Here is a 131,628-nt window from a genome sequence, read left to right on the forward strand (position 1 = left end):
ACAGACCTTTCCCTCCTAGCTCCCCTCCTCCCCCACTCACTGCTTTATCGCAGCCCCTAACGCCGGCAGGACTTCCTGGGGACCCGCAGGCCACTCCAGCCAGCTAAGCAGGAAGGTTAACAGCAGATCTTCTCCACTTCTCTCTCCACCCCTCCGAGTCCAATCCCCCCCATCTCATCCCCAGCTCTGCACCAGACCTTCTGCTGTGGTCTCTCCTCGCTCTTTGCCCCATTCCCAGCGGACTAAGCAAAACCTGGTGAGACAGCTGCTTCCTTTCCTCCTGTGGACCAGCTCAGCCCTCCCGCTAAACCCATTCCCAAGTGTTGGTTCCCAATACCCAAAATACACTTTCAGGAACCCCCAGTGTCTGCACCTGACGGGACCCCAGAAGAATTTCCTACCAGGCAACACACAGCCACCACACCCTCTTAGGAACCAGAGAGGGCAACAGAAACCAAGGATCAAAACACCTACCAACAGAGACAAGACCAGATATCAGCACCTAGAATTACAATCTTCCCAAACTCAGATGCCTAGATGCTGGCATAAAAACACAATCAGTAATAGCCAGGATAATACGTCTCCACTAGAGCCCAGCAACCCTGCCACAGCAGACCCTGAGTATTGCAACATAGCTGAAGCACAAGGACCTTAAAGTAGCCTTATGAGTATGACAGAGGTCCTCAAAGAAAATCCCTTAAAGAAATCTATGAAAACACAAACAGTGGAAGGAAATGGACCTGAAAGTGGAAATAGAATCAAGAAAGAAAGCCCAAAGTGAGGGCAATCTGGAAATGAAAAATTCAGGAACTCAAGTGGGAACCTCAGAGGCAAGCTTCAATAACATAATACAAGAGAATAGAAGAGAGAATCTCTGGCATTGAAGACATGATAGAAGAAATGGATACTTTCGTCAAAAAAAAAGTTAAAATCCAAAAACTGGCACAAAACATCCAAGAAATCTGGGATACCATGAAAAGACCAAATCTGAGAATAATAGAAATAAAGGAAGGAGACCAAACCCAGATCAAAGGCAAAGAAAATATTTTTAATAAAATCATAGAAGAAAATTTCCCTAAAGAAAGAGGGAAATTTTCAAAGTGCAAAAAGCTTGCAAACACCAAATAGACTGGACCAGAAAAGAAAGTCCCCATGATACATGATAATCAAAACACTAAATGTACAGAACAAAGAAGGAATATTATAAACTATAAGAGAAAAAGATAACATATAAGTAACATATAAAGGCAGACCCATTAGAATTACATCTAAATTCTCAATGGAGAATCTAGAAGTCAGAGGGACTGAAGAGCTGTTCTACAGACGCTAAGAGCCCACAGATGCCAGCCCAGATAATTATAGCCAGCAAAACTTTCTATCACAATAGATGGCCAAAATAAGATATTCCATGATAAGCATGATAAGCACAAATTTAAGCAATATCTGTCTACATATCTAGACCGACAAAAGGTGCTAAAGGGAAAACTCCAATCTAAGGTTAACTACCACACAAGAACAATCTCAGATCAGAAAAATCAAAAGAGGGGAAACACACACACCACAACAAAACAGAAATCAACAAACTGATGTGGGAGGGTCTTCTGTTTGTGTTGATTTCATTGGTTAATAAACTGCCTGGCTCATTTGATAGGCCAGCCCTTAGGTGGGTGGAGTAGACAGAACAGAATGCTGGGAAGTTAGTCAGACCGCTGTGCCTCTCCTCAGGGAGACAGATGCGATGAAGCTCAGGCCCAAGATGGACGTCCGCTAGAATCTTCCCGGTAAGGCACCACTTCGTGGTGCTACACAGATTATTAGATATGGGTTAATCAAGATGTGAGTAAGAGGCTGAAACTAATGGGCCAGGCAGTGTTTAAATGAATACAGTTTGTGTGCTGTTATTTCAGGGCATAAGCTAGCAGGTGGCCGGGAGCGGGGCGGCAGGAAATGCAGCCCGCAGCTCCCCACTACTTGAAGTCTTACTAATGCAATAAGACAACTAAAGGAGATCAAAGGTATATAAACCGGAGATAAAGAAATTAAAGTATTTGCTGATGATATGACAGTATACATAAGTAACCCTAAAAATTCACTGGGAAACTCCTAGAGATAATAAACACTTTCAGTAAAGCAGCAGGACACAAAATTAACACAGAAAAATCAGTATTCCTCCTACATACAAACGACAAACATACTGAGGAAGAAATCAGGGAACTAACACACTTCACAATAGCCTCAAATAATATAAAATATTTTGTGATAACTCTAACTAAGCAAGTGAAAGACTTAAATAAAAAATTTAAGACACTTAAGAAAAGTTTGAAAAAATATCAGAAGATAGAAAGATTTCCTATGCTCATGAATCAGTAGAATTAATATAGTAAAATGACCTCCTACCAAAAGAAATCTACTGATTCAGTGCAATTCCCATCAAAATTGCGACACAATTCTTCGCAGATCTTGAAAGGACAATTTTCAGTTTCATATGGAAACACACACACATAGCTAAAAAGAATCCTCAAAAGAACTGCTGGAGTTATCACCATCCTCAATTTCAAGTTGTACTGCAGAGCTTTGTATTACAGAGTAATTAAAAACAGCATGGTATTGGCATAAAACAGACATATTGATCAATGGAATTGAATTGAAGAGCCAGACATAAATCCACATACTTATTGTCACCTGATTTTTTGATAAAGCCAAAAATACACACTGGAAAAAAAAAATCAGCATCCTCAACAACAGTGCTGGTCAAGCTGGATGGCTGCATGTAGAAGAATTCAAATAGATCCATGCTTATCCCCCTGCACAAAACTCAACTCCAGTGCCGGGCGGTGGTGGCGCACGCCTTTAATCCCAGCACTCAGGAGGCAGAGGCAGGCAGATCTCTGAGTTCAAGGCCAGCCTGGTCTACAAGAGCTAGTTCCAGGACAGGCTCTAGAAACTACAGGGAAACCCTGTCTCAAAAAAAAAAAAAAAAAAAAAAAAAAAAAAAAAAAAAAAAAAAAAAAAAAAAAAAAAAACTCAACTCCAAGTGGATCAAAGACCTCAGCACAAAACCAGATACACTGAACCTGATAGAAGAGTAAGTGGGGAATAGCCTTGAGCTCATTAATACAGGAAAAGACTTTATGAACAGAATATCATCAGCACAGGCACTAAGATCAACAATTAACAAATGGGACCTCAGGAAACTGAAAAGCTTCTGCATGGCAAATGACACCATCATTCAGACAAAAGAGCAGCCTTCAGAATGGGAAAAGGTTTTAGCAACTCCACATACTATTGAGGGCTAATATTCAAAATATATAAAGAACTTTTAAAAAAAGATGTCAAGAAAACAACCTAATCTAAAATGGGGTACATACTTAAAAAAGAGAATTTCTAAAGAAGAAACTTAAATGGCTGAGGAACATTTAAAAAAAATGTTTGACATCCTTAGCTATCAGGGAAATGCAACTCAAAACTACTTTGATATTCATCTTATACCTGTCATATTGACTAAGATCAATAAAACAAGTTAACACCTCATGTTGAAGATGATGTGAAGTACAGGGAGCATGCCTCCATTGCTGGTGGGAGTGCAAACTTGTGCAGCCACTGTGGAAATCAGTGTGGATTCCCTTAGGAAGATGGGAATCAGCCTACCTCAAGATCCAGCCATACCACTCGAGCAAATATTCAAAGAACATTTCATCCTACCACAGAGATACTTGTTCAGCCATGTTTATTGCTGCTCTAGTCACAATAGCTAAAAATTGGAAACCACCTAGATATCCCTCAACAAAAGAATAAGTAAAGAAAATATGGTACATTTACATAATGAAGTATTACTTAGCTGTTAAAAAAAGAAATTATGAAATTTGCAGGTAAATGAATAAAACTAGAAAAAATCATCCTGAGGTATCCCAGACCCAGAAAGACAACTATGGCATATATTCACTTATATGTGGATATTAGCTGTGAAGTCAATAATGAACAAGCTACAGGCCATAGAACCACAGAGGTTAGGTATAGAGCAAGGAACTGGGGCAGGGCACAAAGCTCTCCCCAGGAAAGGGAACTAGAATAGATAGTTATGAATAGATTGGGGGGATGGAATGGGAGGATCAAGTAAGGAGAGGGAGGGAAGAGGGTGATGAAGGAGAAAATACAAGAAAAAAATGCAGCCAGGCGGTGGTGGTGCACGCCTTTAATCCCAGCACTCGGGAGACAGAGGCAGGCAGATTTCTGTGAGTTTGAGGCCAGCCTGGACTACAAGAGCTAGTTCCAGAACAGGCTCCAAAGCTACAGCGAAATCCTGTCTCGAAAAACCAAAAAAATAAGAAAAGAAAAAACATGCTTTATCTTGTCTACTTTTTCCATACCTATTCAACACAGTACTTGTTTGTTTAATAGTTAATATCCATGTATAAGTGAATACAAACCATAGTAGTCTTTCTGTGTCTGGGATACCTCACTCAGGGTGACTTTTTTCCTAGTTCTTCTATTCATTTTACCTGCAATTTTCACTATTTCATCAGTTAACTAATTAATTAGAAAATTAACAAAATACTGACTCAGAAAATTTAAAATCTAAAGTAGATAATCTGATATCTGATAATTTGAATGAGAGTTGTCTGGAAGCCGTTGTTGGAACCTAAATTCCTGCTCTCCTTGTCACCAACCTCTGCCATCTCTTTACCTCACATCCCTGACGCCCTGCAGTTCACCAGAATGTGTTTCCATCAGCCTTTTCTGACACCCTGACCGTATCTGGCTGCAGCTCTTTGTTGTGTTTCATTGAAAGCTTGGCCACGTGATGGTCTCAGACATTTCATTCAACAGGACAGAGAAGGTTCTGGGCCACATCATCAGACTCCAGGGAAAGAGGAAACAGGGTGATAGAGATTTTTAAATAATTGTCTCTGATCTCAGAAGGTTTGATTTTCTATAGAAATGTCTGAGTAAAATTACCTCGATTTTGAGGGCTTCTAGAAGGTACCACAAAGCTGGGATTTCTGTTAGAACATAAAACCACTTCTCTCTCCTTCTGCGTCACCTTATGATAACATGACTCAGAGGAATCCATTATGGTCAAAGCAAAAGATTTTTCTTCCTTCCACGTGGGGGTGTGGGGAATAGTCCAAAGATTCTGTGGCAGACACACACAGGCACCAGCATCAGGGAAGGAAACTGCTAAATCTCTGGTTCGCCGACTTGTGTCAGAACCATATTCTTAACCCACAGAGCCAGCTTGAGTTGATCCAGAGGGCTCAGGAGATAGCAGCAAAAACATTTCAAATTATAGAAAACTTCAGGTTTAGGATAAAGGGCAGTGTCGCAAAAGTTCAGCTAGGAAATCCTGTAAGCTGATAAGACAAATTCCTGTAATAGCAAGAGCTACAGTATTTGACCTGAACCTGCTGCTGCAGCACCACCACCCCAGCGCAATGGCCTGGCTTCACTGAACCCCATAGTGTGAGTGCCAAGTGGGGAGAGAAGAAACACCTGAGCAGAAAGGGGAGACCTCAGTGCTGCCTACCTGGAGTCCCAGTCTATCTTCTGGGGGGGAGGGGTCTTTGTGGAATGGACTGGGGACCTGCGCAAACTCCCCAAGAACTACCAGATAGAAGCTGATCGTCCCAGTCTCCTGCTCCACACCCACCAATCCAGATCAGTGTCGCTCTTTAGTAAAAATGGAACATACGTTGAGAAATGTGGTTTTACACTTATTTTTTTTTTTTTAATGTGAGGATCAGAAAGGGGGCTGGGGGAGCACACGCCAGTAAACTATGAGTATGTGGCAGTCAGAGGCTAACTTGTAGGCATTGGTTCTGTCCTACCATGTGGGCTCAAGGGAACTAAGCCGTGTCATCGGGCTTTGTGGCAGGCACTTTTATTCACTGACCCATCAGGAATGTGATTTTAAAGGATACCAACTAATGAAACTGCTTAGCTACCAACTCTGCTCACAACCAGCCCTGCTCACCGCACTTCTGCAAAAGTGGTGCTGCCTCCACACTGCAGGCTGCTGCTGAGCCGGAAGGATGGAAGGACAGCTCTGGGTGCCTGTACCTAAACCCCTTGTCCTTAATAGCTGCATGCTCAGCCTCTCAAAATCCCAAATAGCTAAATGTTAACCCATATACACTCCATCAGTAAGACACGGGCAGAAAGTGGCCAAGACCAGCCCTGTGAGACTGTCTCCAAAGACCCCTGGGGGTCTGTCTGAATCTGAAAAAGACAAGACAGAACACCAAGCCTAGGGCACTCCAAGGAGCTCCCTTCCTGCCACAGAATTTGGCAGTTAGGAATTTCCCCCCAGGCATCTTGCCTAATCTTGAGAGGTTGGGCCTGGCCCTACCCAGGGTTCTTGTAGGCTGCGGAGCCCCACTGGGGCAGAGCCCTGGAGTTGAAAAAGGCTAAGGTCACCCAGAGCAGCTAACAGTCCTTCCCAGCTGGACCATGCACCTTTTGTCATAGCTGTGAATTGCATGCTGCTGGTTATGGGCTCGTCTAACCCTCATTACTAAACAGTCTTCTTCTAACCTCCCCTTTACTTTCTGCTTTCTTGGGGGTGTGAGGGTGTATGTGTAAGACAAAAATCACACTTTATAGCCCAAGCTAGCCTCAACCTCTCAATCCTCCTGCCTCAGATCCCCAAGTGCAGGGACTAATGGTGTCCAATCACCACATCACCGGCTTTCACTCCACTCTTAGTAAGTCTGGTGATTTTACTGATACACCTCAGTTGTTTCCTAAGAAGTCATCCCAGATTGAGATGGCTTAAGAGTCAGCTTTTGCTTTACTCTGTCTCACAGGGCTAAAGAAAGGAAGAACCCAAGACCTTGTATATGATGTGGTATGCCAGCACTCTGCCACAGAGCTCCACCAGCCCTTCCAATTAAACTTCTATCAATAGATCTGTATGGGGAAATGTACCACAGAGCTGGGATTTCATGCACTTAAACCGGAAAACAGATGCTGTGATAGGTGTGTGTATATATGAAGCAAACCTTAGCAGAGATTGAAATGGTCAAAGCTGGTGGTAGCTGATGGTCCTCAACTGGTCCCCCGCAGCATGCCTCAGTCTACCCATGACTGACCCTGCAGTGCCACGGGCCATCTCCTGGATCCATAGACTTTTGCCAGAGGATAGCACTGAAGAGCAGCCATATTGTTCTCGCCACCGTTGAGCTCAACACTAGTAAACTTTTATTGTGATGTTTTGTACTCAGGGCCAAGCTGAATTTTTTTTTCCTTAAGTGGTGTGTGTGTGTGTGTGTGTGTGTGTGCGCGCGCATGCGCGCGCACATCCATGCATGCGTGTTTCAATCTCCACACCAAACACTAAAGTTTTGGAAACTAGTTTTTGTTATAGTTAGTAATGTTTCCTAATAAGCAAGCCAAAAATCACAAGACAATGAGTGCTGCATAAGACACCCTGCAGGAGAATGGTTTCTAAAAATTAACATTAACCCGTGTAGTGATATTTCATTTGTATTTTAATAAATAAAGCTTGCCTGACATTCAGAGAGTAAAACAGCTGCATTGAGCAGCCTTACAGACCAGGCAGTGATGACACACAACTTTAATCCTAATAGTCACACTAGTTTGCCAAACAAAAACAACAACAACAACAACAACAAAAAACAGGCAGCAGTGGTATACACCTTTAATCCCAGCACTAGAGACAGGAGGAACTCTCAGACGGTCTTACTCAGATTCCTGGAGGCAGGATCGCTATTTCAGACTGAGGTAGAGATAAGAGCCAGGGGCTGTTTTGCTTTTCTGACTTTCAGGTTGAACCCTGGTATCTGTCTCTGGGTTTTTATTAATCGTGCTATATACAACCTGACAACTAATGGTGCAAGCAGTCCATGGAACTCTGGATGGAATGGGATTAATGTGCAGCATGATACTTAAATGAAAGAATTGTGCTATTGCCTTCCAAGGAGTGTACTTGACTCATGACTTGCCAATATTCAGCAATCCCTACCCATTCAAGAAAACATTCTTGAGACACAGAGCAAGCAAGATGTGACTTCCTCGCCAAAAAAGGTACCAAGTCACATGGCTAACACAGACAAGAATTATGGGCTAATATAAATTATAAAGTTAGTAAGAAGCTTGAGATACTAGGCCAATCAGTTTATAACTACTGTGGACCTCTGTGTTTCTTTGGGACTGAATGACTGCAGGAACCAGGCGGGACAGAAACTTAAGTCAACAGAATTGAGTGCCAACATGGGGCTGACCAAATCCATTTGAAAGCCTGAGAGAGAGGCCGGGTGGTGGTGGCACACGCCTTTAATCCCAGCACTCGGGAGGCAGAGGCAGGCGGATCTCTGTGAGTTCGAGGCCAGCCTGGTCTACAAGAGCTAGTTCCAGGACAGGCTCTAAAAAAGCTTCAGAGAAACCCTGTCTCGAAAAACAAAAAAAAAAAAAAAAAAAAAAAAAAAAAAAAAAAAAAAAAAAAAAGAGCTAGTTCCAGGATAGGCTCTAGAAACTACAGGGAAACCCTGTCTCGAAAACCAAAAAAAAAAAAAGCCTGAGAGAGTTTAGTAAGTTATTCTAGATAGAAAATTAAGAGTTAAGCATGGCTTCTTGATAGCAGCACTTTCTCAGGTGGGCTCTGCTTGCTAGAAGCAAGAGCTCTCATTTAAAGACAGGCTTCCTGACTCAGCTTTAGCTGTAAAACCTTGCAGCTCTTTTAAGAGGTCCTGCCATGAAATACTTAAATGGCGTTGAGGAAAAGTTGACTGCATACTTTTTGGTGGTGGCAGGGACCTTAAAACGCCATAGAGTCATGGCAGTAAACATGGCAGTACCTCTGCTATGAGGCTAGACTCTCAGAAAAAAAGCTAAGGAATGGGCTGGATCCAGCCATCAAAGCACCTTTAATCCTAGTCATATTGCTTAGAAAATTAAAAACTCATGTGGTCAGGAAAAGAGAGATATACAGTAAAGATAAATTCAAAGACAAAGAAAACCTCTGAACGGTTTACTGTGTTTAAAAATATATGTAGGCCGGGAAAAAAAAAGAATAAAGTCCTTAAAAGAAAAAGAGTAGTTGGGTGTGGTGGCACACACCTTTAATCCCAACACTTGGGAGGCAGAGGCAGGTGGATCTCAGTGACTTCAAGGACAACCTGGTCTACAAAGTGAATTCCAGGACAGCCAAAGATACACAGACAAACCCTGTCTCAAAAAGCCAAAAACTAAAAATAAAAAGGCTAAAATAAAGCTATGTAAAGATGAAAAATACAGAGTCTGGATACTGTATGTTATTGTGTTGTGTTTAGATTGTCTGATGACTGAGGAAGGAGCAAAAGCTTCTAAAAGATATCTGATTATAAATGCTGCTGGATTAATCCAATATATATATATTTTGAAAATGCACTGACTTTAAAATTTAAGTCAAAAGATATGTTACTTTGGAGAAGAGGTTTTGCTTTTGTTTCCACAGGAAATGAGGGACTGGATTCATTCTGCATTAAGAAAAACCAGGTTTGACCAAGAAAGACCCCCTGAGAAATCTCTAATAGGAGGAATGGCCCAGATGTCTGAGTTCAACATCCAGAACAGTTCAAAGACTGCTGCCTGAGATGATCAAGCCTCACAGGATATTCCAGTCAGGACTTGATCATAGTTCTTTTTTTTTTTTTTTTTTTTTTGGTTTTTCGAGACAGGGTTTCTCTGCAGCTTTAGAGCCTGTCCTGGAGCTAGCTCTTGTAGACCAGGCAGGTCTCGAACTCACAGAGATCTGCCTGCCTCTGCCTCCCGAGTGCTGGGATTAAAGGCGTGCGCCACCACCGCCTGGCTTTGATCATAGTTCTAAATCTTCTTTAGTTCCCCATAAAATTATCAGCGTCCCCAATCAGCAGGAAGTAGCTTGAAAAACTATGTCCACATTCTCAAAAAAATTGATTATGGATGTTTGCCTTTGTTTAGAATGTTGGTTACAAGTTGTTATGGATAATGGTCAGTAGAAAAGCTAAACAAAGGAGATTCAATTCAGAGTTCTTGTTTAAAAGGGGGGGGGGTTGGAAAGAGTGCTGTGGGACAATGGTCTATATCCTGTCACTTGTATTTTAAATAAACGCTGATTGGCCCATTAGCTAGGCAGGAAGTAGAGGTGGGACAATGAGAATTATGGGAAGAGGGAAGTTTCTGTCTGGAGTCATCACCCACATAAAGAAGCCAGACACTGAGTGAGCAAGATGTGACTGCCTCACTGAAAAAGGTACCAAGCCACGTGGCTAACACAAGAATTATGGGCTAATATAAGCTATAAAAGTTAGTAAGACACTTGAGCTACTAGGCCAATCAGTTTATAACTAAAAAAAAAGACATTCTTAAAAATGAGAACCAACAGATCAACATCTACAACCACTTCTGATGATAATTATTGGATTTGAACCCCAGTTAAGCAAAATGAGTTTGATAAAGGGCATTCCATCCTTATTGGAATTTATTAGAAAATACTGATTTTTCTGTAAATTGACATCTTGTCAGTAAAAACCCTGTGGAAATCCTTTAAATTAAATTAAATCTCATAATATCAATGTTTTCCATTGCTCTTAGGACTTGGAATATTCTCTTGTCTTTTACAGCTTACAGATGAGAGCACTGTACCCTTGGTGCTGGAAGCTGTGGCAGTGACTGAGGGCTCCCTGTGTGGCTATTACTGGCTCTGCTGTGACCACTTACCATCTGCCTTGTTTCATCTGGATGTCCTGCTTCAATCTGCCACCTGCTTGTGTGACACAAGTCTTTAAATTGTGGGTAATACCATCACTTTGCAAGTTCACACACAGAAGACACTAGAATGAAGGGAGTTCTTAATCCAACAGGAATTTTTGATGTGACTAGAGTGCTCACACTTTGGGTAAACAGAATCAGTCTGATTCAAACACTCCACTCCAGTGTTGGTGAAAAGTACAATTGTTACAGTATAAATATGGCCCAGGTGGAGCCCAGTACAGAGAACTAAGTGGAATCTAAAAAAGAAATGTAGGCACAGAGCACCCCTTTAGAAACCCAAGGGTAGGGCTTTCAGACTTTGAGATCATAAAAATAAGCATGTCACCAAGCACAGTATGGGTTAAAACAGGTTTTGTCAAGAATGCCTCTATCAGTCTACCTGCATGCCTGTTCTTCCTCTAAGGATTTGTGGCTGAATTGGACTAGCTTTTTGTTTTGGTGTTTTTGTTTTGTTTTGCTTTTTTGGTTTTTGATTTGATTTGTCTCGAGACAGGGTTTCTCTGTAGCTTTGGAGCCTGTCCTGGAAATAGCTCTTGTAGACCAACCAGGCTGGCCATGAATGCACAGAGATCTTCCTGCCTCTGCCTCCAGAGTGCTGGGATTAAAGGCGTGCGCCACCACTGCCTAACTGGACTGTGTGTTTTAAAGATTTATTTATTTACTGTGTATACAAAACTCCTTCCATGTATGCTTGCATGCCAGAAGAGGGCACCAGATGTCATTATAGATGGCTGTGAGCCACCATGTGGTTGCTGGGAATTGAACTCAGAACCTCTGGAAGAGCAGTCAGTGCTCTTAACCTCTGAGCCATCTCTCCAGCCCCCTGGACTAGGTTTTTAACCAATGTTACAAATACAGTTCTAGAGTCCATGAAGACTACTAAGCAAATATCTACATCTAGCCCTGTATTCCAAGTGATGGAGGAGAGTTATCTGTCTATGTTTCTTTCATTGGTTAATTAATAAAGAAAACTGCCTTGGCCCTTTAAGAACAGAAAATTAGGTAGGTGGAGTAGACAGAACAGAATTGTGGGAACAAGGAAGTAGAGTTAGGGAGAGACGCTTCAGGCAGTCGCGTGGTGAGTCTCCATGCTGCTCCTCTCCGAGATGGACGCAGGTTAAGATCTCTCCTGGTAAGCCACACGTCGTGGTACTACCCAGATTACTAAATATGGGTTAAAGAAAGATGTGAGAATTAGCCAATAAGAGGCTGAAACTATGGGCCAGGCAGTGTTTTAAAAGAATACAGTTTCCGTGTAATTATTTCGGGTGTAAAGCTAGCCGGCGACTGGGCGGCGGGAACGCAGCCCACCGCTTCCCACTACAGATTGGCGCTCCAACGTGGTCACTAAATCCACTTAAAAACCTTGCCCGCTTGGGAAAAAAAGTACTCTGAGACCATGCCAATGGCTCACTGCTCCCTTCCTGCACCTGGGCAGATGGCGGAATCAGGCTTAGGCGAGCGGGACAGCATTTGCGGATTCCTGCCGCCATAGAGAGAGAGGTGTTTTCAAACTGCGCGGTGCTCTGCGCCTCAGATTCGGCTGTGACTTGGATTAAAAGAGTTTCTGTGCTGCACGCTCAGTCTCAGAATTAAACTGCTGAGTGCGGCTCCAATGTCGACTGCTGTGTGCCTGGAACTGTGTGCGGCTCAGGGGCACCAAATGACTGAGACAAGAGCGGATCTGGCTCTGCTCCGCCATGCTGAACTGTGCTGACCTCAGGCAGGAACTATCGGAATTACCATAATAACAGCGCAGTTAAGGTTTAGACTTGGCTGTAAACAGGCAGTACCATATTACCCCTGGCGCAACTTAAGATTTTAAAAAGTGGTTAACCTTTTAAGAGTGCTCCTGGATATTAAAAAATTACAGATTCACAATAGGACAGATTCAGACATATAAATGTACGTAGGCTTGAGAGAAGAAAAAAATATAAAAAATAAAGTTAATGCCTTAAAAAAAAAAAGGTTAAAGTCTTTAAAGAGACAGAGTACAGATAGTTATAGATTAAAAGAAGTAAAGTGATAGAGTAAAAATAAGCCACGTAAAAATGGAAAATTCACAGAGAGTCTGGATTATGTATTTTGTTGTGTTTTCTTTGATTTTTTTGACTGTAAAGGAGCTAAATACAGAGAGACATTTCATTATATGGGCTGCCAGTCTAGACCAGAATGGACATTTTAATGGTATGACTTCAGGATTTGTATCTAAGAACATGATGCTTTGGAAAAGAGTTTCTTCTTTTGTTTTCACAGAGGACGAGACTCTGTGGATTGCTTCTATCCCAATATGGTATGATAGACCACGCCCTCCTGAAAGGTTGCTGTGAACATCTTCAAAAAATTACTTCACTCAACTGCCAACTGAGAGGAACCTAGCACACAGGTTATACCATGAAAGACCTAAATAACAACGCCCCCACTCAGCAGGAAGCAGTTTGGAGAGAAATAACTGCGCCCACATTCCCAAATATTGTTTATAAATGTTCTTTTACATTTAAAGGGGGATATGATATAGATATGAATAATTTGCATTGGTATGGATTTTAAGGTCAATTTGTTATATGTATATGTATTTCTGATTTTGATTAAGCTATTTTGATTGTGTAGTTCATTTTAAAAATTGTAATGTATAATTAGGAAATATAGGTTGTTAATGGATAATCATTGATAATAGTTAAGCTTGTAGTCATGTTATTAGATTTTCTAGATATGTAGAGATATATTTCAGTTAGATAGATATTCTTCATATCTTTCAAAGACTGCAGAATATGGCATTTAATGTTTTAATAACTTAGGGTTTTTCATGACAATGAGACACGTCTGCTCCCGGCAGCACCAATCTACTTCGAGAGGAAGATGGGCATCGAAGAGGCTACTTATGGAGTTTGTTAGCCATTTGGGCAAGAAAATGCTCTTGCCTGGACTGTTGCATAAACTGGACACAAGGAACCCACAGAAAGAGGACTGATGAACTTGCCTAAAGGTGAGATGGTCTTTCGGGGTTCCTGATTCATGAAAGAGTCTGCGAGACGTTCTGCAGGACACAGCAGAAAGTGACTGAACTGTCTTTGGAATTTCCTGCTTCATGAAAAAGTCTGCTGGACACTATGGGCCTGAAGGCTGAAGATGGATGCCCCAACGGTACAGAGGAACTTTGGGTGACTGTCCAGGCAGCGAGTTGTCTCTGTCATTTCTAGAGTTTTATAAGTTACTTATTTCTTATTTACTTAGGTAGCATTATATCCTTCTGGAGTCTTTGATGGAGTTGAAGAATAAATAGATAGTTATAGCTTTCCTTAGTTATGATAAAAGATAAAATAGATTTAAATATTGTAACTGTAATACTTGCTTGATAACTGTTTTGTTATATGTAATTTTGCTATGTTAAAGTTGAAGCCTTTTTTGTTTAAACAGAAAAAGGGGAAATGATGGAGGAGAGTTATCTGTCTATGTTTCTTTCATTGGTTAATTAATAAAGAAAACTGCCTTGGCCCTTTAAGAACAGAAAATTAGGTAGGTGGAGTAGACAGAACAGAATTGTGGGAACAAGGAAGTAGAGTTAGGGAGAGACGCTTCAGGCAGTAGGCAGTCGCGTGGTGAGTCTCCATGCTGCTCCTCTCCGAGATGGACGCAGGTTAAGATCTCTCCTGGTAAGCCACACGTCGTGGTACTACCCAGATTACTAAATATGGGTTAAAGAAAGATGTGAGAATTAGCCAATAAGAGGCTGAAACTATGGGCCAGGCAGTGTTTTAAAAGAATACAGTTTCCGTGTAATTATTTCGGGTGTAAAGCTAGCCGGCGACTGGGCGGCGGGAACGCAGCCCGCCGCTTCCCACTACATCCAAGTCCCCTGGTTATTGAAATAGAAGGCCGAGGAACTCACAAGGCATCAGTATGCAAGATGAATAAGGAGACCCACGTAACAGAGGCTGAGGCACACCCTAAAACAGGCACATTATCATGCATCGTGTCAGTAATCCCCAAGGTTCCTTTCCTTTCAGTTTTCTCAATTAAAGATACTTATAACCATTGATTCATTCAACAAACATTAACACCTAGTTTGTGCCAGAATTTTCCTAGGTACTTGTGATAGAGGAGAGAAATCTTACCAAGTGCATGCTCTGCTCTTGTACAGGGGAACATTAAAAACAGAATGGACAGGAACGTATGAACAAACCTCTGAAGACTGAAATCTCAAGTCTGGGAAATGCCCTTTGCTATTTACACTTTGCATTGCCCTCTTAAGAGAACAGGAAGCATGCCAATAAAGAAGCCTTCAACTACAGTCAGACAGAGCTGGCCTGAGAGTAGGTCCTAGGTATAGTTACAACACTTTCAGGAAAGCCCAAGTGACTATCTTAACTGAGTCTCCTTGACTATAGACCATATCCTGGAGAGAGGCTGAGCTCTATGTCCCATTGGGTTCTTAGCACATGGACAGGTGCCTGAACAAAGGTCAATTTGTTGAAAGAATAAACAGTTCACTCCACAGAAAGAAAGTTTAGCCCTCCACAAAGGTACAGTTTATGTACGTATGCTACACATGCCCAAAAGGGTTGAAAGTGAATGCTACTCTTCAGTGATTTAGAATCCAGTAGTTAAGTCTAAAATTATCACTTGTGCATTTTATTCCTATTCTAGCCATTATGCATTCTTAGGATCCAAATGGGGCCAGGTATGGGAGCACACCTTTAGTTCCAGATTTGGGAGGCTGAGGCAGGCAGACTTTTGTGAGCTGGAAATCTACATAGCGATTTCCTAGGCAGTCATAGATCACTAACTACATAGACAAAACAAATATAAATAAAATGCAAGACTTTTATCTCTAACAAAAATGCTAAATCTTACTAAAAATACCAACCTATTACTTTGCTCATCACCAATTCTTACCAATAATTTAAAAATGTGAAAAAATTTCCTTGTGACAGAAACTGACACTGTAGGACATAGCTTATGCCTGTCAGACTTGGCTCTTAAACACATTGAAATCTAATAACAAGGTGCTGCCCCAACTTCAGTAGCACAAATCTACAGCATATAATTCATCTTTGAAATTTCTACATTCCAAGATTCCCCAGGGATTTTAAATAAAGTAATATGCAAACTATAAGAGACTGTTACTGTTCTGCACTGCCACCTGCTGACAGGAACTTATAATTACGAATTTATGCCCCAGAGGGAGGCTAGAGAATCAGTTTGAGGTCCTTCTGATAGGTGGATGAGATGCTATCTCAAATAAGCAACAAAATAAAAAACAACTATGTGATCAAAGTGGGAATGTCTTATACTGCATATAGCGTTAGGAACATACTATACTACAATATAGTGAGCTGAGACTGTTCCAAAAGAAATTACTATGGAAAACCTATCAAAGTAAATTTCTTAACCTGTAACATGTTGGACATTGTATGTTCCACTTACTGTACAGAACACAGAAACTGGATTGCTCTTGATCCACTGTGGCTGAGGTTCTTGTAGCCTTGTTTAATCCATGAAGAACATTCCAGGTCTGCAGTTGAGAACTATTTTCAACTACTCATATACGTGATTGGGCTTAAAACCAGGGACCAGGGCTGATACCATCCCACTTTGACCATTTCCACTGGAGATATTAACCATGTGTAGTCAAAGGAAGGAATCTATAACATATTCGCAGGCAGTGACCACCTCGCTAAACCTAGAGTATACCAGTGGCCTTTGGGAGTACTTTTAAACTGCACACAGCCTTCTAAAGGTAGAGTGCACTCCTAGCAGTTAAATGTGGTGTATTTATTTAGAAGCATACGCCAACACACTATCTTTTTCTCTTTACCTACCACGGACAGCGACAGTTCTTGAGGCACAGAAGACAATGTGCAGCAGCCACAGCACTCTGGCAGGCAGATCTCAGAGGCCAGCCTGGTCTACAATGTGAGTTCCAGGACAGACAGGGGTTATACAGAAAAGCCCTGTCTCGAAAAATCAAAGGTGGGGGGTAAGGGTGATGTGTAGTAAACAATTTTTGTTAATAATGATGTTGTGAGTTGGCCTTTAAAATCTGATAGTTTGGCCGGGCGGTGGTGGCGCACGCCTTTAATCCCAGCACTCGGGAGGCAGAGGCAGAGGCAGGCAGATCTCTGTGAGTTCGAGGCCAGCCTGGTCTACAAGAGCTAGTTCCAGGACAGGCTCCAAAGCTACAGAGAAACCCTGTCTCGAAAAACAAAACAAAACAAAACAAAAAAAAATTAAATAAAATAAAATCTGATAGTTTTTAAGCTAATAAAGCTGCTTTAGAATTTTCCCCTCTAAGAAAACATGTTCTACCAAGCTCCAGAATCAGAATCCAGGCACTACTAGGCTTTATAGACCTGAAGCCCTGCCATTGTTCTGGCCACTGTGCTGCATCAGGGAACATGGTCAGTTTGGATGTAAGCTCAGATCCCACTGACTGTAGCCTTCTTCAGTTCTACACAGGCTGAAATGATTGGTGCCACAATGATTCTGTTGGGTGTCTGTAACGTTCTGCCTGACTACTCCTTACCCAAACACCCAAAATATGTGTTGCCACGAAGGCTCGCCAACATTTTTAGATTTTATACCATTACAGATTATAGGTTTTTAAACTAGAAAACTCAAGTTGCCACTACTGTTTACATGTTAAACCTTACTTTATACTTTGGTCCCTTTTCAGGTCTCTATTCATGAGCTTATAATTCAGTCATCACGATATTCCCTGCCTTTTGTTGTAGGGACATTTTCCTATTCAGTTCATGTCATGTGGGAAACACAGCCTTCCAAGTGAAGACACAGAGTAGCTGTTTCTACACCCAGGCCCTGAGTGAAGCTACTGGCTGTGGACAGGAGCTTCCAAGCTGGCAATGCTCTGAAACTGGTGTAGTCTTAACGGTACAAGCAGAACAGATTAGCAAACTTCAGAATCTACTCTAAATATAAATAAAGGCTTGTCGGGATAAAACTGAAAATTCTGTAATCTGGCTAAGAAATCTATTTTCATCCTTTCAGACATGAAAGTCGTGACTAAAGTAACATAATAAATGGTAGCTTAGACAAAAGCAGAGCCATGTAATGTTATCCTCTGAAAATGGCTAGCCTAAAAACTAATGTTCAGTGTTTTAAGTCTACATTTAAGTACTTCAGAGCGAAGACCGAGTGGACCTACTATAATAGTGCAAACCCAAACGTGCCCTTTTCTGCCCTCCCCATCACAACAGTCTGTTTATGCTACATATAAATGAGTCACCAGATTTGCACATCACAATTGGCAAGGACAAAGGGAAGCCAGAAGAAAGTGGTATAAATAGAAAGCACAGCACAATATGCACCCTCCTATTTCAGTATTTAACACACTGGTAACCACTCCATTTCACGAAAGAAAAACATGAGTTACAACTTCAATAAAAAGAACTTTTATGGGAAAAAAAAAGGCTGAGCGTCTTGCCTAGAAAAATTCTTTAATATCTCACGTTACCTAATACAGTAAAAGCCTTTTGAAATGCGTTGAGAATTCAGTTTGCATGGGAAATCCACCTGCCTCAGAATGGCTAGTCATCTTTTCAATTGAACGATTTTAAGTGGCAAAATCGTTCAGAACAGAAAAATATAGTATCTTCAATAGACATCTCAAGACAATAAAGTTATATTTACAGGATGCTGTCTATAATCAGAAATCACCAAGAAGCAAAAATAAACTAACATTTCATTGTCCTTTCTCTCAGCAGTAGGGCCAAGAACCAAAGAAATGTGTTCCAGGTGAAATAAATTTCCCAGAACAATTCTCATAAAATAGTTTTTTTCCTTTCCCCCTGAGAATCAAGTAAATTAATCATTGGATTGCATGAGACAAAGACAAGCTCTAAATCCTTTATCATGTAAGACCAAAATTCCGTAGGCATTTGTTTAGAAAAGCTAAAATGTACAAATAATAAAAACTAAATAGCAAGACACGTGCTTAGTAGTACCACGGCAGGAATTTATGGTATTTGACTTTTGTGGTTAAGTTTATTGCTTTTTGATGGGCTATAGCACCACTCTGAGGAATAAGATGGTTAGGATTAACCAGTCTTTAGTCACAATATGCGTTTCTAGTAGAAGTATTTCAGAATGAGCAATGAAAAGCCAAGAAACATTTGCATTCTGTTTTAAGTGCTTCCAGCTTCATTTGACAGGCGAATGGGGAATCAATCTTAGTAAAGTAACTTGTACTGGATTTGCTACTGTTAGTCTGAGGATTCAAATAGAAAACCAAGGGACTCAGATCATTCAAACTTACAAAAAGTACACTGCAAATTTTCATGCCAAAAAAAGCAATAACAAAAAACATCTCAGATAGTTATTGCTTAAGTGAGCAGTGGCTATACATGTGAAATTTTGAAAATCATGATAAAATTTCTTTAGTGTGCTAAAATTTATCCTAAGGGAGAGAGAACTGGGCGAGGGAGTGTAGATACTGTCTACTCACTGTGGAAAACTGGCCGATTTCCCTCAGAACTACTTTAAAAATTAGTATCACCATAGTGATTTCAGGATTCATAAGTAAGAAAGTAACATCACACATGCTATACAAAGTCAGCCAAATAATTATTTTCAGCCACCACTTTACTCAGTCTTTAGAAAGTATAATTTGAAGTTTCCTTAACCTAAAATTTGTGAACAGATAAACTGCTATGCAGAAGCACAAAGGTATTTTAAATGCAATCTTCTATAAGAAGTAATTAAAATTTCCAAGCCAAACAATCTAACATCAAGTATGATTTCCTCTGAAACTGACTTTATCCACCAGTTCTTCTCCAATCATCTGGATTAGCCAGCACTCTCCACTGGTAATCTTTGTAGGAAAGTGTGACACTATCTCCCTTCAAGTAGCTTGACTTTCTAAACTGACTATTTCAGGAGTGGAATTTCTAAAAATAATTCTGTCCCGCATAAGCATCAGTCACTTTTGGAAGCAGGCACAAGAATTCTCAAGAGTGGTGAAACTTGAGAGTGCTGTGCAAGTTGTAATGCAGCATGGTCTGTACCCCTGGGGGGGGGGGGGGGGGGGCCGGCCATATACACTGTCACCAGACACTCTACAAAGGAAAGTATCTTAATCTTGTTTTCAAGTTACAGTCATTCTCTCCTTACATATATGTATGTATATATGTATGTATATACATACTTTTTTATTGATGGGGTGATGCAGAAAGTCACAAGTGAGAAAAGGACACTAAGTTTTAATAAGGGGAACATAAAGTTGTTTTCACCAGCATAGGTTCACATTACAGAACACCAGTATCGACAGCATTCTCTTGTCTATTTTTGGTACAGAAGATGGCATCTCTCTACATAACCTGGTAAGGCTTCAGTAACTAAAACATAAAACAAACAAACAAAAAAACCAAACAAAACAAAAAACCCGGCCTATTAGTTTACAGTTTATTTTAAAAATTCTGAAAGACACTGCAAGTTCTAAACTTGAGTAGTGCTACCCATACACAACCACTGGTCAAGAACGCAGTAAAAGCACGCCCTTTTGGAGGGAGCTTTGCAACAGTAGAGCAGTGCAACAAGAAAAATTTATACATGGCACATTCTCTTCATATATTGTAATGTAAAAAGTTACAAACATACCTAATCAAATAAATAATAATAAAAAAGAATTTGATGTATTTGTTAAGTATCCTAAAACCACTACATAGAATAATGGCAACTTTCACTCACAGATTATTTACATGGTAATACCCAGTGTGGGTACATTGCTACAAAACTCAAAACAGAAGGAGTAAACTTGAAATGTTTTCCTGTAAAGATCTAGCAGCATGACTATCTAATGCTGTGTTATCCCATTGCTTCTGAAACGGTCCTTTTTAGTCTGTGTCTTCATCCAGTTCATAATTGTCTTTATCATAAATATCTTTTACTAGAAGAACCCGTACAAGCATATTTTCCAGCGTGTTCCGGTCCAGGGAAGTAGATGTGTACCACACGGGGCTATCTGCAGAACTAGAACATTCTGGTTGCAAATAAAAAACATCCATTCTCTGATTAAGATTCTGTGGACTTTGGAGGAAAAGAGAAAAGGTCAATTTCACAGAACACAACAAAAGTCCCCATAGCTTTACTTCTTTCAAGAACAACTCAGCCCCCAGCAACAGATATGTTCAGCGCCTTCTGCCTCATTAATTGCAGTAATGTTTTATCAGTAAACTGTTCTCTAAGTAATTGTGATAAAAAAGCAGGATTAGTCCCTTACTGTAATTTAAATCCTGTATTTCATAGCATCCAAGACTCCACTAATATATACACTATTATTTCAGTCATTATTAAAATGGTGCCAATTATAATCTCAAATGCATTAATGATGCATGTCCATTTCAGGAAAAATGAAATGCAAAAAATATGACTTAAAATATGCAATACATGAAAGGCCTTATAGCACTGAACAAAAGAATAAATATTAAATACTAACAAGACAATACTGAGAAAGGAATTCCCATCTTGCAAATAGTTGCCAACACTGGAAACCCATGAAATTAAACTGATGTTCCAGAACAGAGCTGAAGAAAACTAACCATAGTTAGAGACATTGGCATGCTAGAGGTGAAGTTCATACTTGTACAAATTCCTTTTTTTTTTTTTGGCATAAACATTTATTAAAGGAGAGAGGGAGAGGGAGGGAAAAAGGGAGGGGGAGAGAGAGAGAGAGAGAGAGAGAGAGAGAGAGAGAGAGAGAGAGAGAGAGAGAGAGAGAGAGAGAGAGAGAAGGGGAGACGGGTAGACATGTGTGCACACGCGAGAGAGAATCAGTAAGAAGAGTTGTACAAATTCTTGAAAGCCACACTATGATTTGAGAAGCTGTTTACAAAGTACAACCTAACTCTGCACTTTCTGAAAGTGAGAGTGCTTATTTAAAACTCAAAATGAAACAGTCTCACAGAGGTCTCAACACTTAAAACAGTTCCTAGAGCCTGCGAGTTTCAGACAGGGAAGACGGCAGTCATGCAACCGGGAGGCCTCCCAAAGAATGTCTTTAGAAAATTGTTCTCATTCACATCTAGGTATTTCATTTTCATCTCTTTTTCATTACACATTGCACCCACTTTTAAACACATCTACCTTTGCACCAGAAGTTGGCAATGCTCAGCAACCTGTTCATATAAAGCCATGGACTGTGCACTTATTACTGTGCAGTATATGGTCTCTTTCTAGTTGTAGTGGGACAATCAAGTAGATAAAATAGAGACTAAATATCCAAAAACCTAAAATAGTCATCTCTAAACAGAAGCCTCGGCCCCTGCTTGGCAATCAACAGAACTGCTCTAATTCTCTAAAATAGAGATGATAGCAGGAATGATAGTTTTAATTAAGAGTGATTTCTTAACATGGACTGGAATCCTAAAGTGTATGTGCTAGGGATTTATTTCACAAGAGAATCTGAAGTTATAGTTGAATATAACTCTGGAATATAAAATTCCATTTAAGCAAGAGAGAAATTTCAAAAATTGATAAAATACTGTCACTTTTTTGTGGGGGGGAAGAGAGGGAGAGGGAAAGAGATGGAGGAAAGGAGGGAGAGAGAGGGGGAAGGAGGGAGAGAGAAATGTATATATTGGTTTTTCAAGACAGGGTTTCACTGTGTAGCCCTGGCTGTCCTGGAACTCACTCTGTGTGTTGGGATTAAAGGTATGCACCACACTGCCCAACAATACCATCACTTCTGAACACTATTAAATCCAACCAACTTATACAAACATTATTAAAACTTTAAGTTATCAGGCTAAGAATGTAGCTCAGCAGTAGAGCAATTATCTAGTATACATGAGGTCACAAGTTCAATTCCCCAGTACTACAAAATAAAAGTCAAATATTATTAATGTTCACCTTTTAGACAAGTAGCATTCAAACATTTTCACAGGACATCTAGAAGGGTTGGCTGTGTTTTCAATTTGCTCAAATACTGGCTCATCATCTTCGTGTTTTCGTTTTCCAGTAGCAATTTTATCTTTAAAAAGCAACAACAACAAAAGACAGACTCGTAAAACCAATCTCTTTTCTTTTTGTGTATATGTGTATGTATGGTATGTGTATGAATGTGGACACAGTATGCCACAGCATATACGTTAAGATCAGAGGACTTTTGAAAGTCAGTTCTTGTCTGGGCAAGGCCTCTCTGCTTTTGCACTGCATACTCCAGGCTAGCTGGCCTATGAGTTTCCTGTTTCTGCCTCTCCTCTCCACGAAGAGGGCAGAGATCACAGATGCAACCTACTGACTGCATCTGGCTATTTCTGTGGGCTCCAGGAATTCCAATTCAGGTGGGCAGACTTTGTGCAGCAACTGGTTTTACTCACTGAGTTATCCTCTAGCCCCCTAAAACCAATTCTAAGAAAAAACTGTTCACCCATAGCAATACAGGATTAGATTCCCTTCAGGGTTTTCTATGTGGTAGCTTCTGGTAATGTTTAGTTTTGCAAAAAAATGGAACTGAGAGGCTGAGAATATAGCTCAGTTGGTAGAATGCTTGCCTAGTATGCCTGATGCCTGAGTTTGAAGCCCAACTCAGCATAAGAACAGGTGTACTAGTTCATGCCTATACTCAGCAAAGAAAGGAGGATCATAGTTCCAAGGGTCATTTTTTGCTATATGGTTTAAGGCCAATCTAAATTAGAAATCCAATCTCAAAACAAAATAAATTACAACAAATAAATAAGACATTTAAGAAGATAAAGTCTGAAGGTGGAGGCACATGATATTTAGGAGTTTGAGGCCATCCTAGTCTACACAGGAAATTCCAGACTAGCAAGGATACATAGGTGAGGCCATGCCTCAAAATGAATGAATGAATGAATGAATGAATGAATGAATGAATGAATGAGGACAGCACATTTTGTTGTGTTTTATGAATGTAATTGTCTTTAGGCTTTTAATGAATGGCTGAAGTGGACTTAAGAAAGTTTGAAATATTTCCCACCACAGGCAATCTCAAAATAAAAATGCTATACTATCAGTGCCAGTGATAGCTCAGAGATGAAGATCACTTATTGCTCTTGCAGAAGATCTGGGTTCAGTTCCCAGAACCTTCAATGGTGACTCAAAACCCATCTGATACCATCTCATGGAACCCTCGGACGCTGTACATATGTAGTACATACATATATTTGTGCAGGCAAAACACATTCATACACAGAAAAAAAAAAAAATCAATCTTGATTTTAAAGTTACACTACCTTCATTGTCTGTTCCACACAAGGAAGACACCTGATATCGAAGACATGCTTTATTTTCCATTGTTAAAGGATTTTTTTTCCAATGCCTAAACACAGTGCCAAAGGAAAGTCTTAAGTGTTGCTCCACTGTTTTCAGGCCAAAATACTTAGTGTTAAAGTAGAACAGGGTGTTCAAAAGAGCTACTGGAGAGTGTGATCCTAGCTGTTTTATCCTCCAGAGATAGTCTTCTTCAACTCGAGAGAATATTGACCCTTAAATAAAGAGAACTATTTTAAAAGAATTATAAATACAGCAAACAGTTTTAATTTAACTGACTAGAAATAAAATGAATTTAAAACAGTCCTATACCAATCTGCTATACACATTACATCAATGTGAATAAACCTCAGAATTCCGTATTAGCTCTTTTAGCAATACAGAGGTTGGGAAACAGTCTATGGAACCACCATCCACAGAATAAAGTACAGTCCTTCAGTAGGGCAAACACATTATGATCAGAAAGTAATCTAAAATCTGTATAATTCTTGGAAACAACACGTGATTCTCATAAATTTCTTCACATTAGGATCTATCTATTGTAGGTCTTAAGACATAAATATCTAAGCTTTGCACTCCAAAGAAAGTGGGTCACAGGTTTTACAAAGCTCTTCACAAACATTAGTTACTGACCACATGTATTTCCAAATGAATGCATAGTCACAAAGACCTTACGCTCTAATTTAAATTATTTCCTAATTATACTTAACATACTTTCTGTAAAAATAACAATTCCATTATTAACTATCAACACATATTTAAAACAGCATTACCATCTGGAAGGATGCTTGGTTGCCAACTTCGGAGTATTTTATTCAATTCTTGCTCAAACATCTGGTATCCTGGATCAATAAATATGTTGTCCTTTCGATTACTACCACATAAGTACTACAAAAAAATTATTGAAGAAAAACCAGCTAATTATAAACACTGAATGTATTATACGTTTCATTTCTTAAGAAAAAGTTTTATGTTTAATAAAAGCAAGAATTCTAGTAAAACACAAGAGACTACTGTCCTTGGTTATGTGTGCACAAACTGAAAAAGTATAAACTACCAATCAACCATTGCTTAAGGCATACAAAGCTGGAAAGTATCACACAAAATCCTGAATGTAAAAACTGGATAGGAATCATCAGTCTGGGGTCACAGAGACAGCTTAGCAGGTAAAGTATTTACCATGCAAAAGCCTGACAACCCAAGGAAGGATCTCAGAGCCCACTTTTCAGCACTGTCCTCTGACTGCCATCTGTGAAGCGTGGCACGCACTGCTTTCATCACGTATGCACGCTGCGCACGCACACACCGCACCAAACACCTACACACACTCATTAAGTCTGTCAAAATACAGAATGACTCCAGTTTATATCACACATGGAAAAAAATAAGCATTTTAAGGAATAATCAATGATTAAAGGAAAACACTGAGGAGCTGACTCCCTGTGTTCTCTTGTTCCTCTGCCAAAAGTGTGTGTACATGGTTGTGCTTTTGGAAAAGCTGAGAACCTAACCACGGTTGCAGCACAAGGGAGGAACACCTGATCAATGTGCTCAAAGGCCTGGGCATTATTTCCAGTATAGCAGAAATCAAAACAGACACAAGCTTTCCACCTGAACACTAAACAACCTAGAACAGAATCCAGGCCTTTGCGGTGTGACTCCACCATCACTCTTCATACTTCACACCGGGCCCGCCATGTGAAACACGGTTCCTGGGAAACTGACTGACCCTGTCTTCTGGGAGACCATTCTGCTCTCATCCTTCTGTCTAGGAATTCCTACCTGTATTTCAAAAAATTCAATTTAAAAGTCTTTCATGCTGTGTACACATTTGTGTAACGTGTTTACATGCTGTAATATGTGCGCGCACGCATGCATGTAGAGGCCAGAGATGAATGATTGAGTATCTTCCTTAACTACTTCTCCATGTTTTTGTGAGACAGGGTCTCTCACTGAACATGGTTTTACTAGCCCCTTCTCTCCACCTTCCTAGCACTGGGGATTATAAGCAAACACCATCACACACGCCTTTTTACATAGGTGCTGGGTATTCAAATTCGGGTTCACATGCTTGTACTAGAAGCACTTAACCAACTGAGAAATCTCCTCACCTCATTGTTAGACATTTTCCTGAGATACTTGGATAGAATTCATGCCCAAAAACTGTGCTACAAATACTGTTTGTACCATATAAATATTTCAAATTCTTGAGCAAACTATATTTATAGTGGCCTCCCTTGATAGACTCCCTCATAGCAAATTCTGTCTGGCCTCAAACTCAAAACCATCCTGCCTCACATATGCTAGCATATACCATGTACCATGCCTGGTTTACAATGATTTTTTAAGTCAAACTGATCAGATTCTACTTAATTTTTCTTTTGTTGTGGAAGTGGTATTTTGTTTTGTTTCTTTTTTTTTTTTTGCGGGGGGGGGGGGGGTGAGGAAAGGGTCTTGCTATGAAGCCCAGGCTGACCTCACACTGATGAGCCTACCTGCCTCAGCCTCCCAAGTACTAATATACTCAGTCCAGACTCAAAACTTATGAGCTACTAACCTGGACAAGCTACTAAACACATATCTCCTCATCAGAACAATAGAAAATAACAATAGGAACATCCAACACTTAGTATGGGTACATAGAAAAATGAAACAGTAGCAGTTAGTAAATGTAATTTATAATTTAGCAATAGGAGTATGTCAATTTCCAAAACATGCCAATGTCCAATAAACAGGAAAAACTAAAATGAAAGATTAGCAAAACTAGGGCTGGAGAGATGGCTCAGAGGTTAAGAGCATTGTCTGCTCTTCCAAAGATCCTGAGTTCAATGCCCAGCAACCACATGGTGGCTCACAACCATCTGTAATGCAGTCTGGTGCCCTCTTATGGCCTGCAGGCATACACACAGACAGAATATTGTATACATAATAAATAAATAAATAAATATTAAAATATTGGCAAAACTCAAGTTCACTTCAAAAATATTTTTATAGTATATAAATAATAGTCTTAAAGACTCATGAATAAAAGTTGGCTGTATTTTAGTAATTACTGAAATCTACTCATCTGTATAGAACTTTAGCTACACAAGCCATTGCTCTACTATTTCTTAATTTACTAATACAGTACAAAGTTTTAAAAAAAAAAAAAACTCTGACTACATCCTACCTATAAAATACTCAAAGGTAAAATGGTAAAATGCTTGAAGAAATTCTGGGATGAAGTGAAGTTAATGTCTAGGGAGGCTAGGGAGTTTGAGGATAGAGAAATCTATCCGAATCTACTATGAAATTCTCAAAGAATAAAACTACTAAAACAACAACGAACAAACCCTCAAAACTAAACCAATCAAGCAACAAAAAACATTAGAAGCTCATTCCTAGGATATGTTTAGGAAGATACTTTTTAAAAAAATTTCATATAGACTCTAAAACACAACAAAAATAAATGGATTTTTAAAAAAAAGCCTAAAACTTTCTCTTCTTTCCCACCAAACCCTATTGCTGTTTTACACAGAAAAATGGTTGATTATTACATCTGCCTGGTCAAACATATTGTCTTTTGAAAACGAAGGGCATGTACATTGTTACTGTGGTCTAAGTACATATACTTATACCCTGTATTTAGACAGAAACATCAGCAACTCTAAAAGGAATTCTGTAGCTAACAGTCTAGCCACCACTAAGAAGTGATGTCATCTCCAAACATACAACACTGTTAAGACTCCTCACCAAAAATGCATGAAGCTGTGGATGATGGTGCATGTGCTAATTCCAGCACGCAGGAGGCAGAGGGAGGTACGTTTCTGTGAGTTCCATGCTGGTCAGGGATACATAATGAGATTCTGTTTTGTTTTGTTTTCATATGAGGGAGTGCAGTTAAGTCTATTGTTTTTTGTTTTGAAACACAGTTCTAGAGAACTTGAAGATGTAAGGAACATATATACTATGTTATAGAAACCCACAAAGTACCTAGGAGAATCTTTTATATACTCTAGGTATTTCCAAAGAGATTAAATTCTACCTCTCTTGGTAAGCCAAAAGAAATTCCAGAAACTTGACTGGAGAAATGGCACACCCAAGAGTACTGCTCAATCCTGAGGACCAGAGTTCAGATACTAGCACCCACATCCGGCAGCTCGCAAACACCAGTTCAAAGGTATCTGACACTCTGTGAGCACCCACACACACACACAAATTAAATAAAAAAAAAAAAATTCTACCCTTAAATTTTCAAAGGCACATTGGTATCTACAAACTCTACCACAAATTTTCTTAGTAATATTGTATTCAAAAACTTACCTCCTGTATACCAAGACAGAGATAATAGATGCTGTCAGGTGCATAATTCTCTCCATTTGGTCGTCGGATCTCATTAACAAAATGGGCTAACCCATAGTTGAGCTCAGCTGTGGTATGAGAGAGTAGATCTTCTTTTAACTTTACTGATTTAGCTAAAAAGAAATAAAATAATCAGCAACTGTCATGTCTCTGCACCTATGTTGGACAGCTCATAACTCCTTTAACTCCAGCTTTAACTCTGAGGCCCTCTTCTGGCTTTCACAGGCACCCATATACACATGAAATATATTCACAAACATACACACATAGACAAAAAATAACATTAAATCCTGGACTAGAGACGACAAAGTGATTTAGGAACAATGACCATTCGTCCACAGGATCTAGGTTGATCCCCAGCACTCACATGGCAGCTCACTACTGTCAGTAACTACAGTTCAGAAAGTCCAACAGTCTGTCTGGTCTTGGTGGGCACCAGGCATGCAGGTAAAACACTCATGCACATTAAATAATAAATCTTAGGAGGGAACAAGACATTAAATATTTAAAAATATTAAAATTAATTAATTACAGAAAACAGATTTTTATACAAAAACAAAGTGATGTCATCTCCAAACAAAAACAAAAACACTTACAGGATTTTAGCTCATCTAATACCAGAAGATCTTCATCAAGCTGCCTAGTTTTGACCCAATGTTTCCATGCGTTTACACCATATGAATACTTGAAAGGAAAGCTGCATTCTGAGTTGTCAGAACTATCATCATGAGACTGGTATCCTGAAACAGCTTTTCTTTTGGTACCCTGGCAATAAAACAGCACTGTAAATCCTTCCTTTGAGTCTACATTATTCCATGACTTCTATACAAGGTATCTTTGAAGAAAGACAACTAAAAAAGAACTGTATTTATTTGTGTGAGAACTGACAACTGATGATACTGCTTCTTGAAATCTACCTCCATGAATGTTTCCATACAAATCACTTTGCATAATAAAATTAGAATTAATGAAAAATACAAGATTAATAATAATAATAATAATAATAATAATAGGATTCTAAATGTCAACTTGAGACTGAAGAATCTTTTAATAACTTGCACATATTAGAAATTTACTCTTAATCCCAGCACTTAGGTGGCAGAAACAAGTAGATATCTACGTTTAAGGCCACCCTGGTCTACAAAGTGACTTTCAGGACAGCCAGGGCTACAGAAAAACCCAGTCTTGAACCCCACCACCCCCAAAAGATGCAAGAAACAAAGGAATTAAACTTACTCTTAGACAAACAGTGGTGGCACACATTTTTAATCCCAGCACTTGGGAGGCAGAGGCAGGCGGATCTCAAAGTTAAAAGGCCAGGCTGGTCTACAGACTGAATTCCAGGATAGCCAGGACTATATAGAGAAATTCTGTCTTGAAAAACCAGAAAAAGAAAAAAGAAATGTACTCCTTACTTGGTTTTCACTGTTCTTTGTTTCCTTTCTTTTCTTATTAGTGCTGAGGATCAAATCCAGGAGCATGCACATGCTAAGCAAGTATCTGAGTCATAACCCCAGTCCCTTCCTTTCAATGTTTGATGGTAAAGTTGATTGCTTGTTTGTTTGTGAGAAAGGGTATCCAGATACTCTTAAACTCATTATGCCCACAAGGTCATGAAGACTTAGGCCTAAGTTTTTATTTTTAGTTCTAACATTTAATACTATGATTCGTTTCAGTTAATGGCTGTGTATAGTGTCATTTGGAAAGGTTTTTGTTCTGTTTTGAAGACAGAATTTCTCTGTGTAATAATCCTGGCTGTCCTAGAACTTGCTCTTTAGACCAGCCTAGCCTCCAACTCAGAGATCCGTCTGCCTCTGCCTCCAGAGTACTGGGGTTAAAGGTGTGCACCACCAAACCCGTCCTGTGTATGGTGTCAAATAAGAGCTCACTTTTATCCTACTATGGATACTCACTCCCTTTTTCAGTTCTTTCTTTCTAAATAAATTTGTGAAAGCCATTTATTCATTACAATGCCTTTGATCTGGCCTTGTGTTCAAAGTCAGAAACAGTTAGTTGTTGATACAATATTAAACAAATTTAGATTTTGTATGTCTGAATGATCAAACTGTCCGGTTCATATCTAGTTTTTTTTTCTTGTTTTATTATTGTTTTGTTGTATTATTTTAGGGTTTCTTTGTTGTTGTTGTTCATATGTTTGGTGATGTGTGAAACAGTATGCCATTTATCTCAAGCTGGCCTCAAACCTATGATCCTCCAGCTTCTAATTTCCTGCTAGAATTACAGGCATGTACCATGACACCCAGTTTATGTAGTGCTGGAAATCAAACCCAGGACTTCCTGTATGGTAGGCAAACACTCTACCCCTGAGATACATATCCCCAGTTCCCAACATGTCTTTCTCTCTGTGCTGGCATGTTTAATAAAGTATAGGCCAAGCAGAGGTGGCACACACCTTTAGTCCCAGCACTTGGGAGGCAGAGGCAGGTCTACAAGACCTAGTTCCAAGACAGGCTTCAAAGCTACAGAGAAACCCTGTCTTGAAAAAACAAAAAAAGAAAAGAAAAAAGAAGAAAAAAAGGATAAATTATACCTCTTCTGTATTGATTAACCTAATGAAAAAATAATGATGAAAAAACTAACCCTTGAAAATCATCAATTCCTTCCCTCTTCTCCTTTTTGAGACAATCTTCCTGCCTCAGCCTACCAGTGATTAGTTATGTGCCACCATGCTCACCTAGAAAATACTCTATTATTTACAGAGTTGAATTTCCTTTTTAAGACTATTTTCTATTTTGACCTTGTATTAAGATACATTTTAACATTTATCTTCCTATATTGTCAAGGAAAAAAAAAAAACAAAAAAAAACAAAAAACAATGCATCTTTCTCTGTCTGAGATGCTGCTATAAAGATACTATGTGACTATAAGACATAAAAATAGGGCTGGAGAGATGGCTCAGAGGTGAAGAGCAGTCAGTGCTCTTCCAGAGGTCCTGAGTTCAATTCCCAGCAACCACATGGTGGCTCACAACCATCTATAATGGGATCTGGTGCCATCTTCTGGCCTGCAGGCACACATGGAAGGAATGTTGTACACATAATAAATGAATGAATGGATGAATGAATGAATGAATGAATGAATAAATAAATCTTGTAAAAAAAGACATAAAAATAGCAACAAATTTTGTACCTTTTTTTTAGATCGAGGTCTGGGCTGCTCCTCATATTCTTCTCCAAAAACAGGTGGTAACAAAAACTCGTTTTCCATATCAAGCTCCTCCGCAGCTGACAAATTAGAAAATCTTTTATTGTAAATAGAACAGTAAATGTTTACATTAAATAAACACAGCAATAAAGAATAGTCACATGGCATGAATGATCATTCAGACGTGGGGATAAGTTTGAGGTAGGCTAGGTAGTACAAGACTAGGGAGTAGAAGTCCAAGTTTAGATAAATCAACAAGTATCAATACATAAATTTCATAGAACTATATGATACTAGAAAAAGTAAACAACTAAAACTTTAGTTGGAAGACCTAAAATGCCAATCCTATTTAATTTATTAACTCTTTCATGGCATGCTTTATATTTCCCTCAATAGGAACTCAAAATTAGAGAGAAATTGAAAAAAGAAAAGCATTCGTCTCCCTGTTTATGGTCTGGAATTCACTTTAGAAAGTCTATAACAGCTAAGAAGCAATGGAATATGTTGTAGCACAAATAACAAAAGCTTTTTCATTTGAACATGAATTTAACGTTAAGAAAAATGATATCAAACTTGACATGCTGACACACCTATAATCCCAGCACTAGACAGGCTGAGGCACAGACTGAGGGGAGTAGGGGCCAACCCAGAATATAGAACAAAACCCTATCTTGATCCCTACCTCCACCCCAACAGTATCAGGACCTTTGAACTGAAAAGAAACAAGTATTATATTCTTCTCTAGTGTCTAAAGCTCCTGTAATGAATTAAGTTGTCGATGGGAAAGGAAGAGCAGAGGATGAAAGATACAGCTCGGCGGAAAAGAGCGGAGGATGAAAAGCACACATCCCCTCATCCCCACCACAAGTATGGAGACAATGGGTAAGGACATGAACATTGACGACTAATTATCTTAAGTACAACTCTATAACTTGATTTTAACAGTGATAAAGTAGTATTTAAGTACCTCTAGGGAAATCTATTTCGATATCCAAATCTGGTTCATATGGTACATCAGGCATGTTGGATTGTATATCTGTGTCAGAGTTCTTTGTGAGATCCGAGGCAATTATGTCAGTCTCAATAATTACACCTGTAAATAAACAATATTTTATTAGAAATTAAACTTTCAAAAAAACTCAACAGTATCTATACTTAATCTGCCAAAGAAAGAAATACATAACTATCTTAAAAAGTAAGCTACTATAAAATTCGTAACTATAATTGAAAACTTAATACTATACATTCTGGCTATCCCTTCTCAAAAAATAAATAAATATTAGAACACTAAAACAATGCCCATGTTAAGAGTATTTTTCTGTGTGTGTTTGCATGTGTAACAGACAGACAGATAGAGAGACAAGTATATACTTGCTAGCGTGGCATAGGTACATCCACACAGATGGGCATGCATGTGGAAACCAGAGACTGATGTGTTTTTCTTTGTTTACTGGATCCCCGTTTCCTCCTACTTCTACCTTCTCCATTCACTGGGGGTGACAGGCACAAGCCACTGAGTGTAACCCATTAAAGTGAGTTCTGAGGGTCTGAATTCAGGCTCTCATACATGTGTCACAGACACTTTACCAAATGAGCCATTTCCACAGGTAAATATTCTGAAAAGCAATTCCTTGTCAGAAATAAATTTATAAAAGTAAATAACTAAAATTTTCAAACAAAATTTTTGAATTTTGACCAAGTTTCCACATACTCAGTATATACTTGTTTATAATTAACATATAAGTTTGGATCAGCTGCTTAACTTTTTTGATGTATAGTTACAAATGCATTCTATTCAATATGTACTGCAAAGTGATGGTTGGTCTCCAGACAGAGAAGTAAGACGAATGCAAATAGAGAACAAAGGGTTCACAACACAGCATAACATTCTTATAAAGGATTTATGATATGGTTCCTCATTCTTTTTCCACAGAATCTTGCTAGGTCATGTACTGGGCACACCTAGAACTCACTCTCCCGAGTACAGCGATTAAGTGATTTTGTTTTAATTAAAAACAAAAACCATACCACTAGTTATAGTCCGCAAAAATTTTACAACCCCCTAACAACACTGCAAAGCTGCTACCACAACTGTCTTCTAGTGTAAAGGCAATCAGGTAATTCAGGACTAAAAAGGGATTCTGAATATTACCTAAAGACTAGAAGTAAGAATAGATATTCCAAGGAACAGAACCACTTACAAATCATCTATTAGGTAGCAAACAGTATCCAAACAGAAAGTGGAATAAATTCTGATTTAGATAAAGCAAATTTTATTTAATTAATGTAAGAAATAAAGTAATACTGGAAAGTATCCATCATAAAGTCAAATCTTGGAAACCTACAAGTTACTAAAAAAAAAATAATAACTCCACTGAAGTTCAAATCAAATTCTACTATTTTTTTTAAAAAAGGGAATGAGTGGCTCAGAAATCAGGAGCAAATGACTGCTCTTGCAGAGAACCGGGGTTCAGTTCCTACCCCTCATGTTGACTCACAATCACCTGTAACTCCGTCCCAGAGGATACAACACTATTTTCTGACCTCCCCAGGTACCATGCACTCAAGTGACGCAGCTCTCACACTCATAAATAAACCTTTTAAAAACGTTTGCTATTTTTGAGAGCACAAGTAAGCGTGTGGTGGCAGGTAAAAATAATCTTATCTACTTGGGAGGGTGAGGCTGGAAGCCCTCTTTAGTCCAAGACTCCATCTCAAGAGAGAGAAAAAAAATGGAACAAATCATTTCACTGGAAATTAATCTTAGAATTAGAGCATACCTGGATCAAGGTGGAATGTGTACCTCTCTTTTCAAAAATATTTATTATTCTACAGGTGTTTTGCATGCACTGTATTATCTGTGCCCCACTTACATGTCTTATGCCTGTGAAGGCAGAAGAGGGCATGAGAACCTCTGGAACTAGAATTGTAGACAAATGTAAGCAAGTGGGTGTTGAAAGTCAAACCCAATCTTCTACAAGAACATCTCATGCTGTTAACTGCTAGGCTAAAGTGTATATCTCTTAATATAAAATACACTTCTGCTATATATAATTCCTTCTCCTACTCCCGTATTAAGTTTTGTTACAAGATTCGCCTATAAGTACTGTAACAATGACTGCACAGAGCCCATTCCCCAAGCCACTTATTGACAAACTGTGATACAGTATGGCTCACTGTTGACATTGGATGCCTCTGTTTTCCCCTCATCTTCAGTCATCATATCTGGCATTGTAAGCAATTCTGTATCAAGAGGATCTGAAGAAACTTTGCTTTTTACATCTTCAACTGTGGCAGGAATCTTCTCACTGCTGTCCAATGGAGCAGGCAGAAACACAGGAATGGGCACCTAGTTAACCAAAGCATTTAATGTTAGGTATATTAAAGAATAAAAGAAATTTCTACAAATTAAATGCACAATATATTACTATATAAATACAATAATGAAGAAAATCTTTGGGAAGAATACATATCAAAACAAAGATGTGTACTATGGCAAGGGAATCTCAAAATATATAAGTTGAAAATAAAAATTAAGAAAAAAAGCCAAGTTCAAATACACTATTCTGCAAATTACAGGAGATTTGTAATGAAGTGAACATTTTAAGAACCTCTAGTTGGGCTGGACAGATGACTCAGAAGTTGAGAGCACTGGCTACTCTTTCAAAGGTCCTGAGTTCAATTCCCAGCAACTACATGGTGGCTCACAACCATCTGTAATAAGATCTGGTGCCTTCTTCTGGCCTGTAGACATACATGCAAGCAAAACACTATACATAGTAAGTAAATAAATCAAAAAACCCAAAAGTCTCTAGTCTATGTTTCATTTCTAAACCTTATGGTTTCATAAAACTTTTTTTGAAGATAAATTCAAATGTAAAATCAATAATGTCAGAGCACATACACTCATCTGCGGAACTAAACTCTGGGATGACCATATAAACAAATATCATCATAACAGGAAACTGACAAAAACCTAACTGTGGAAGAACAAAAAAGATGGCTTCTGTTGGGTGTAATGTCAACTGCTCTTCATATGCTCATGTGTTTGATCATTTGGTCCCCAGCTGCTGGTGCTGCTTTGGAAGGTTGAGGAATCATTAGAAGGAAGAAAACTCTTTGGAGGAAATGGGTCACTTGAGTCAGGCTTTAAGGTTTTATAACCTAGTCCTACTTCCTGTCTTCATCCCAACTGGAGATGCAGGAAGACCAGCAGCTCCCTCATTCTCTTGCCTCATGCCCTCCCTCCTAAATCATGGATCAAAATGAGCTCCTCCTCGCATTAAGTCACTTTTGTCGCAGTAACTGTAACAAGGACAGCAGCACCAGCAGCTAGGGACCGTCCCAAACTGCCTGCAAAAACAAGAATGAGAGGGTGAATCTCACGCACAGGAACAGGAACTGTGGTAGGGACAGGAATACTCTGGCTGTACATGTGCATAGGCACAGGCACATAGACAGGTACAGGAATAGGCACTGGGACATACTCTGTCTTCCAATTCTCATCTGAAAAACAAGATATAGGCAAAAAAGAACGTGTGTTTTGCTTTGTTTGAGACCTAATATCCACACTGTTCTACGGGCTGACCTTGAACTCCTGGTGCTCCTCATGCCTCAGCCTCCTACATCCTGAGAATACAGGTATGAGCCACAATAATGGCTCTTACTTTTTATAAACTTGCTTGAAGACCAAGCTGGCCTTACATCCATAGGTATCCTCTTGTCTCTGTTTCCCCAAAAGGCAATTAAAAGCATAGAAACACCAAGCATAACTTTTCATTTTTCACAATGGCTTTTTGTTTCTTTGGTTATTTGGTTTCATAATGAACTTAACTGGACAACAAAGAAAAATAACTTTGTACTCATTTTAAAAGAAATTTCTACTGGGTGGTGATGGCACATGCCATAAATTCCAGCAGAGGCAGGCTGATTTCTGTTAGTTCAAGGTCAGCCTAGTCTACAGAGCAAGTTACAAGACAGCCAGGGATACAGAGAGAAACCCTGTCTCAAAAAATTTTGAAAAAGGGCTGGAGAGATAGATGGCTCAGTGGTTAAGAGTGCTGACTGTTCTTCCAGAGGTCCTGAGTTCAATTCCCAGCAACCACATGGTGGCTCACAACAATCTGATATGAGATCCGGTGTCCTCTTCTGGCCTGCAGGCATATATGCAGGTAGAACACTGAATATACAATAAATAAATAAATATTTTTTAAAAAAATTTGAAAAAGGAAAATTTCTAATTTCTGTAAGACTTAATAAACTTCAAATAGTAAAACTTTCTGTTATTTTCTGCAACAACTGTTCTAACTTAAAACAAACACAGCTTATACTTTTTAAAAAAAAATGAAAATATATATATACGTGTGTGTGTGTGTGTGTGTGTGTGTGTGTGTGTGTGTGTATCCTTTAAAAATATCCAGCAGACTGTTCTGGCAATTCCCCTCAGTTTATTTACTTCAACAATTAAAATGTAGCAAACACTGAGCTGCACAGTAGCCCACTCCTGTAATCCCAGCACTCAGGATTGTATTCAAGGCAAACCTGTACACAGGATAGAATCCTCCCCAAAAATCAAAAGGAAACTAAGAATTAATGCTACAGATGTGAAATCAGTACAAAATTATTTAATATCTTTCTGACCAGAAGGAAACAGACCATTGTTATAGACCACAAAATCATTTTTTCAACAGGAACTAAGCAACTGTAGATCTCAATCCAAGAAAAGTTTTATAGAATTGTGTGATTTTTAACAAGTTATACTCTGGGTCTTTAATCAGCTACTAACAGATCACAGTAATTTAAACAATATGCTTTATTCCCAAGGTGGTATTAAAAAAAAGAAAAGAAAAAAAATCACAGAAAAAAATCAAAAAGACACAATGTCTTAACAATCTATCTTGTAAACTTCACCCTAGAAAATCATGCATTTTAGTTCAGTAAAGTCTAAGCAGAAGGAGATAAAATTCAAAAGTTCCTAAGTTACCTAAGCAGAAGGAGATAAAATTCAAAAGTTCCTAAGTTACCTGTCTGACAAGATTTGGTCTGCATGTGAGGCTTACAGTAAGTTGCTTTTGTCATTGTTAAAGGTTTGCAAAGAACCGCTTTGTTCTTCATCTCTTTGTTTGGTGTAGGAGATGGGGGTGGTGCTGAGCCCTACAGAGAAACAAAGAGAAACATTTTATTTCTTTAATTTTTATCCTGATACCAACAGTCTATTTTCTTTCCACTTTTCCTCTCTCTTTTCTTTCTTGAGAAAGGGTCTTACTATGTAACTCTAGCTGGCTTGGAAACCAGTATGCATCTCAGCTGGCCTAAAACTCACGAAGATCTACCTGTTTTTGCCTCCAGAGTGTTAGAATTAAAGGCATTATCTGTTTTCAAGTCCTAAAGGGACTTACTTTCACGAAAAAAGCAATTACTACTAGTTTATCAGTTTTAATCTGGGAAGGTCAATGTGAATTTACTCTCAACACTATCCAGCAGCAGGAATTCATTTGGTTTTTCGAATCAGGGTTTCTCTGTAGCTTTGGTGCCTGTCCTAGAACTAGCTCTTGTAGACCAGGATGGTCTTGAACTCACAGAGATCCGATAAGCATATTTTAAGAAAAAAAAAAAAAAAAAACAATTATCTCTTAATTATCAATTATTAAGCCAGCCAGATCCTGACTCCACGCAAAACAACAGTTCAGCTTGACTTTTGACTATGGATACAGAGCTAAAATACTACAATGCAAAGAAAACAGCTTTGTAAGACACAGGTCTTAATAGCCATAATGGCATCCTAGTCCAAGGACATGAAGAGTTTGTATCTCTTAGTTATTCTCTGCTTTTGTATTAAAACTACCCAGTAAACTTTCTCAATCACAATCTCTGAGTTGGAGTCTAGATATCACAGTTCTGAAAATCTGATATGTGATCTTTGCTGGAGCTAAAAATTAGTAACTACACATCATCATCATCACTATCTTGACCACAATTATGGCTAATACAGAGGCTAATACAGAGGCTAATACAGAGGCTAATACACGACTCCTTCAAGCACAGAGCTTCATTTGAAAAAGAATGCTATAAATTCCAGAAGAGTCAACATATTGAAGGCAATCAATGTCCCACTGTTCAAGGTATGGCAAAACCCTACTTATGCTCTCAAGTAAATGGCCACTATCAATCTATAAAATTCTTAAAATGATAATTAAGGATTGCTGCATAGTACCAAAAGAAAGAAAAAGACTAAACAAAAAAGGATTGGAGCATATTATGTACATATTTTTCAGGTTTAAAAGACTCTTTCTACTAAGAGATCTTTAAATCACTGCTTTTAGCTTCACTTTCCTTATGCTCTCAGGGAGATCCGTATCAGCATGGACCCTAATGTGTTGCTCTGTACTTCTCATGTATGTTTTCCTACTGATCCTCTTGACAATGTCCTACTGACTATTTACCACTGACCCATCCATGCTCTCCAAGAAGACAGGCATAGGGAGAGAGGAGGGAGGTTGAGGAAAAGAAAGAGAGAGCAAGCAATCATCTCAAAGCTACCGCTATGTTAATTCAAATATTATGTATTATCTTTCCCGTTTGGGTAGAGGCCATCAACAATTCACTTTTATGTTCCTTTTATGTTTCTGATACTAGTAAGCTGAATGTTTCCACTGTCTCAACAAAGTAAAAGCCTTTCATGATGATGTTAGTGTAGCCTAACTATTTTTCACTCACACTGCAAACCACATCACAGCACTGAACTGAGAAAATACTCACTGTCATTTTGGTTCGGGACGTCTGACAGCCCTGATCTAAAAAACATAAACATTTAAAATAAGACAAATAGCACTTTGTTGACATTTTTTAAATCTCTATGTATCATTAAATCTTACAGATTTCCAAATTTAAATAAAGAGTATAAAAATATGGACATGAGTATAGCTGCTTTTCCTCTTCGCTCTCTCCGAATACAAAATATTCTAAGAAATATCGCTTAAGTAAAATAAAAGGCCACAACTTCTCAAAGTTGTTGCTCCTTCCAGGCCACAAATAGTACATAATCTGCTAAGAAAGCTTCTTATCTGAAGCTAGATGTCACAGGATAGGTTATTTTTAAAATGTTCTTTTAATAGTTTATTTCTCTAATTTAGTTCAATGTTGTCTAATATTTTTCAGCATAAAGGTTTTTAAAGGGGAATAAAATAAGCAATGGACCTAGAGAAAGTATGAGGTTCATTTCAATTGATATTTTCCATCCATAAACTATGAGAGACCTGACCTTTCCCAATGGGAGACTTACTAGAGTAAGGATCTATGGTCCCTCTCTACCATTGATCCAAGCCCTGATCTTAATATCTTTAAATCAACTGCTTATTTATCAAAACTAGAAAAATAAAGAATATAAAGTCTTTAAGTGGCCACATACATACCATAATGTAGGTTTTCGGGTCCTTTTTGGGTTGTCATATTGGGCTCATTTTGTTGACAGTAGAAACGTAGTAAGCAGTGTTGATCACAGAAATGTTTCATCTCCCCACGCCACTGCACTCGCTCTTTAAGGGTGCCTTGGGATTTACAGCAGTCACACCTCGCAGCCTTAATAAGAAGGGAAAGTGCTCAGACATTGTAAATGAGAAGACTTAAGTCTTCTTAATGTTAACACACACATTAGCTGACAAGTGATGAGAAAGTACTGAAATGGTATCAAAGCGAAATATAAAACTGTAGGTCACATACGAAGACTAAATCCAATCCTATATTACCAAAATCAAAACAAAAAACAAACAAACAAACAAAAAAACCCAATAATGGCTAGAGAGATGGCTCAGCAGTTCCTGTATTTGCTGTGCAATCATTAGGACTGGAGTTACGATTTTAGCACCTGTAAGACTGAGGACCCCATTAACACCCATAAATGCATCTCTAAGGGATCTCACGCCCTCTTACGGTATCCATGTGCAGGCATGTGCACCTATATACACACACATGAATCATTTAAAAAATAATTAAATGAACATGATTAGACAAAAACTGATAGAATTTACTTGAAAATAATTTTGAAACTGAGATTGGTGTTGGGCACAAAAATTACTCTAACAGTTGGCAAGTCTGAGGCCACCCTGGGCTACACAGCAAGTCTAGGCTGCATAGCAAGATCCTTACTCAAATAAAAACAAAAACTTAAACCAAACAGTAGTAGCATAAGACATTTTTTGAGAGTCATAATCATAACAAGAAGAAGTCTCTAGAAATTATATTATCTTGAACAGTTCCTACAATAAGCAGATTTCCATGCTTAAGAATAGAAAACCAGACTATTTTCTTTTAATTCAAAGAAAAGAAAATTAGTTAATTGAATTCACTGCAAGGTAACACTGGGCAATAAACAGGAACAATACCTGTCGGAAGACCAGAGTAATTCTGAAGCAAGCTCTTATATTATGGAAAACTCAATTATTTGTTTTCTGTGAATTTAATATAAAACTTAAAAAGAAAAGTTTAATTTTCTGAGAAAAACTCTGAGAATGTGTTTTAAAAGAGCCAATATTTGCTTCAAAAAATTAAATAATTTGTCAAGATATCCAATCAGAAGCCAGGTGGTGGCAGCACATGTCTTTAGTCACAGCACTCTGAAGACATATATCCAGCCTAGTCTACAAAATAAGTCCTGTGACAGCCAGGGCTACACAGAGAAACCCTGTCTCGAAATGAAAGGAAAGAAAGGAAAGAAAGAAAAGGAAGGAAGGAAGGGAATGAAGAAAGGAAGGTTGGTTATGCGACAGATCTAAAACTAGGAAAGATCAACAACCAGATCAAAGCAATCCAGAACTTCTCGTTAAAAACCAAGAACAACAACAACAACAAAAAAAAAAAAACCGCAGAATTCAAGACAATAACATTTTAAATAGTAACTCAATACAGGGGCAGATTTCACTTTAAAGAGATACTAATTCACCTAAATCCGGCCCATCTTTTAAAGACATTTTGATCAGTGAGTGAAACAAAAGATGTAATTAATTCCAAATAGAATGAGAATGAAGTTTTTAATCTAAAAATAAATTACTATAATTTTTAAAAACAGATTGTCAGCTTAACAATTTACAAATTCTGATAATACTAAATTATAATAAATGCATCTGTGCCTGTTTCATTACTCTAATTCAGTTTTATATTGTATATGTGATTATCTCTCAACTTATATCCCAAATGAAATTCTATTAATAAATACTTTACGGGTGTATCTTAGAAGTAGAGCACATTTTAGCTTAAGAGGGAAAAAAGTAAGCTCACAGTTGAGAGATATTAATAAAGAATCATATTGGCATACAGGTCTTAAAGAACAAAGAGATGGACCATAATGCATGGTCTCTTTTTTTTCTATTTCAGCTCTCTTGCTGAACAAACATTAAATAAATGAAGTTTTGTGGTATATATTATTAACAGTAACTGATGCTATTATGCCTTGTCTAAAAATTTATGAATCAAATTTTACAATACTGGTAGATTATGTGGTAATCTCAATCGCAGAAGCATTAAGTATTTTAACCTAAGTCATTATGATGGCTAATCTTAGCTGTCAACTTTATTTCAAGTGGGAAGACCCACCTTAAATGTTGACAGCACCCTAGATAAAAAAAAAAAAAGCAAAGAAAGAAGCTTTGCTTTTGTCCATTTGCCTTTGCTCTCACTAGCATGTTCATCTACGTCAGTGCTGCTACTGTGTTTTGATGACATCAAAACATAGATCTTAGGGGCTTCCAACAGGACTACTAACAGCTCTCTAGACCTTGAATACCAAACCACAACTGCTGAAGAACCCAACCTCAAGGACTGAGCTGCTACCAGGTTGAAGGCCTCTCCCATGAGAGACAGCCTATTAGGTCTGTTCCTCTAGAAAATTCGTAATACAGTTATACTTGACTCAATAATGGAAACAGGTCCTATGTACAACTCTTATCAACAAAAGACTACTTGAAATTAAAGAAATATTTCAGATTCTTTGTCCTTTTTTATAATCAAAAGAAAGGAAATAAGCTTACAACCACTTACAAATGAGTCAGAGCACTAAAGAAAACCAAATGAAACTGCAGCCTAACTACCCCCCCCCCCACTGAGAACCTGAAATTAAAAGCCTAACACTGACCTAGTATCTACAGTTCTTACAACAGGCCTGCAAAATGAGCAGGAAAAAAACCAACACACAAAAATAAAAGATCCGACTAACATCAAATATTAAAAACAAAGTTACAGAATTCCAGCAGAAAACCAAGTCAAAATTTGTATTTTATCATAATCTCAGGATAGACTGGCAAACAGAAATAAGTAGAAAATAAAAGCCCTAATAAAAGTAAAACACAAAAAGGGTTCTCAATTTAACATCTAAGTCAAAACTCAGTTTGTGTAAAATTTAACAAATTTCCATAGCATATGTACTATACTGGCTTTCTGAAAAGGCGGGTATCAGGATGTTCAACGTTGCCTCAAACCCCATCAGACATCTTGCTTCCATGTCCCAAGTGCTAGAATTATAGTTTTTATCACCAAATCTAACTAAAAATATCTTATCCCAAAATCTGAATAATAAGTCCTTCATTCTAAAATCTTATATACTTTGTTTTCCTACATCTACCTCCTTTCTTTAAAAATATTGAAAACAATCTGTCCAAAGAAAACCAGTGCAGGATTAATATCAATTATACATAAAAACAAATTTTCTACTTTTTTCAAACTAAAAGAGTGGGAACTCAAAACTAACAATTCTAAGCTTAATGCCATAAACAGAACTGTGAAGGATGTAAACTTCTATTTATTTGATTTTATGTATCTAAGTATTTTAGTGGCCAGTAAGTCTGTGAACCATGTGTATGCCTAGTGCCCATGGAAGTCAGAAGAGTCAAAGCCCTAGCCTAGAACTGGAGTTACCGGTGGTTATGAGCCTAGCACATGGGTGCTAGAAAGGAACCTGGATACTCTGCAAGAAAAGTAGAGCTTTTAACCACTGAGCCATCTTTCTAACAGGGTCTTCTTATATAAGCACAGGCTGGCATCCAACTAACTGGCCATCCAGATGGTCAAGTTAAATTACAGATGTGTAACACTTACACTCAGATAAACCAATTTTACTCTAATTTTTTTGGTTGTCTATCAACACATTTTTTAATATTAATTTAAGAGACAGTTATAGTAAGTCTCTAGATACAGAAGCAACCTACTGCAAAGATCAGAAAATGTCCTAAGTAAAAAGCATACGGAGTAGTTGAATGATACTGTCAACAGGTTTCTACATCTGAAGACTTGATTCCCAGTTGGTAGCAGAGACTAAGGTAGCCTTGCTTTAAAGAAGTCAGTCAGTGTGCACAGACTTTCAAGAGGTAAAATCCACCTGCCACTTCTAGTTTGCTCTCTGCTTTGTGCTTGCAACTCACACTGAGTTCTCAGCACCCTCTCTCCAGCCACCACAAAAACCCGGACTTCTACCTGACATTATAGACTCTTACCCTCTGGAACCACGAGACAAAATAAACTTTTGTATACGTCACCTTGGCCATAATGTTTTATCACAATAACAGAAATGTAATTAATACAGCATACCAGCAGAAAATTTGAAAGCATAATGTTAAATGCTTCAATGAAATTTATTTTGTGGTACTTAGCACCAAACGCCCACCTACTAAGTAAGCACTGAGCTATACAGCTAATCTCATTATTAAATTTAAATACTAAAAATATTTTATAAAATTATTTCAATTCTAAGTAGTCTCTCAATGTTATTGTGAATATTACACAAAGGTTTGTGGGTTTTACATAAGAATTACTAAAATGGTGCAAAAGACACAGCAATTTGGAACTGTAAATTTAAACACTACTATACTGGGGTGTGTAACTAGGAACAAACACATCTTTACCCATAAAAACAGGAACCATTACAATTATCAGACGGGAGGGTGAGAAATGAGAAAGATTTGTTAATTCCAGAGAAGCCTATGCTTTGGGATTTGGTGAACTCTTAGAAAACATTCTCTGTATTCTGCTGGTTACAGAAGCACTTTCCCTTCAAAAAGTTGTCAAAGTGCTTGAAAAAGTAGTACCTCATTGGCAAGAGGTAGGGACAGTAATCTACCTCATCTTTGGGAGCACTAGTTGTGCAACATAGTGGGTGCTATTGAGGAAAAGAATTGGTCCTTCTGGTCGCCAATGTCAGATACAGATGTTGGTAGTTTCCAGTGCATCTCATGGGTTTTCTGTGCAGTTTCTCTACACTTCAGAGCACTGCAATGTATCAGGCAAGGCAGCAGACAACCCAACAGTGACTAATTTTAGGTGAATGTTTGGTCTTGAAGTGCTTTAGAACTGATTCTCAGCACAGCACTGAGCTGCCAACTACCAGTCGTATACAATTCAATTTTGAAAAAGATTTTAACTTATATATTTGTGTATGTATGTCTCTGTGTACATATGCCACATGTATCTAAGTATTTTAGTGGCAAGTAAGTCTGTGAACCACGTGTATGCCTAGTGCCCATGGAAGTCAGAAAAGTCAAAGCCCTAGAACTGGAGTTACCAGTGGTTGTGAGCCTAGCACATGGGTGCTAGGAAAGGAACCTGGAAAAGTAAAAGTAGAGCTTTTAACCACTGAGCTTTTAAACACTGTACCCAGAGGCTTGAAGATGGTGTCAGATTTCCTACAGACATTTATGAGCCATCTTATCTGGGTCCTAGGAAATGAACTAAGGTCCTCTGGAAGAGCAGCAAGTGCTATTAACTATGAAGCCATCTTTCCAGCCACTATTTTTGTCAAATGTCACAATCTGATGAAGAAATGGTTTGTTGCTGGGCAGTGGTGGCACAAACCTTTAATCCTAGCACTCGAGAGGCATAGTCAAGGAAACTTCCATGAGTGAAGCCAGGACAGCCAGAGCTACATAGAGATACCCAGTCTCAATAAAATACAAGATTAATTTCAGCCTATGAGACAGATACTTTTCCCACAACCACCTTTCCAGCTTGCCTCAAATACCTAGTGATCCTTGACTACTCACTCCTAATAAAGTTGTAAGAAGTTCAGTTTCACTGACTGCTTTCCAACAGTCACTGTTAACTTCTCATGGCTGATTACTTCCCTCCGTGTCTTCAACGCTCAGGTCTGCTTTGCAAAATCCCTTCAACCATCACAATGCACTCTATAATTTGCTAGCAGCTCTTGGGCCAAACACACTGCTGAAGTTTTTTCAAGTTACTTCTGTACTTTATGACTCACTTTGAACTCAAATCTGCTTTTTGTCTAACATACATTCCATAATATAAAATAAGTAAGAGGTCACTAGCAAAACAAAAACAAAAAGTGAGAAACGAGCACTAAAATGAGATATAGAACCACATTTATTATACAAGAACATATTTCACTATAAAACAACAAACTTCAACAGCGAAAACCTGACATTACTTTTTACACCAACATAATATTACAGAGATCTTATACATTCTGATACTGCTTCATTGAATTGTCATAACTGAGAACTATGTAAAAGAGCATTATTAGTATGAACAATTAGTATGTATGAGGTCCTAGATTCAATCCCAGCACTAACAAAATTAAAGTAATAAAATGGAACATAAGACAACAATGTGGTCTTTTACTAAGCAGCACATCTTTACTTGCCATCAACAAAAAAAAGAAACTCTAAGATTTCTCTATTTTCATTATAGTTAATAGAAAGAGAATATTCAAAAAAGAGGTAGGAAAGGGCATACAAGAGGAAGAAAAATAATAAACACAGAGAGAACAGCTAGCTCAAAAATGCATTTATTCTATAAGCAAAAACCAAAATCTCCAAAGTTAAAAATTATTTTAGGTTCACAATTTAGGTAGAAACTTTAACAGTAAAATAATTACAAAGAAATTATTATCACATCATAATAACTACTGTCTCAAGAAGTGAATGATGAAAAGGAATAAATGGCACTTTTAAATATGTAGTCAAACACCTTTACTGTTTTGTGATTATTAAAAACAAAATTTTAAAACTAAAACTTCTTATCCCTAGCAACATCAAAAAAAAAAATCTGAGGATGGAATACAGTGTTGGAGCACTGATGTAAAAGGCTGTGAGTTTGATCTCTAGAAGGGAAAACAAACAACTTAAAACCTAACAACCTAACCTGAAGGTAACAGAGTATTTGTGTGTGTTAAACAAAAATTAAGCATTAATAATATCAAAGTAGTAAGTGGGGGAAAATTTCTTAAATACACTACACAATAGAATGAAGTACTATGTTAAACTATGAAATTGTGAGCAGAGTGTTAAAATGTGTGTCTTCTGTGTGTTTATACCTTTGGACTTTAAATTTTAAATCGTCCAAAAGCAATTCATTCATAATGAACCAAGTTTCTGAAATATACCAAAACCATTTTATGAAGCTACACCACTGAAAATACATAAAATCTCAATTATTTTTCCTCTGGCCAGGAAAGTATTCTTTAGTTAGTATGATGATTTTCAGATATGTCATTAATACTAATCATCTTCATAAAGTGAATGAACTACATCAGGTTCATCAAACTTCACCTCTCTCACAATTCAGAAGTCATGATATCTATCTTCACATGTTTTAAAACTGTATCCATATGAAGCTTTTACCATTGAGGTACTTTTCCATGTTATCAACATAGAAATTAATACTTTTTTGGTATAATATCTAACTTTCTCTTGGGTAATATCTGATGATACAAACTCCAAATAATCTTTAATTTCTTATCTAAAAAAGAAGTAGCCAGGAAAGGTGGTACACATCTTTAATCCCAGCAGTTAGAAAACAAAGAGCTATGATATCAAGATCAGCCACTGCTACACAGTGAAACCCTGTCTCAAAAAAAAGTAGTTAATGCAATGGGCCAAAGGTCATTATTACTAACTTTTAAAGTCTTTTATAAGACACAACACAAGAGCTGTTCCACAAAGAAGTATTTACATGCAAACCTACATACACGTAAAAGTAAAGACTTACAAAACACTAGCCAAATATTCAAAGCTGCTACTGCTTTGTTCAATACTGAAAAACAGACTCATTAAATAAAAATTGGAGAAATATCTATTTTATGAAGCTATAACACTGAAAATATACAAATAGCTTAATGGTTGGTAGCATCTAAATTCTTAAGAAAAATAATAACTATTTCACTTTATAAAAAACAAGTAGAAAAGACAAAAACCATCTTAATGAACATCAGAAACAGGGCTAGGCATAAAGTATGCAAATTTAAGTAACAAAAAGAGTTAAATAATAGCTACCAAGAATTTTAAAAGACTACCCAAAGTAGTCACTGCAATCAGAATATGTTGTTACTTGCCTTGTAGTACCACTCCTGAAACTTTTTACAGCAGTCATCACTGCAGAAGTCTCTGAGAACCCCATCAAGCTCTTTAGTGGCTCCCTTCTTACACAGCTGAGAACAATAGTTGCACGTAACACATCTTAATCCTAATCGTCTTGCAAAATCTTGTTTGTATAATAGCTTGCAGCCTGAAAAATGTTACATTTTTTTTAAAGAACACATAAAAAGACAAATTTTAAACTGAGACAGATCTTTTAAGGCTAGTTACTTATTAGTTTCAGGAAATGCCCAATATATTCACATATAAAGTCCTCTTTCCCTCCTGGCTAAAAACCTACATGTTATATGTGTATGTTCAGGTGCACGTGGAGGCCAGAGCTTGATGCCTGTTGTCTTCCTCAACTGCTCACCATCTTTTTTCCCCAGAGTCTCATTGTCCCTAAAGCTAGACTGGCTAGCCAGCAAGTCCCCAAAGGGATCCTCCTGTCTCTGCTCCGCAGTGCTGGCAGTACAGATGCCAAGCCTGACTTTTACAAGGATAATAGGATCAGACTCAGATTCGTGCTGGAACAGCAAGCACTTTACTAACAGGAGCTTTTTCCCAGGCCCTATGAAATGCTAACAGCCAACCTCTAAAAATGTGAATAGAACACGGATTATTATATTAGAAAACATATCTATAACATGGGTTCAAACAATACTTTAAGACATTAAAATCTGTTAACACTTCAGAACTATTCTCTTTGTTCTATTTAAATAAAATCACAAGGATACAGCAAGTATGTTAGAAAAAATGAACACAGAATCCTGAGAAGTTCCAACTAAATTTATAAACATTCTCTTTTTTTTTTTTCCAAGACAGGGTTTCACTATGCAGCCTTAGTTGTCCTGGAATACACTCTGTAGATGAGGCTGGCCTCAAACTCAGAGATTACCTGCCTCTGTCTCCCAAGTGCTGAGAGTAAAGGTGTGCACCACCACCGCATGGTTTATAGACATATTCCTTAGAAAGCATTATACTGAAGTTTTTTAGATTCTTCCTATCAGCCTATTTTCATAGAAGAATTTTTCAAGGTGACATAACTGAGTTACTGACTTGTCTAGAGAAAATACTATCTACTTCTTTAATGAATACCTCTCTGTATCTACTGCATAGATGTGCAAAGTATTTTCACATATCTAATTTACTATCTATACTACCTCTGAAGTTGAACAGGCCTCTATATTATTACTCATGCTATTTCATGAAAGAAGAATCATCTGTTAACATCTATGGAAATCCTACCTGTTAATAAGAAGCTCAAATTATAATTCTAACATACAATGTTCTCATCGACCTAAATGTTTTAAATGTTTTGTCCTAAGAATCTTCTGCTTTTGGGAGTTGGGACTCATCATTATCCTATAGCTCAGGATGGCTTTGAACTTTCAATCCTCCTTTCTTGTCAAACTTCTATGTTGTTAAGACTGTAGGCAACTGCTACCATACCTAACTGTACAGTTTTTAAAAAATACAAAGTTCTGCAGATCACTGTGTACCACCCTAGAATTTATTATTGCAAATCATGTTTTTAAGATTACATTTATTTAAAATTATTTGTTTATTTGTAATGTGTTTTGTGGCATCATGATACAGCATACACGTGACACTCAGGACAACCTGAAAGTGTTTCTATCATGTGGATACTAAAAATCAAACTGAACACTCAGGCCTAACGCCTCAGTAGAAACACTGAGCCATTACCAGCACTTGAACTATTATAAATCTTAATCAGATTTTTTGTTGTTGTTTTGTTGGGTGTGTTTTTTTGTTTTTTTTTTTGTTTTTTTTTTTTTTGGTTTTTTGGAAAGATCTCTATGTAGCCTTGGCTGTCTGAGAACTCAATATGTAGATAAGGCTGTCCTGGAACTCACAGATATCCAACTGCCTTTACCTCCTTAGTGTTGGGATTAAAGGAATGCCACCACATCTGGCCTTTATAAACTAGATTTGACTGATAGTAACACTATTTATAAGTTCTAGCAGAAAACTAGGGTAACAGAGGGTTGAAAAAAATGCCACTGAAAGTAAAATATAAAAATTTACATACCTAACACTTTATTACCCATCTTAAGTCCTTCCCCTATGAAAATTATGTTTCTAAGTATCAATTAACTATTTGATACGCTCTATTTCATAAAACCCATGTTAGATTTACAAAAATCTAATTGCTACAAGATCACTGACATACATTAATAATTAATTATAATATTTAGACTTAGGAATGAATTAGATTGTTCTTGCACAAAAATGCAAGTGGTAGATTAAATCAGTTATCATCATCGAATTAGTCATTTTCACTGTAACTTTGCTCTTAATAATACATCATGGTTACAGGTGAGATGTACTAATCATAATTAAGTAAAATTGCCTTGCTTTGTAAACTAATTCCTTTGTTTGTTTATTTGTTTTTCAAGACAAAGTTTCTCTGTTTATACCTGGTTGTCCTGGAACTCACTCTATAACCAGGCTGGCCTTGAACTCACAAAGATGCACCAGCCTCTGCCTCCCCTGGGATAAAAGGCGTGTGTCACCACTGCCCAGCAAGCAGTACCTTTTAATATACATGTTCTACTGATGTGAGAAATGTATAAGGAGATGCCAACTGAACTGAACATTGATTTTTCTGTCACTGACTGCTGGCATTTAGGGTTACTGAACTTTCTTTTTACTCCAAATTTGCTATAGGAGTCCCCAAAAAACGTATAAGCAAGGGACAAAAAGTCTTCAATGGAAAATAAAGATAAGCCCCAGCAAAAAATAAAAGGTGAAAGTCAACTTAGAGCAAAACTGTACCAACTAGGAATACTAGTAACAACAAGCACCTAAAGCCCATAGCTACAATCCTCTTTCTATCTCCAGAGAAGTGAGTTAACAACTGAAGTTCATGTCTATAACCTGATTTCTGGTATGAGACCAGAAACTTTAAGTAAGGAGAAAGGATGTTTGTAACCATATTGTAACAGAACCTAATGTGCCCCAGACACCGTATACCCCAACTGTACCCACTATCCTTGTCATTGCATGTAATTCCTCGCAGATCTCCATCAATGACCCTTATCTAAAATGCTTTTGATCAGAAGAATTTGAGATTGGGAAGACAGGGGCTGTGGGGTGTTTGTTTATTTTCATCAGATGTACTTTAGCTTTCTTAACCTAAAAATCCAAAACCTGAAATTTCTAGAGAATCATGGGTTTCAGATTTTGAGGTCAGAGAATATCAATCTATATACTAAAGATGTCTATAGCTAGGTAGCAAGCTGGTAGAAGACATGAAACTAACACAAAATATTCTTTGTTCTTGAAAGTCAGTTTTCAGGCCACAATGTGCAAGTTTAGAGATGACATGGTATCACAATGCTTTCTTTCATTTTTATCACCAAATTTCAAGAGGCCCAGAAGACTAAAAAGACACATGTAAAACAAAACAATTCAGGAGAAAATTAACCTAAGTTTTGTTCAGTCTTATTAAATTGTGTGCCTATTCTGGACATCTGTAATTACATATTCCTTAAATATTTTGGCAAAAGGCATTATAATGATAGAGTAAAAGTTATAAATAACAAACACTGTATACACACTTGCCTTCACTACAGAATGGTCTCTTAACGCCGGAGAAATTTACTGTTTCATGAAGCGTCTTCTCCTCTTGGCAGTATTCGCAATATGTAACTATGCAATGCAACTTCTTATAATCATCTGAGCAAGTTTTGCTGCAGAACTGATGCACTTTGTTCTAAATGCACAATGGGAACTTTGGTAAGTAGAGAACCATCTCAAGACTAATCTTAAGAGATAAACAAACCACTCTTACAGTAAAACTATTTACTGTTATGATCTTTGGAGACACATTTCCTATAGGCCACAAACACCTAAGCTAAGCAGTTTTCTAAATATAAACAAAGCTCCACTAAATTCAGCATCATTAACTACCCTAAAAGTACTCTATGAGCAAGTGAACAATCGCTAACATAAAAACATAATTAGAGAAACAAAAAGGAAATAATGAAAAATACAATGGAAGCTACAGAAATACGAGATACAACATTTTTAGTCAATGCAAGATACTCTTTGTTGAGTAGATTCCAACACATTCCTAACATACTTTAATAAAAACATCATTTATGTCTAAAATTTCAATTTAGTGCTATTCTACAGGATTAATTAAAAACTTGACACTAAGTTTCCTTAAGTGAAAAAAATGGTTAATTATTATTTTTTCCTGGATTCAAAACAACAATTGTCAGGTCTGCTTTTTAAACAATGAGCCAGGATTTAAGAACTAAAATTCAAAAAATATAACTTTTCTCCCAAATTATGGCATACATAAATTAAGTCTAAATCATCAACTTAATACATATCAAAGATATCTGAAGACTAAAATAAGGAGTTAAAATGATGCAGGACACAACTCAAGTAGTTAAAGCAGTCATCAATGGAAAACTGCCCCATTATGAATACAAAAGTCAAGAGGAGAAAAAATGGCTGGGGGGAACACAGGCACAAAAACAACCACGCAGAGACATACAGACAGACCACATGCACATGAAAAAGAACACAAAGAAATCAAAACTGCTAATCATGGACTGGAAAAGACCCTAAACTCACAGTCTCTGAGGGAGATGCTCAATCAATAGGACAGTATCTCTTAATGGCATCTAACACTAAAGTTCTCTGTAAACAGAAGCAATACCATATCACAACAAAATTTGAGTAGCAATGATTTTCATCTGAAATTATCAAATTTCAATTTATTATAAGACATTTGTTTCCTATATGACACTATTTGTATGCTTGCCGATGGATTTCTTCCCTCACTCCCTGGTTATTCCTTTATTTTCTCATGTTGGTCATTATTATTTCTGCTACTAGTTAGGTAGTTATTAGTCTAAAACTCATGATGAGATGCCATCAAGAGTCTCAAAAAAATGACTAAATTTAACTGCATTAGAAACAGCACCAAACAAAATAATAAACTACAGAATTTTACAGGTACTAAAATAATAAACTTCCTCAGATTTCCAAAAAGTTTAGAAATCATGAAATCTAATTCTAGATATCACTTTTCACCTCAGTGTTACACTCTTATTTATTTGTTTGTTTAGTGGTTTTTCAAGACAGGGTTTCTTTGTGTAACAGCCCTAGATGACCTGAACTCGCTCTGTAGACTACGCTGGACTGGAAAGAGATCTGCTTGCCTCTGCCTCTTGAGTGCTGAGATTAAAGGCATGCGCCACCAAAACCTGGCTGAGTATAACAGTTTAAGTGATGTGTGAACAATCACAAAACAAGCAATCTGATTTTAATTCTACATCTTATATAAGTATATTTATTTAAGTATATACTTCATGTATACTTCTGACCATCCAATCCACCCAAAAACAGTTTAAAGAATGGCCGAAAGTAAACACTGTTCTACACAGAAGTGAGTAGCCTGGATTAGCTATCTATCTATTACTGTCCTCAAACAAACTCACTGTTCAGAAGTGCCAACAGCAAAAGAAAGAACATGACAAAGGAAATTAATACACTAAAAAAGGAGTGCTACGGAAAAAAAAAAATCAACAAGTCACAGGCCTCTACTCTCTTATTAAAATAGAAGATGTTAAATGGCAGAATAGTGTCTTACTTACAAATTCTATTCTACAAATACAGAGCACAAAGGTATTTATAGTTCGGATAATGAAAATAATGAGGAGAAAGAGGAAAATAAGTTGACAGATACTCTGAGTGAATGAGGAGATGTTTTATATTCTATTACAAGTGTATTACGTCTTGTGTATTTGACTTCAATAAATTACTTCGCATTACATTTATCCTGCTGACTTCACTTCCACACAAGTATACACATCACCAATACAATACAATATATGAAACTACTAAGAAAGAGGTTTACAAACAGAAATGCTAGTTACTTTATTAGGTTTTCATCTTAGCATTAGATAACACATATAAGGAAACAAGACTTGCCTCCCATTCCAAGATTTCTGGTTTTGAACAAAAGGAATTTTTACAGTAGTTGCATTTCAATTGAATATCACTGGGTGCTACAAATTGGCCATTTGGAGATGACTGCATGCTTAGTGCCTAAAATAAAGAACAAAATACACTTAGTCTGACATGTATTTTTAGAACTTCTACTGTAAGCACTATGAAAAGTATACTGTACACAGAAAGCAATAGTTTCTTTGCTAATTATTTCCTTAGTACATAAAATGAAAATTTTTAATTTTCCCTCAAAAATACACTATTAAACGCTCTGGGATGTAGCTCAGAGGCAGCATGATTTCTTAGCAAGTTCAAGGCCCTCGCTTCAATGCCCAGTACTGGAAAAAAAAAAAAAGACAAAAAAACCTGTATTGTTAGCTTTACAAATTGAAATATTTACCAAGAATTACCTAAAATAATCAAATAAAAATAAGAAGGAAAAACTACAGCTTTTTTTTTCAGTTGAAAAAAAACGGTACTAGGTTAGCTCTCCAAGTTCTAAACAGGGGGATAACAAGGGAGGGGGGGGAAAAGGAGGGAAAAGACAGAAAGGAGACAAATCTGTACTGATCTTTCCAAAAATGAAATATTAAGCTATTAATAACTTGCCCCACTACATCACTCCCATAATCCTCACTCTAAGACCTTATGAAGGAAAACATACATGTATTACTTTTTAAAAAGATAACAAAGCTAAGCGGTGGTGGTGCACGCCTTTATTCCAGACACTTGAGAGAGGAAAATGGGTCTCTGTGAACAAGGCCAGCCTGGTCTACAGAATAAGTGCCAGGGCAGTCAGGACTACACAGAGAAAACCTGCCTCAAAATAACGAACAAAAAAAAGTAAAAGTTGATAATCATACAGGAATAATTCACATAATAAGATAGGAAGGATATATAAAAATACATAGACTTGAATCTTTTCCTTGATTCTTTGTGCAAGGCAGTCTCTATGCAGTACTGGATGTCCCTGAACTAGCTGTTTAGAGCTGCCTCTTGAGTGCTGGGATTAAAGGAGCATAAATAAATAAATAAGATTATTCAAAAAAAAAAGTAGAGGGAGAAACAATCACTTTTAAATACCATATTGTATAATACAAGTAAAGTTAGTTTAAAGAAAAAAAGAAAGGCCAGTCAGTGGTGGTGCAAGCCTTTAATTTAACCCCAACTTGGAAGGCAGACAGGCAGATCCCTGTGAGTTCAAGGCCAGCCTGGTCTACAGAGTGAGTTCCAAGACAGTCAGGACTGTTTCAAAGAGAAACTATTCCAAGAAAAAACAAGATGAAACAGCGGGAGGGACGGAGGGAGGGCAGGAGGGAAACGTAAAAGGATATTTTACTATCAGACGACTGAAATGTCACATGCCTTTTTTACTACTTCATTGAACTTCATCTAGTCAAACATAACAGGTCTTTGAGTCACAAACTTGCAAGAGCCATATTGGATTTTTAAGTCCCGAAACTCTGAGAAATAGCAAATTTTGCTTATAAGCTATTTTGTTAAACTAGTTTTTTAAAAAAGAATAATATTCTGTTATCTTGTTTATTTTTTTAAGATTTATTTATTTTTATGTCCATTAATGTCTGTGTGAGGATGCCAAAGTTCCTGAAACTGAAGTTACAGACAACTATAAGCAGTCATGTGGATGCTGGGAAATGAACCCGTGTCTTCTGGAAGAACACCATGTGCTTTTTTTTGAAAAGTATATATGTTTTTATTGATTTTTATTGAGCTCTACATTTTTCTCTGCTCCCCTCCCTGCCTCTTTCCTCCCCCCTTAAGCCTTCTCCCATAGTCCCCATGCTCCCAATTTACTCAGGATATCTTGTCTTTGTCTACTTCCCATGTAGATTATAGATTAGATCAATGTATGTCTCCTTGGAGTCCTCATTGTTGTCTAGGTTCTCTGGGATTGTAATTTGTAGGCTGGTTTTCTTTGCTTTATGTTTAAAAGCAACTTTTTAGTGAGTACATGTTTAACTGTTTTTCTGTGTCTAGGTTACCTCACTCAAAATGGTATTTTCTACCTCCATCCATTTGCCTGCAAATTTCAAGATGTTATTTTTTTCTGCTGTGTAGTATCTGTAAATGTACCACATTTTCCTTATCCATTCTTCTGTCAAGGGGCATTTAGGTTGTTTCCAGGTTCTGGTTATAACAAACAATGTTGCTATAAACACAGATGAGCACAAGTCCTTGTGGCATGATTGAGCATCAAAAAATACAGCTGCTTAAGAGATAAAAAAAAAATCCCCTATATGTCAACATTGTTTTATTTGTATATAAATGGGACTATATAAGGATGGGTACGTATATCCTTAGCTGGATGTGTTACTCAAAGCTGTTTCTTAAAAACATTTGGTGTTCATATATATAACATCAAACTATAGCCGAGAGAAGTTTAAAGTAAATGGAAAAAGTAGTTAAATTGGCCATAGTGGCTCAAGCCTGCAATCCCAGCACTGGAAGTTTGAGAATGGGGTGTGACTTCGATTCTTAACCAACAATAGTTGAGCTATAGTGTAAAACACTTTCAAAAACAAGGGTGGGAAAGAAAGTAGTGAATACATTATCTATATGTCCAGAATACCTAACATCAAAAGAAATAAAGGTAGTTTTAGTATCTGATATCCTTCTTTTCACAAATTAATTATCCCTCTATTTCTGGTGTAAGAAAAATTAAACTATTAGAAAGATTATGCACCACTAAAGCAACTTTATCAATCAGTTGGCTTAATTTCAACTTAGAAAAGATTAATGTTGAACAAGTTTATTATCTAATTTCAATGAGAGTGTAACTCACGAAAACAATATTCATTCACTTGAATTTAAAAACCTCAATTTAAATGGTAGTTATTTGTAGTAACTACAGTAGCATACATATTTAAAAGACTATAGTTTCAGTTTTAAAAAGTTAACCTAGGGGCTGAAGAGATGGCTCAGCAGTTAAGAGCACTGACTATTCTTCCAGAGGACTCAGATTCAATTCCCAGCACCCACACGGCAGCAGTCAAATGTCTATAATTCCAAGATCTGACACCTTCACACAGACATACAGGCAGGTAAAACACCAATGTACATAAAATAAGAATTAAATAGATAGATAGATAGGTTAACCTAGAGCACAGTACCTGGAATAAAATAGAACTGTTGGATGAATTGACTCATGAATCATGGCTTTCTTTATGCACTGATTTGAAATTCTCACATACAATAGGTAAATCTACTAGTGCTACCTACGAAATTCTTGAGTACCCTCTAAACTATTCCTTCAGAGTAGTCAACCAAACATTTTCTTGTGATATTATCCACACTTCAAATGTAAAAAAAAACTATATCAAACAACCCAAGTTTTGGGGGGATTTTTTTGTTGTTGTTTAGTTTTGGTTTGGTTTACTTTTTTATTGTTGTTGTTTGTTGGGGGGGGGGGGGAGTTGAGACAGGTTTTCTCTGTAGCTTTGGACCCTGTCCTAGAACTAGCTCTTGTAGACCAGGCTGGCCTCGAACTCACAGAGATCCACCTGCCTCTGCCTCCAAAGTGCTGGGATTAAAGGTGTGCGCCGCCGCCGCCACCAGGCTAAACAACCCATCATTTACAAAAATCAATAATGTCTCCCTGAGCGGATCCCAGACTAAGGTAAGAGTTACTATAAGAAGTCTAAATCCCCTTTTTACAGTGTTCATTTCTATTTTGGATAACAATATGCTTAATATTTCAAGGCTAAAGACACTGCTACTATCTAAAAAGAAAAGCACTATACATCCAACACTGAATTAAATCCTACTAAAATTCATTTCCTTCAAGCTCTGTATCACATCAAATCTATACAGAAGTTCAGCAAGGCCTTCTGTGACTTGTGATATATAGTCTCCGCCCAAAGAAGCAGAAAAGAAAAAAGCATATTATGATAATTGTTTTCTATATGCATTTTTATGGGTGAGGGGTAAAAGGAACAAACCTGAAATTTAGCCACACAACTGGAATTGCAAAAGTTATACAGTTTTCCATCAGGCATTGTGGCTTGGTATTGAGGTAAAGAGTTTCGCTTACAAAAATGGCAAATAATTCCCAAACCTAGAAGAAAAAAAAAGATACATACCAGATTTCCTTATAAAGTAAAAGACTTTCTGAAAATGTTAACTGACTTTTTTAAATGGGTCTCGCTACAAATTATTCTCATATTATTTGTACCTTAAATTTTCAAGATATCTTAATCTTCAAAAAATACTGCCAGGGATTAAAAGAAAGCTCAGCAAAAAAAGAGCTCTTGCAAAGGAACCAAGCTCTGTTCCCAGCACCCACAAAGCAACTAACCAACTTTAATACCAGTTCTAGATAACTCTTCACCCTCTTCAGACCTCTGTGAGCACTGCATATATAGTACACACAGACAATGCTGGCAAAACACCTATACACATAAAATGAGAATAAACATTTAATTATCTACAGTATACAAGGATACATAAAAATGTTTTAGATATTTTTGGGCTTAATAATAGTTTTAGCTAATCAGATACAAATAAAGCCTCACTAACTTTTAAAAATTAATATGAAAAATCATCAAAATAATTTTAGGCTTGCAATAAAGAAGTTCAGTATGAGAAAATCAAACAGTTAAAACTATATAAAAATAAGATCAGCTATCTTTAATAAACAATTATGTCGTTAAACTTTCCAAATACCTAAAACTTACTTTGTGACTTTGCATATTTTGTCTTGTGACTGTTCATGCAAGCAGTTGAACAATATGGCTCCATATATCCATTAGGACCTATACACTGAGTCATATCAAAAAATCTGCACTGTGTTCGGCAACCAGTACACGTTGTCAGTTTTCCATATTTCTAAAATTTGAACATAAAAAGATAATTAAGCACACACACACACAAACACACTCAATTACAACTAATTTCATAAAGCATTTTTTAAGAGCAAAAGACAGAGCTCTATGGAGCCCAGGAAGGCCTCAAAATTTATGACCTTCTTTCCTTAGCCCCACAAAATCTGGGATTGCAGAAATATGTCATCATGCCTGACTCAAAGCCTTTCCTGTCTTTTCAAAATGATTCTATTATATTCTTTCTAAAGGCAAACTAATTGTGCCAACTAAATTAGGTTCTAGCAAACCAATCGTCATCTCACTCTCCTTCAAAAAACAATGATTTTTGTTGATATTTAGTTGAAAATCTAGGAAAGGCATATTAACTTTTCTGTGTGTACGTGGTTTTGGAGCTGTGTTTAAGACTGCATCTCTAAGAAACAAAAACAAAGAAAACTCTAAGGCTACTAAATCTCACTGCCTGAAGGTGGATTTTGGAGCCCAGAAGTTGAAAAAACAGATCAAGTTCTGGACAACTACAATTTGGAAAACAAAATATTGAAGGGATCTGCACAGAAAAGAACTATGGCTACCTAACCACCAGTATCTCAGAAGAGGCCTTGGCTAAGAACTAATGAGTGCATGTGTGAGAAGGACAGACATGAAAGGAGCTGACAGTAGTGCTCCATTTATCAATCTCAGCATGTAGAAAGTTGAAGCAGGAAAGTAGGCTACATAATGTGACCCTGTCTCAAAGAGATACAGCACCAACAAAAAACACCTCAAAATGGAGCACGGAGAGAGGAAAATAATATATAGCACCTCAGTGGTAAGAAACATTGACAGGAGTCAGATGTGTGAGAGAGGCATTAGTCTAGGTAAGCAACACCAAAATAGTATCTGAGAAGAATTGTCTAACACACAAGGATTTTCTGACGAATAAAAAACATGAAAATTTTGGTGGAATTGAAATATCTCTTGGAGGAAATGAAAACATTCATCAGGGGCTGGAGAGATGGCTCAGCAGTTAAGAGCATCGCCTGCTCTTCCAAAGGTCCTGAGTTCAATTCCCAGCAACCACATGGTGGCTCACAACCATCTGTAATGGGGTCTGGTGCCCTCTTCTGGCCTGCAGGCATACACACAGATAGAATACTGTATATATAATAAATAAAAAATATTAAAAAAGAGACTTAAGAGTTCTTGTCAAATAAATCTTTCAAAAAAAAGAAAACATTCATCATCTGATAAGAGAATAAATTTCAATAATTCCATAGACAACTATTATATTAAAATACACTTTAATGCTTGAAAATGGATACAACGTTATGACATTTGACACCAGGAACTTACATAGTATAACTAATTCCCACATGCTGTCCTCTGACCTTCATATGCCCACAATGTGAGCACAAGCCCACATACATATACACATATACAAACATGAGTTTTGTTTTTTTTTTTATTTAAATGAGTCTTCAATCTCACCAACATTCCTGCTTACCTCAGGCTGCATTAAGAAAGAATCCTGCATGTGATCTCGAACTTCCTTCAGGAAACTTGGATGACTACCTACCTAAAACATTTTAAAAGATTTTATAAGTACATGAAGAAAAGCTGTCAGACTGAAAAGTAAATAAAAATCTATGAAAGCTGCTTCAATGATTGACCAATTTAAAACCTCCTAACTTTTGTAACTTATTTTTTTAAGATTTATTTTATTTATTATGTATACAGTGTTCTGTCTGCATGTTTGCTTGCAGGCCAGAAGAGGGCATCAGATCTCATTATAGTTAGTTGTGAGCAACCATGTGGTTGCTGGGAATTGATCTCAGGACCTCTGGAAGAACAGTAAGTAAATGCTCTTAACCTCTGAGCCATCTTTCCACCACCACCAACCCCCCCACCCCCACCCCCGCAACTTACAACAGTACATTTTCTGTTCTGTGCTCACTATTGAAGGAGTTGGGGGGAGGGGGTGATAAAACAATAAAATATTATCATAACAATGTGAGAAAGATTCATCCTTCCACATCCTGGCCACATTAAAAAACAAACTCCTGTTCTTTAATGCTAGATAAGCACTCTAGTATTAAATAACACCCCCAACACACACACACACACACACACACACAAAATAGAGAATAAGAGCCCTAGACTACAAAATCACATTTAAGTTTAAAAAGCAATCCTCATCACCAAAAACAAAGTTGAAACTTTAAAATTAGTAAAGCAATCAATGTCAAAACCCAAATTACAGATGTTAGAACTATCTGACAAAGATTTCCTAAGTAGCCATCATAAAAATGCTTCAATAGTTATAATACGCTTGAAGAAGAAATAAAATAGATGCTCTCAATTTAAAAACAAGATAGGGAGCCAGGTCTGGTACTGCACACCTTTAATCCCAGCACGTCAGAGACTGAGGCAGGCAGGAAGTTCAAGCTGCAACCAAGGCTATATAGTAAGACCCTGTCTCAAAAAACAAAGAAATAAATATAAAAAAAAAAATTAAAGAATCAGAGAACTGCAAGACAATAAATAGAAACAACTCTGTGTTATCTTTGGAGCTGTGGAGGAATAAGAAAAGAAGACAGAGTTCTCCAAGAAATGCTGCCTGGGGACTGGAGAGATGACTCAGAGTTTCAGAGCACTGGTTACACTTCCAGAGGTCAATTCCCAGCAACCACATGATGGCTCATAACAATCTATAATGAGATCTAATGCTCTCTTCTGGTGTGTAGACAGAGCACTGCATACTAAATAAATAAATAAATAATTTGTGTAATAATGAGCAAATAAATAAATAAATGAAAGATGCCTGAAGATATCTCACATCAAGCAAAAGACTGATTTAATGTATAGATAGAAGCTGAGTAAACCCTTGATTAACTTCATCCCTGTCCGGGAGTGCGGGGGGGGGGGGGGGGGGGGGGCGGGGAAGATCCAGAATTTTTTAAAAGACAAGAATAAAATCTTGAAATTAGCATCAGAAGAGCTTACAGAAGAAACACACAACTATATATACATAGGCAGCATAGAAAAACAAAGCATTCACCCCTCTACTCTAGCCCCACCCACACAAGAAAAGGCAAAGCTTTTTTAGAGCTTGATTTCCACATTAAACTTTAGTAGTAAAGTTATGTTATGTTAAATATTATGTTAAAGACCAAATCTTCCAGTCCACCATACATTAATAACAAAGCTTAACTAACAATCATTCTTATCCCAAATCCTACAAAGGTAGTTTGACCAATACTAAAATTACAGAGAAGGTGGCGCACCTCACCTAAACTAGAAACACAAAGGGTTTGGAGGTGTACCTCAGTATGAATGTGCTTGCAATGAAGCCCAGAAAGAAGCCCCAGAACCACATAAACACAGTCTAGTAGAACCTGCCAACAACTGTACCACCTGGAATGCAGACAACCAGCAGTCCAAAGTTATCTTCACCTACAGAGCAAGTTCAGGCTCAGCCTGCGATACAAAGTAAAAGCGGGGGGGAAAAATAAGGAGGGTGGGAGGGGAATCAATAGCAATAGCCACCACAGCCGCTAGGCTTGGGACTGCATCTTTTTATGTAAGTCTAGTTGCTGCCTAGTTGCTGCGGGATGAGGTAAGAATACCTATTTGAGACAATATGATTCTTTAAGAAAAGAACTTGTCATTCATTCCTTAAATCTCAAATCAATATTACAACAACCCTTTAAAAAAAGGAAAAAGGAGGATGGAGAGACAGCTCAGTAAATAAGAGCACTGGCCTCTCTTCTGGAGTTTAATTCCCAGCAACCACATGGTGGCTCACAATCATGTATAGTGGGCTCTGATGTCCTCTTCTGGTACATGCAAACAAAGCACTCATATACAGAAAATTTATCTTTTAATAAAAAAAGAAAAAGAAAGAAGAAGTCTGACTGTGGTAGCACATGCTTTTAATTCCAAAAGAGGCAGGACCAGCCTAATCTAAAGAATGAGTTTCAGACAGCCAGGAATACACAGAGAAACTCTTATCTTAAAAAAACTAAACAAAAGAAAACAGGAAAACAAGATGTAAATGTTCTACTACTGAACTCTAGCAAATCACTATTATCTCACCATAGAGAAAAGGAAATAAAGATTAAAGCAGAAAAATGGTAAAACAGAATGAAAAAATAAAATCAATGAAAGTTGATCTTCAAAACAAACTAGGCCAGACCTGTAGGCAACATGGCTATAACCCCAGCTATTCAGGAGATTGAAGCAGATGGGCTGCTATGAATTTGAAGTTAGCCTGCATTACACAGAGAGACCCTGTCTGAATGAATGAAAAGACAGACAGACAGACAGACAGACAGACAGACACACACAGAGAGAGAGAGACAGAGAGAGAGAGAGACAGAGACAGAGACAGACAGAGAAGAGACTGGAGAGAGGAATAAATAGGTGAGACCACTTGTTGTTCCTTCAGAAGATCCAGCTTCTGTGGGTATCAGGTATGAAAGTGCTGTACACAGACATACATATAGGCAAAATACCCAGATATATAAAATTTAAATTATGGCAGGTGTCTGAAGAAAGCAGCTCACATAGTAAAGTGTTTTCCAGCAATTATAAGGATACAAGTTTAATCCCCAGAATCTAATTTTAAAAGCTGGGCATGGTGGTGGCATACATTTGAAACCCCAGTGCTGGGGGACTGCAAACGGATAGATGCTCTGGAACTCTAGAGCCAGTCAGTCTAGCCTAATCATGACCACCAAATCTCAGGGCAAATGCCTCAAAAGCCAAGGTGACTAAAGAATAATACTCAAAACTAACCTGTGACAGACAGACAGACATACATACATACATACATACATACAGTACATACATGCATCCACAACACACCCATGCCATCTCTAGCCCCCCAAAATACATCAAAAAGAAAATGGAAATTATAGAAAAAGGGATGCAGATACAACTCAGTGGAAAAGCATCTGCTTAGCATGTGTGAGGCCCTGGGTGCAGAAAAGGGGGGAGGGATAAGCAAGATAAAGAAAATACATACACCTTTTCCTAAATTAACAAGACACAAAGGTTTGGAAGCTGACCAGAGAATGGGAAGAAATATACAGAGGCACACCATTATAAATACAGTACTTCAAGCACACAAATACAATCAATGTAAATAACCAAAGAGCATAGATAATTAAAATACAATAAACAACGAAGGAATGGTGATATATGTCTACAATCCCAGTACTTGAGAGGCCAAGGCAGGAGATCAAGTTCAAGGCCAGACAAAACTATGAGTTCTGTCTTAAAACAGAGCAAAATAAAGATAATGTAGTGAGAATTTTGACCATCTTTGCTTTTATTATTACAGACAGAAATGTGTGCTCCCTTCCATCCAATTCCTACTTTGAAACTCTAACTTCCAATTGAATTGTTATGTATTGTTATGGCTAAACAAGGTCATGGGGCGGGGATATAATCCAATAAACCTGGTTTCCCTTTAAGAAGAAAGAAAGAGGGCTGGAGAGATGGCTCAGTGGTTAAGAGCACCGCTTGCTCTTCCAAAGGTCCTGAGTTCAATTCCCAGCAACCACATGGTGGCTCACAACCATCTGTAATGAGATCTGGTGCCTTCTTCTGACCTGCAGACATACAGGTAGACAGAATATTGTATACATAATAAATAAATAAATATTTAAAAAATGGTGAAAACATAACTTTAAAAAAAAAAGACAAAGCAAAAACAGTTGTAGAGAAGTAGGATGAAGAGGCAGCACCAGAAACTTGAACTTTCATCTTCCAGAACTGTCAGAATGTCAATTACTATTTATTAAGTCAGAGTCCATTATATCTGGTATATAGTAGCCCTTAAGAACTAATTAAATATTAATCTAATCATGTTTTCATAATTTAACTTTTAATAATGATTTCATAAAATTACAATAAAATGGACTATTCTTCCATAAAGAATGAAAAAGATCAATCCATGTACTAATAGGGAATGAGTTCAGAGACATACACGGCAACACATACATTAAGATGCCTTCTGTTGCCTGGCAGCGGTGTGCACACCTTTAATCCCAGCACTCGGGAGACAGAGGCAGGTGGATCTGTGAATTTAAAGCCAGCCTGGTCTACAGTGAGTCCCAGGACAGATTCCAATGTTACAGGGAAGCTGTCTTGAAAAAACAAAACAAACAAACAAAAAAAGAAAACCTCAAAAATAAAAAAAAAATTAAAAAAATCATTAAAAAAAAAAGATACCTTCTGTTTAAGAAAAAGATAAACTATCAGTAGTTTGGCTATTTCCTTAAATTTCCAAAATATATACAAAACAAAGACTAAAAAATGCTACCTAAAAATAATACAAAGGAATGAAGGAGAAACAAAATAGTAGCTAAACTAAAGCTAAGCTTAGTAGGCATATTTTATGTCTAAATGTATTTACAAAGTCAAATTAGAGGGCTAAAACTGGAAATTAATCTAAAAGCTGAAACACAAAGGTAATCATTCCCAACCCATGTTCTAACAGTTTAAAATTCCCTCTCCAAATCCCCTAAAAAAAAGAAAATTCAAAAGAATTATACTAGATCACAAGTTAATTTTTAAAAACCTACATATTTCTTACTTTGAGTTAAGACATCTTCATATAAAGAAAATTATGGAATTAAATGAGATTCCAAAATAAATAAGGCTAAATCCTCCTACAATGCTTCCAAACTCACCCAAAATACCTGGGGTTTTAGCACATGAGTTACCTGTTTGTATTCACTGACACAACTCTGACAGCAAAATCTTTTCTGCTGACCATCAATCACCAGAACATTATTTCCAGCGCCTTTACTGGGCAAATATTCTCCACACTGTTCACAGCAATTCATTATTAGACCATTGGCCATTCTATATCTATTGAAGCAGTGGTCACTACATAGCTTATGAGTCATATTTTTAAAACTAACTTCATGGCGAATCTAAAAGGAAAACAAACAGAATTTTAAGAGTGTATGTTTTCAAGTAGCTAAAAAGCTTAATCCATCCAACAGCAACATAAACACAAGAAGGCTAATTTGAGAAATAAACATATAGAACCAATAAAAAGGGGAGAGTACAATCATAATACTATGGCTCTTTTCTTTCAACTTGATGAAATAAACAAGGTAATTAATTCTTCCTGAGTCAGCTTTCTTGGAAGACTAGGATTACATAACGGAATACTCTAAAAAGTTTATATATCCTCACTTCTAAGGACACAGGCAACAATAAAAGAGTAGGGGGAAACTGTCAACATCCAAAATGATCTCACGTGAGAGCAAGTGAAAAGTACAAACCTCGGTGAGTTTGCCACAGATTGTGCATCTCGATTTATTTAGAGCTCCTTTAGCAGGACTCTGCTTGTCCTCATAGAGAGACAGGCAAGATGTACTACAAAATTCCTGGAAGGATTCACTTGAATCTACTTGAGCAACAATTGTTCCTTTCATTGTAGTTATATCTCTGAAAAATAAGAGGTACAACTTAAAGTTCCATTTCAAAAGTAACTAAAAATAAAAGTTGTGACTGGTATTTTTAATTTCCACAGACTAACTCATGGAAATCAAACATCATTTTTAGATTCAGATCACTTTTAGTATAAAATATGTACTCTTGAAAAAAAAGATCAAGAAGTCGCCGGGCAGTGGTGGCACATCCATTTAATCCCAGCATTCGGGAGGCTAAGACAGGCTCTATGAATTGGAGCCCAGGCAGGGCTACAAAGTGAGTTCCAGGACAGGCTCCAAATTTACAGAGAAACCCTGTCTCAAAAGACAAAAACAAAAACAAAAAAGATTAAAAGTCAAAACAGCCAGACAGTGGTGGGGCATGCCTTTAAGCCCAGCACTGGGAGTTAGAGGCAGGCGGTTCTTTGTAAATTCGAGGCCAACCTCTACAGAGCAAGTGCCAGGACAGGCAGGAAACACAGAAAAACCCTTTCTCAAAACAAAAAAACAAAAACAAAAGTCAAAATATTTGATGGTCACTAATACTGTATCTTCACATGCATTAACAAGGCTTTAAGATATTGGAAAAACTAAAATTACCATAATTGCATTAAATTAAAGTCAAAGACTAATTTATTACAACTGATAATACCAGTTCAATTCCCCCTCCCCAACTAATAGGCAAGCATAAGACTCCTAGATTATGAGAATTTAACATCAGGAGAGACTACACAAAGTATTTTCTACTTAAATGCACCACTTGCCAGGCATGGTGGCTCACATCATTAATCCAAATACTTAGATGAGGGGAGGGCTGGGGAGAGCTTGGGGGAGTGGGAGGGTAAAGATGGAGGAAGGACGGATATGGGAGCAGGGAAGAAGATATCTTAATTAAGGGAGCCATTTTGGGGTTGGCAAGAAACTTGGCTCTAGAGGGGTTCCCAGGTGTCCATGGGGATGACCCCAGCTAGGACCCTGGGCAGTGGAGGAGAGGGTGCCTGAACTGGCCTTGTCCCATAGTCAGATGACTATCTTGAATATAAAGTATGAAGTAGAACCTTCGTCCGGTGACAGATGGAGCTAGAGACAGAGACCCACATTGGAGAGCTCCCAAGGTCCAGTTGAAGAGTAGAAGGAGGGAGAACATGAGCAAGGAAGTCAGGACCAAGAGGGGTTGGTCCACCCACTGAGACAGTGTGCCTGTTCTAATGGGAGCTCACCAAATCCAGCTGGACTGGGACTGAACGAGCATGGGATCAAACTGGACCCTCTGAATGTGACTGACAATGGGGGCTGACTGAGAAGCCAATGATAATAGCACTGAGATTTGTCTCTACTGCATGTACTGGCTTTTTGAAATCCTAATCTGTTTGGATGCATACCTTCCTAAGCCTGGATGGAGGGGGGAGGGCCTTGGACTTCCCACAGGGCAGTGTACCCTGCCCCCTCTTAGGACTGGAGGGGGAAGAGGGAGGGTGAGTGGGGGAGAGGGAGGGAAATGGGAAGAGGGGAGGAAGTAGAAATGTTGAATGGCATTATTTATAAAGCAATAAAAAATAAACTAAAAAAATACTTAGATGGTGGAGGTAAAAAGCATCAGGAGTTCAAGGTCCTCAGTATACAGTCAACCTAGATTACATAAGACCCTAAATTATAGAATGAATTAATGTATAAATAAATAAAATGATGGGTAAGTACAATAAGGGGGCATGCACCTGTAATCCCAGTACAATGGAGAAATAGTGTGACTGCCATAATTTTGAAGCCAAAATGTCTTATTTTTTTATTCATTTCTGAATTTATTTAAACAAGTCAATTAATTTAGAACTTCTGACGACATGTAAACATACTGCCATGTTCCTGAAACCCAAAATGTCTTATATAAAGTTCTAAGATAGCCTGAACTACAATGCAAGACATCTCAAATAAATAAATAAATAGATAGATAGATAGAAAATAAATAAATAAAACAAAAGCGCCAAAAAAACCCAAAAATAATACTACTATTGACTTTAAATTTAAATACTAAACTTCTAGACTATTACAGCATTTAAGCATATTGTAAAATAATCTAAACACTATAGAGCAATTGTTTTTGTCCTTGGATTTACTATGAGAATAAAACACTAAGTCCTTATCAGAAGTTCAATACACCTAAAACTAGTTTCAGATTTGGGCAGCTCTAAGAGAGTACAAAAAAATCCACTTGACCCTCAATACAGTATATCATCCAGTTTTGTTTGCAATCATTGAAAACAGATCTAAAACAGGACAGAAACTCTTATTTTCAAGAATACCTAAGAAAAACAAAACAAAACAAAAAAAAGTACCTGGGTCATGAAACTACATTTTGACAACAGTCAAAAAAATACTCAAATATTTGCCAATTGAAAATCACAACCTAAAGAGAGTATAAAATGAAGCTCATTTTAATATAGAATGTATCATATCTGTATCATAAGTGTAAGCACATAGCTTTCTAACATTAAGATATATTCTTACAATTAATAATGCATTTAGTAGTAGAGTGCCTCTATAAGGTGAGGCTCTGGGCTTGATCCCTAGCTCTGTAAATAAAGAAAAAAAGTAAATCAACATAAATATATTTATATTGTTATTATATTATATAAATATTCACATTTTTGCAAGGGATTCATTGGAGATGACAGTCAAAATTACAAGGGCCTAAACAAATTAGTTCAAAACCTACCAAATAGGAAGCCCAATCTATAAGCCACCAGACTTTCAAAGTAGCTTACCAAATTTTAAAACATGAATGAATTCATCTCTAAGTGTCTCAATGAAATTTCTAATAAAATTTTATGATCATTATTTAACCACATGGAACGGCATGAAAGGTTAATCTTACTTTTTACACATAACACAGAGTTTCTTTGGAGCAGGTTTATGAGAGAAAGAAGAAAGGCAGGCGGTTGAACAAAAGAGGTGAGCTGATCCTTTTCGTTGATAAGCTGTCTGCCCCTTCTGCAGAGGTTTCTTACAGTTTGCACAAGTGACTTTAACTGGTTTAGTGGGCTGCTGTTGAGCAGACGGCTGGAAGATCTGTTTAGGAAGTGAGGCCACTGGTGATAAAGAATCCACCCCTTGTTGTTTCTGGTTACGAGGAAATGATGCTGACTGAGAGATCCAGGAATCTAAAACAACATATGGAGAAAAGAATAATCAAATAAGTATTTATAGACATGGAACTTTATTAGCAAAGAAATAGTTTTACTTTTCTAGTATGCCAAAGTTTATAATAATAATTAAAGCCACATGTGATAGCTCATGCCTATAATCAACAGTTGGGGAACTGAAACAGGACTGCCACGAATTTAAGACAAGCCTGAGCTCTAAAATAAGACCCTACCTTAGATGCTAATGAAGCAAACTTTTTGGTCTATTTATTTATTTATTTATTTGTTTGTTTGTTTGTTTATATTGAGGCAGGGTTTCTCTGTGTGTAAGAGTCCCAACTGTCCTGGAGCTAGCTCATGTAAACCAGGTTGGCCTCAACCTGACAGAGATCCGACTGCCTCTGCCTCCCAAGTGCTGGGATTAAAGATGTGCACCATCACAGCCTTGTACGAAGCAACAATTTGCAGAAGTAGGAGCATCTGTGTTAAGATTGCTTTCTAGAAACAATACATTATAGTCTTAAAAATGGCAAGACAGTATATTTATTTAAATTGTTCTCATAAAAAGAAAGGAAGTATACCATGTGATGTGTGATCAGCTTGATTTAGCTATTCCACAATGTACACATATTCCTAATCAACATGTTCTGCATGATAAAAGCACATTTTTTTCTAATAGTTTAAATAAAAAAGAATGGCCAGGCAGTGTTGGAGCACGCCTTTAATCCCAGCACTTGAGAGGCAAAGGAAGATGGATCTCTGCAAGCTCGAGGCAAGCATGGTCTACACAGTGAGTTCCAGGACAGCTATTACTGTTGCACAGAGAAACCCTGTGTCAAAAAATAAAAAGAATGGAGCTGAACAGATTAAGTTGGTAATGTACTTGCTGCACAAGCATGAGAATCTGAGTTGAACAGAACGCATAGTTTTTATTTTCTTCTTTGCTTGCTGGGTTGTTCTATTTTGTTTTTTTACAAAAGCAAACCAAGTGGGTAGAGAGATGGCTTGGAGGTTAAGAGCACTGGTTGCTCTTCCAGAGGTCCTGAGTTCAATTCCCAGCAACCACATGGTAGCTCACAAGTACTAAAATAAGATCTGGGGGCTGGAGAGATGGCTCAGCGGTTAAGAGCATTGCCTGCTCTTCCAAAGGCCCTGAGTTCAATTCCCAGCAACCACACGGTGGCTCACAACCATCTGTAATGAGATCTGGCGCCCTCTTCTGGCCTGCAGGTATACATGGAGGCATTTTAGTGCTATAGGAAGCACTAAAAAATATGTCACTGGGTATGAGATAGAAAGTGCAGACAGAATCCCTGTCTGGAAAAAAATCGATAACCAGGCATGTTAGCAAAACTTGGAGACTTTTTACCTACAAAAATATTTAAGAGTGATTTCTTGGTTCTGACCCAATTCTATCAGCCTAATGGTTTCAAGCATAATGCTCTTGAATTTAAAAACTAATGGAAGATGGTGCTGGAACTCAATTGGTAGAATACTCCCCGAACATGCATAAAGCCCAGGCTCAGTCCTCAGCACCACACAACATAGGCACAGTAACTCAAGTGTGTAATCCCAGCGCGTGGAAGGTAGGAACAGAAGAATCCAAAGTTCAAAGTCAGGGAGCTGTAGCAATAGCTCAGCTGTTAAGAACACTGCTCTTAGCCGGGCAGTGGTGGCGCACGCCTTTAATCCCAGCACTCAGCTCTCTGTGAGTTTGAGGCCAGCCTGGTCTACAAGAGCTAGTTCCAGGACAGGCTCCAAAACTACAGAGAAACCCTGTCTCAAAAAGTCAATCAATCAATCAATCAATCAATAAATAAACAAGTAAATAAATGCTGCTGCTCTTGCAGAGGATGGGGTTCAGGTCCCAGCACCCACATGATGAGAGCAACCATCTGTAACTCCAATTCTGGTCTTCATAGCATGGGGCATGTACGTGGTGCACATACATTTATGTAGGCCAAAGCTCACACATTAAATAAAAAAGAAAATTCCTTTAAAATTCAAAGATATTATTGACTATATAATGAATTTTGAAGCCAACCGAGGCAATGTTAAACCCTGGCAGATAGGTGATTTGAACGAGCAATGTCCTCATGTATTTAAAACTTGGTCCCCATCTGGTGTAACTGTTTAGAGAAATTATGGGTTTTAGGATGTGTAGTCTCCGAAAGTAAATAAATCACTGGGGGAAGACCTCTTAGAGTTCACAGCATCATCCCACTTCAAGCTCAAACTGTACTTCCTGCAACCATACCTTCCCCATCATTACAGGCATTTTCCCCTCTGGAATTACAAGCCAAAATAAACTCAGTATTTGACCACAGATCAACAAAATACCTAATATGCCATCTTCAAAGACAAAACTTTAAACTCAGCTTGGTGATGCATACCCGATCATCCCACCACACAGAAGCTTAGACAGATCGACCCAGTGTAGCAGATTAAAACTAGGCAAGAAGATCTTCAGCTAGTCTGAGATGATACATATGAACATATAGAACAAATGAATACACAGAACAGGCTGTCTTAATTAAAATATATAAACACACACATATTTTTATATGTAAAGAATAAACAGTATATTCTGGAACTGTTTTTTGCTATCATCAGGGTAACTGATCAATTTTAATAAATGGATTTTTAAAAAGACATATTTGGGGCTAAACACATCGCTAGGTGGTTAAGGGCACTTTCGGCTCTTCCAGATGAACCCAGTTCTATTCTTAGCACCCATGTCAAGAAGCTCACAACTGCATGTAGCACCAGCTCATAGGATCAGAAATGCTCTCTGACCTCCTCACACACCCCCATATTTACAGAGACATAGAAACAAATACAAATCTTAAAAAAAAAAAAAAAAGCCAAAAATCACTGGGCAGCAATGGTGCATGTCTTTCAGATTCCTGAGCACCAGGCCAGCCTGGTGTACAGAATGAGATCCAGGACAGGACAGCCAGGACTACAGAGAAACCCTGTCCCAATAAACAAACATACATACAACAAATAAATGACAATAAAATGCTTAAGCATATTAAGCTTAAAGAAGAGGATTTTAACACAAGTTTCAGGAGACAGAGGCAGGCAGATCAAGAGTTCCAGGCCAGCCAACAAGACAAAGTGAGATCCTGTCTCCAAAAGCATACTTTATAAACAAGGGCATCTATTTTATACTTGCTTAGGAAAAATGGTGCTTTAAGATTTTATTTGGCTTCCTGACTGTAGAAATAACGTATTTCTTTAAATAACAGCCCTTATATTTCTCTACTTCTAGGTTTTCACTTACTCCAATATTTAAAAACATTTTAGGAATAGACAAGAATGGTAATTACTTACCTAAGACCTTAGTTTTATATAAAGAGATAAAGGGGCAACCACTACATTTTCCCAAATAACACCAGTAAAAGAACTGGTATAAATAGCAAGACTTTTATAACACTTTTCTTAAGTCAGGGTGGCCTCAAACTCTCTATGTACTTGAGACTGACAATGAATTACTGATCCCTTCTGCCTTTAGTTTCCCCATTCTAGGAATACAGATTAGCACTACGGTACCTAGGCAGTTTTCCTACTCTTAATCTATTCTTCTCTATTACTAATGAAAACAGCCCCAAAATGCAAGAGCTAATTAAAAAATACATCAGTGTGATTATATTTTAAGTTTGTTTTTTTAACAACTAGAAGTCAGCTCTCCTCTCTACCACGTGAATTCCAGGAATGGCCCTCAAGGGGTCAGGTTTGGTGGCATGGGTATTTATTCACTGAGCTATCTTGTCAGCCTCTACATTTTTCTTAAGTACATCTTGCATACCTTTATATAATAAATACAAATAGTAGATAATGTTATGACTCATCAATATTCCTGAAGAAAAGTATAACAAAATACATACACAGATTACTAAGATCTTTATATAATAAAGTATAGGATACATACATAGATTACTATAACTTTATATAGTAAGTAGTATACAAACAGTACATAATTTTATGATCCATCAATATTCCTGAAGAAAAGTATAACAAAATACATACACAGATTACTAAGAGTAATTAAATTTTAAAAACTAGAATTAAACAAGAATATCAAGAACTTGACATGAATATTTATCAAACTTTAAGAACTATTGTGGGGGCTGAAGGATGGCTCAGCAGTCAAAACCACTTGGTGCTCTTCTAGGACTGGAGTTGCAGTACCCAGAACCCATGTCAAGAGGTTAACACCTACCTATAACTTCAGCTCCAAATGGTTTGATGCACCCTCTGACCTCCACAGGCACTTGCAAACACACATATGCACATAACAAGACAGGCACGTAAGCCATAATTTTTTTTTTCTTTTAAAAAGAAAAAAAAAAATGGCCGGGCGGTGGTGGTGCACACCTTTAATCCCAGCACTCGGGAGGCAGGGGTAGGTAGATCTCTGTGAGTTCGAGGCCAACCTGGTCTACAAGAGCTAGTTCCAGAACAGGCTCCAAAGCTACAGAGAAACCCTGTCTCAAAAAACAAAAACCAGAACAAAAAAAGAAAAGGTATTATTTAAAAGGAATGGTGTAGAGATTCCAAACCATAACTATACTATGCTCTCAAAATTACAGATATTATCAATTAATTCACTTTTATTTTGAGACAGGGTCTCATGATGTAGCCCTGGCCAAAGTAATCGATTCTTCTTAAAGGTGATAACCAACATTATTATTTGTATATTCATACTAATATTAACATACTTATAATGACTAGAAAAACTGCTATTCTATGACAGGCAGTGGTGGTGCACGCCTTTAATACCAGCACTCAACAGGCAGAGGCAGACAGATCTCTGTGATTTCCAGGACAGCCAGGGCTTTTACACAAAGAAATCCTGTGTCGAGGGGAAAAGAAAAAAGAAAAATATACTAATAAATACATGGTGGCAATATAAACTTGTAAGAGTGTTCTGGAAAGCCATAAGGCAATATATGTCATAAGTCAAAAACGCTCAAGCTGGGACTGTGGCTCAGTAGACTCTACACAGCGGATCCCTAACACAAAACTTAAGGATGAGGAAGTGAGATGGCTCAGAGGAAAGGCACTTGTCAGTGAGTCCCAGGTCCAACAAGACAAAAGGAAAGAAAACCTAACTCCCATATGTTTTGTCTGTGACCTGGCTAATTTTATGTTAACTTGACAAACAAGGTCAAGTTCTTGAGAAAAGGGACTCCCAAATGAGAAAATCTCCATAAGTTTTATGTATAGGCAAGTTAAATCACTGCCTGATATGGAAGGGCCCAGCTGATTGTATGAGTTGTGCCATCCTTGGATAGGTGGTCCTGAGGTGTTATAAGAATACAAGTTGAAAAAAAAAAAAAAAGAAAAGAAAAAATAAAGAAAAAAACAGAAAAAAAAAAAGAGAAAAAAAGAATACAAGTTGACCAAATCAGGAGAGAGCAAGTCAATAACCAATACTATCTATAGCACAGCCTCTTTATGCACGTGGCAATAGACACAGAGAGAAGTTGAGATAGAGACAGGCATATCTATGTGCAGAGCAGAGAAAGCGATGAAAGGAGAGAGAAATACACTGTAAAAAGGCCAGTTTTGTATGTTGGTTGGTCTGGAGAGTGAGCTTTTTGAGATATTATGTCACTGTAGCTTAAGAAGCCCTCAAATGCGCGATGTGGCAAAGGATGGCTCTGAATTCTTCATCTTTCTGCCTTTATCTCTCAAGTGCTAGAATTACAGGTATGTGCCACTACACCCAGCTAAAGCTAGAGTTACAATAATCTCTGTATTGTAGTATTCTTCAAAGAGAAACAGATTAAAGGAAGACCCAACAGTTAAGAATTATACCAACTTTTAAAAACGGTAAGGAATAAAATGAAGTGATTAATGAAAATACTGGGATAAAGTAAAATAAAATAAAAAACTAACACTAGCAGGGTGGTGGTGGCACACGCCTTTAATCCCAGCATTCAAGAGTCAGAAGCAAGCAGATCTGTGAGTTGAAAGCCTGAAAACCAACCTGGTCTACAGATATCCAGGACTGCCAAGGCTACACAGAGGAACTGACTCGAAAAAAAACAACCTAACACTAGATAGGCAATCAAAAATGAACACAAGGCATGTGTACTGCCACACACTTCTAATCCCAGAACTTTAGAGACATAGGTAAATAGATCTCTGTGAGTTCAAGGTCAGCCTGGTTTACGTAGCAAGTTCCAGGCTAGTCAAGGCTATTTAGTGAGACCCTGGCTCAAAAGAATAAAGATAATTACAAGCAAACAAACCACAAAGAGTTGAATATAGTAAATGTGTGCATGTCAATCATCTCTTAAAATAGTTTAAAAAACGAAAAATAGGCCTGGCAGTGATAGCAAATGCCTTTAACAATAGCACTAGAAAAGCAGAGACAGGCGGATTTCTGTGAGTTAAAGGTCAGCCTGGTCTACAAGAGCTAATTCCAGGACAGACAGCTAGGACTACTACAAGAAACTCTGTCTCGAAAAAACAAAACTAAACATAGACAGACAGACAGACAGACAGACAGACAGACAGACAGACAGACAAGGGGGAGATATTAAAAAAAAAGAAGATAACATGCCAGGTGGTGGTGGCACAAATCTTTAATACCGCAGGCAGATCTCTGAGAGCTTGAGGCTAGCTAGCCTGGTCGACAGAGCTAGTTCTAGAAACGCTACGGCTGTTACACAGAGAAATCCTGTCTCAAAAAAAAAAAAAAAAAAAAAAAAAAAAAGCCAGGAGGAATGGCTCAGAGGTTAAGAGCACTGATTATTCTTCCAGAGGTCCTGAGTTCTACTCCCAGCAACCACACAGTGGCTTGCAACCATCCATAATGAGATCTGGTGCTGCCTTCTGGCCTGCAAGTCTACTTGCAAGCAGAACACATAATAAATAAATCTTAAACAAAAATCAAAACAAGAGAGAATATAAGTGCAATTTATTGTATAACGATCTTAAGGATGTTATTAATCTTCTAATTTACATATTCAACCATTATTATATATTAGCAAAACGTAATATATAACAAGATGTTATGTTTATATTTTTAATCCATTAAACATAAAATTATATTATTAATATTCTACTCACAAATAATTACACAGTTGTTTAACAACATTAAAATTTCAAGGGGCTGGAGAGATGGCTTAGAGGTTAAGAGCACTGATTGTTCTTCCAGAGGCCCTGAGTTCAATTCCCAGCAACCACATGGTGGCTCACAACCATCTGTAATGAGGTCTGGTGCCTCTTCTGGCCTGCAGGCATACATGCAGACAGAATATTGTATACATAATAGATAGATAGATAGATAGATAGATAGATAGATAGATAGATAGATAGATAAAATTTCAAACTTTGATGTCAACAGAACTAAAATATTTTTATATGAAGATATTAAACAAGGCAATACCCCTTACTACTGGGAAAAAGCAATCAGACAAAATATTAAATTATTTGTATGAAATAGAGTATGATTACTTACCAGGGTTATGATGAGGTGCAGACTCTCCATTCTGAAATACATCTCCTGCAACATTCATCCTACCAGGATTAAAAGGTCCTACTCCAGACTTGGTCTGTGAAGTTAAAGATGGGGTGTACGTTTGTATATTAACACCAAAGTTACTTGACTGAAGTCCATTAGAGACATCTCCCAGGTTGGTATTATGCAGTGATGTCACATGAGTAATCATTAAGTTCATATCTCTCCCGTCAGTACTTTCTAGCTGGCCATCACTCACAGAGCTTATGCCTGTTTCTAATGTTGTAACATTAGCGATCTGAATTTCAGAGTCTGGTTCTGTGGTAATACCACTATTACCCATTCCTGTGTTTACCTTACTTCTTGAAAAAGTGGAAGTAGAGAAATCCACATCATTCGTTCTGTTTTTACTTTCAGAAGGTCTCCTTTCAATAAAATGTGAGGAGTTCTTCTCTTGCCCTTGATTTGTTTCCATGTCCTCTTCATCATCAATGACAATTGTCTCACTTACACTGCCCTTCTGAGAAGTCAACTCTTTCGAGGAAGGAAGGATTTTGGGATCATTTCCTTGTAGTTCTTCATTTTTTGAAGATGTAAATGTTATGGTTCTTTGATCAGCAACCAAAGGTGCAGAAGATGGAGGAGGTTGTACAGGTTCAATAAAAACAACATCATCATCATCTTCCACTGACGAATTCTGAAACTTACTAGATCTAGATACTAAAGGATTCGCTGCGCCACTAAATGAATTTCCTACGTTCGTGAGACTAGTTGCCATGGCTGTACTTCCTAATAAAACAGGAGTTTGATCAGTCAATTCTAATGTTCCCACTGAACTTGTGTCCATGCCAAAGAACCTGTTCAGGGAAATGAAATATATATGTAAGTATGTGACTTCATTTTTAAAGATGCATTTGTTTTCTGTTATAAGACTGCTATAAATATCTTCTGTGGTCTCAAGCAGTTCACGTATCCATATAGCTACATACAAGGGAACAAGGAACACAGTCAATTCTCATTAATCATGTGTACTACATACACTCCCACTTTCTTTCTAGAGATACACTATTTACTCCAAAAAGTTTACCCAAAATGTAAACAGTAAGTGCTAACAGAAAGTCCAAAACTAACATGACAATATCAGGTACCTTCCTCTACTGCTATCTACATTTTTGTTTTTTGGGGTTTTTTTGAGTTGGAATCTTTCACTGAACATATAACTCACTGGAATTCTGGTCCTTGGACATTCGGAAACCTTTTACTGTTAACCAAATTTTCACAACCATCCAATTTAAGAAGGTTGGCAGGCCCTACCTAGAGCCTCCAATGAGGTACTGCTGACACCTTGATATGATTCCAATGAAATAGATTCCAGATTTCTGGCCCCTAAAACTATCAGGATAAATTTCTGTTGTTTTAAGCTACGAACTTTATTATTGTTGTTGTTGCAGCAGCCACAAGAAACCCATATAACCACTTCTCTGTTCAATCATCTCCCCAAGGGCTGGAGAGATGGCTCAGAGGTTAAGAGCATTCATTGCCTGCTCTTCCAGAGGTCCTGAGTTCAATTCCCAGCAACCACATGGTGGCTCATAACCATCTGTAATGAGGTTTGGTGTCCTCTTCTGGCCAGGCAGTGGTGACGCATGCCTTTAATCCCAGTACTCAAGAGGCAGAGGAGGGTGGATCTCTGAGTTTGAGGTCGTCTGGTCTACAGAGCAAGTTCCTGAACAGCCAGGGCTACCCAAAGAAACCCTATCCCCAAACCCAAACCACCCCCATTAAAAAAAAAAAAAAAAAAAAAAAAAAGGAATTGTAGTTTAGGGATTGGAGGGGTGGCTCAGCATTTACTAGCTGTTTTTCCAGAAGATCTAGGTCCAACTCCCAGCACCCATGTGGTGGTTCAAAACCATTTGTAACTCTAGTTCTAGAGAATCAGACAGTTTCTTGTGGCCTCCATGGACACTTGGCATAAATGTGATAGACATGCACATAAAAATAGTAAAATCTACCTGGATGGTAGTGGCATACGCCTTTAATCCCAGCACTCGGGAGGCAGAGGCAGGTGGATCTCTGTGTGTTAAAAAACAAGCCTGATCTACAGAGCAAGTTCCTGGACTGGCTCCATAGCTACTGAGGAATCCTGACTCCGAAAGAAAAAAATTATATACACACACACACACTTTCTTAGAGAAGTTAATTTGTCCACGAACACAGTATGAACACACAAGCCTCTAAACTCAAGAGTCCAGGCCTTCCAATGCTCTGCTACATTCAACTATTTCTGTTCATTTGTTGCTTTTAGAAAGGATCTTTTTTTTTCTTTTGGATTTAATGAAGTATTGCTAGCAGTAGCCAGTTTTGCATGGTGAGAGATGTCAGACTTTTGAAAGGTGTGTAGGCTGATTTAAAACCAAACCCTGAACCCTTTTAAAGAACAATAACACATATTTTACATAAAAAAAAGAAGGATCTCACTCTATAACCCAATCTAGTTTTAAAATCATGGCAATCCTGTATCAGCCTAAAGTATTGGGTTAGCAGGTATGTGCCACCCCACCATATCCAGCTGCAATTAAAATTGTCTAACTACCTAACCTAATGCCTACCTACTATGTTGAAGCCAAAGAGAAGGCAAAGCTAAAAAACAAACAACAGATTCAATACAATACCCATCAAAATCCCAGCAAAATTCTTCACAGACCTTGAAAGAACAGTACTCAACTTCATATGGAAAAGCAAAAAACCCAGGATAGCCAAAACAATCCTATACAATAAAAGAACTTCTGGAGGCCTCACAATCCCGGACTTCAAACTCTACTAAAAAGCTACAGTACTGAAAACAGCCTGGTATTGGCATAAGAACAGACAGGAGGACCAATGGAACCGAATAGAAGACCCGGATATCAATCCACACATCTTCAAACAACTGATCTTTGATAAAGATGCAAAAAATATCAAATGGAAAAAAGAAAGCATATTTAACAAGTGGTGCTGGCATAACTGGTTATCAACATGTAGAAAAATGAAAATAGATCCGTATTTATCACCATGCACAAAACTCAAGTCCAAATGGATCAAAGATCTCAACATTAAGCCAGCCACCCACTCTGAACCTTATAGAAGAGAAAGTGGGAAATACACTTGAACGCATTGGCACAGGGAACCACTTCCTAAATAGAACCCCAGCAGCACAGACACTGAGAGAAACAATTAATAAATGGGACCTCCTGAAACTGAAAACCTTCTGTAAAGCAAAGGACACGGCCAACAAGACAAAACGATGGCCTACAGAATGGGAAAAGATCTTCACTAATCCCACATCAGACAGAGGTCTGATCTCCAAAATATACAAAGGATTCAAGAAATTGAACACCAAAAGATCACATAATCCAATAAAAAAATGGAGTACAGACCTAAACAGAGAACTCTCAATAGAGGAATCTAAAATGGCTGAAAGACACTTAAGGAAATGTTCAACATCCTTAGTCATCAGAGAAATGCAAATTAAAACTCTGAGATTCCATCTTACACCTGTAAGAATGGCCAAGATCAAAAACACTGATGACAACTTATGCTGGAGAGGTTGTGGGGAGAAGGGATCACTTCTGCATTGCTGGTGGGAATGCAAGCTGGTACAATCCCTTTGGATGTCAGTGTGGCAATTTCTCAGAAAATTAGGAAACAACCTTCCTCAAGACCCAGTAATACTACTTTTGGGTATATATCCAAAGGACACTCAATCGTGCCACAAGGACATGTGCTCAACTATGTTCATAGCAGCTTTGTTTGTCATAGCCAGAACCTGAAAACAACCTAAATGACCCTTGATCAATGAATGGATGGATAAGGAAAATGTGGTACATTTACACAATGGAGTACTACACAGCAGAAAAAAATGACAGCTTGAATTTTCCAGGAAAATGGATGGAGCTGGAAAACATTATATTGAGTGAGGTAACCCAGACACAGAAAGACAATTATCACCTTGTACTCACTCATAGGTGGTTTTTAAACATAAAGCAAAAAAAGCCAGCCTACAAACCACAATCCCAGAGAATTTACACAACAATGCAGACACTAAGAGAGACTTACATAGATCTAATCTACATGGGAAGTAGAAAGTAGAAAAAGACAAGATCTCCTGAGTTAATTGGGAGCATGGGGACCTTGGGGGAGGGATGAAGGGGGGAGGGCAGAGGCAGGGAGGGGAGCAGAGAAAAATGTAAAGCTCAATAAATATCATTAAAAAAAGCAAAAATAAAGAAAAAAACTAGAACAAATACAAATGAAGATGAACTTGTGTGTGTGTGTGTGTGTGTGTGAGAGAGAGAGAGAGAGAGAGAGAGAGAGAGAGAGAGAGAGCGCGAGCGCATAATTCTCAAGAAATTTTGAGACCTTAGAACAGAAAGAGGTCAATGGACCCAGCACAGGCGGGGGCTTTAGAGAGCATACACTGTAGTAGACTTGTAGACCTGACAGAAGTTGAAGTGATTTATAGAAGATAGCTTTATTTTCAGAGGATATTACCTAAAGAGACAATAACTATACAGGTATTTGTATGTACGCACATTCATGAGTGTGCACATATACAGGCATGCATAACCATGTGTGCAGAGGCCAAAAGCCAACATCCATTTACTCCTCGGTGCCTTTTGTGGTAACCTTAATGTAACTGGCCCCCATAAGCTCATAGGGAAGGGCACTATTAGGAGGTATTTCTTTGTTGAAGGAGGTATGGCCTTTCTGGAGGAAGAGTATCACTGTGGAAGTAGGCTTTGAGGTCTCATCTATGCTCAAGCCACACCCAGTGACTGAGTTCACTTCCTGCAGCCAGTCAAACAAGATGTAGGACTCTCAGATACAGCACTGTGTCTGCCTGCATGCCACCATGTCTTGCCATGATGATAATAGACTAAACCTCTGAAAATGTAAGCTGCCCCAATTAAGTGTTTTTCCTTTATAAGAGTTGTCATGTTATGGTGTCTCTTCACAGCAATAGAAACCCTAAGGCAGCTCTTTATCTTATTTTTTAAATTAAAATTTAGTTTTATTTTTATTTATATGTATGTGTCCTAAGTGCATGCCACATATGTGTGGATACCCACAGAGGAAGAAAGGATTTCAGATTCCCTGGAGCTGGAGTTACAGGTAGTTGTAAGCTGCTCAAAGTGGGTGCTAGAAACAAACTTCTCTGGAAGAACAAGAAGCACTCTTAATCACTGAGTCATCTCTCCACCTTAATTTTTTTAAAGATTTATTTATTATATACAGTGTTCTGCCTGTATGTATGCCTTCACACCAGAAGAGGGCACCAGATCTCATTATAGATGGTTGTGAGCCACCATGTGGTTGCTGGGAATTGAACCAAAGACAACTGAAAGAGGTCAGTGTTCTTAACCTCTGAGCCATCTCTCTATCCCCTTAGTCTTAATTTTTAGACAGAATCTCTTGCTTAACCTAGAGCTCACCAAATGGACTAGACTGGGTAGCAAGTTTCAGAGCTACTGCTATCTCTACCTCTCCTCTGCTAGGATGGCAGACACGTACCACCACATACAGCTTATGTGAGTGCTTGAACTAAGGTCCTAATACTTGCACACTTGTGCAACAAACATTTTTTCATCTGAGCCATCACTCCAGTCCCTGGTGGTGAAAATCTTAAAAACCTGGCTTAAAACTATAAAGTGCAAAGAGATACTAAGATAGAGGACATAAATGTAATTATCACTTCAACTAATGGGAGACGGGTAGAGAATGTTTACCATTTATCAAATTCCTAGTTTTTGGATCACATGATTTTCATTTTTTAAGCTAACTTGTGGCGGGGGCTTAGTTTTTATGCTTGCGATAGGACTACTATGGTAGCTCAAGCTAACTTTGAACTTACGGCAATTCTCCCGCCTTATCCCTCCCAGGTGCTCGGGTTAAAAGTTTAAACTATCCTATCTGGTTATAAAACTAAAATGTTTAAAGCACAAAAAAGTATGAAGATGTAGCTCAGTTGGTAGACTGTCTGCCTAGCATGCACAAATTCCTGAGTTCAGATCCTTAGAACGGCAAAAACTAGGAACAGAAGTACCCACTTGTAACCCTAGAACCTATAATGAGAAGGCAGGAGATCCTGGCACCAGAGCCTCATATTAAAAAATAAAACAAGAGCACAGTTTTTGGCTTAGGCATTCAAGCCTCAGTTTCCAGTTCATGAGTAGGAAAAGAACAAGTAAGTGGAAACCTCCTGTACCTGGTGCCAAGCAGTGATTCTTCTTTTGGGAACTAAGGTATTCTTTTGGAAATGAGCTGCACAACTGAGAAAGTATTTGCTGATGCTTAAGCCCTTCTGAGAAACTGAGAGACCATGACAGTGCAGCAGAATCTCTGAGCGGATCACATCTCTCAACAAGTACAATGACTGAAGTAGCTAAGAAGTCTAAGAGCTTAAGAAAAAGTAAGACAACTGGGTTTGGTTTGGGCCTACACACATCTTTAACACCAGCATGCAGGAAGAGAAGTGGGAAGATTTCTGGGATTCTGAGACCAGTCTGGTCTATAAGGCAAGTTCAAGGATACCCAGAATTATATAGCGAAAACTAGTCTAAAAACAAACAAAAGCACAACACAAAACAGCAACAAAGCTACAAGAAATTGGCCATGGCTCATATTAGCTATAGGAATCCCACAAGAAAACAGACAAATTCATGGCGAGAACAAAAATTGCATACTCCTCTAAAGGAGGGAGATCAGAATGTTGACTTACTGATTTTTTTAAGGCTTTTCGAGACAATGTTTCTCTGTATAGCCCTGGCTGTCCTGAAACTCACCCTGTACTGTGTACTGTATGTAGATCAGATTGCCCTCGAACTCAGAGATCTGCCTGTCTCTGCCTCCCAAGTATTGAGACTGAAGGTGAGCACCACCACTGCCCAACTGTTTTGAGACTCATAATGAGCAATTTTGAGAAGAACTATCCAGAGGGCTAGTGGGTAGCCAAAGAGATAATGTGGGTATTAATTATGAAGATAAAATAGAAGCCTGACCAATTACAAACACATTGACAAGATGACTGATAAGGCAGCAGCTAACAAAACTATTGAGCAGCATGCTTGTAAGGAACAGAAACAATATTCCAACTTGAAAAAGAAAACAAAAGCTTGAGAAAAATCTCTAAAATACTCAAATCATTTTTAAACTTTAAGATGCATGATGCTTCTGTCGGGCAGTGGTAATGCACGCCTTTAATCCCAGCACTCAGGAAGCAGAGGCTGGTAGATAAAAAGAAGGGAGACAGACAGCAATAGAAAAATGTATAGTTGGTGATTAAAAAAAAACAACTTTATTCCAAACACAGTTGAAAAGTATAAACTGAGCAGCTGTTAACTGGTCAAGAAATCAAAAATTTACAGTGACAGCTCAACTTACCAAGAGTGTTTAGCAGTGCTGCTAGATACCAGTGGTAATACAGTGGCTATACACAGATAAACATTCCCACTTAAGAATTAAGAATTCATAAAATCACCCCGGGGCTTTGTAAATGGAAGATCTTCATTCTAAATGTTAAAGACAACTCGGGTTTAAAGGATGTAAGTGCTTTATTACTATATATACTATAAGCAGGAAGGCTTAAAGCCAGCCTGGGCTACATGAGACCTTGTCTACTAAAACAAGCAACAAAATCAAAACCTCTTTAATCAGTAAAGAACAGAGAAACAGCAACAAAAAAAGAGAGAGGGGATAAACTAAGTCCAAATTCATAATGGAAGAAGAAAAAGTAAATAATAATAAAAAATACTGTAGAAATAAGTAACAAAATTGTTTTTTTCTATTCTTTTGGGGAATAAAAAAGCCTATAAAATGGGGGTGTAATTATCAACTTTACAGAAATAAAATTTTTAAAGATTACCATGAGCAATTCATTATATACCAAACTGGATAACAAGGATGAATAGAAAATGGGGGGAAAATCCTTAAAATTCATAGGAAGAATATGAAATCTGAGTAGACCTAAAACAGGCAAGTTGATTAAGCCAGTAAGTCAGTAATCAGAAACATCTCAGGAAAAAATAAAGTTAGGATAGATAACTTACTTATGAATTCTACTAACATTTCAAAATAACCAACAACCATTCTTAAACCACTCCCAAAAATAATGAAAAGGGGAACATTTCCAAACTTCCCTTTTTAATCCAGAACTACCTGAATATATAATTCTGGCAAACACCTTACAGGCAACTTATAGTAATCTTTACAAAGACAAATCCAGGGCTGGAGAGATGGCTCAGAGGTTAAGAGCATTGCCTCCTCTTCCAAAGGTCCTGAGTTCAATTCCCAGCAACCACATGGTGGCTCACAACCATCTGTAATGGGGTCTGGTGCCCTCTTCTGGCCTGCAGGCATACACATAGACAGAATATTGTATACATAAATAAATAAATATTAAAAAAAAAAGACAAATCCATGCTATACTTGGTGGCACAGGCCTTTACCACAAACGATGGAAGGCAGAGTAAGGAGGATCTCAGTGAATTAGAGACCAACACGATCTGTCTATCAAACTCAAGGATAGCCAAGACTACAGAGACCCTGTCTCAAAAAAACAACAAAAACAGATCCAAAAGTCCTTAACAGAGAAGTAACTAGATGAATGGATAAAGAATATAATATACAGAAAGTATATTCTAGCACAAAGAATAGGATCCTGTTATTTAAAGGAACATGGATAAACTAGAGGAAACCATGCTAAGTAAAATAATAACTGTTCCTGTGTTTTCTTTCATATATGGAAACAAAAATAAAGATGACCTGAAGAAGAAAAAAAAAATCACAACACTGGCCCTTTACTTAGACCATGCATAATACATTAATAAATCTCAAAAAAAAAAAAGAAGAATTAAGATCTACATAGAAGCCACCTAAAGCTCTGGGAAGAGAGAAACTGCATGCTACTGGATTTGTCATTCATTTTTTGGATGACATCAAAAACACAGATAAGAAAAAACACTAGACTGATCAAAATTTACAGTATTTGTGCAAAGAATTATTACCAAGAAAATAAAGACAATGCCAAGAATATAGAAATAAATGTAGGTAGGTTCCAAAATACTCCAACATATTTTTTAAATGAACACCATGCTTAAATAAAACACACAAACTACCAAAAACCAAATCAAATAATTCTCCAACATTATCAGTCATTAGGCAAATGTACATGAAACCAAGAGATCTCAACTTGATGGTATATTATCTGTAACCTCAGCAAGAGCTTCAGGCCAGTTTGAGCTACATTTTACTATTTGTCTCAAAGTGGCATGCTCTTTAAATCCAGCACTGTGAAGCAGAGGCAGATGGATCTGAGTTCAAGGCCAGCCTGGTCTACAAAGCTAGTTCCAAGAAACCCTGTCTCAAAAAATTTAAAAAGCTTAATGTATGAAGAAATCTCAATATTTAAAAGCTGTATTATACTTGTATGTGTGCATGTGAGTGTGCATGTACGTGGGTGTGTACGTCTATGGATATGAGTGTACAAAAATGCATACAGTAGGGGCTGGAGAGATAGCTCAGAGGTTAAGAACATTGCCTGCTTTTCCAAAGGTCTTGAGTTCAATTCCCAGTCAACCACATGGTGGCTCACAACCATCTGTAATGGAGTCTGGTGCCCTCTTCTGGCCTGCGGTCATACACACAGACAAAATATTGTATACATAATAAATAAATATTTTTTAAAAAATGCATACAGTATGTACAGGTCAGAAGTCAGTTCCCTCCTTCCAACACCCAGGTCCTAAAGGTAAGCACCTTTACCTGCTGATTCACCTCACTGTCCAAGGCCCTCTAAGCAATTTTTTGACTTGAATTACTAAGGGATCCAGCAATTATACCACTGGATACATGTACAAAAAGACATGAAGACAGAGATTCAAAGTGACATTTGTACATCTATGTTCGTAGTAATATTAGTCAAAAATGCTAAGAGGTTGAAAAAATCCAATGTCTAACACGGAATGAGCAAAATATAGTATATCTACAAAATGGAAAACCATTCAAGCAGCAGTACAGAAGATCCTAGAATTGAGTATTATAAAAAAAAATTGAGAAACCTACAATGGTCACATTCATCTAAATGAAAAGTAAAATGGTTGCTACGAGAGAAAGAAATGGGAAACTGTTTTAGTTCTGGTTTTACAAAATCAAAAGAAAGCTTCCAAAGATCTACTACTGATATTAACACTAAGAGTGTCTCTCTGTCTCTGCTTCTCTCTCTCTCTCTCTCTCTCTCTCTCTCTCTCTCTCTCTCTCTCTCTCTCTCTCTCTCTCTCTCTCATCGCTTTTGTTTTGGGGGAAAGAACAAAGTCTCACACAGTTTAGGGCCTCTGCCTCCAAAGTGCTGAAAATATAGGTTTGGTTGTTTTGTTTGGGGGTGGGGGGGGGCGTTCAAGACAGGGCTTATCTGTGTGACCCTGGCTATCTGAAACTCAATCAGACCAAGCCTTAAACTCAAGAACTGGGATCAAAGGCATGATCCACCACAACCCAGCAGTATTACAAGTTTTGAGCTGTACTCTTAAAGAGAACTAAAGTGACACACCTTTAATTTCAATATGCAGAAAGCAGAGATGGTCTATATAGCAAGTTCCAGACTTGCCAGAACTACATAGTGAGACTTTGCCTCTAAAAAGAATTAGGATGGTAAAACATAGAGTGAGGGGTACATGGAGCTCAGTGATAGAATGCTTAACTAGCATTTCATAAGACCGAGTTCTCTCCAGCAGGAGGGCTATTTCATGGGTTTTCCTAAGAATTGAAAAATGCTAAAGGGGAGAGAACACACATGTTTATAATCCCAGCATTTGGTTAATTTGGGAAGCAAGGGTAGGTGAGTCAGGCCTTGAAGACCAGTCTTAGTTACACAGCAAGTTTGAGGCCAGCAAAGTTTGACTGGGACCCAGTCAAAAATAAAAAAATTAAAATAAAAAATTTAAACTTTAACAAAAGAGGTATCTTCTTCCTTGTGCCCACTGAGGTAATATTTTTTTAAACTGTATGTGTATGTGTGTTCTGCCTCCAATTATGTCTGTACACAAAGCACATGAGTGGTGTCCCCAGGTCAGAAGAGGGTATAGGATAATCCACTGGAGTAGGAGTTACAGATGGTTGTTAAGCCTCCATACGGGAGCTGGGAAATCAAAACCAATGCTCTTGATCACTGAACCATCTTCTGTCTAGTCTGTCATAATTTTTTTAAAGAAAAGTAACAAGTAACAAGGATACCCTAAAACTAGGGGTTTTGTGCATACCAATTAACTGTAAAATATTATAGCATGGTGGAAAAGTTTGACAGTTATTCTAAATAGATAACATATGCCCTATTAATTTTATTCATTTCACATACACTCACACACCCAACAGTACTGAAAGCAAAGAATAAAATGGATAGTACTAAAACAATCATAGGAGCATTTTTTATAAGTATCAAAAAGTATAAACAATGTTAATGACTAAATTTATAAATAAGCAAAAAAGTTGTACTATACGCTCAGAGTTGTACTCATCCTTGAAAATGAATTAAATTCTGATACACACACAACTCTGAAAATACTGTACTAAGTAAAATAACTCAAACACAAAAAGACACAAAATAGCAGGGTACCTGCCTATCAGGCATGAGGCCCTGAGTCTGATCTTCACCACAGCGAAGACAAAAACAAACTAAATTTTATTTTAACGTATTTTACAGGAATACATGGTTTTGTTTGTATCTTTCTGAGAAGGGGTCTTAACTCTGCAGCACAGGCTAACTTAGAATTCACTATGCAATCCAAGTTGGCTTCAAACACTGGTGGATCCTCTTAGCTCAGCCTTTAAAGCACTAGGAATACAGTTTGAACTACAACATAAGATCAACACAAGGAGAACTCAGTAGTTGATCTAAATTCCATTACCAGCATCCATGTCAGACTAATCTGTCTTTAACAGCTTCAGGCAGATTTCTGAAAGCATTGTGTACATCCATACAAATACACACAAACAAAATAATTAAAAATAATAAAATAGAAGCTCCAGATGATTTAGTGGGTTAAGATGACTTGTTTATGTTAAGGCCGGATGGTGGTGGTGCATGCCTCCCAAGTGCTAGGATTAAAGGCATGTGCTGCCACCACCACCACCTGACTGTCACAGGAATTTTTAAAGAAAAAAGTGGAAGACAACTAACTATATGGGGGAGGAAAAAAGACAGAATCACCAATGTGGTAGTTTGAATTTATTTGACCCCCAAAACCTCTTAGGGAGTGGCACTATTAGGAGGTGTGGCTATGGGAGAGTGGTGTGGCCTTGTTGGAAGAATGTGTTGGTGTGGGGACAGGCCTTGAGATTTCCTATACTCAGTGTCTCTGTAAACTTTCTGTTGCCTGCAAGATGTAGGACTCTCCGCCATTACTCCAGCACTAAGTCTGCCTGCATGCCACCATGCTCTTCACCGTAATAGACTGAATCTCTGAAACTGTAAGGAAGCACTCAATATTTATAAGAGTTGCCATGGTTTGGTTGCGGCACACTCGGGGAGGCAGAGGCAGGTGGATCTCTGTGAGTTCGAGGTCAGTCTGGTCTACAGAGTGAATTCCAGGACAGCCAGACATACAGAGAAAACCTGTCTCAAAAAAACCACAAAAAAAAATGCTATGGTCATAGTGTCTTAGTGTCTTTTAATAGCAATAGAAACATTGAGACAATCAATTAAGGGGGAAAAAGATACACTGAAGTTTCTCCAATATTCCCACTCAAAAATCAGTACAGAAGGCCAGGCGATGGTGGCGCACGCCTTTAATACCAGCACTCGGGAGGCAGAGGCAGGTGGATCTCTGTGAGTTCGAGACCAGCCTGGTCGACAGAGCTAGTTCCAGGACAGGCTCCAAAGCCACAGAGAAACCCTGTCTCGAAAAAAAAAAAATCAGTACAGAAAATCTGTGACCAAATTAGAGGGCTTCCCTGAACACCAGCAAGATAGCCTCTGATACCATCTACATAGAGACAACATCAGATCCAATAGGTTGAGAACTCATGCACCTTCCCGTTCAGATTGCAAGCCATGTACTTGTTTTAACTTGTGTTTCTGATTAAACAGTTCGAAACTGAGTTCTCAAGATCTGGTGATGTCCAAATCACCAGCTGTCCATAAAACTCAATTTAGAATTTACATTTAACAGTTTATAGAAATGATATTTTAGAGACTACAGAAGAGATCTAAAGAAACAAAAAATGTCAAACAGTCCATGTCCCCTTTGTGGTGCCATCCTACAGGGCTCTCTAAAATTTCATCATCCAAAAGCTCTCTGAACCTTTCCCTTTAGGTTTTCATAGAAGCTTGTGAACACTGATGATAAAGTTAACTTTCAACTCTTTCCCGTCCTCATCCTCAGAGGTAAGAGTTTTCGATTGAAAAATTCCAACCCTCTTATGTGTACCTCAGTCTTTCTAACTACTGGTCCCTTGCCCCATCCATATTCTGAAACCACCAAAGGACTGCCAGTCATCAGAAAACCTTGATAGCATAGATATCACTCTGGAGATTCATAAACTTCAGGAGTACTAAGCCAGGAAGAGGAACCAACAGTACATTTCAGCTAAAAGTGAACATAAACTAGTGAAAATACCTACCAAAGGGAGCTAGAGATGACTCAGCAGCTATAAACACTAAACTGCTCTTCCAAAGGATCCAGATTTTATTCCCAGCACCGACGTGGGTAATACACCACATCTCTAAATGTCCAGCTCCAGAACACCAGACACTCTCTTCTGGCCTCTATTGGCAACAGACATACACACAGCAATCAAGACATAGATGCAGGCAAATCACACATACACATAAAATATTAGAACTTTAGAAAAATGTTAATGAGGGTGGTGGTGGTGGTGGTGGTGCACACCTTTAATCCCAGCACTCAGGAGGCAGAAGCAGGCAGATCTCTCTGAGCTCAAGGCCAGTGTGATCTGTAAAGTTACAGGACAGTCAGAGCTACAGAGAAACCCTTTTGGGGGGTGGCGGGATGGAGGTTGCTACCAACGAAAGGAAAAATTTAAGAACCACTTGTGTAGCACGAAGAATATACACCCAGAGTCAGATATTGGAGCACAACTTGAAAACCAGAAAAGCAAAGCAGCCAAGCCACTAGAAGTCTTACCTCTACCACGGCTGGGCGACTGACCACAAACTGAACAGACTAAACCTCTCTCTCCCATTTTATATTCTCTCTAGTGCTAGGATTAAAGGTATGTGACTCCCTATGACTGGGAATAAAGGTGTGAGCCACCACCATCTGGATTTGTTTCTGCATTAATCAACTCACAGATTCATCTGCCTGACTCCGAAATCATGGAATCAAAGGTGTGTGCCACCGCTGCCTGACCTCTAGTGGCTTAGTTTTGCCCTTCTGATCTTCATGCAAGCTTTATTTATTAAAACATAAATAAAATACCACTATAAACTTGTATTAAATAAATACAAATTTAGACTCTAATGATCACTTATTACACTGAAAAAGAGAAAAAGGCTTATATTACCTTTTAATTTTGGGTAAGATATTTTATTTATGTACAGTATAGTGTATGGTTCTCTGTAAAAGCAGGAAGTGCTCCTACACTACTGAGCCATCTCACCAGGCCCCTTATAATGTCTTTTTGTTTTTAATTTTTTATTTACTTTTGACACAAAGTCTCACTATATAGCCTTGGCTAGCAAGAACTCAAGTAGAGCAGGCTGGCCTTGAATTCACAGAGCCCCACCTGCCTCTGCATCTGGAATTACAGGTGTGTGCTACTACACCCAGCTAATTGATACTTTTGATAAGTTTCTCATACTAATTTTTAAACACAAACACAATCTCTATGAGATACAACCACCACCCTATCAAAAAACAAAAAAAAAAAAAACAGTGAGGGGGCTGGAGAGATAGATGGCTCAGAGGTTAAGAGCGCTGCCTGCTCTTCCAAAGGTCCTGAGTTCAATTCCCAGCAACCACATGGTGGCTCACAACCATCTGTAATGAGGTCTGGTGCCCTCTTCTGGCCTTCAGGCATACATGCAGAGAGAATATTGTATACATAATAAATAAATAAAAATAAATAAATTAATTAATTAAAAAAAAAAAACAGTGAAAGACTACCTCAAAAGAATTTGAATCCCAGCACTTGGGAGGCAAAAGCAGAGGCAGAGGAATATCTGTAAATTCTAGGACAGCAAAAGCTACAGAGAAACTTTGTCTCAAAAAAAAAAAAAAAAAAACCTATGGTAGAAAACAATTGGGAAAGACACCGAACATCAACTTTTGACTTCCACATGTACACACATGTATGTACCAAATGTACATGCACATACATACAACACATACAATTCTGGCCATGAAGAGCTTATTCTTGGCAAAAGAAAGAAGTTATTATTTCTAATTTTCGATGGTCTGTTAGGAACTTAAGAGACATAAGACAGCTTCAGCTGTCAAGGTGGCATAGCCTAGAGTAATCTAAGGGAGAGTTGCAGTTCAGGGACTGCTCAAATCAGATTGGCCTGTGCCCTGTCTGAGGAATGTCATTGACTTATGATGTGGAGGGCCCAGCCCAACATGGGCATCTCTGGGCCAAGTGGACCTGGGCTTAAAGAGTTTATCTAGAGCCTTTAATCCTAGCACTCGGGAGGCAGAGGCAGGCGGATCTCTGTGAGTTTGTGGTTAGCCTGTTCTACAACAGCTAGTTCCAGGACAAGCTCCAAAGAAACACAGAAACCCTGTTTCAAAAAAACAAAAGAAAGGAAGAAAGGAAGATAGAAACAAAGAAACAAAGAAAGGAAGAAACAAAGAAAGAAAGAAAGAAAGAAAGAAAGGAAGGAAGGAAGGAAGGAAGGAAGGAAGGAAGGAAGAAAGAGTTTATCTAAACCAGGTGGTGGCAGATGCCTTTAATCCTAACACCAGGAGACAGAGGCAGGCAGATCTCTGTGAGTTCGAGGCCAGCTTGGTCTACGAGAGTAAGTTCCAAGACAGGCTCCAAAACTACAGAGAAACCCTGTCTCAGAGAAGAGGGGGGAAAAAAAGGGGGAAAAAAAGCTCATCTAATTATTCTTTATTAATAAAAACGCAGAAGTCAAATATTACAGTAAGAACCTGAACTGAATGATCAGAAAAGTGGCAGAGAAGCAACTACTGACCTCCTCTCTTTGGTTCTTCAATCCAAGAAGGACGAGACCCTCTCTTCCCGCACTACTTCATGCGTCTTTCTGTCCTCAGTCTCCCAAAACCTCTATGGTTAATTTTGGTCAGCTAGTAGTTATCTTCGCCCTCTGATTCAAAGTGAATTTTATTGGCAGTCTAGGAAATATCAGAATGTGATTAAAATATCTGACATAATGGATTATTTAAGAAAACTAGATAAACCCAGCATAATGGTGCACACTTTTAATCCCAGCACTCAGAAGGCAGAAGCAGGTGTATCTCTGTGAATTCAAGGAGAGCCTCGTCTATAAGTGAAGTTACAAGAAAGTCAGGGCTGTTATATAGAGAAAGCCCCCGCTCTGAAAAATGAAGAGAGCAATAGAGAAAGAAACTCTAGATAGACATGAGAGAAGACAGAAAAAAAAGGAAGGAAGACAGGAGGGAAGAAAGACTAGATAAACATGAGCCTGGGAGCAAGCCAGAAAGTAAGCAAGGAAGCAGTGTTCCTACATAGTTCCTGCTTCCACTTCACACCCCAACTTCCCTCGACGTCTAATTCACAGAGATCGGCCTGCCTCTGCCTCCAGAGTGCTGGGATGAAAGGTGTGCACCACCACACCAGGATTCAGCAACAAGTCCAGCTTGACCAACTCTCTTTTTACCATGAGTTTAGCACTGGCAATGGAAATGCTCTTGCTACTGCTATGCTAAAAATGAGTGAATGAATAAATGAATGACTATAATGCAGTTGTTCTAAAACTAAGATAACACAAGCTGAGGTTGTAGCTCAATGGTAGAGCTCTTGCCTAGCAGGAGACCCTAGATTAACCCCCCATTGTTAGTCAAAGAAAGGCAGGTAAGCAAAGAGAGAAAGGGAAAAAAAGAAGAAAGGAAGATGGACTACCGATATAAATTTCCAATTTCCAACTCCAAACACATAAAACAGAATTTCCTGGATGGTATACAAACAATAATGAACTGTAATTGCTGCTCTGAACCGATACTTCAAACTTGGGCACTCATCGCACAGCCTGTTTTTTCTCCCTGGCAACTTTATGAGTTGTATGTATTCGGATCTGCACACCTTTTAGATGAGTATGTTCAATTTGTAAAATCCTCACCATATACTGCTAGTATTAGAAGGAAAATTAATCAACTAAAGTTAAAATAAAAATTTACTAAACATGGACTCCAGGATATCTGTTTCCTAATGAGATATTCCAGAAAGAGAAAGATAGAAAGACAGACAGACACTTTCTCTCTCTCAAGTTACCACTGGCTCACAAATGGAATCCCAGCACTCAGACTGGGTTAGCAGTCTAAGCTTTTCTTGTAATCCTTAAAGACACACAGCAAGAAGCAAATAAGAGGTCTAAGGTTTCTTATAAGAAGTCCCTTTAACATAATAAAGTATGTGTTAATGGTATCAATGAAATAGGACAGATAGCAATGCATAAAGAGACAAAATTAAAATATACCACAACTAACTTGACAACAAAGAGTTCCATCATTTCATACATATTCTTTTCTATCACAGTAATACCAGAACATCTATTAAAGGCAAAGATGCACTTTGTCCCAACAGCACTGCTTGCATACTTCTGTACCTCAAACAAGCAAAACAAAGAGACTACAAAATGAACCCAGTTATACAATCTATGGTCTGACAGGCTCACATACATGCAAGCTGAAAACGCTCTTCTGTCAGCTTCTATGGAATACCAAAGTGCCTGACAAAGAACTGACTCACCAAATGAGGAACACAAAGCCAGGCCATGTCAGGTGGCGCATACCTGCAATCCAGCACCTGGAATGCTGAGGGAGGTGGATCTGAGTTCAGGGCCAGCTTGGTCTACAAAATGAGCTTCAGGACTATATAGTAAAACCTCATCTCAAATAATAGTAATAACAATAAAATTCTTACAAAATTTGCAGACTAATCGGGACATATACTGCAAAAAATAATACTGCTACAAACAGCCTCTATTGGTTGAGGCAGTAAAAAAAAAAAAAAAACTGAGTGAAGCAGGCCATGGAGGCACGTGCCTGTAACATCACCAACTAAGAAACAGGCAGAAAGAACAGCACACAGACATCCTGTGCTACACAGTGAATTCAAAGCCAGTCTGGGTCATAATCCTAGTCAAAATTAAATAAATAAATAAATGCAAGTTAAGTTTGAGTGTATTCCTATCCCCTTTATTTTTTCCAAGACAGGGTTTCTCTGTATGGCCCTGGCTATCCTAGAACTCACTCCCTAGACCTCACTGGACTCAAACTCAAGAGATCCACCTGCCTCTGCCTTCTGAGTGGTGGGATTAATGGCATGAGCCACCAACGTCTGGCATTCTCTTATTTTTTAAAAAGACATTCAACAGGATTCAAACACTTTTTATGTTTCTACTTCCAAGCAGGAAAAGTTCATTTTGACTCAGTTTCAAATTTGAGATGTCATGAGAATCTTAAGGTAGAGAGCATGGTTGTTGATGTTGGGCTCCACCAATCATACTGCCAAGTTCAGACCTGGCTTTACTGAATATTACCCCATATCTTTCTATGTCTATTTCCTCCTCTGCAAATTAAGAATGAAAAAGATATTCAAAAGGGAAAAATATTAGCTATACCACCAAGTTTTATAAATTCAATTACTTAATACACGTTAAAAACTGTTTAACTTTAGGTTGGATTGATGGCTCTGCAATCAAAAGAAAGCATTTGTTCTTGAAGAGGATCCAAGTTCAGTTTCCAGCACTCACACATTGGCTTACAACATCTCCAGTTACAGGGGATCCAATACCCTCTTCTGACATCCTTGGGCATTAGATACATGTATTGTGCACATTCATTCATATAAGCAAAATACTCATACATATAAAAAATATCAAAAGAAACTATAAGTACCAATTATTATAACACACCTTTGAAAGTCTACAAATTACAACTCGAACTGTGCTGGGCTCAGGAATGATGTCTGGAACTAGGGATGTAGCTCAATCGGTAGAGTACTTGCTAGCATGCAGGAAACATTGGGTTTGATTCCCAGCACCACATAAACCTGACAAGAAGGCATACACCTGTAATTCCAGCACTTGTAAAGTTGAGACAGAGGGGTCAAGTTCAAAATCACCTAGGCTATGCAACAAAAGTTCAAGGTCAACCCGGGAGGCCACAGACTCCATCTCAAAATAAGTGACAGAGCTAGCAAGATGGCCAAGTGGAGAGAGGTGCTTGCTGCAGGAGCTTAACAACCTGAGCTGGCTCCATGGAATCCAGTAAGCCTCAAAGAGTAGAACCAACTCCAATACCTTACCTACACACTGGTGCTGCGGAATAAGCACCCAACACAAATACATCAGATATACACAACAAAAACTTTAGCAATTAAGAAGAGTGAGTTAATGGAAGATCAGTCAACACCAGAGAAGAAAGAGTAACTACACAGCTCCAAGCAGTTTCTACTTGATGAGGTGAAACAGTAGATAGATACTAAAGAAACAGATATTTTGTCATTTCTTAACCAAAGACATGAAAATATCTAGAAATACATCCACCGTTAAGGACCAAATTTTGTCATTTAGACCATAAATTTAAAAAGTTAAGCAGCTCTCTCTAGTTTTCCAATACCTTAGATCAATTAACCATTATGACAAGAAAAATGTCAAAAATGGTTGCGTGCACTACAAACGAAATAACGTTAATTCCCATTTTGCAACTCTAGAGGGCACCAGAAATATGCCCTCCTTCACACCACCCCTCCTCCCCGGTAACGTGAGCAGCTGCAGAAGCCCGTCGTCTGGTTGCTGAGGTTGGTATTGCAGCAGCAGAAGCGATGTCTGCAGCGGTGGAAACAGCAGCGCCCACTCCCAGCTGCCTCACCAGGCATCAGTCGGGCTTCTCTCCGGGAGCAGCTGCCACCCAAGCGAAGACTCCTCCCCCTGAAAACAACCAGGAAGACCAAGTACCATACCTGAACCCCTATAAAGCTGACGATGTCCTCTGTATTAAACAACAAATTGGATGCAAAGGACTCACAATGGGGGTGTTTTCCTCACTTTCTGCCAAAGATGCACCAGATAGGGTTGAACGAAATTTCTGGTCCTGGGATAAGAGAAAAAAGGAAAATAAAAATGGATCAACACGCAATCTGGTAGGAGCACCAAGTCTATTTCACCAGGAGGAGGCAGAGAAGGGACTAAGAGGTCAAGGAGGTTCGGCCCTCTATTATTACCCCGAGCCCACGCAAAACAGCCCACTCCTAAACAAGTGAAGCTAAATATTTATTTGGGGCCAAAACGTATGTGAAAACCACAATCTCCAGGGGAAGGGACCTGAGGGCATCAAGCTGCTCCTGGGAAAGGGGGGGGGGCAAACATTGCCCCGACGCCAGCAAGGGGACTTGCACTCCTTCTGAAATCTTACCACCCAGTCATTCCAATCAAACTCAGCACCAATTTACAGGTAAGAAACAGTTCACGTCTGCGTTGGGCTGATATTGTCCATATTTGCCCCAAGCAGTTGCCCTGGGCCCGAGGTTTGCCCCCCCTGCAGTCCGCGACCGGCAGCGCTGCCTCCCCGTCCGCCATTAGAGACCCAGCCAAACAATACGTGCGGAGCAAGAGCCGCGCAGCACAGCGCCGGGGAGGAGACCAGCGACGAAGAGGACCCGGCGAGACTTAGGCGGCGCCGCTCGCCTTCGAAAACTTGGGGTCTCGGTCAGGGAGAGAGGGTGGGAGCGCGGACCCCAGGAGGGAGGGCCAACGGGCCCCTCCCCGGCCCGCCCGCCCGCCCGCAGCACAGAAAGGAAAACACCCCACGACCTCCGGCCGCCGCCGCCTGCGCCCCCCGCGCCCCCAGCCCCGGCGTCCGCCTCACCCAGCCCGCCCGGCCGCGCCCGCGCTCCCTCAGCCTTCGGGTAGCACGCGAAGCCGCCCGGGACATGAGCGCGGCCCCCAGCGCACCCCGAGGCCCCAACGCAGCAGCGGCGACACCGGCCGCCGCGGGCTGCTAAGCCCGGGTCGGTGGGAGGCTCCCGAGGCTGCCCTCACCCATCTCCGCCTCCCCAGTCGCCCCCGCCTCTGCCTCCTCCTCCCGAGGCTGCGCTGCTCCCAGCCACCCCCACTCTCCGCGGCCCTCGACAGGAAAGACAGCGGGGATAAGCCTCACCCGGTTCTGGCTGCAGCTCCGCGGAACGAACCTCCCCTCCCCCGGCCCACCCCCCTTCGGCGACACGCACAACTCCGCTCGGTCCAGTCCCGGCTTTAGCGCTGGTGAGGAGGAGGTAGAGGAGGCGGCGGCACGGCGGAGCCCTGGGAGGCCCCGCCCTCCGCACGCTCATTGGCTGCTGGCGAAGGCGGCCCGGAATGCCTCGGGCATGTCTATTGGCTCCGTCGGCCTTCGTTCAGGACCCTCCTCGGTGAGGTAGTCAGACCGGCTGTCCGTCAAAACCGGGCCACGCCCTCGTGCCTGCCGTTCCCTCCCTCCCCCTCACCCCGCCGCCAGCCTCGGGCTCAGTCCTCCCTCCCTCCCTCCTTCCCTCCCTCCTTCCCTCCCTCCCTCCCTCGGTGCCCCTGCCCCGCCCCCACTCGCCGGGTCCGCCGGGGTCAGGAGCCCGAGAGGCGAGGCCCGCGGTACGGATCGCCGCGCGGCCTCGGGACGGGGGAGTCTTCGTCGAGGCTTCCCGCGGGGCCGGGATCGGGCCACCGGGCCTCGGCCTCCAGACGGTCGCCGCGGTCCCCCGCGACTCTGCTCGAGGAGCGACGCGGCCTCGATGCCCCGGCGTCCTCCCTGTCCAGGTCGCCAAGACCCGGGAGACGGCCGAGCCCCGCAGTGCCTGCGGCGGGCCGAGGGGGCGGGCCGGGCCGCGGCTGCAGGGGACTGGCGCGCTGGCGGCCGTGCGGGCGCTTCCACCTTGCCTCGCCCGTGGGAATGGTCCCCCACCTCCGCCATGGCTGCGGCGGGAGGAGACGTCGTCCTCCATTTTGTGGGATCTGTTGGGACAACTTGGTGCCCATCAGAACCGAACCCCGTGGGGCCGGGAAACTTGGCGCTGACAGCCCTGACCGCGCTCTGCCATCGGCCGTGCCCTCGGCGGCTAAGGGCCTGCGCGCCTAGGTTGCGGCCGGGCCACACGACGGTGCGCGCCCCGGGTACCCGGGCTGTCCGGGCTCGGCCGTCGGTGCCAGGCAGAGCGCGCTCTCCCGGGCCTGCCCAGCGCCTGTGCCCTACATTGACGGGGCCTGGGCCACCGCGCCTTTCGCTCCTCCTGCCCGACGTGGCCCCGTGGGCAGCGACCCTCGACCGGGAGCCCGGCCGGGCGCGTTCGGAGCGGAGCCGCGGGAGGGCGGCACGAGGGTCTTTTGTTCCTCGTCTACACCTACGTCTGCGGCGGATGTCGTGGTGCGGGATTTCCAGGACTCCCTGTAAAGACCTAGCAGATGCACCTCGCCCTGGCGGTTGTTAGCGGGATTACAACTGATGCTGTTGGTTACTTCCCCAGCCAAATGGATGAGTGCATTAGACCTCAATTTTCGGATTGACAATACTGCCTATTAATGAAAATATGACGTTACATTTTAAAGCTCTTCAAAATGATAATGAACATGAAATTTTTAATGAAGTGAATTATCGATTAAGGACTCAAGACTAATGTGTAAATTCTAGTGAATACCATTTACAAAGAGTAACATGGTAGAAATTGGTTCATTCTCAATAAAAAAAAAAATCTGCTTTCACCCGCGTCTAAATTACGTACACGCGCTGTTCACTTTTACTAACTGAAAGAGACCTACATTATTTGACCTAGCTTTTCAAGGAATATTTTTCAGAAAATTTTATAAACATTTTTTGTTTTCAAAACACTAAAACTTACTTGTGAAATTTCATATTACACAATACTGTTTTGCATACTCAATGTCATTGTCACAACAGGAATGTCCTCTTAATAAATGTGAGGAACAAGAAAATTCGCTAAAAATGTGGCAGTATCCATTTTCTGCTGCAATCTAGGCCATATTGTTTTGTTTTTTAATTTTTCATACAATATATTTTCATCATGTTTTCTCCCCAGCTTCTTGAACCTCCTCACCTCCCTACCCCTACCTCATGTCCTTTCTCTCAAAAAATAAAACGCAAATGGGAAACTGGTAAAACAGAAAAATGCCAAAACGTGACAAGCAATGCTGGTGCACACCTTTAATCCCAACTTTAAGGAAGCAGAGGCAGGTTCATCTCCAAGTTCGAGGTCAGCCTAATCTACAAAGTGAGTTTCTGGGCAGTCAAGGCTACGCAGAGAAACCCAGTCTTCAAATAAGCAAATAAGTAGATAATGCCAAAATGCAAAAAAGAGTGCACTTAAAACAGCAAGGAGTTGGTGTGTGTTGGCCCTACTACTCCTGGGCACCCGGCTGCCTGGACAGGTGGTTGAAATACTCAAAGACACTCCCTTGGAGACAACTAATTTTCCGTTTGCCAGCAGATAATAGTTGCAAATAGCTTCTTGGGTAGGCGTGGGACCCCAGGGTCCATTTCTTCCTCACAATGCTGGAACCTTAACCCCTGCAGGTCCCATGAGTTCTGTCCCAGCCTCTCAGAGAGGTCATAAGTGTATCATTCCTGTTGTTTATAACAGTGGGACCCCAGGGTCCACTTCGCCTCACAGTGCTGGAACCTGAACCCTTGTAGGTCCCATGAGTTCTGTTCCAGCCTCTTGAAGAGGTAATGTGTATCAGTCCCTGTGGTTTCCTTGTAGTCATCCACCACTTTGGGCTCTTAAAATCCTATTCTCTTCTACTGAATACATTCCTGAGCCTGAGCCTTGAGGGAGGGAGTCTGATGAAGACATTAGAGCCATATTCCTTTAAAAAAAAAAAAAAAAGATTTATTTATTGTGTATACAACATTCTGCCTCCATGTATACCCACACCCCAGAAGAGGGCGCAAGATCTAATTACAGATGGTTGTGAGCCACCATGTGGTTGCTGGGAATTGAACTCACAGCCTCTGAAAGAGCAGCCAGTACTCTTAACCACTGAGCCATCTCTCCAGCCCCCAATTAGAGCCATATTCTAAGTCGACTACCTGAACTTATGGTTAGAAGTGTTTTTTTTGTGGTAAGATCCTTGATTGGCTTGCCTCAGGCTGTTCACATTGGAGCAGCTTTAGACTGCTGTCGCTTCCCTGATGGTGTTGCTGTTTTATACTTCACTATTCTCTGGTGACAATCTGAGCTGGATCCCTGGAACCCACGTGGTAGAAGGCAGGTGTGCCTAACCCTTCTTGGAAAATGCTCAAGTATTTATTTAGTTAATTGAAACAGGTTCTTACACCCCAGGATGGCCTAGAACTCAAATATGTAGCTAAGGAATACCTTGAATTCCTGGTCCTTCTTCCTTCACCTCCCCAATTCTGAGATAAGCGTGTGCCACCTAACTCTCCCTGCTCAAATGCCTCATATACTCCACACTGGCCTACTTACATTGTGGCTGAGAATGACGTTGAACATTTTTTTTTTCAAGACAGGGTTTCTCTGTAGCTTTGGAGCCTGTCCTGGAACTAGCTCTTGTAGACCAAGCTGGCCTCACACTCACAGAGATCCGCCTGCCTCTGCCTCCCAAGTGCTGGGATTAAAGACATGCACCACCACCACCCGGCCTTGTCTTTGGACTCTTAATCTTGACTATACCTCCTAAATTCAAGGATTACAAATATGTAACACTTTACGAATATCTATGTGCAATATAAGTATTTTAATTGAACTAGATGTTACATGGAGTTTTCCTAGGGAAAGGAACAAATGCCCATTCACCCAAGGTAAAGTACTAAAGACAAATCAATGACTACACACAAGTTATGCATGAATGGTTTAATTATGATTACTTACAGGAGCATAGGCAACTTATGCTTGAAGAAAACTTTTTTTTTTTAATTTTTCGAGATAGGGTTTCTCTGTGTAATGGCCCTAGCTATCCTAGGACTAGCTTTTGTAGATCAGGCTGGCCTTGAACTAACAGTGCTGGGATTAAAGGCCTGCACCACCCACCATCCAGTTCAACTGTTAACACTTTATATCCTAGCACCTCTGGAGCCCGTCCCCCAGCAACTATTAGCTATCTACTTATTCCTAGGAAGGCACAGTACCTTGTGAACCCCTCCCCCACCAGCTGTTAACTGCCTATATATGCTTGGGATAAGACAGGGTTTCATGAGCCCTTCCCTCAATCAACCGTTACCTGTCCATGTATCTAGAAGGGTACAATATGGACCCCTTACTGCCATGGGCTGAAACTTGCACATATCTTCCACAAGTAGTTACAGCTGCTGAGAGCTCAAGAGTGCAAGAACTAAGTCATTCCAGGAGGATATCATGGAGAACCACCTGCCTCAGCCTCCCAAGTGCTGGGATTAAAAGCATGCACCCCTATGACTGGCACCACCCTATTTTTTTTTAGATGGGGGTCTCTCCCCAAATATGAAGCTCACCAAATCCACTGAAATGGCTAATCAGTGAGCTGTGGTGACTCTCCTGTCATTTCCACTGTCCACTTCCCCAGGACTAAGTACTCAACACTATGCCTGGCTTTTTATGTGGTATGCTCGCATGGCAAGAACTCCTGAGTGAAGCCATCTCTCTAGGCTCCAGCACATGGAAATTCCCAAGTGTTACAGAGCCTACAGCTGTGCACTGGATGAAAAAAAAACCACCCAGTCTTCAGGAAAACTAGCACAGTGGAAAGACTTGCCATGGAGGAACTCAGGGGGGATGCTCTGACTCCCTACCTGACAAGTCTAAAGTAGCTAAGACCCCAAAACAGAAGAAATAAACACATTAGGGATGAGAACACAGATAGTGAAAGCTCTCACAAATCACTTCTTTTATTTTGTTTATTTGTTGGTTGGTTGGTAGTAGTGGTGGTGGGTTTATTGTTGTTGTTATTGTTGTTTGGTTTTTTGTTTTGTTTTTGTTGTTGTTGTTGTTGTTTGAGACAGGGTTTCTCTATAGTTTTGGTGCCTGTCCTGGAACTAGTTCTTGTAGACCAGGCTGGCCTCGAACTCACAGAGATCCGCCTGCCTCTGCCTCCCTGGTGCCGGGATTAAAGGTGTGCGCCGCCGCTGCGCAGCTCATGTACATCTTTATGGAACACTGGTAAATGTGCCTGGTAAGGTAACAGAATGAAGATACTGAGCTGCAAATTATGGAAAGTAACAGTTTGGATCAGCAAGATGGCTCAGAAGATAAAGGGGCCTTTCTACCAAACCTGATGACTCTGGGAGAGCAACTTCCTGAAGAACTTGTCCTCTGGCCTCCTACTTCTCGCTTGGCCATGTGTGTGGTGACAAACATAATAAAAAAATAATATTTTTAAAGAAAAGTAGCAGTTGAAGTTAAAAAGAAGAAAAGACCTAAGCATTAAGTTCTTTTCTCAAATACTTATTTGGCCAATCAGACCCCCAGAAATGTCCCTTCTCTTTGACCTTTTTCTTCATTCCTAAAATAAAGCAGCACAGAACTGCTCAAGGACTGAACAAGTTTTGTGACGGTGATGTGCAAATGTAAATGTTAGTGCTCTGAGGACCAAGAAATCATCTGAGATGGGACAGCCACAAGCGAGCATTCGGATTCCAGCATCACCCACCCCAAGGCAACTGATTTTAGGCGTGCAGTAACTGCTCTAAGCCTGTCTCCTCATGTGTAAAGTATAGATAATCCATCCTTTCAGAGACACAATGAGCACCCGTGAATAGAATTTGTAGACATCAATAAATGTTGTCATAATTGGCTCGGTAGAGTATAGAGATATATACTTCATTTAGTTAGGCTTGACGGTGCACACCAATAACTCTGGCACTCAGGAGACAAAGGTAGAATATCGATAGTACCAGTGAGTTTTTTATAAAATTGACTCAAGCTAGGGTCATCCAAATTAGTGGGACCCTTCATTAGAGTGATCTGTGAGCATGACTGTAGGGCATTTTCTTGATTAATGATTGACACGGAAGATCCCAGGCCTCTGAGGGTTATGTCATCACTAGGCACATAGTGGTTCTGGGTTGTAGAAGAAAGCAGTCTGAGCAAGCCAATAAGCATCATTCCTCCGTGGCCTCTGATTCAGTTTCTGCCTCCAGATTCCAGTCTTGACTTCTTGCCCTGACTTCTCTTCATGGTGGACTGTGACTGGGGTGTCTATGCCAAATAAACCCTTCCTCCTCAAAGTGCTTTTGATCAGAATGTCGTATTACAGCTATGGAAAGCAAACAAGAACAAGGATCATGAATTTAAAACCAGCCTGGGTTACATAGGGAAACCCTGTGACAAAGGAAAAATTGCTAGACTTACAGAACCAAGATGGTAATCTTGCCTGGGCAGAAAAAAATAGGTATAGGAGTTTGTGGGGGCTACATTGGTATACATACCACCAACACTATGCTCAAATGTGATCAAGATAATGGTGATCACAAACAGGTCAATGGTACTTCAAATCAATGTATTTTTTTCTTACTTTTTGAAAGGAGTTTAGTGTAATTTTTCTTTTCTTAAGAAAAAAAGACAAATTGGTTTATACAGCACAATGAATACATTGGGTCGGCCAGTAACAAAGAGCTTCTGGCTAGTGTGAATTACTCCTCTTCCCAATATGGCGGCCAGAAGACTAGCTGTTCTGATCTAAAAGTTGTTTGAGTCTGAAGATTAGGTAGCTAATGTAAACTAATATTTTGAATTTCCCCCTTTGATAATAAAAAAAGAGCCAGGCAGTATCAATGCATTTATTTATTTATTTATCTATTTATTTATTTATTTGTTTGTTTGTTAAGGTTTTTCGAGACAGTGTTTCTCTGTAGCTTTTGGAGCCTGTCCTGGAACTCGCTCTGTAGAACAGGCTGGCCTCGAACTCACAGAGATCCACCTGCCTCTGCCTCCCGAGTGCTAGGATTAAAGTCATGCACCACCACCACCCGGCTAATGCCAGCGTTTAGAAGGCAGAGGCTGGTGGATCTCTGTGAGTTCAAGGCCAGCCTAATCTACAGAGTGAGTTCCAGGATAGCCAGAGCTACACAGAGAAACCCTATCTGAAAAAAAAAGAAAGAAAGGAAAGATGAAAAAAGAAAGAAATCCTGTGATTATCAAAGATATAAGCAGGTTTTTTATGGATTTGGGGTTTTTGTTTTGTTTGTTTTTGAATGAAACAAGTATAAGATGGCTGATGGATTATTACATAGAAATCCTATCCCTGAGTGGGGCATGATGGAACATGCATGTAATCTCAACTCTTGAGAAACTGGGGCAGGCCAGGTAGTAGTGGTGCATGTCTTTAATCCCAGTGGGGAAGAGGGAGGCATAGGCAGGTGGGTCTCCGAGTTCCAGGCCAGCCTGGTCTACAGGATGAGTTCCTGGACAGCCAGGGCTACACCAGAAAACCCTGTCTGTGGGGAAGGTGTGGAGGAAAGAAGATTAGGCATTCAAGGCCAATCTCAGGTACGTGGTAAATTCAGGGCAGGGCAAGTTTGGGTTTCACAAGACTCTAATGGAGAAGGAGGAAGAAGGAAGGCATGGGAAGTTCTTCACGAAAATCATGAAAGGATGATTCTAGTCTCTGTAGTACCATAAGTAGTGCTCAACCTGTGCCTTCCAACCCCTTTGGGGGTCGAATGACCCTTTCACAGGGGTCACCTAAGACCATGGTGCATTAACAGTTATTTACATTACCATTCATATTAGTAGCAAAATTACATTTAGGAAGTAGCAACAAAATAATTTTATGGTTGGGGATCACCACACAGGAAGACCTGTATCAAAGGGTCGTGGTCATTAGGAAGGCTGAGAACGACTGCTGTAGGGTAAGAGCCCTTTCAGGATTGGCTTTAGAAAGCAAGGGCAGTGGATTCTTGGCCCCTCGGGAAGAAGGTTGCTTCCCTTTCTTTCCTGTCTGTTGAAGCAGGCATCCTTTTGTTTCCAGAGTTATCAGTCAAATTTCCTTTTTCCTTTTCTTTGAAACAATGTCTCATGCAAATCAAGCTTAACTCCAGCTCTTGATCCTTTGGCTTCCTCCTACCCCGTGCTAGATTCCCAGCCCTGCACCACACAGAAAGCACGCCAGAATAGAACCTGGTACCAGAGAGTGGGGTATTGTTGCTGTAATGGATTATTTAAAAATTGCTGCAGGATCCCCGGCGGTAGGCAGTGGGCACGGGGTCCCGAGAGCAGCCAGTCCCAGGCAGGGAGGGCTCATGAGCCATGTGGGCGGCAAGTGAGAGACAGACAGATAGGCACACCATGCTGATATATATTTAGTGGTTATGGAAGGAAAGGAGAAAGGGAGAGAGGGAGAGAGAGAGAGAGGGAGAGGGGGAGGGGGAGGGGAGGAGGGAGAGAGAGAGAGAGAGAGAGAGAGAGAGAGAGAGAGAGAGAGAGAGAGAGAGAGAGAGAGAGAGAGAGAGAGAGAACCTAAGCTGCCTCTCTGAGAGCCGGAAAAGAGAGAGACTAAGGCTGCAAGCAGTAAGGAAGACTTGCCTGCCTCAGCGGGTGGGGGAGGGAGTAGGCGTGGCTTGTCTTTTAAAGAGACAGATCATTACAGCTGCGACTGACCAGTTGCTTTGGGGAAGATGGAGATCTGCCTTGAAAAGTTTCAGAGGGGAGCAAAGACCAAAGACCCCAACGATGCCTACTTTGCCAGTTATCTAGAATCTTTTTTTTTGTTGTTTTTTGTTTTGTTTTGTTTTGTTTTGAAAGGCAGGCCTTCTCTGTGTATCCCTGGCTGTCCTGGGAAGGAACTCACTCTGTGTACCAGGCTGGCCTCAAACTCATAGCAATCCTCCTGCCTCTGCCTCCAGAGTGCTGGGATTAAAGGTGGGCGCTACCACACTCAGCTGCATCTAGAATCTTATCCAATAAAACATGCTCATCTACAAGCCTGTGAGTGTCTATAAAAACACCTGTGCTCCCGGGGAGGGCAACCCTGGGGCCTGGAGAAGGGAAGGGTGCATTCGGGCTGAGTGCTCCTACAGGTGACCCGGGTGAGGTCCTATGCAGGCTGCAATTTCTATTAATCTAGTGAGTCAAGAGTACAATAGCCTGACGAGAAGAAGGGGTCCTCACCAAACATTCTAAACATTCCACAAGGCCCCTGGGGAAATGCCTGGTTTAGGAGTTTTCAAGCAGGAAAGAGAGGCCTTCTGCCTCCTTTTGTCTGGAGGAAGAAAGCAAGGAATGAACTTTGTACACAGTGGCCTTGGTGAGTACAGACCAGGCCCTGAACTTAAAGCAAGCCTTTATCTGTGAAAGCCAAAACGAACAAAATGCCCCCAGAGGAGAGTCCCGGAGGACTGGAAGAATGCCTCAAGGGTTGAAAACATGCTAACTCTGTGACTCCAGAGCCTGCAGATTTTACAAAGAATGGAATTTTAACCAGGTGGTGGTGGTGCACTCCTTTAAACCCAGCACTCAGGTAGAAGAGGCAGGCGGATCTCTGTGAGTTCAAAGCCAGCCTGATCTACAGAGTGAGTTCCAGGGCTGACTCCATAGCTACTGGGACACCTTGTCTTGAAAAACCACACACACACACACACACACACACACACACACACGAATGGTAATTTATTGGTTCTAGATTTTTGGTTCTAGATTTGGGAAGTTTGTCAAGGTGTCAGATGGAGAGAGCCTTCCTACTGCCTCAATGTGGACACATGAGCAGACACCCAAATGAGTAAGGGGCCATTGTTGTAATTATAAATCTGCTGACCAGCCCCGTCACCTGGGTACCCTGTTCCTTTAAGAGACAAGCCCCACCGCCCACTCCCAATGCCCCCCTCAAATGATCTCCCTCCTGCTCTCTTCCTCTTTCTCTCTGTCCTTCTTCTGAAGAGGCAGCTTCTGCCTCTCCCTTTTCCCTTTTTTCTCTCTCTCAATCTCTCTCGTGCGCGCTCTTCCCTCCATAACCGCCTTATCCTTATACCCTTCCCAATACCCACTAAGTAAACTCTACCCAAGCTCTCTCTGCATGGTGTGTCTGCCTGCCTCCTACCTCTCGCAGCCCCTGATGGGACTGGCCTCGGGCCACCAGCCTAGGTCCCCCACACCAGCAGGGGAACTTGGCACACTGCTAAAATCATAACAGCCAGGCTCCTAGATGAGGAACTCACAGTACTGCCATGAGGGCTGTAATGAATTTGTAAGGTGGAACCCTAATGATCTAAACTCCTCTTAGTATGGTCACAATAGCAATTAAATTTGAGCTCCTCCCCCCCCTCTGAGTTTGACGTAGCCTAGCCTGGCCTTGAGCTCACTACGTAACAGGACAACCTTGAACTCCTGAATGTTCTGTTTGTGTTTCCTGAGTGACAGCCATGGTGGCTAAGAGTCCTGAAGGAAAGGAGAAGCATTCTAACTACAGCAGTAACCAAGTCTTTTGAAGCCTGAGTTTCTACACTAAAACGAGAGACTCACACATCCTATGTCCTTGAGAGAAAGCTCTCGTTTCTTGTGTCGTTTGTAGGATCCCAGTTCATGTCTGTCTCGCTCATCTAGCTTATTCCTAAAGTCCTTTTCTTTGTAGCTTTGTTATCTTTTAAAGAGTAATTCATCTCATAGTTAGGAATGGTTTGTGTTATGGAGTACTCACCCGAGAAGACTGCTCAGACACAGGGGTAAGCCCATAGAAAGTCTTCATTAGCTGGCTGGCAACTGCTCCGGAGATTTGGGGAGCCCAGTGTAGCACCGAGCCTTTCTCTGGGTGAGCGCTCAAGCACAAATAAAACGCGTGTTCTAGGTTGACACAGTTCAGTTAACAGCGGCTAGCCAGGTGGAAAGCATCCAAAGAGCACACTTAGTCACCATTAGTAATGTCCACCATGTAGTCTAGGGCCCAGGAACATGGCTGTGCCCTGATGGGTGATGGGCAAGGCAGACTCACCAGTGCCTGGATAAGAAGAACCGCTGTGTTAACCAGCAAGGTGGGCCAGCCGGGCGTTAGACTCAGTCAGAAGAACTGCCGAGATGAAATGCTTTGGATAGTGGACAGATTCCATCCGCACCCTTGTAAGTCCTCTCACTTTAATTTGAGCTGTTCCCGGTCACAATGGGCGGACAGTCTAACCAGCAATCCCAGCCAGTTATTGGCTAGAAATGACTAACTCTCCCCAAGGTCCTTTCCTGTGGCATAGAATCTGATTCCCCAGGCTTTCCCTGTTTTCAAAAGGCCGGTCCTTTCTTAAGGAGTTTTTCAGGAAGTTCTAGCTTTACAACTCTAATCTTTGCGATGGAAACTCCCTTGTTCCTGACAACGAGGGGCCCAGCCACAGAGCACACATAGAATTATAAACTATGTAATCCTATCTCAAAAGATAAACTCCCACATCTTTTCTTTCTCCAATATGATCAGACACTTAAAGTGGGGGCGGTAGTTTGAATGTAATTGGTCCCCATAGGCTCGTAGTGGGTGGCACTCTTAGGAGGTGTGGCTTTGTTGCTATAGGTATGGATGGCCCTGTTGGAAGAAGTGTGTCACTGTGGGAGTGAGCTTCAAGGGCTCATATATGCTCAAGCTGCCGCCAGTGTCCCAGATCACTTATCAAGATGTAAAAGTCTCAATTCCTTCTCCAGCACCATGTCTGTCTGCATGTCACCAGTCCCACCGTGGTGATAACGGACTGATCCGCTGAACTGTAAGTCACCCAATTAAATGTTCTCCTTTAGAAGAGTTGCCATGGTCATGGTGTCTCTTCCCAGCAACAAAAACCCTAACTAAAGAGTTCAAGGCCAGCCTGGTCTACAGAGTGAGTTCCAGGACAGGCTGCAAAGCTACACAGAGAAACCCTGACTCAGAAAGAAAGAAAGAAAGAAAGAAAGAAAGAAAGAAAGAAAGAAAGAAAGAAAGAAAGGAAGGAAGGAAGGAAGGAAGGAAGGAAGGAAGGAAGGAAGGAAGAAAGAAAAGAAAAGGGAATATGGATGGGGCTCCTGGTTTATAACCATGTTTGGTATCACCTCCCCTGTATCTGTCTTTATCAGTTCCCAGGAACATTCCATGTTCCAACCCCAGTAAGCAGCAGAACTTGGCAGCCTCAGACACAAGATTCTGTCTGTAGCGTCAAGGAAACAAGAAAGAGGTTATGGAATCTCCTTCTGAGATTAAGGAAATCCATTGAGGCCAGGTTTATGTCAGGGATGTCTTTGCATATGTAGGACCCAGCCATGACAAGCTCAAGAGAGGCCTGAGTCTCAATAGTTTATCCTGATTCCAAGAAAGACCACAAACTGAGACCACCCAGGCACCACCCAGGAGCAGACCGTCCAGGGGAAATTCCTAACAACTGTTGTAGATACTCTCACCTGCCAGCACACACCCATCGCTTTTCATCAGGACACTCCTAGACAAATGCAAGCCAATCATGGCTCCTGAACCTTAGAAATCCCTCACCCCAACCTTTGCTACTACAAAAACCCAACCCCAACTGAGCTCGGGGCTCTCTGATCACTCAGAACTTGGACACACAGAGAGTATGAGTTTGTAAACTTGTGTAAAAATAAAGGCTCTTTGTTTTTACATATAGGACTCGGTTTCCTAGTTGGTTTTGGGGGGACTCTGTGACCTGGGCATAACACACGGAGGCCTGGGGGGGCATTGTGTGAAGATGTAAAGGTAAAGCCTGGATTGACTTGGAAACCCCAAGATACTGGAGATGACAGAGTTACAGGATATTTACCAAGGAAATCTGCTAACAGGAGTAAAACCAGCCCAAGAGAAAGAAGTGTGTTGCAGTCAACAAAGCTGAAAGGAGTTGGAAATCTGAAAAGCATTTTAACATCAGACATGGAAATGCAGAGTTTAAAGTTTGCCCAGCTATTTTTTTTTGGTCTCACTTTGGTCCAGTATTTCCTCATTATGGACCTCTTCCTCCTTTTTGGAATAGTAATGTATATCCTGCACCATTATATGTTAGAAGTTGATGTGGGATTCCCCTCAATATGCTGTGAATACCATTGATTAATAAAGAAATTGTTAATCCCAGCACTTGGGAGGCAGAGGCAGGCAGATCTCTGTGTGTTCGAGGCCAGCCTGGTCTACAAGAGCTAGTTCCAGGACAGGCTCCAAAGCTACAGAGAAACCCTGTCTTGAAAACAAAACAAAAAAAAAATAAAGAAACTGGCTTGGCCTGATAGGATAGAACAGAGCTAGGCAGGAAAAACTAAACTGAATGCTGGGAGAAGGAAGGCAGAGTCAGGGAAGAAGCCATGGAGCTGCCACCAGAGACAGACACACTGAATCCTTGCCAGCAGGCCACGGGTGTCATGGTAAAATATAAGATAATGAAGATGGGTTGATTCTAGATGTAAGAGCTAGCTAGCAATACACTTAAGTAATTGGCCAAGCAATGATTTAACTACTACAGTTCTGTGTAGTTATTTCAGGAGTCTGGGCAGCCGGGAAATGAACAAGAGGCCTCTTGTAAGTGTGTAATCTGCTTTTTCATTTTGATTTTACAGGGATTATAGTTAGGAGATTGCATGAGTCTAAGAAGAGACTTTAAACTTTGCACTTTTAAACAGGGTTGATACAATGATAGACAATGGGGACTATTGAAGTTGGACTACATGGATTCTGCATTATGATATGGCTACAAGTCTATGGGGGCCAGACAGTGAAATGTGGTTTAAATGGAAATTTGCCTGATAGGCCCATAGGGTGTGGCACTGTTAGGAGGTGTGGCCTTGTTGGGGTGGGTGTGGTTTTGTTGGAGGAAGAATTAGTGGGGATGGGCTTTGACGTCCCAGATGCTCAAGTTGGGGGCCGGTATCTTATTCTCTTCTTGTGGTCTGCCAATCCAGATGCAGAACTCTCAACTCCTTCTCCAGAACCGTGTCTGCCTTCATGCTGCCTTGCTTCCTTCCCACCATGAGGATAATGAACTAAACCTCTGAACTGTAAGCAAGCCCCAATTAAATATTTCCTTATAAGAGTTGCCATGGTCATAGTGTCTCTTCATAGCAATAAAAACCCTGATTATGACAGTGGGAAATGCTGCCACCCACCTGGAAATGGTATCTCTAAAAAGTAGCAAGTTCTTATATCTTCCCCTGAAGTCAGTTTTCCCAGCATTTGTCTGAGTGTTGGTCTCTCATTCGGACTACTTCCTAAGGAAGGGATCTCTGTTTTTGATTGAATCAACACAAATCTGGCATCTGACTGAGATGTTTTTGTGCTAGGATGTCCATTCTAGTTATAACATACCTTGGACTGAGCAACTCAGAAAGCTTTGTGGACCCCAGATGGGTTGCCCAGTGAAGGTGAGTTACCACAATCTTGCTAGTTGTTTCTGGTAGGATGATCTTGCTAGTTATTTCTGGTAGGATGATCTTTCCACCTGGTATCCTCTACCAATCTGTAGGTTTGAATTGTCCATTTCTTCTTTACTACAGAGTCAATATGCCCCACTGTCTTTAGGACCATTTGTCAGACAGCCAGGTCAGCAGCTGGTAGTGAAGGATAACAAATCATAGGGGAAGCCAAATAGTCTCTAGGAAATCCAAGATTTTCTAATGTCCTTTCTTTAATCATGGAGAAGCCCTCTTTCTCTATAGGTTATACTGTGGACATACCCAGTAGTAAAAGCACAGTAACTGTCCACACATATGATGGTGGACTTTTCTTTTCCTGTCTGCGAACCTCGGTCAGATCAATCTGTTCTCTTATTTGGGCCGAGGTACCTGACTTGGTCTCTGTCTTAGTTAGGGTTTCTTTCTCTGTGAAGAGACACCATGACCACAGAAACTCTTATAAAGGAAAACATTTAACTGGGGCTGATTTACAGTCTAGAGGTTTAGTTCATTATCATCATGGTGGGAAGCAAGGCATTGTGTAGGCAGAAACAGTGCTGGAGAAGGTGCTGAGAGTTCTACATCTTGATCCGCAAGCAGCAGAAGACTAGTATCACGTTGGGCATAGCTTGAGCGTATATGAGACCTCAAAGCCTATCCCCACAGGGACACAGATCTTCCAACAAGGCCACACATACGCCAACAATATCAGACCTCCTAATAGTACCACTCCATATGGGTCAACCATTGAAGCACATGAGTCTGTGGGGGCCATTCCTATTCCAACCACCCCAGGCCCAACTCATTGCTGTTAAAATAACGATTGTAGCTTCTACATACCTGGTTTCATCTTTTATCTCATACAGCCATGGATGAGCTCTTATGAGTCATCATCAGGCAAGAGAGTAACAGGGTTGATAGCAGTGGATTTCTCAAACTGGACCCAAAGGCAGTTCAGGAGTAGGGCCTGGTAAGTGGGTCACATAGTCATTAGACAGCCAGCGTTGGTGGTCCTCAGAGGAGAGTCTCAACGACATGGAGTGATTTGACTTAAAAGATCCTGACGTGGAGTTAACTCGCTTGTTTTTCATTAGACTAGCAGTAGCTGCCACAGCCCTTAGGTGGGCCATCCTATGGCTACATTGAGGGTACAATTATTTGGACAGGTATGTCACAGGGTGTTTCATGGCCCCAAAGTTTGGGTTAAAACCCCTCCTGTCTTTTGTTTCGTGGACAAACTGATCTTGAGACATCTGGAAGTGCTAGGACTGGAGTCAAGGTCAGAGATGTTTCTAAAGGCTCAAAAAAAATTTTTTTTCACTATCTGGGTCAGACTGGATGGCAAAGGAAATCATTTTAGCATCTGTCTTTAATCCTTCTAAAAAGGACCTAGAAAAAAAATCTCCTTGGTCAGTGTTGGAGAGAAGGGATAATCCCATTTTGTCCCATTTGTCTGGCAATGATCTCATGCCCAGCCCAGGGGCAGTTTTTCTTCTTTTTCCAGAATGGTGAGTTTCTAGTTATACAGGATCATTAGTTTAAAAGAAGACATAAATTATGAAAAAGGAAGAAGAGGAACTTTCTGTTTTCCTTCAGGCTCAGCCCAGGGGAGCTTCCCCCTTCCCAGGGGCTGCTTAGAGCAGGTAAGGCGTGGAGGGAATGCTCACCTTTTTGCTCAGTAGGTGGCAGCTGGCCCAGGATGAGAGTCCTGGCCCCTCCCCACCTCCACAGTAGGTGGCAGCTGGCCCTGGATGTGAGTCCTGGCCCCTCCCCACCTCTGCACAGGAACCAACCCTGACCCTTGAGCCTGGAGTCAAACAATTAAACAAGCAAGCATTTTTGGGCTCCCATAGTGGGATAGATGGAGGTTTGGTTTGGTCTCTCTGGGGTGACCGGGGCAGAGCGAAAGGATTCAAGTCTCCAAGAGGAGGGGCACAGGTCTCAAACCAGGAGGTTCTCACACCAAAGAAAGTCACAGGGCAATATAGGAAAACAGAACTGACAGAAAGACACATATGGAGAGACATACAGGGTAAAGACAGCCAGGAGCAGCCACACACAGCCCTACACCTGAACAGACAGGTGTCTTGCAGGTGTCTTGCAGGTGTCTTGCATGGATACCAGAAACTGGATCAGTGGCTGCATCTTAACTCTCTTGTATGTTCAAATGGAAGGTGCCTTAACCAGACCCAACCTTCAGAGGTGACTCTACTGATATTTCATTTGTAATCTAGCAAATAAAGCTTGCCTGAAGATTAGAGTGCAGAGCTAAACCACTAGATAGGCAGGCAGTGGTGGCACAGTGGATCTTTAATCCCAGCACTCAGGATGCAGAGGGCAACGGATCTCTGTGAGTTCGAGGCCAGCCTTGGTCTACAAGAGCTAGTTCCAGGACATGCTCCAAAGCCACAGAGAAACCCTGTCTCAAAAAACCAAAAACCAAACAAACAAAACAAAAACCAAACAAAAGACAGGAATGATATGACTGGACAGGAAGAGGAATATAAGGCTGGATGAGTCAGGCACGCAGGGCAGTCTGAAGTGCAGTCTGCAGCAGTCAGAGGACAGAATCGCTTTTTTGGTCTGAGGATTCGGTAGAGGTAAAAGGTCTCTCTGGTGTATGACTGCACTGCTTCTCTGATCTCAACTTTCACTCTCTAATATCTGACTCCAGGTTTTTATTAAGAACAATTAGAATTCATGCTACAAGTGGCAGACTATGTGACTTTCTCATTTGTTTCCTTTTAGGAGCAAGGTACCAGATTCCTCTGAAGTACTAGGCAGTGACTGATAAAAGGGAATCTTGGGGACTTGGAACTTCGGTTATACATCCCCTGGGAGCTCCTTGACCACCACACTCTTCTTGCTCCAAGGAGCTCTGAGCACACACACCATCCCCTCCCCAACCACCCCCAACCCTGCCAGTGTTTCAAGGTCTCTGGGGATCTTAGCAGGACCTCCAAAACTGTTGTGGGGTAGCTACCAGAGAAGACTGCTCAGACACTGGTTTAACTCAATAGAAAGTTTTTATTTGCCAATAATGATGTGGTTTTTATCCCTCCAGGTTGGTGCCATGAAGATCTTGTTACCAGGTGACAGTATTAAGATGACATGGAACCTTCAGGAGGTGGGACCTGGTGGTTGGTAGGACCTTAGGACAACTGAGAAGTACCATGGAGGAGTTTGGGGGTCCCACCTTACGGAGACATGGAGGGTTTTTTGCTCATAGATGTGCACTAGGGGAGTCTGGAATGTTAAATACACAGGGCTGTTCCTTCAAGGGAAAGGATGCAAAACCTTTTTCTGCCCAGAAGGCTAGAGTGGATGTGCCTTCTAGTCTGGTAACATTTGTGCAATCTATGTGACTGAAGATTTTCTGGCGCCTAAGCTTTCTCCAGACCCATTCTTGCAAAACTGTTTTTCCACAGTCAGTCTATAGAAGTTATCCCTATTTTGCCAGGGGTGGTGGCGCACACCTTTAATCCCATCACTTGGGAGGCAGAGGCAGACAGATCTCTGTGAGTTCAAAGCCAGCCTGGTCTACAAGAGCTAGTTCCAGGACAGGCTCACATACAATAGAAAGTAGAGAGAGGTAGCAGGAAGTAAATATGATCAAAATATTTTGTCTGCATGTGAATTATTTTTCAAAGAATAAAATATTTAAAAGAGAAGCTTATGGTAGTTTGTTTCTTTGTTTGTTCTTTTGTCTTTTCTTTTGTTGTTGTTTGTCTTTTTGAGACAGGATTTCTTTGTGTAGTGATGGCTGTCCTAGGACTCTTTCTGTAGACCGTGTTGGTTTCAAACTCAGAAATCTGTCTTCCTCTGCCTCCCAAATGCTGGGATTAAAAGGTGTGTGCTAGCCGGGCAGTGGTGGCGCACGCATTTAATCCCAGCACTCAGGAGGCAGAGGCAGGCGGATCTCTGAGTTCGAGGCCAGCCTGGTCTACAAGAGCTAGTTCCAGGACAGGCTCTAGAAACTACAGGGAAACCCTGTCTCGAAAAACAAACAAATAAATAAATAAATAAATAATAACTAAATAAATAAATGGTGTGTGCTACTTCAGTCCAGTAGCACTTGCGGTTTGAATAAAAATGGCCCCCCAATGAATGTTTGAAAAGTTGGTTCCCAGTTGGTTGAACTGTTTGAGAAAGATTAGGAGTTACACCCTTGTTGGAGGATATGTGTCACTGAAGGTGACCTTGGGATTTCAAAAGCCAATATCATTCCCAGTTATTTCTCTCTCTCTGCCTCCAGATCGCGAGTCATGTGTAAGTTCTCAGTTACTGCTCTAGTGCCACATTCGCCTGCCTGCTACCATGCTCCTATCATGAAGGTCATGGACTCTACTAGCTTTTGGACCCTTTGGAACCATAGTTCCCAAGTTAAATGCTTTCTTTTATAAATTGCCTTGGTCATGGTGTGCCTTCACAGCAATAGAGAAGTAACTAAAATAAAACTAAACTTCAAGATAAAGAATATGACTTTGGTCAGGCAGTGGTGACCCATGCCTTTAATCCCAACATTAGGGAAGCAGAGACTGGTGGATCTCTGTGAGTTCAAGGCCAGGCTGGTCTACAAGAGCTAGTTACACAGAGAAACCCTGTCTCAAAAAATATATATATTACTTTGATGGCAAGAAAGATGGCTTAGTCAGTATAGTACTTGTATGCAAGCCAGGACCTGAATTCATATACCTAGGAACCACATAAAGAGTTCAGCATAGGCCTGGAGAGATGGCTCAAAGGTTAAGAGCACTGGCTGCTTTTCTAGAGGTCCTGAGTTCAACTCCCAGTAACCATATGGTGGTTCACAACCATCTGCAATGAGATATGGTGCCCTCTTCAGGCAAGGAAGCATACCTGCAAGCAGAACACTATATACATAACAAATAAATAAAAATCTTTTTAAAAAAAAAAGGAGGCAGAATAGCCTGGTTTACAAGAACTAGTTCTAGGACAGCTGTTACGTGGAGAAACCTTGTCTCAGAAAAAAAAGGTGGAGCCGGGTGGTGGTGGCACACACCTTTAATCTCAGCACTGGGGAGGCAGAGGCAGGTAGATCTCTGTGAGTCCGAGGCCAACCTGGTCTACAAAAAAGCTAGTTCCAGGACAGGCTCCAAAGCTACAGAGAAACCCTGTCTCAAAGAAAAAAAAAAAAAAAAGAGAAAAAAAAAGGTGGGGGGGAGTCCAGCATAAGGGCACATCTTTTTTGTTTGCTTGGCTGGTTTTGCTTATGATTTTTCAAGACCAGAATGGCCTTGAACTCAGAGATTAGCCTGGCTCTACATCCGTGCTGGAACTAAAGGTGTGTGCCACCACACCCGGCCATAAGGGTACACATTTGCCATTTTAGCACTGGGGAAGTAGAGACTAGTACCTAGGGTTACCTACCTATATGCCAACCTAGCCTAGTCAGTGAGCCCCAGTTCTGGGGACAAACTATATCTAAAAAGGCTCCTGAGAAACACCTAAGACTGATGTCAGCTCTACATGTATGAACAAACACACACTGTTGCCCAACCACACACATAAGAGAGTAGAACTTTGATTCATTGGATTTTTTTCCATACAGGGGATGGAACTTGGAACCTAGCACACACCAAGGAAGCCTTCTGTCACTAAGTAACATCTTTAACCCTTGAGATTTTTTTTTTGTTTTGTTTTGAGACAATGTTTCTGTACACATCCCAGGCTAGCCTAGAACTCACTATCCTGCCTCAGTGTGGGAATTACAGGTATGCATGACCATACCAGATCCCTGAATTTACTTGGTTTATATAAAAATTAATTACAAGCCAAGCAGTGGTGGTGCATATCTTGAATCCCAGCACGCAAGAGGCAGAGGAAGGAGTGCGAGGTCAGCCTGGTCTACAAGAGCTAGTTCCAGAACTGGCTCCAAAGCTGCAGAGAAACCCTGTCTTGGAAAACAAAACAAAACAAAACAAAAAATTACAGTCTAAAAATTAACAAGACTTTTATTAGTTACTATCATTTTTTTTTTAAATTATGGTTTATTTAACTTTATTTTATGTGCATTGGTGTGAAGGTGTCAGATCCCCTGGAACTGGATTTTCAGACAGTTGTGAGCTGCCATGTGGGTGCTGGGAATTGAACCTGGGTCCTCGGGAAGAGCAGTCAGTGCTCTTAACCACTGAGCCATCTCTCCAGCCCCTAGTTACTATCATTTTAAATTTATTCTTAATAGTTTTTGTTTATATTTGAGTGTTTTGCTTGCCTATATGGAAGGAGCAGAACAAACTCTATTTTGAAAAAGAACTCTATTTTAGACAGGACCTAACTGGGAGGGGGGGGCTTGGAGACAACACCTGCTTGCTGTGAACATCCTTGTAGGTATCTGATTAACCACTGTTTTAAAATTCCTGTCTGCTGACAGTCACTGTTTTGCAAATCCCCTTCACCCCAACCAATGAATTCAAAAGTTGTATACTTTATCCAATCCTGAAACACCAAGGCTTTTGCCACCCTGCTTACAGTTTTTACCTTTAAAATCCTCCTGGCAGTTCTCCTTGCTGTGTCTGAGTGTTGGAATACGGTCCGAGTTAGCTAACTTGTAGTCAAAATACCCCAGTGTGTTTGCATGAGATACCAGCTCTGTGGTGGTCTTGTCTGGAGGTCCTGTCACAAGATAACAATGTGCATATGTGTATTACTGCAGAAGCCAGGAAAGGGCATCTGATCGTGTGGAACTGGAGTTGGGGACAGTCTTGAGTTGCCATGTGGGTGCTGGTAACTGAACCCCAGTCGTTGGCAAGAGCAGCCAATGCTCTTAACCCCTGAACCATCTCTCCAGCCCCTACTTATTACTTCTTTTCCACCAAACTTGGGGAAGCAGCTGAATGTGTGTATTCTGTTTGTTTTGTTTTTGAAACACAACTCTCCTGTAGCACACAATAGTCTTCAGTTGCTCTGTAGCCCATTGTCTTAGTTTCTTGAGCAGATGGGATTCTCAGCTACAAGCATTGGCCACCACACACATCCAATCACCCCCTTACTTCTTCCTTATTTCATAGGATTTAATAATTTATTAGGCATGGTGTAGCTCAGGCTATCCTACAATATAGTATGTTGACCAGGGTGACCTTGAACGTACAGAGATCCTCCTGTTTCTGCCTCTCCAGTGCTAGGATTAAAGGTGGGCACTAAAGCCAATAGTTTGGAACTGATATGATGAAGCCTGTCTATAATAAGAGCACTGGAGAGGTAGGTCAGGAGTTCAAGGCTACCTTTGTTGGCATCCTGAGTCGGAGGCCAGCAGGAGCACAGGGGCCTCTACCACAGAAAGAGGGTGGGGCAGATTGCTACAGTCTCTAGGTTTCTTTGGGGGGAAAAGTTCCAGTTTTCTTTGTTTGCTGTGAGGAAATCTAGGTTCAGGGAAGTCAGACAGGAAGGCAGGCCAGAAACTAGTTCTGAGGCTCTTCCAGTATTCCCCAGCATCTCAGCAGGGCCAACTGCTGTCACCTCCTGTACCCCAAGAGAGGTCATTACTTTTTAAGCTCAAAGAACCCAAAACACTTTCTTGAGAGGGATTCCTTCTTCTATTTTTGACACGTTATCTAAAAAGTTTCTGCACCCCAACAAGCTTCTACCAATGCAATAATCAGACCAAATCAAACTGAGTTAGAAAAAGCCCAGGTTTAATTGATATCAACATTCCCAAATGCCTTTCCAGCCCCCCCCCCCAAGAGAGGAGGCCAGGAAGGAAGACTGTAAGAGCAGTTTAAATACCCTGTGGGTGTGGTCTTAAGTTTCCCTGGGGAGGGGTCATCCTTTGGTGGGCTTTCTCAGAGGTGGAGTCTGGACAGAGGCAACTCCCAGGGGAAGAGTCTTAGGGTGGAACACCCACCTGAACATTCCAGACTCCTATGGATGTGAGGGGCTGGGGTACGGCTTCGACCCAAACATTAAAATTCTTTGGATATATGGATGTCAAGGGCTGAGGTGAAGTTTCCATCCAAATAGTGTCATGTAGTTCAAGATTGTTTCTTTCCTGGCAAATGTATATATGTATGTGTTTAAAAATAGATTACCCTGGATAGTGTTTTCTATTTCCATCCATTTGCATGCAAAATTCAAGATGTCATTGTTTTTTAACACTGAGTAGTACTCTAATGTGTATATGTTCCACACTTTATCCATTCTTCCATTGAGGGGCATCTAGGTTGTTTCTGGGTCCTGACTATTACAAATAATGCTGCTATGAACATAGTTGAACAAATGCTTTTGTAGTATGATTGGGCATCTCTTGGGTATATTCCCAAGAGTGGTATTGCTGGATCCTGAGGTAGGTTGACTCCCAATTTCCTGAGAAACCGCCACACTGATTTCCAAAGTGGTTGCACAAGTTTGCATTCCCACCAGCAATGAATGACTGTTCCCCTTCCTCCACATCCTCTCCAGCATAGACTATCATTGGTGTTTTTGATTTTAGTCATTCTGACAGGTGTAAGATGGTATCTCTAAGTTGTTTTGATTTGCATTTCCCTGATAGCTAAGGAAGTTGAACATGACCTTAAATATCTTTTGGCCATTTGAACTTCTTCTGTTGAGAATTCTCTGTTCAGTTCAGTGCCCTATTTTTTAATTGGGTTAATTAGCATTTTAAAGTCTAGTTTCTTGAGTTCTTTATATATTTTGGAGATCAGACCTTTGTCTGATGTGGGGTTGGTGAAGATCTTCTCCCATTCAGCAGGCTGCCTTTTTGTCTTAATGACAGTGTCCTTTGCTTTACAGAAGCTTTTCAGTTTCAGGAGGTCCCATTTATTCATTGTTGCTCTTTTTTGTCTATGCTACTGTGGTTATACGTAGGAAGTGGTCTCATGTGCTCATGTGTTGCTGTCTACTTCCCACTTTCTCTTCTATCAGGTTCAGTGTGGTGAGATTTATATTGAGGTCTTTAATCCATTTGGACTTGAGTTCTGTGCATGGTGAAAGATATGGATCTATTTTCATTCTTCTACAGGTTGATATCCAGTTATGCCAGCACCATTTGTTAAAGATGCTTTCTTTCTTCCATTGTATAATTTTAGCTCCTTTGTCGAAAATCAGGTGTTCATAGGTTTGTGGGTTAATATCCGGGTCTTCGATTTGATTCCATTGGTCAATGTCTGTTTTTATGCCAATACCAAGCTGTTTTCATTACTGTAGCTCTGTAATAGAGTTTGAAGTTAGGGATGGTAATACCTCCAGAAGTATCTTTATTGTATAGAATTGTTTTGGCTATCCTGAGTTTTTTGTTTTTTCATATAAAGTTGATTATTGTTCTTTCCAGGTCTGTGAAGAATTTTGTTGGGATTTTGGTGGGGATTGCATTGAATCTATAAATTGTCTTTGGTAGAATTGCCATTTTTACTATGTTGATCCTACCAATCCAAGAGCATGGGAGATCCTTCCATTTTTTGGTATGTACTCACTCATTAGTGGACTCTAGCCATAAACAAAGGACATTGAGCCTATAGTTCAGAAGCCTAGAGAAGTCAAATAATAAGGTGAACCCAAAGAAAAACATATATAGATCCTCCTGGAAATTGGAACAAGATCGCCGGAAAAAATTTGCGAGCATGGGGGTGGGAGTGAGGTGTGGGGAAGGGGGAGCTGGGGAGTGAGAAGGGAGAAGGGAAGGATTGGGGAGAGCTTGGGGGAGTGGGAGGGTAAAGATGGAGGAAAGATGGATATGGGAGCAGGGAAGAAGATATATTAATTAGGGGAGCCATTTTAGGGTTGGCAAGAGACTTGGCTCTAGAGGGGATCCCAGGTGTCCACGGGGATGTTCCCAGCTAGGTCCTGGGCAGCAAAGGAGAGGGTGTCTGAACTGGCCTTGTCCCATAGTCACACTGATGAATATCTCGAATATCACCATAGAACCTTCATCCGGCAATTGATAGAGATAGAGACAGAGACCCACATCAGAGCACTGGGCTGAGCTCCCAAGGCCCAGATGAAGAGCAGGAGAGAGAAGATGAGCAAGGAAGTCAGGACCTAGAGGGGTTGGTCCACCCACTGAGACAGTGTGCCTGATCTAATGGGAGCTAACCAAATACAGCTGGACCGGGACTGAATGAGCATGGGATCAAACCGGACTCTTTGATTGTGGCTGATAATGGGGGCTGACTGAGAAGCCACTAATAATGGCACTGAGACCTGTTTCTACTGCATATACTGGCTTTTTGGGACCCTAGTCTATTTGGATGCACACCTTCCTAGGCCTGGATGGAGCGGGGAGAGCCTTGGACTTCCCACAGGGCAGGGTACCCTGCCCTCTCTTAAGATTGGAGGAGGAGGGAGGAGAGTGAGTTGGGGAGTAGGAGGGGAGAAAATGGAAATTTTTTAATGGAAAAATAAAAAAAATAAAAATAATAATAGATTACCCCAGCTGGGCATGATGTGGCACATGCCTTTAATCTAAGTACTCGAGAGGCAGAGGCGGGCAGAACTCTCTGAGTTCAAAGCCAGCCTGGTCTACAAAGCGAGTTCTAGGGCTTTTACACAGAGACACCCTGTCTCTTAAAAATTAATCAATTTAATTTGAATAGGGTACCCTGTAGCTCAGGCTGGCCTCAGTATGGATGTGCAGCGAAGGATGACGACTTGGCCTCTGCCTCACCTCACCCTCAGTGCTGAGATTGTAGGCATACACCTCCACACTGTGTTGCTTAAAGTATTAAAGTGGAGACAGAGAAGAACATTGGCTGTTCTTGCAGGGGACCCAAGTTCAGTTCCCAGGGCCCACATGGTGGCCCACAAATATCTATTAAGTCCAGTACCAGGGAATCTGATGTCCTCTTCTGACCTACCTACTCAGGCACCAGGCACACGTGTGGTACACATGCATAGATGTAGGCAAAACACTCATATGCATAAAAAAGTTGCTAGATGGTGGTGGCGCACACCTTTAATCTCAGCACTCAGGAGGTAGAGGCAGGTGGATCTCTGTGAGTTCGAGGCCAGCCAGGTCTACAGGGCAAATTCCAGGAGAGGCTTCAAAGATATACAGAGAAACACTGTCTCAAAAAACAAAATTAATTAATTAATTAATTAATTAATTAACGCAAAAATATTCTTATAAATATGGAAAGAAAATTAGCTTAGGAAAATATGTCTACAAAGCTACTTAATGGCTCCCACTTGCCTCCAGGTCAGTCTAAAGGGTGCACACCTTTAATCCCAGCACTTGGGAGGGAGGCAGAGGCAGGCAGATCTCTAGGTTTGAGGCCACTCTGGTCTGTGTAACAAGTTCCAGGACAGTCAGAACTACACAGAGAAACCGTATCTCGAAAAACAAATTAAAAAGAGAGAGAGAGAGATAGTTACTCACTACATGATTCTACTTGGCCTGGAACTCCCTAAATCAGTGTTTCTCAACCCGCCTAATGCTGCAACCCTTTAATTCAGTTCCTCATGTTGTGGTATCCTCAACCATAAAATTATTTTTGTGGCTACTTCATAACTGTAATTTTGCTACTGTTAAGAATGTAAATATCAGCCAGGTGGTAGTTGAAAAGCTTTTCTGGCCCGATAAGCCTCTCTGCTGATGCAGTAATCCAAATCAGACCAAATCAAACCAAATTAGAAAAGGGCCCAGATTTAATGGATATCAGCACTCCCTGGTGGCCTCTCAGGCCCCTCCCCCACTCGCCCTCCCCACCTCCTCTTCCCCCTCCCTGTTCCCACCCCCAGGAAGACAGACACATAGAGGGAGAAGGAGACACAGAGAGACCACGTGTTTGTTCTCTGGAGGGCATTTTAAATAGCCTGCGGGAAAGCCAGGAGGTGGTGGCGCAAGCCTTTAATACCAGCACTCAGGAGGCAGAGGCAGGCAGATCTCTGAGTTCGAGGCCAGCCTGGTCTACAAGAGCTAGTTCCAGGACAGGCTCTAGAAACTACAGGGAAACCCTGTCTTGAAAAAAAAAAAAAAAAGCCTGCGGGACTAGTGGTGCATGCCTTTAATCCCATCACTTGGGAGGCAGAGGCAGACAGATCTCTGTGAGTTCAAGGCCAGCTTGGTCTACAAGAGCTAGTTCCAGGACAGGCCCCAAAGCTATAGAGAAACCTTGTCTCTGAAAATCAAAAAAAAAAAAAAAAGGAATGTAAATATCTTATATGCAGGATATCTGATATGCGACCCCCATGAAAGGATCTTTTGACGCCCATGTTGAGAACTACTGGCCTACATAGACCAGTTTGTAGGGCCCAGCCATAACAGTCTCAACAGCAACTACCCAGGCACCATCCAGGAGCAGATCATCCAAGGAGAAAGTCCCTACTGTTCTGAAGGAAATACCTAACATTTCAACCATTGTAGATGGGAGCACCTGATGTCTCTCGGCACATACCCACCTTCTTTCACCAGAACACTGCTAGACAAATGTCAGCAATCTGGAGTCCTGAACCTTAGAAATCCCTTACCCCAACCTCTGCCAATACAAAACCCCACCCCAGCTGAGCTCGAGACTCTCTGATCATGCCACTGCTTTGGACACTTGGACAGTCCAAGTTCAAACTTGCATAAAGGTACTTTGCTTTTACTTATGGGACTCAGGCTCCTTTTTTTTTTTTTTTTTTTTTTACAGGATTTCTCTGTAGCTTTAGAGCCTGTCCTGGAACTAGCTCTTGTAGACCAGGCTGGCCTCGAACTCACAGAGATCTGCCTGCCTCTGCCTCTGCCTCCCGAGTGCTGGGATTAAAGGTTTGTGCCACCACCGCCTGGCAACATTCTTAATTTTTAAAACAAAATTCAGATTTCTCACCTAAGGCTAGGTATGAGATAATCTTTCAAGTTGTTCTTCCAAAGGAGGATTTGAAATTATGATGTGGGCTTGAATGTGAATAAGTGACCCATGACTGCATGACAGATTCTGCCCCGTGATGAGTGGTTTTCACTCCGTAGCCCAGACTGCATCCTGATGTCTTGATGATCTTCCTACCTCACCCTCCCCAAGTGCTGAGATCACAGGCATGAGCTATCATGTCTAGCTCATGCCTAGCTAAAATAGTTCTTATTTTCAACAAGGTTGAATGCAAAATGGATAGAAAGAAGGGGGTAAGGAAAGGAGGCCAGGGGTGGGAGAGAGAAGGGTAGAAAATGAACAACCAGCGCCGATGAAAGGCACAGAAAAAGGTACTGTCATTTGTATGTATGGCAGTGATAAGAGTATAAATTAGTAAGTTGCTAGAAAATTAAAGCTTGATTTGTAATGTTATACCCATCATTCTAACTTCAGAAGTCTATAGGATCAGGTGTATATTAAAGATGAAACCATAAATAATTATAGTTCCATAAATAATTTAATTCCAGAACCTGGGGAACAGAAGCACATAGATCTTTGTGAGTTTGAGTCCAGCCTAGTCTAGAAATAGGATAGCTAAAACAATGTTGAATAATAAAAGAACTGCAGGAGGTATCGCTACCGTCAATCTCAAATTGTACTATGGATCTATAGTAATAATAACATCCTGGTATTGGCATAAAAAAAGACACATTGATCAATAGAAGTGAGTTGAAGATCCAGACAGAAGTCTTAGGAATTTTCCTAATGCAAGCTCTCTGCTGATGCAAAAATCCCAATCAAACCAAATCACAACAAGCCAAATTAAAGGATATCCAGGTTTAATGGAATTTCTGCATTCTCCGGTGGACCCTAGGGGAATCAGGAAGCCACGACCACGAGGTGAGTGGGGGGAGAAAAGGCTACACAGGGACTTTCCAGGGAGCAGTTTAAATAGATTGGGAGAGTGGTCAAGGTTTGGAGGGCTGCCTTGCCCCTGGAGGGGTCAAGGTTTGGCGAGCACAGGGATGGGGCTCCAAAGATGGAGGCCAGAGACCGGGACTTACAATAAGTCCACACACCATATTGATAATTGGTTTTAAACAAAGAAGTCAGAAATACACACTGGAAAAAGGACAGCATCTTCAACATTGTCAAAATGGATGGCTGCACATAGAAAAATGCAAATAGAACCATATTTATCACCCTGCACAAAACTCAACCTCAAATGGATTAAGGACCTTCACATAAGGCCCAGTATGCTGAATCTGGTAGAAATATCGGGAAATAATCTTGAACTCATTGACACAGGAAAAGACTCTCCGAACAGAATACCATTAACAAAGGCATTAAGACCAATAATTAATGAATGACCTCATGAAGTTGAAAATCTTCTGTATAGCAAAGTACACCATCATTCTGACAAAGCAGCAGATTACAGAATGGGGAAAAAAATCATTACCAATTATCCATAGATAAATCTAAAACACCTAAAGAACCTAAAAAAAAAAAACCCTGAACAACAAGAAAACAAATAACCCAATTTAAAAAATGGGGTATAGATTTGAACAAACAGTTCTGACGTTTTGAAAACTGAAACACAAATGGCTGAGAAACACTTAAAGAAATGTTCAACATCTTTACTTGTCAGGGAAATACAAACAAAACTACTTTGAGATTTCATCTTATCCCAGTCAGATGGCCAAGATCAATAAAGCGAAAGGCAGTTTATGCTTTTGAGGATATGGGGTAAGGGGAACACTGATTAATTTCTGGTGGGAGTGCAAACTTGCACGGCCCATAGGAAATCAGGGTGGCAGTTCCACACGTAGCTGGGAATAAAAGACCTCAAGATCCAGCTAGACCACTCTTGGGCATCTACTCAGAGGATTCTGTTTCCTTCCAGACATTCGTGCAGCCGTGTTCCTTGCTGCTCTCATACATCACCAGGAACTGGAAACAGTCTCGATGTCCAGAAAGTGAGGAATGAACAATGAAAATGCAATGCAGTTAAGAAGGAAACATTACTGTTTTTTTTTTAAAGTGAAATAAGCCAGGTGGTGGAGGAGCACACATTTAAACCCAGCACTTAGGAGTTCAAAGCCAGCCTGGTCTACAGAGTGAGTTCCAGGACAACCAAGATTGTTACACAGAGAAACTCTGTCTTGAAAAAAACAAAACAAAACAAAAGAACAAAAAACAAGAAAGAAAAAAATGAAATGAGATGAAAAAAAGAAAGAAGAGGAAAAAACCTGAAATAATGAGATTTGAAGGTAAATGGATAGAACTAGAAAGAAAGAAAAAATCATCCCAGGCTGGAGAGAAGGCTCAGTGGTTAAGAACCCAATCACCTGGCCAGCATTTAATTACAGCTCGCTTCAAATTTGGCTTTAAACTCAATCACTGGGATTAACACTACCATAGTAGAAACTCCTTAAAATATATACTATGTAAAAGAAACCTATATGTAATCACCAAAGAACAGTGGAGACAAAGCTCCAACCAGACATCTCTTGCCACCAAGTGAAACTTCCAGTGCCAGGAATGGGTTGTATCTAATTGAGTTACTGGTCGAAAGGACCCCATGGAAACCCCCAAAGGACTCAGGCTATTTCCAAGACTGTTAGTTGCTCCCCACAAACTGACAGTAAGACCCTATTGCTGAAGATAACACTTACACATCTCGTTGAACACAGAGAAGTTGAGCTGGTGCCAAACTGGAGCCTTCACTCCAACTGGCTTGTCCTTTTGGTTTGATTTGGTTTGGTTGCTTTGTTTGTTTGTTTTTTCAAGACAGGGTTTCCCTGAGTAACAGTCCTAGATGTCCTGCAACTAGCTCTTGTAGACCAGGCTGGCCTCAAACTCACCTGCCTCTACCTTCCTAGTGCTGGTATTAACGGTATGTGCCACCACCACCCAGCTAGTCATTTTCATAGTACTAGAAGGCACTGTGCACACTACCAGAGGAGAAAGTAGACACCAACCCAGCTATAAGCGCTTTGATCTACAATAGTGACCTGACTCCATAATAATGCTGGTGCAACCCTGTCACAGAGCTGTGGGAGTAACCTGGTGCAGGAGGTTCTTCTCTCTATGTGTTGTTTTCATTGGTTGAATAGAGAAACTGCCTTGGCCTTTTGATAGGGCAACACTTAGGTAGGCAGAGTAGACAGAATAGAATGCTGGGAAGAAGAGTCAGAGAGAGCCGCCATGGAGATACCAGGTCAGACATGCTGAATCTTTCCCGGTAAACGACGACCTCGTGGTGACATACAGTTTATTAGAAATGGGTTGAATCAAGATGTGAGAGTTAGCCAATAAGAGGCTAGAACTAATGGGCGAGGCAGTGTTTAAATGAATACAGTTTCTGTGTGATTATTTTGGGTGTAAGCTAGCAGAGCAACTGGGTTGACAAGCAGCCTGCTCGTTTGTTCTTGTTAGAGACTCATGGTGAGCTAGCCAGCAGCTGGAACAAAGGGGCACCCGCATTCCATGTTACAGTAACCAATCACTATCTGATTGGATTTAAGGCCCACTCCATGACATGGAACCCATACTTGACACTGTTTGAGCAGACAAAAATCTGAGACTAAATAGGCCACGGACCTAATAGAAAACTAAATGTTAATGAATTGCTAAAGGAGCATAGCAATATAACCTTTTTAGCAACATTCTGTTATACCCATAGATCAGGTCTCGTTCATCCATCACCAGGGAAGCTTCCTGCTGAAATAGATAGGAACTAAAACACAGACCCACAACTGGACAATGTACAGAGAGTGAGAGTCCTTGGAACACTGTGTCCTAAAGATTCTAAAAGTCAGTGGTCCTCTGACCTCCACATGTTTACCATGTCATGTATGAGCACACACCTACAAACACATATACCTGCCAAAATGTAGCAACAACAAAAAAGGAAAATTCTCACCTCATCAGTAATTAATCTCTTCTACACCATCTGTTAGAACGACTCATGAGCACCTCATTCCTGTCTATGATGGGACTTTAATGGGACCAGCCCTGTGCAGGATTCATGCAAGGAATCACAGCTGCTGAAAGCTGAGGGCAATGACCATGTCATGTCTGGAGGATTTGTGTGTGCATGTGTATGAATGTGTGCATGCATGCTTGTGTATGAATGTGTGTGTGCATGTGTATGAATATGTGTGTGTGCCTGTGTAGGAATATGTGTGTGCATGTGTAGGAATATGTGTGCATGTGTGTGCATGTGTATGAATGTGTGTGTGTGCACGTGTGTATTGACATATAGTCTAAAGTATTTCAGGATGAGCTTGTTTCTGGTTGTCTTTTTGTCAATTTAGCACAAACCTAGACATATTTGGAAAGAGGGAACTTCAATTGAGAAATGCCCCCACTATCTTGACCTGTACTGCATTTTCTTGATTCGTGATTCATGTGGACACAGCTCACCATGGGTAGTACCACCACTGGGATAGTGGTTCTGGGTTCTCAAAGAAAGCAGCCAGTAAACAGGACTCCTCCATGGCCTCTGTAGCACTTGCTGCCCTGAGTTCCTGTCCTGACTTCTAAGGACTACAAGCTGTAAGATGAAGCAAACCCTTTCCTCCCCAAGTTACTCTTTGTCATGGTGTTTTATCAAAACTATAGAAACCCTAACTAAGACAGTTTTTAACAAGGAAGCCAAGGATTGAACATTAAAATTATTTTTATTGAGCTACATATTTTTCTCCCCTCCCCTGCCCTTCTGCCCTCTCCCATGATCCCCATGCTCCCAATTTACTCAGGGGATCTTGTCATTTTCTACATCCCATGTAGATCAGATTCCATGTATGTCTCTCTTAGGGCCCTCTTTGTTGTCTAGGTTCTCTAGGATTGTGAATTGTAGGCTGGGTTTTTTATATGAGTGAGTATATAATATATTTGTCTTTCTGGGTCTGAGTTACCTCACTCAGTATGTTTTCTAGATCCACCCATTTGCCCAAAAATTTCAAGCTGTCATTATTTTTTTCTGTTGTGTGATACTATTAAGTAAAATGCTGTGGATCCCCAAGTGGTTGTAGCAGCAGAAACATTGCAGGTCTCCAGGCAGCAGTAGGGTATAGCAGATCCTGAGAGCAGCAGCCAGTCCCAGGCAGTGTCTGGTGCAGTTCCCTGAGTGGCTGCAGTAAGCCACGAGGGGCAGCAAGTTCCACGAGGAGAGATAGACAGATGGGCATGCCACGAGACCACGCTACAGATCTCTGAAGGCAGCTGGTCCCGGGCAGGGAGCCATGCCGTGGGCAAGAGACAGAGACATGGATAGGCATGCCATGCAGAGTGAGGTTGGATATTTATTTAGTGGGTTATGGAAGGTAAGGGGAGAAGGTGGAAGAGCAGAGAGAAACAAAGACAGAGAGACAGAGAGAGAAGGGGGGAAGGGGAGAATGGAGCGAGGCAGAAATTGCCTCTTTAGGAGAGAGACAGAAAAGAGAAGGACTCAGGCTGGAAGCTGAAAATTAGCTTGCCTTGTCGGACATTGGAGGGAGTGGGCATGGCTTGTCTCTTAAAGGAACAGGACAGATCATTACAAGTACTCCAGTGTGTAAATGTACATTTTCCTTATCCATTCTCTGGTCGAGGGGCATCTAGGTTGCTTCCAGGTTCTGGCTATGACAAACAATGCTGCTATGAACATAGTTGAGCACATGTCCTTGTGGTATGATTGAGCATCCTTTTGGTATATACCCAAAAGTGGCATTACTGGGTTTTGAGGTAGGTTGTTTCTTAATTTTCTGAGAATTCACCACACTGATAAAGGACTGAACTTCCAATCTTCCTCTTTTTACCTCCAGAGTGATGGGTACATTACAACTAATATTTTGGGGGTTATTTGGTTGGTTTGGTTTGGGTTTTTCAAGACAGGCTTTCTTTGTGTAGCAACTCTAACTGTCCTGGAACTGGCTCTGTAGATCAGGCTGTTTTCTATTATGCCCAGTCCATGGGGACCCCAAAAAAACACCAGGGAGACATGATGTAGGTGTGTCTTCTATCTATCTGACAATTTCTTTGGTTAATTAATAAAGAAACTGCTTGGCCTGATAGGTCAGAACATAGGTGGGTGGAGTAGGCAGAACAGGATGCTGGGAGTGAGGCAGATGCCTCAGGCAATCGTCATGCCTTTCCTCTCTGGGCAGTCGCCATGCCTCTCCTCTCTGAGACAGTTACCATGAAGCCAGCCACCAGGTTAGACATGCTGAATCTTTCCCGGTTAAGACACCACTTTGTGGTGCTACACAGATTATTAGAATGGGTTAATCAAAATATGAGAGTTAGCCAAGAAGAGGCTAGATATAATGGGCTAGGCAGTATTTAAATGAATACAATTTGTGTGTTCTTATTTCAAGGCATAAACTGGCCAGGCGGCCAGGAGCCGGGCAGGAACGTAGCCAGTGCCTCCTCACTACAGAGTCAGACTCACCGGTATGAAAAAAGCAAGGTTTATTGTGTGCACATTACAAGCCAGCAGGGACCTCATCAGCTTTACAGTTGCAAAAGGAGGTACCTTAACCTTCTGGAGGGCACTATTTAAAGGTAAAAGCCAGAAAAGTTACATTAGCAGGGTGTGGGGTGACAGGTTCAATCCTGATTGGCTGACATTTGT

The 131,628-nt window shown here is 40.1% G+C and overlaps 1 protein-coding gene across 12 annotated transcripts; it reads right to left on the bottom strand.

The window, feature by feature from the left end:
• Window positions 1-19,874: 19,874 nt before the first annotated feature.
• Window positions 19,875-98,310, bottom strand: Zmym2 (zinc finger MYM-type containing 2). Of its 12 annotated transcripts, XM_038309818.1 has the most exons (27): window positions 97,794-97,927; window positions 96,889-97,019; window positions 95,840-95,976; window positions 92,918-93,077; window positions 76,732-77,588; window positions 68,987-69,272; window positions 65,968-66,133; window positions 65,398-65,610; window positions 60,171-60,242; window positions 58,541-58,691; window positions 57,806-57,921; window positions 53,829-53,945; window positions 51,444-51,594; window positions 47,834-48,006; window positions 39,915-40,080; window positions 39,262-39,296; window positions 37,527-37,656; window positions 35,894-36,009; window positions 34,669-34,852; window positions 32,471-32,596; window positions 31,489-31,583; window positions 28,935-29,103; window positions 28,300-28,451; window positions 24,771-24,885; window positions 23,961-24,212; window positions 22,615-22,735; window positions 19,875-20,793 (listed from the first exon to the last, which is right to left on the bottom strand). In XM_038309818.1, the coding sequence occupies exons 5-27, from the start codon at window positions 77,576-77,578 to the stop codon at window positions 20,601-20,603; spliced, it is 4,146 nt and encodes a 1,381-aa protein (XP_038165746.1). In that variant the 5' UTR covers window positions 77,579-77,588; window positions 92,918-93,077; window positions 95,840-95,976; window positions 96,889-97,019; window positions 97,794-97,927; the 3' UTR covers window positions 19,875-20,600. The 12 variants fall into 12 exon arrangements, with proteins under 12 accessions (XP_038165746.1, XP_038165752.1, XP_038165750.1 ...); XM_038309824.2 differs by lacking the exons at window positions 92,918-93,077; window positions 95,840-95,976 and having other exon boundaries at window positions 34,681-34,852; window positions 76,732-76,825; window positions 77,087-77,588; XM_038309822.1 differs by lacking the exons at window positions 92,918-93,077; window positions 95,840-95,976 and having other exon boundaries at window positions 76,732-76,825; window positions 77,087-77,588.
• Window positions 98,311-131,628: the final 33,318 nt, after the last annotated feature.

Source organism: Arvicola amphibius, chromosome 13, assembly GCF_903992535.2.
Source record: "Arvicola amphibius chromosome 13, mArvAmp1.2, whole genome shotgun sequence".
Lineage (NCBI taxonomy): Eukaryota > Metazoa > Chordata > Mammalia > Rodentia > Cricetidae > Arvicola > Arvicola amphibius.

What these genes read in the sequence shown, in the direction of transcription:
- Zmym2 (XM_038309813.1), bottom strand. Translation starts at nt 77,578, where the DNA reads ATGGACACAAGTTCAGTGGGAACATTAGAATTGACTGATCAAACTCCT. An exon ending in TCTGTCTTGGTATACAGGAG is followed by an intron (nt 24,886 to 28,299) that starts GTAAGTTTTTGA and finishes ATTTTTTTGTAG; the next exon opens with TACTTATGTGGTAGTAATCG. An exon ending in GAATGCTACTTGTCTAAAAG is followed by an intron (nt 20,794 to 22,614) that starts GTGAACATTAAT and finishes TTTCCTCCAAAG; the next exon opens with TCCACAGAATCTTAATCAGA.